At 29.8% G+C, this 144,179-nt stretch overlaps 1 protein-coding gene across 1 annotated transcript; it reads right to left on the reverse strand.

Annotated features, from left to right (window-relative positions):
* Positions 1-10,551: 10,551 nt before the first annotated feature.
* LOC129960899 (DNA mismatch repair protein Msh6-like) lies at positions 10,552-111,137 on the reverse strand. The gene is made up of 30 exons (XM_056074617.1): positions 110,765-111,137; positions 109,035-109,060; positions 104,453-104,614; positions 95,575-95,739; positions 92,517-92,629; positions 91,860-91,947; positions 91,097-91,156; positions 90,942-91,016; positions 87,234-87,369; positions 84,209-84,345; positions 79,210-79,281; positions 79,034-79,105; positions 66,141-66,342; positions 64,268-64,337; positions 63,804-63,954; positions 58,542-58,650; positions 54,900-55,062; positions 50,974-51,147; positions 49,715-49,833; positions 45,506-45,627; positions 44,559-44,779; positions 41,709-41,841; positions 37,432-37,530; positions 28,291-28,410; positions 26,851-26,938; positions 19,821-19,910; positions 14,898-15,052; positions 14,154-14,285; positions 11,960-12,027; positions 10,552-10,691 (listed from the first exon to the last, which is right to left on the reverse strand). The coding sequence occupies exons 1-30, from the start codon at positions 111,069-111,071 to the stop codon at positions 10,610-10,612; spliced, it is 3,711 nt and encodes a 1,236-aa protein (XP_055930592.1). The 5' UTR covers positions 111,072-111,137; the 3' UTR covers positions 10,552-10,609.
* Between the last annotated feature and the right edge of the window lie 33,042 nt (positions 111,138-144,179).

A 144,179-nucleotide genomic window follows, 5' to 3' on the forward strand; every position in this document is an offset into this window, starting at 1 on the left:
GTAAATTTTACACACTGACGAATGATACTTTGTGTAATCAGAGTGTAGGAACATGTTATTAATTAGCAGTCTTGAGGGCTCACATTTCTAATTGTTAACAACCAGTTGTCTGCTTTATGTAATGAAATTTTTAAATAGCCAGTCTATGTCTAAGTACAATATTTAAATTTCTAGTTCAATTTATTTTTTTTCGGGGGGGGGGGATGCATTGCATGATTATGTCAAGAAACCAAATTTCAACCTTCCAAAACATTTCAGCGTCCCACAGGGAAGTCTATTATGTCCTATGGGATTCATTTCACAAGGGAATGAGGGGAAAAACTACCAGTTTTTGTTAAAAAACCATTTGCTTGCGAAAAAGTTCCTAGATTTGGCTTCATACGTCACAATAATTACATTTCTAAATTCATCTCTTCCACTTTTCACTGAATGACACGCACGTTTTGAAAACAATTTTTATTTTTATGTGTATCGTGCAGTTTGCAATATGCAAGATTTCTTTTTTTTTAAAGTAAATTCTCAAATTAAAATAGTTTTTTTTTATTGGAATTTGAAATACAACATTTCATGGATAAAAGAGTAAAATTTATTATAAATAAGGTGCTTAATAACTATCATATATAGAGAAAAAAATACTTCGGCTTCTGTAGAGAAGGTTAGCAAAAAGTTAGAAAAATTAAATTTTATATGTCACTCATAGTGAAAAAATGTCGGTTAGCAAAATTCTTCTTTTACACTCACCTATAAGATCACAAAATTTTGTGCTTCTATCTGTAAAATTTGCTGAGAGATTAAAAGACAAATTTATTGATTTACACCGTTTTTTCATATCTCTGACCAATGTTTGAGTGACACTTTCATTGTAATTTTCAGACATTTTTGCATATCACGAAAGATTAATAAAAGGACAGAATTAGAAAATAAAAACCAAAATATCAAATTTATATCAAAATTAACTAGATACGGAGGAGTTAGCAAGAAATTCGTTTCCCACTTCAGAGAACTCTAGAATGCGTTCTGTTGGTCCAAATGAGATAAAATTTGAACTACATATAACTCAAAAGATGGGCTTAACAGCTATTAAATAAAAAGATTTTAGTATCAAAGGTCACCAATAGACGACTCTATAAAAATGATATTAATTTACATATATTAAAAATGAGAAATGGTTCTACGATTAGAGCACAGTGAAGAACATGAAGGCAGGGATAGCAGTTTTAATTCTTTTTTATATTATTTAGCATTTATAAATTATATTAGGTATTTTATGTAAATTATAATGCTATCTATCAGCGAATTTTTATAATATTTTTCATTTTATAAATGTCAAGTGCATTATTCCTATTATCTGTAGTTTAAATTTTGTTTCATTAATCATATTAAATCTCTCATATAAAATTTTATCTCATATTATTATTCAATTTTATCTCTTATGTTATTTACAAATGAAACCTCATGGTCTCATATAAATTTTAGAGGCATGGTGTATTTTTCAAATGGTGCATTCTAATATCATGGCACGTTTTATAAATAGAAAGGTAACAATTCAATGGTAGAAATCAATCTTGCTTTTAGAAAAATCTTTTTTAATAAAACACAAAAGATAACCTTTTGATAATAATTTTAAAATTGGAAATATTCGGAAATAAGGAATATCTATATATACTCTGTTACTATATTCCAAATGGATTTCTATCTAGTTAAAGAAGATATTTTAAAAATAAATAACAACTAATTTCTTTTTATCAAATTAAGAGTCAGTAGTTAGTAATATAAATTTTGAACTGAACATTGATTCCAAATCTTTTCTACTTTAAACCAGAATCTAAGATTTAACAGGATTTTTTTTTAACCCCAGAAACCTTTACGATTCATTTCTACAAAGAAAATATTGTTACGGGTTCGCTTAAAGTGGGTATATGGTGTGAAAACACAATCAGCAGGCCTCAGTAGAAGACAACAACGACGTTTATTAAACATAAAGACACTAACACAAAGACGACGAATACATACAGCTGGGACGAACACAGGACAGCACACAGCAGCAAACAGTAGTCCACAAATAGTAATCGACCACGGCACGCAAAGCGGCCAGACAGAATCCAGCAGGAGAGGGGATCCTCGAAGCTTCGCTCTAAGGTGTCTCCAAACGGCTGAAATTCCTCACTGTCTCCTCGCTTTAGCTGTATCCAACTGCCGACTCACTATTACACGATTGGCTACTCCTCAGAGGATTCGATGCTGTTTCCACAGTAGACAACAGGACTGGGTACACAGCTCATTTCAGCAATAGCTTCGGCTCCACACAACGCTGGCACTCCGCCGTTGATTCTCTATCCTCTCGAAGACTCGTTACTTATCTACGATTCCAATCACGATTCATTGCAGCTTGAGACTGCCATCGTTTTATAGTTCCCGGGAGGCGGGCCGAGAACCTTCATATCCAATCAGGAGCATCTCAGTTCCTATATGATGGATCGTTAAAATTCTCGAAGTTTCCAGCATTATCCATTCTGTCACCAAAGTCGCCAAGCTCTGGGATCACTGGCTCGGCACCCGAGCAGCCTCCAATACAGATTATTGTAACTCAGTCTTTCCGGTGATAGATCTAACCGTGCTGGCAAGCAACTTTACAGGCTTGTAACAATATGTACTTCAAGAATACAAATTTTGCAATTCAAGAAAATAATTCAGCAATAGATACTGCGATTCTTGAAAATATATATAAAAAATGGAAATAGATTAATGTTTTAAGCATTTACCCTTTTTGCCGAATAATAAAAAAGTTTACTGAGTTATAGTTAATTTATTAAAATTTCAAAATTACTACTTCCATATTAAATTAAGACAATGAGATTAGAATATAACTTTTTTAAGAATCAACATAAGTAAGATTCTGGCAGTGAACTCCAGAATATGAAAACATTTCGAGTGTTTAAAAAATTTATACTTTTATTTCTGTTTTATAATTTAATCAGCTTATGCAACTGTAGAGAAGTTGTTTAGTTAAATATGCATTGTGAAATACTTTATAGTTATTAAGAGACACATTAGATAATTTTATTATAAGAATTTCTCAAACTGAGTTAATTGGTGAGAGAGGGCAGTATCTCCAAGGAAAAAAGAGCACAGTTTCTTTTTAAATGAAAGAAGACAAGAAAAAGTGTCACGGTTTCTTTCTTTACTATTTTGTGATTCGAATTTATAACGAAATAAATTCTATCCCAAAAAAGTAGTCATAAATATCTGATTAACAATCTACTAATCCACATCATCCTTTATCACAACAAATTTTTTTATTCTCGTAATTTCTGCGCCTAATATTTTCATTTTTAGCGAAATCTATTCTCGATTCGTTTCATTCAGTTTCGTTAGAAGAAATTCTAAATAATCTCTTTTTTTGTTGACTAATGGAAATATTTGATGAATTAAAAAATTGCTCTCATGGATTTATTTATATAAGGTCCGATGTTATGTTTATTTTCCCTTCTCAAATTCTAAATAAGGCATCTACTTTTATCAAATATTACTCGGATGATTTGTTTGACTATACTATGTATATGTATTTGCATAGCTCGGATACTACGGCTATATATCTTTGTTTATTAAAATATATTGTTTATCAAAAATATATTGAAATTTCGTGACAATGAAGTCTTAACGGGAATCTTAGATAGTTATTTGTATTTTAGAGATTTCGATTTCGAAAAATGAAATATTAATATCGGTGGAAAAATCCTCATTTTAATTTTTAAGAATCTGGAAAATGAATAAAAAAGGGGAAAGAAATATTTGTCACTAAAAAGCAATTAATTTTTTCCTCACTTTTACGCTCCCTGATAATGGCACCAAAGCGCTCGCTTTGCCTGTTCTTTAGTTACACCACTACATGCCTCCGACTACCTCTCTCGCTCTTCAAGTTTTTAAACCTCAGCCCCCCCTTGCGTTTAATCATTTTTGAAACAAATTATATAATTTATTTCGTGGAAGTTATATTATTTTTTTCATCGTGATATTATTTTCTCCCTAAATAAACGACGCTCTGCTGTTTATGGATATATTTTGATTTCATTGATATATTAACATATTTTATGATGGAGTCCTTATATCGAAAATACTTTTCTTCAGGATGAATGCCAGAATCTGGTTCCCAGAATGGACAAATCGTTTTCTAGTTTATTATCATTATTTCATTGCCATTTATATCTTCGATTTCACTCTCTTCTAACTGGCTTGAAGAGTCATAGTAAGGCTTTATTCGTGGCACATGAAAGATGTCTTTCATTTTCCGATGGGTAGACGCAATACTAACCTCGTACATTACATCTGATAACTTTCAGATAAATTTCCAAGGCCCAAAACATTTTTTAGCAATTTTTTACATAAACTTACTTTTTTAATTGGTTTCAGAGGTCACAAAAAGTCACCTGATGCATAAGACACAGGTTTATATTTTGCATCACATTCATGCTCTGTATTTTCCTTGTAAGTCAATAGTGTGAAGATGAGCAATCTGCCGAGATTCCCTCACTTTGTAAATAAGGTGGGAGGAATGGCCAGTTTTACATTCTGGTTCAGGAAGAAGCATTGCATCCAGTGTCGTTTTTGCTTCATATCCATAAAGGAGATAAAATGGTGTAAATCCCATCGTTTCTTGTTTTGCAGTATTATACGCAAATGTGGCAAATGTTGATGTCCCAATATTTCTGTTCAATGTCCACATACATCGATATCATATCAGTCAACGTTTCATTAAATCTCTTAACTAAGCCATTTGTTTGAGGATGATACAATGACATAATTCGATCACATGTATTTCAGAGCTATAATAGTTCTGATGAGACCTTTGAGAGAAATACATTTCATTGATTTGATATCATTACTCTTGGGATTAAGGAAGTGCTTTCGAGACAACATAACGAATTAAATAATCGGTACAAATTATAATCCACTTACTTCCCTATGATGATTTTTCTAAATGGCATAACTCATTCATTCTATTTCGATGATAAGCATTTTTTCAGTTAATATAAATATCAGGCGGTCTGACCACAACTGTGAAATTCTACTCCGTATCTGGCGTCCTTTACAGTGGCTAAAAATACAGACAAATAATTTGATACATAAGTGAATTAAAAAAATAATGTGATACATTTGAGAAGTAATTTCTGTCTAATGTCGAAGCGAACTTTAAATGGCCAGTTGTAGAAACATGATAGATAATTTCTTTGATTCAATTGTAAGAACGACTGCTAACAATTATTGTCCAATCATATCATAATTTTATTTACAAAAAATACATTCTAGTATTTTGAATTCGCCGGTTCTATTAACTTGATGGATTTTCATTTGTATTTGCATTATCTAGGGACATCTGTGTTCGAATGGAAGAATGAGAACTCTTTTCTTTGAGGATGATATACCGGGTGCGGCATAAATTCGTGCAAACTTCAAAAAATAATCTATACTTATAGAAAGCTCAATGTGTGTGTGTGTTGGCGCTCTACAGGCCAGGCCATTTGACCTACAGCTACCAAATTTGGTACATGTTTACCTTAGAGGTCGGGAATGTGCACCTGGGGGTCCCTTTTCTTTGAATTTTTAATTAGAATTTTAATTATTAATTAAAAACTAAATTTCCCACCAAAAAATCTTCCATTTTCCCCATCGCCAAATGAGTAAGGGTTCAGTTTATTTTTCCAACAGTAATGAGGCTAGGCTTAACATTTTTCGGCCGATTATTTCAAACGATTCTGTTTATTTTCTTAATGTTTGATGCATTTAAAATTAAACATTGTTAATTAATCGATCTGCTCATGATGAATCTGAGAAAATTTTGTTGACAAATTCTTGAGATATTACATAAATTAAGAAAGATATTTTTTAGTGCTCATAAAGTTTAAATGCTCAGTGACTCTGTTTTCAGTAATCATATTATAAAAAAATGCTTTGTTTCAGTAAAAAATATTATTATATTAATTGCAGATTAATCCTTTCCGCTTTAATTTAAAGCATAAATTCTACTGGAGCTAACAGAAAATTAGAAAGATAAATATTACGTTATGACAGAAGGTCTTTATAATATTATGAGTGATTTATATGATAATCAAAATTTGAAGTTTTAAAATATTTTGATGAAGAAGCTATTAAAGTAGGAAATGCATAAAATATTTAGTTATTAAATTTTAACGAACATTAAGATTGGCGAACCGGCTGGTCGCCAAAGGCGGCTAGTAATAAATAAAGTAATGCTCGAAAAAAATTGTGGTTTGCGGGAATATGTTCAGAGAGCCTTTGGATTTTGTTATTTCCATTAAAAAATTTATTTAAAAATGACCGATAGATGGCGCTCACACGTCATACCGAGACGGTTTATGCAAATCAGTATAGCTATAAAACACAAGGCTGGAAATGGATCTGTCATTCGACACCCGTAACATGCTATCGCTACCGGATCGAGCATAAAGGGTTAAACTGTTCTATAAGAACGGTGAATCCGCGACTAAAGCATTGCGACAGTTACAGACGGTGAAAGGAATTAAGGCGAAGAAAAACCCAATTTCATTGAATGGGATATTGAATTCAGTTTGCCGTTTTGAGGAAACGGGAAGATTAGAGGACCGTCCACGACCATCCGTCAGCGCTGACCGCGTCCCTGTTATCCAAAGGGTCATGAGAAATGTGGCAGCCGAGACTACAACGGGGAGTTGTAGCGCACGTGAAGCAGGTAAAGTAACAGGAATTCCGGAAAGGTCGATCCGACGCATTCTGCACGAAATCTTGAAACTGCGTCCGTACAAGATAGAGGCATTTCATCAGTTGTTGCCAGCAGATTGCGAGAAAAGACAATCCTTTGCAACATGGGTGCTCGCACACATGGAACGTGACCCAAAATGGTTACTGAACATCATGTGAACAGATGAATCCCACTTTTCATTGCATAGTGACGTCAATACGCAAAACAAGTCGTATCCGGGGGACATCAAACCCACGTGCGTACACGACGAAACCACTACATTCTCCGCATGTGACTGTCTCGCGCGGTGTGACTGCGACCTTTATTCTAGGCCCTTTCTTTTTTGAATAGCGTTGTCCTGTATCCGGTTAGAAAACCTGTTCCGTCACTGCAGAACGCTATCTTAGGCTTTTGCGAGACCATGTTATGCCTGCTTTGCAGCAAAGACGTGCGTTATCTTCCGTCACCTTCATGCATGATGGTGCTCCACCCCAAGTTGCTAGTTCCGTTAAGACGTTCCTCTTAGACACATTCACTGAGGACAGAGTGATAAGCCGAAGATGTAAGAATGAGTGGCCCTCACGATTGCCATATCTTGCTCCAGCGGATTTTTGGTTGTGGGGATACCTGAAGTCTCGTGTCTACCGGAGCTCTCCTACCTCTTTGATGGAACTGAAAGGTCGTTGGTGACATCGATGCTGAGATGTTACAAGCCTCACTTGCTTAATATCTTGTGGTAGCGGTTATGTTGAGCATCTTTTGCTTTAAAATAAAATGTACTATAATGTTACTGTGCTCTGTTTTCCTGATTTGCATAAACTGTCTCTGAGCGCCATCTATCGGTCCTTTTCTAAATACCCTTTTTTAAATGGAAATAACCAAATCCAAAGGCTCTCCGAACATATTCCCGCAATTTTTTTCGAGCATTACTTTTTTTTATTATGATTTTTTGAAGTTTGCACGAATTTATGCCGCACCCGGTATTTTGTGATTCGATAATCAACATTGCAGAACCATTCGATATAGTATAACTTTAGGGGCTCCCTGTTTCAATAGGATTTCTTCCAGAAGAAATCTTGTAACTTCAAACGCATCTGTTTTAGGAAGCGCTTCCGTGATAGCGTATCGAGCCAAATAATCGGTGCAAACTTCAATCCACTTATTTCCTTGAAATGATTTTTGGAAACGACATCAGTAATCGATTCTAAACCGATGACAGAGTGTTTCTGCAGGTAGAATGAATATCAGGTCATCCGGCTGCAGCTGGAAATATTCTTTCGCCTAAAGAATTGTTTATGATGACGAATAAATCGTCAAAAAGTTCGATACATACGAGGCCAATAAAACCGTCGTGTTATTCTGTCCACGACGGTTTGGCGAATCCTAAATGGCCTGATGTAGCAGCATCATGAAAATACTGAATTTTTTTGTGTAAATTAGTAAGAACAACTGGTAACCCTTATTGCCTCCTCGTGACATAATTCCTTTTATAAAGAATATCCTCATCTAGTATTCTAAATTCACTCTTTGAATTACCTTGATGAAGATTCTTTATTATTTGAACTATCTCGGAATCATCATCCTATTCGCATGGAGGAGTAGTTAAGACTGATATACTTATTTGATTTTTCTTTATCATTGGCAGATGGTAGTGGATGCCGTGATAGGCAGTCTACGTCATTGTGTTTGCATCCGGATTTAGCGCTATGACGAGAAAATTTCTTGCAATCTCAATGCCGAACGAGTTAGTCTTCCAGATGCATCTCTCATTCTGGATAATTAGCACAAGGAATGATGATCGGTAATAACTATTAAAGGACGTCCGAATAGGTAAGGACGCAATTTATTGATTGACCAGATCACGGCAAGACATTCGCGCTTTGTGATTCAGTATTTCCTGTCTGCTTTGCTGAGCACCCTAGACGCATATGCTATGGTAGTTTCCTAACATCTTGTATTTGCACTAGTATGGATCCAATTCCGTAGCCACTGGAATTTGCATATAGTTCTGTGGAAGCATTTCTATTAAAGAGAACTAAAATAGGCTCATTAGATAAAACCAGTGTTGAAGTCTTCAATGACTAATGTTGGTCATTCATCCATAGAAATTTAGTGATTTTTTTAGACATGCGCTTTGATGCACAACTCTTTGATAAGTCTTCGACAGTATTAGCAAATTTCGAAGAAAACTTTTGATGTGTGATATTGAAGTTAGAAATGGATATTCAGTAATTGTTTTATCCTGATCAGATTGCAGTCCATCATTACTAACAAGATGTCCAAAAACCTACAATTATTTTTATCCAAACAGGCATTTGTTGTACTAAGAGGCAGTTCTGCCACATAAAGACATTCCAGAACAGATCTTAGGCGACGTAAGTGTTAATCAGACGTAGCAGAAAGTACGATGACATCAAGATAACACTGACAAACTTTCCACTTTAACTGGCGAAATAGATTGTTCATCGTTCTCTTATATTGCAGGAGCATTGCAAAACCCAAAGGGCATGACTCTAATACTCATATAATCCGTCAGGGGTAACAAATGCTTTTTTTTTATGTGTGTATGTGAGTCAGATTTATCAACTTGTAATTGCCAATAACCAGAAAATGATTCCTGGACGAAAAATAATGGGCGCCTTTTAAACAGTCCAATATCTTGTTAATTCTGGAAAGTGGATAGACATATTTCTTTGTTATTTTATTTAATCGGTGATAATCGATACAAAAAACCCAACTTTTGCCCCTTCACGAGTAAAATAGGTGAGGCCCATGAACTTGCAGATTTCTGAATAATCTCTTTTGATCAGTTTTTCCTCTTCTTATATAATTCTTTTCTCAGTTATAGAAACTCCAGAAGATCTTTGGTTATTGGTGAAGTGTTTTCATTATTTATACCATGTTCCACCGCATTTGATGTTTCTTCCCTCCTTGATTTAAATATTTCCTGATAGTAGAGCAGCACCTTTGTTAGGCGTTTTCTCCCCGACACTTAGATCTCGTGCAATCATAAATTGAAGTTCTTCGTTTGAGGTCTGCTCATTCGTTCCTAAATAACTGCAAAGATTATGTTCATTAATATTTTCTGCCTGTCCAATACACATATTTTTGCGAAGAAAAGCAGATTTATTTGACAAATTTACAATCCTCAAATGTAAGCCTGCGTCAATGCTTTGTACGAATTGATGAAGGAAAAATGAAATAATGCGATGAAACTGGTTTAAATTAAATCATTAGCTATCCAATAACCCTGCAAAGTATTTTTTTTTTCAACAAGATCCATCATTAACATCAAACCAAAGAATTTTAAAACTTCATTGCTATCATTTTGTTTTAACGATGGTGGATGTTTTCTTTTCATGGATTTTAAACATATCCGAATATTCCATGAGCATTATGTTTTTGTTAAGGATATAAAGTATATCAAAAGCATATGGATACATTTCTAAAACCAAAATTGGTAAAATTTCATCCAAGAAAACAGTATAATAGAGTCATGCCATAAATGGGCCAGGGAATTTCTGAGGAAGGAGAAGGAAGAACTTTCAATAGGTTGGATCAGGCAGTAGCACCGCAATCAAAATAAATGAAAAAAAAAAAAAATCAGTTACAGCATATGTACCACCGAATGAAAACAGTTAAAGGCTTTTATTATGTTGTTGGATATGAAAACGATTGTCATGAAATTCAAAAGTTAATTAGTTTCAATTGTTTTAAAAAGCTGAATGACAAACCATGATGCTTTAAAAACTGAAGAGTTAGTTGTTTTAAAACTGATAAGTTTATTGAAGTATGAATTTACAATTATCGGTAAAGAAGCGATGTTCAAGTACAGATGAAAGTTTACATAAAACGAGGATAAAGTATTTGGATTCATTCTGAAACTGCAAAGAATTTATATTTGCTATTCAATTCTTCTATCACTTCTTCAGGCTTCATCACAGACAAAAGACGTCTAAAATAAAAAGTAAAAAACACTTTCAATAATTTAGATAACGCATTAAATATGACAACCAAAACACTCAAAGCAAAATTTCAATTATATATATGTAATAAGAAAAATGGAAGGTAACAGGTAAGGTAAATCTTTTAAAATTGGAAATGATTCTATTTAATATTCAGATTTTCATGATAGATAGAAGTGGACTTACTTAAAATTACTAAGTTAGGTTTTTTCCCTCGTCATTATACCATTATATGTTAGGTCTTAGTGGAAAGCTTTAATTTTTTTTCCAATAGAAAAAGAAATTTTAAGATAGAGCAGCCAAATGAAAATGGCATATCAAATGCATAATCAATGCATTTTCACTATAATTACATCCATAACAAATAAAGTCTAACACAAAAGAGTAAACGAATTTAGTTTTTACTATAAATATTTTTGAACTTTCTTCGTGAATAAAAGCAATTTTCTCCAAATACAATTCACAATCTATGAATTGAAAACATGAAATACTAATCAACAAACACTGTTCCAACGCAAGATAATAACTTTCACTATTAAAATGATATTTGCATATTATATTTTTTTACTGAAGTAAAATAATTCAGGTAAGTTGAATCGAATCTCCGACCTAGATTCACCTATTTTTTTCTTAGCCTGAGTAGTGTTTATGAAGAAGTGAAAACAGGCAGTAAAAAATTGTAAGCAAAAAGATCTGTGGGGAGTGGGAAAAAAAAATATAGGAATTATTTAACTTTATAAATGAAGCAGTAGACCCACATTTGAAGTTTGGAAAAAATGAGTTCAGTACTAAGAAGCCTATGTGATACTCTTCTCAACAACTTAAACAATGATGCATATTTTGAATGTATCTCTTCTATGGATGAATGAAACCACAAAATTTTGTAACACTCATCTCACAGATGGACCAGGAACATAAAGTGTTTAATTTTAAGTTATCATAACCAATTCAATAATGAAATAGCAAGACTAAAGTAAGTGATGAGACAAAATGTAGAAATCCATTTACCTATATTCCAAATTAATTGTCAGACATAAGAATTTAAATACAAAAGAAATAAAGGAAAAAGACTAGATAGTGAAATATGAGACGGCTCGAGACGGACTTTCATTTTAATAGAAATAATGTAAGATTACTTTTACGGCAGGGAAACCATTGTACATAATATGAAAGGGAATGTTTTTGTTCATGAGGAGTAGGTTGCTCTAAACCAATATTTCAGTAGAAAATGGGAAAAATAATTATAACAAATAATTACCTCAACACCTTCGAAAGCTTAGAGGAATATTCCATTTGCTGTGCTTTCAAAAAGCCTTGTCGCACAATCTGCAAAATAACATAAAGCAATATATAGCATAAATATTTAAATATTTCACATTTTATAGCACCATGCTGAGGAAATCCGAAAAGCGACTACACATTTCGAATTAAATTTTTTACATCTAACATTTACACTTCAAAAGGAGAAATCAGGAAAAATTGACACAATAGCAAAATCTAAAAACTAATAAAAAATAACAAAAATACTTTTCATGAGAAAATTAGGAGACACACCACAGATCACAAAACACCATAACATACAAAAATTTAAATTCTTGACTTTCACAGACACAGCATCGTAAACAGATTATTGATTTGAAATATTAATAACTCCTAAAATTTCATTTTAAAAAGGTGGGGAAATGTGGCTATAAGATTAAAAGAAGAATGAGTAAAAGCTCGAGAACATCAATCAAATTGTCTGTTAAATCGGAAGTCTGTTGAATCAGAGTTAAGCAAATCGAAAGTCTATTGTATTTTTAATAAAGTTTTTACAATATTATTATTTTTTGAACAAAAAAGCGGTTGTAACTATTGTATATTTTTAAAATTTAAGCAATATGGCAAGAAAGCATTATGGATCCATTCGTCTCATCGATTACTGGCAATATTTGCATAGTATTATTGCATGTGACAACATTCTTGGAAAATAAATTCTCATGTGGCTACTTGCCAATTCGACATATTTGAGAAATAAGAAACGTTACATTAATAGTCCAGCAAAGAAATGTTTACCCCGTTTTCTGACATAAATATGCAGAGAAAATGTTTGAACATTTTAGGAAAATATTAGTAAAAAAATATATTTTAAAACCACTCACGATCCGGCAAAATGATCCAAATATTGAAAAAAAAAATTAGAATGTCAAATGCAAATATTTTGTTTTCAATTTTAAAAATCTTTCTTGGAAAATTGATTAAATTAAAAAAAAAATTAAATTCAGTAAATTAAGTTTAAAATAAATTTCCACCTAAAATATTTTTTGTTCTATCGGCTGATGATACAATTTTTTCCTCTATCGTTGGAAACATCATTGCTTGCAGAAATGCCCCAAATTTTATAATTAAACTATTAAATAAAAATTTTCTATGAAAAATTTTGTAATTCGTGCTCCGAAGTGTATTGAATTACCATTACTATTATTATTTCAGAAACATATTTCATAGTTGTACGTGTGATAGATTCCCTGAACACAACATTGACAAAACGAACACAAGTGTTTCTTTTTATAGATATAGAAGAAATTTTTCACAGTATTATATTTAAGTTTGAGTGATTAAGAAATAACTATTTTATATATAAAAATATATAATTTTATTTATTCATGCTCTAAAAAATAATAATTTCCTAATCACTCTAAGGCTTCTGAATTGCACAAAACTTTTATTTTCCCACACTGACATTTCACGCGCTGAAACCAAAAATGCTTTCTCTCATAATTTCATTCAAAAGCTATAAAAATTCAAAATATCTTTATAAGCTTCTTTTTCGAGTACTTGATCATGTTTCTAACAATGAACTTTTAAAACGCATACTAAAAATCGAAGTTTTTCATTTATCGTGAAGAAGAATAAATATTAATTCCAGTTAACTACGTCTATTCTCTCTTCAAAAGAAAATGATTCCGTATATAAGGAGTAGATTAAAAACAGCAATCAATGATCATTTTTATATTACATTTTAGAAGTTGCAAAATGGAATCAATTAGAAAAAAATTCCAACAGATTTGTCAGCAAAGAATTTTTTCAAATGTTATTTGAGAGCATAAAATATATAACATGCAAAACATAAAAATTAAAGAAAATTTAAGTGTTTTTTTAAGAGGTGAGACAATTGATAATGCTTGCTTTTTGTTAAATTTTATACGAGCCAGTAGCTTTTATTAATATGACGATAATGAGATAATGGCTATAGAAGTAAATCTTTTCAGCATTTTAAACAAATTGCTTTAAGGAAAAAAAAATGCTTAGTACAATATCATATATATACTGGATATCAGCATTTCAATTTAAATCGCCTTTTAATAAAATTTCACTAATACTCTTCAAATATCAAAACTTCTGAACATTCAATCCAATAACACACATATAAATATTCAGTAAAAAAGTAAAAGATTAGAACAAAAACTTACATCTTTATGAATTCCTGCCAATAGAGCTACATTAAAACCATAGCTCTTTGGACAAGCTCCATCACTAAATTTATAAAGAAATGTAATTTTCTCTAGTGCTGGACAATCACAATCTTTTTCAACCATGCATGCCTACAAAATAAATATTGGTTTTCACTCAGCTAAAAGAATCAAAATAAATTAAAGATAAAACAACATTCAGCTTATAAAATAATTCAGTTGGTATCACCGATACATGACAAGCTTAACTCCACACTAATACTGCAGAGAAAAATTACATCTCTTTTCTTCCAAGATGGCAATTTAATTATGGAATTCATTGTACATGTATCATTAGCATGAAATGACTCTATTGGATACTAAATGAAATATTCAGTATACAATAGTACAATATAATATTCAATATAAAAGAGAATGATTTTTTTAATCACTTTACGTCCATTTTATAAATATCTTTCAGTTATAATCATAATACTTTAACATAAAAAAAAAGAAATTTAAAATAAAATACTAAGTATCAAATAGCCAACACCATTGAAGACTCGTAGGAATTCCGAGTATGTAGTATTGCTACACCCTCTGACCAGGATATTGGTGTCTAAGGCCACCAAAATATATGTTATGTAACACACACACAAAAAAAAGTTCTAGCCAGAAGGATAAGTTAAAGTGACGTCTAAGTTATGAGCCAAAGGCATCATTTCAGAATAAAATGTGCAATGCACATAGGGATAAATTTCTTACCATATGTCCAAGGCCAACACTGGGATGATCACAAAAGTCTTCAACAAGACTATGATAGTGAGTTGAAAACAAAGTGCGGCATCCAATATCATTAGCTAAATAATCTAAGGCAGCATATGCAATAGCAGTTCCATCATAAGTAGCAGTTCCTCTACCTACAGAATAAGGAAGTACTAAGGTATTATCTGTTACTCATCTTTTTAAATCTCGATTTTTTTTAAAAAAATTCTCTCAATTAATCAAAGTGTAATTCACATAATCTCAATTAAAAATCGTAATAATAAGAATAATCAATCATAAAAATATAAGGAAAGAGAGAAGAAACCGGAAATTAGAAATAATAAATACTGACCATATCAAATACTTGTGCCTATAACTTTTTCAATCCATAAGAATCTTTTATATAACCCGTTTTTACCCGTTTATATAACCCGTTTCATTACTTATATTTAATTTTTTATTTCATTTAGAATTTCATAATTTGCCAAAATATTGATAGAATAAACGAAAAATGATTTTAATAATCAGAAATAAGCGTTTTTTTTTTTTTTTTTTTTTTTTGCTGAGTTTATATTAATGCCAATATATAATGGCGTATTTTTCTTTTATTTGACCACGCTGTTTCACAGCTGAACGAAAATTGAAAAATCTTTTCTAAAATTTTTAAAGCGTTGTTTCATTTTTCCATAAAGAAACTTACACTCCATAATATTTGTTATTCATGTTTTACGCATTCCGCAATTACTATTTTCTTTTATCTCCTTTTGACTTCAGAAATAATAAATTGTATGAAAGCCTCTTTAATTTTAATTATTTAATTTACCTATTGTTAAAACTCTAGTGCATATTTTAAATTAAATTCATCAATAATACTTTTAAAATAAGAATAAAAATTTATGTTACTTATATACAGAATCAATTTTTCAAGACATTACAGACTTCACATTCGAATTTTATTAAAACTATTTAATTTTACCTTTTGAAGGTATTATTATGCGTCCCCCCCCCTTTATAGTCTATTTCATTTTCTAAATCAACAGTAGAGAAGTCAAAATTTTAAAAATTGCTATATAAGTGAAAAAAGAGAATTTGATAAATTGTAATATGCAGACAATGCTTTAGCATTGACACGTTTTATTTCAGTGATTTTAACACAATTGCTTTCTAATTATTGTCATTTCACGAATATTTTTATTATAAAAGATGAAAATTCCTTTTATTTGGAGTCACTCTAATTAATCAGAATGATAAAGATGTTATTTATAATAATAGTAATAAATAATGAAATCATGATATAAGAAATATCGATACAGGTTGGACAATATAACGCGATGTTGATGTTTGGTCAGCTCCCAACCATATTTGTAAGTAAAATTATCTAGAAGCAATCTTAGTTATGTAAGTTAGTTAATCAAATATTTATCAAAATAGGGCATAATTCTTCTGTTAGCCTCCAATATGTGGCACCTGAAAAAAATATTTCCTGTTTGTAACTCATATTTCAGTTACTGAATTTTATATCTAATTTTATAACTAATTATTCTGTTATTACTTGTTTTATGAATTTTTTAAAAAAAGATAATGAAAAATTTATAGGTTAAACAGCATACAAACTATTCATTATCAATCAGCTCATCATCTATCATAATATTACCCAAAGAATTAAATGACATTCGAAAAATGAGTCCACGAAAGAAAATATAACAGATTTAATAAATTTTTTTCAAGAATTAGTTTTTTTTTTTTTTTTTTTGTCTGGATATTTTAATCCAATATCAGTATTTTCAGTCCTTGTTTAAGGCAACTGAAAAAATATATAGTTTTTAATTTCTAAGTCTAACAACTTTTCATCAATTGAAACTATATTAAAAAATTATTTCAATTTCATACATTTCTATCAATTCAACTTTCAGATTAAGTTCCTACAATGAAAGCAAAAATTACAGTAAGATTCAAATGGTTAAACTTGATTAGATATTTTTTAAAACTTCTTCAGCATGTAATCAGCTCATTTAATGCATGCCCTTTAGGTAATAATAATTAATTAATTTCTTTTCTTAATAAATTGATTTTGCTAAGATTAACAATTATATAAACATATTCATCATCATTGTGCTGATAACTGATACATTCTTAAGAAATTACATTATCTGGAAGATGATTCTCGAAATTCCGAACATAAATTTTTAAAATTAACCTAAATGGTGTGATGATATATTTCCTTGAGAAAGACTTAGAATTACGATAAAGCCTAGTCGCCATCTCAGGTAGCGAGGAAGGGTGAAATCACAAGGTTTTGATAAAGAAGCCTTCAATTTTTGTTTTTATAGGATTTTAAATGAAATTACCTGAGCTGTCACAATTGTCCAGTTACAATTTGGGGGGGAAAAAAAATCCCATTTTCATGATTATAATGAAATCTTGAGTCGATTTGATTAAGAATTCGGGATAAAACCGAACAATATTTACTACTAAATACAAGATAAATTATATTTTCTTTTCTCTCATCCCATAAAATTATTGAAAGAAAATAAAGTAATCTAAATTTATGATAGCTAGATAACTATTAATCCGCCACACAAAAGTGTGGGAATTCAACAAAATAAAATTTTACAGATAAAATTCATTTCCTTAGTATGAAAATAATAATAATAAAAATTTGGTTAGGAAAATGCTTTCAAACCAGAAATTTAAAGATATTGCAGTAAAATACACTAGTGTAACAAATTAAGAGAATTTTCATATTTGATCTACGATCTCCAGAACTACTGGACAGATTTTAATAAAATTTGATGTGAACATAGGTTGATATAATGCAAACAAAATAAACATTCAACAGTTATAATAGACACACATGCTTGTGCGTAAGACTCATGGAAGTCTGATGGTCTGAAATAGCGGTTGCAGAATACACGAAAGAAATGGGTTAATAGGGGGTATGGTCCCCTCTTACAGCTATACACGCCTTGCAACTTGATGTCATACTGAAAATAAGGCAGTTTATCAGTGCATGTGGCAATTGGTCCCAACCATTCACCAACGCTGTTTTCATTTCCTGGAGGGTTCTCGGAGGGGGGTTGCGAGTTGAAATTGCCCTCCCCAGAGCGTCCCAGACATGCTCTATAGGGTTAATGTCTGGAGACCTGGCTGGCCAATCCATCCGGCGAATATCCTCGCTCTCGAGAAATTCGTCAACCAGAAGAGCTCTATATGGCCTCGCGTTATCGTCCATTAAGATGAACTCGGGGCCCACTGCACCCCGGAAAAGGCGAACATAGGGCTCCAAGACCTTATCCTTATACTTCATACCAGTCACAGAGCCTCTGTCAAAGACGTGGAGAGGTGTGCGGCCATCTAACATGATGCCTGTCCAGACCATTACACACCCACCGCCATAACTGTCGATTTCGCGGACATTGGAGGGTAGGTAGCGGGTCCCTGGCTCTCTCCATATAAAAGTACGGCGACAATCGGTGTTTAGGCTAAAACGGGACTCGTCGGTGAACAGAACGGTTGCCCTTGCTCCAATCACTATGTTGCCTGCACCATGCTAATCGGACTCCCTGTTCATATAAGTGAGCGGGACGCAAACAGCCGGTCTTCTGGCAAACAATCCTCTCTCATTCAGTCTCTTGGAACAAGTCACCCTTGATACACGGGTTCCTGCGGCTGCATACAGGTCCTGAGAGAGTTGAGAAACTGTAGCCCCTCTGTTACGCCTCGCTAAAATGGACAAATGGCGATCTTCTCTGGCCGTCGTGGCTCTTTGACGACCTTACCCATGCTTTCTCTCGATGGATCCAGTATCCTCGAATTGTTTCCATAGGTTACACACGACGCTGGGCGCTAAATGAAACTCTCTGCATATCTGGACTTGCGATTTGCCTGCCTCTGACCTGCCCACAATTCGCCACCTCATTCCATCATCTAAACGTTGGTGGTTACTCATTTTTACTGTTCCGATGTGTGCTAGCGAACGAAATTCTTCTTACCCTCCACGCGCTTATAAAGCCTGTTTTTCTGCTGGCTCCACCTACACACACGTGCACGCTTACGTGTTAGCCGCACCACATTTGCATTTTTATCTAGAAACAGTGGTTTTTCCTTCAGTTCAGTTCTTTTCATGCAATTCGATAAAATATGCAAATTCTCTTAATTTCTTACACCAGTTTATATACAAGTATACATTAAATATACAATTTGATGAATAAACAAACATAATCCTTTTATTCAAATAGATTTATTATTATTGAAAGAATGTAAAATAAAGCTAATATTAAATAGATATAAACTGCAATATATATGAAATTCCATCCACCCTCCTTCTTCAGGGGCTTTTTCTTTTTAGGATTGGAAACCCCAGCTCGCTTATATTCGACACAAATCAATGTGTGTATAAACAGAACTATTCTTTGCAATTCAGAACATAATTCAAAAGTTTAGTTTTGCACACAAATCTTATAATTCCACAAGATTGAGGACTTGGTAAATCTGATGACTTTCATTACATCCTATAAAAGAATTAGTCGTTTTGATATCGAATGAAATTTGAGAAATAGCAATTTTCTGGAAGGAGGATGGACATAATGGAAATTCATATAAGTGCAATACGGTTCAATATAAGAAGTCTTAGAGAATGCTCTGTAATATCAATGCAAGATTATAATAATAAATTGCGATTTCACGGAAATAATAGTTATTAAAAATTGAATTAGATATACTTTTCATTACAATCGAGCTCAAAAAATATGGGAAGTAATAAAATGAGAAAGTTAGGAAAATCAGTTATAAGAAAAAATTGCATTTAAAACTCATTAAGCTATAGCAATAAACAAATAATAATAATAAAAAAACGAAAAATGCAGCTTTTGTATAAAAAATATATTTTTGAAAACTGTAGATTAAAAAATAACTTTATAATACCTAATTCATCAACCAACACGAAAGAATTTAATGTTGCATGATGCAAAATACTTGAAGTTTCACTGGCCTCAACGAAGAAAGTGCTTTCACCTACAAATAAATAAGCAGCTTGTATTTAGCATTATCAAGACAAAGTTTGAATCTAGAAATTTCATAGAAAATGATACTTACACATTATATAAATAAAAGGGAAACACATAAATAGTTATTATACTACCGAAATCCAAAGTACTATATAAAATTTCTTCAAATTTTGCTCACAAATAATATGATGTATAAGGTCAACTTTAATGGAAGATTTGTCACAAATTAATAATTAGTCATTTAATTAAAAAGATATATACAAAATATTATATATTCTCACTGAATGAAAATATTATAGTTTACATTATTTTAGTTCCTTATGTGTTGCCACAACGCTGAACTATATTTCGCATCGTTCCTAACAACTGATGGGAGGGGGGATTAGCTTTCACAGGATTCTCACTGTTATTGAAGAGGAAGGGATTCAAGGACCAAGAAATAATATATAGCTATAGAAAAGAAAAATAATAAATTTAAATATTTTCACTATTAAATTTAAATGCATAACTACTTTCTTGCTAATTACTTCCAAATGCTTCGGGTCTAAGCACTAAGGCGATTTGTTGCATTCATCTTCAGCTAATAAGCTAAAATTTACTGCTCAAAGTGGGTTTCAAGATCACAGAGCAAGCGCCTTTACCGCTACCAACCACACAATTATACGATGGAAATTTCACAAAAACACCTCGAGTGTTGATTTCAAACACATTCACAATTTAGATTAAACAAAATTCATTAAAAAATGTTCATTCCATAAAAATTTCTTAATTTTATTTTTGGTCAGTGCTTAACAAATTGAAGAGGGAAAATGGATGAGGCAGATACAAATCAAGAAATCTTTACTTACATTTAAATAAACGAATTGAAATTAGCGCACCATTAAAATATTTCAAATTTACATTATAAATTACACAGTTAAAAGTATACATTGAAAATTTCCATTACCTTCTGTCTTTTCAACTAATTTGTTTGCAGATTTTTGTTGTTTACAAATCGTCTTTTCAATTTTAGCCTTTTCGATTTTAAATCGTTTAGCTTATCTAAAATGTGTATCCTCTTTTTAGGGTTTTCATTATTTTGAGACTGTAATCTTCGCTTGTGCAATCTTTCGACATATATCGAACAAGCTTTATTCTGGATATATAAATTCTTTTGTGATTTAAAAAATTTCTATTCCAAAACATTTTTTCTTTCAATTCTCCGAAACATATTGTTTTACAGAAATACTTTGTTTTAAGTTTTTCCACTTCAGTAATTCAGTATAAGAAAATTCAATTTCAGCTGTGGATTAATAGGATTGCATCACTAGGATCACAATTATTTCCCATAATTTTATATCAGACTTTTGCCCTTTTCAGTATTTTGACGAAAACTTGTCTATTCTAACTTCTGAAATTCTACTGAATTGCAAGCCACATCATCACTAATCAAAAAGTTTATCATTTCTATTAAAATAAATTTTTTGCAGACTTGCAGTTCACAAGAATAGAAAAAAAAAAAAAATGGCTTTCATTTGATTACAGCAAGGCTTATTTGCTTTCTCCTGGGATCTGAGCACTCCTACAACTGGGAAGTATACAGTTAACACTTTCGCTGCCACGACTCACACCCAATATTCGGGTCCTCTATCTAGTTAGATGACCCCTTTTTTGCTATCTCTTGACTGTAGTAGAGAAGGGTTCATCTAATAACATAGATGGTTTGGTACAATTACATATGATCTGTGACGCATTGGCGCGTCATGCGGCAATCAATGTGTTAAGAAGGAAAATATTAAAGAAATTACCAATAAAAGTACACACTAAGTCCTGACATTCATGTTTCAAATTTATTGGCTGTTTTCCCCAAATTTGTGTTCGGATAAATAACATTTTAGAATTTTGTCCTCAAAGAATACAGTATTAACCATTTTGATAGCGACAAATTTATTTGAAAAATCAAAAATATGCTATTAGCAATGCTTAGGCCTTCAAGAACATCAATTTTCATGACAATGAAAGTTTACAGACAGCCAGTGACTACTTTTTTCATACCCTGTGCTAAAAATGGCAAAAGTTCATATAGAAGAATGTAAAAAATGGTTGGATAATTTTGGTCAATGATGAGACATACCTTTGTCTGACTTATAGGATCCTTGTTGCATTGAGATTTTGATGTTATAAATTGCCCTTTTCGATAAATAATACCAAATTGTTCCTTATTTCGATTGCTCGTTCAATAGTAGGGGTATTTCCAGCCACCTGATTCTCCGACAGTTGAGACATGCAGGCATGATGTAAATTTGGCGAGGCGAGGCGAGGCGAGGTAGTATAAAATTTTGAAGTTTTTTCAGTTTGGCGACAATTTTTGCTTTAACAAACGAAGCTTTAAAAAATGAAAAATGTTTTTGTGTGTGCCACAAGTTGGAAAACAGTTAAGTCTAGTGAAACAGAGGTATCTTCACAGACTAGTGCAGTAGATAAAGATGAAGGATTAACTGTACAAGATATTGTAGAAGTGGATTCAGAAAGTTTCGAACTAATACAAGTTGAGACATCATCTAGGTACTATTGTATGGACAAAGTAACACATTATTTTTTACGGCAGGAGAGTACGCAATTTCCGGAAGCATTTGTTTTAGGTTTAATGAGGCTTCCTGGTCCTTTTTAGGACTTCCTAATAAAAAAAAATCTGGTTTTTGATTTTTGTTGCAATTTCTTCTTTCTTTCTTTCTTTTCCAGTTTCCAGGCAGAATAATTACGAGAGAATGAAGAGAATTCACCCTTGTAATTAACGCACTTCTTTTCAGTAGAGCAGTTAGTGTTGTCTGGCCGGCTTCTACACAACGGGCGCAAGTAAGCGTCCCGTGGCAGGAAGTTTTAAAATGCCTGAATCTTTAGCACCGAAGCATCTAAGGAGATTTGGAATATATGCTCTAACAGACATGTATATTCTGCCTTAATATATTCAGGTAATGCAGTGGAACTGAAAGTTAATACTAGATGTTTAGTGTTCAAGAATTGACAATTCCTCCGTATAATAATAGGCAACACATAGGTCACTCACTGGCTTTTAAGCTTTTCAATAATTTTTTTTCTATGCTGAATTGAATTATTCACCACAGGATATAACTTCTAATGAATTTAATTTTGGATGGATTCTAATTATAACGGAAATCGTCGACAAATATTTTACCTTTAACATTTGTTTGTCTTTTTTGGGAGATCCAATTTCAATCAGCAGTCATCCGATCGAAGTTTCTTTATGAATTTCATTTGGCCAACACTTCCACATATTACTATTTTCTAAAGAAATGAAGACTCGTCATGAATTTTCACATCGTCTTTATTTTCTGGATTTCCTTTGAATCAGAAAGAACATTGGAAAATTGTGTACAGGAGCTGAAGCGTTGTGTTACACACTGAAGGGAGAAAGTTTGGATGTGCCAACATGGCACTAATATGATTAACACAAATATGACACTAATTCAAGCCCGAAAGCACCGTTTACCAAGCCCAACGAGGGAAGGCACTGGCTCTGGATATTCCTAGCCTCGGCGCTTATACCTTAGTTCCAGCCGGTACCTATACGCTCAGAAAATGTTGCCACTCAAATCTGGAAAATAAAAAGCATTTTTGTGTTTTTCTGTACGTATATGCAATATATGAGAACAATGCTCACACAGCATTCATCTTCCATTTATAATGGAATAACAATACTCCATAATTTTAATGAGTGGAAAAAGCAAGGTTCTTCAATAAATGTGGATTTAAACAATATGCAGTTTTTGGAACAGCAACATTTTCCGGCATACGTTTTTTACAGTATTCTTCACAAACATAAAATTCTCCGTTAAAATTTTTTTTCTCTCTCTCTCTCTTTCAATTTCAGTAGCTCTACTAATAATCAAGTAACTTGTAGTCATTACTCCAAAGTTGGTATTTTTTTCTCAGCCTTAGATTCTTAGGATCGTTAAGCTCTATCAAAAATAATAGTCGAATGCCTTTGCTTCTTCGATTATGCTTCATTCGACAATGTTTTTCTTTAACTGCTTTTTAAAAAATGAAAAGTTTTTCATAGAGGAAAGGCGTCATTAGTTCAGATATCTGAAACGTTTTAAGAAATGGCTGAAGAATATCATAAAATAAGAGTAGAACCGAATTTTAGCTAGAATCAACTTATTCTGACAACCATTTATAATATTATCATTCGTCACAGATCCATGCAAAGTTTTATTATTATTATTTTTATTATTATTGAAATGTAGACATTTCTTTATGTTGTCAAAAACTTTTAGAGCACGTGAGCAAACACTGCCATTTTCTAAGCAGCGGATAGAACAAAACCTTAATAGAAATTTAGAAGAACTTCCAGGAAATCAGCACTTTTAGCTGGACTATCTTTAAATATTCTGTATTCCATCCAGTAGATTTATGACCACACTGAAACGCTTCAGTGGTTTATGTGTAGTTCACAAGTACCTAGATATAAAATTTTACAGTCATTTTTGCAAGGAAGTTCTTTAATATATTTTAAAATTTTTTAATTTACATTTGGTTCATTCATATTAATTTTTAAAAGTAACTGTATGTTCAAACTTGATATAACTTCTTAAAAATTTTCAAACAATTCTAGAGCAGTGGCATGCCTTAAAAATATTGAATTACAATATCTTGTGGAGACTTGATTGATTCAAACTAATACCTTACAATAAGATCCATTTGGTACGTTTGTGAAATGCGGTTCAAAGTTTCATTAAAGCATAAAACATTATTATTATTTACAGATTTCTTAAGAGACTGTTCAAAAAACGGAGCTAATCCATAATAATAATGTATGACATTTTTGTATGACCTAAAGTACAATTTTTAAGCTATTTTATTATCAGTGAACATATGCGAAAATATTTCCGATATGTCACTGAGCACATTCAAGGACGAATGTGACGCAACAAGTTTTAATGCTCATATAAGTTCAGCTTTTAATTATTGTTCTTGAATTAAAAAGTTCGAAATTGGCTTATTTTCGGACATCCAGTTTGACGCTTTCATCTGGTACTGTGCTCCTTTAAGATGCGAACTGCAAAATCAATTATTATTTAAGCTTATTATCTTCTTATAAAGCGAGCAGCAAGCGGGTTTTGTGAAACTTCTCTAACCCATTCAGCAAAGTCAGGATTCATATTTTTATCCGTCCAACTGCATTAAATATGGATTTTGAGCAGCTCATTGTTTTAAAAAATAATCCTCTCTGAATAAGCTCACAGCTTTTCAAATAATAAACAAATCTATCAATAAACTAACGTGAGAATGACTAAACATCACTGTGATGCTTGAATTTTGTTATTCTTGACCGTCAATTCTATTTTCACACGCAATTACAGCAATCACGCGCATCTTCATTAGCTGCAATCCCAGAATCTCATGGAAAGAGAACAGCCTCTGAAATCGAGACTGATCTATACAGAAAAAAAGGGGGGCGAATAAAAAGGGGTCGAGTTTCCACAATTACACAGTCCCCCCCCCCCTTCGTTTTTGGAAGGAAGAAATAAGCGAAAGTAGCACGATGAAGGAAGGAAATTTTGAAAGCATATCAGATCACTTGGATACTTAGGAGTCGTGAATCCAGCTACACTTGAAACCCTTGGAGGCTCCATTTTACTTGAAAACAAACTATTATAATGCCATTTGAAGTCATAGAGCAGTATTTATAGAAAAGAACTTTTTCCGGTCCATGAATTAAAAAAAAAAGTTGCAAATATAGTTTACTTTTTAAAGATTTTCCAAGGATAAATTAAAATTCAAAAAGTGTTCAAGGACTGAACACTGTTTCAGCAGATTTTAAAAATCATCCGGCATACTCCATATTTTTTCGAAGAGCTACGAGATTATTAATGAAACTAATATTCGTATGTTAACTAAAACAAGTAAAAATTGCAGACCATAAGATTTTATGCATTATAATATTTTATATAAAAACATTCCTTATATAAAAATACGTATAAATTAAAAACATTCACATGAAGAGATTTTAACCGCCAGCAACAAGGGGCGGGAGAGATATATCAACTAGTTCAGGGTCTTTATTATATAAAACATAACCCACAATATTAAGTTGTGGGCCACTGCGATTATGGAATGATTTGTGAATGCACAAACCAAACAAGAACAATACGCTTTGTTGCTTTTCAAGTACTGTCACTTTACCATAATTAAGGCTATAAATGGTATATAAAAAAATAATCTACTAATACAATGAAGACAAATTAAAATTAAATGCAGCTATGAAAAATTATAAAACATATCAAAACAAACCTATTATAAAAAGACATTAATAGCATCTACTTACAATTTCACATCATAGACACACGAATTAGCTAATGCTCAAGTTTCATAAAAATCAAGAAAATCGCTCACTAGAATTAAAAGTCAAAATTTTCGTTTTTATGTATAGAAATTAGGGTTCCAAGTAACAATACTATCAGTGAATTCAACACTTATACAAAGATGTTTAAAGGGGGGGGGGCAAACGAAGCTGCTTATTCTTATTTTGCTAATGATTTCAAAAATGTAAAGCACACTAACAAATATATAATAAACACCAATGAACATTTTAAAGTACAATTTTAGCAATGTAAGATTAATAATGGGGAAAAAAAACACTCATAGAATTTCAAGGTTAAAATGCAATAGTTATTCTTTAAAACTCCACATTTGCCAATACACAAGACTTTTTGTTTATACACGCTAAGCAAAACATCATCGATATGAAATAGAATCATTTAGTTGAAATAATGAATATATGAAATAGTGAAATATATGAAATAAAAATTATTCTATCGTGTAAATGGATAACTAAAAATTAAAGAGACATGCATTTTGTGCCCACCATTTTAAAAACTTTCAATTAATCAAATACCCTTTAAAAAGAATCTAAGTTTCAAAAATTATTTGGTAAACAGTATCACCTTTGCTGATTCGATCACTAGCTCCAACTCTTGTGAAAATCCTGTCAACTGGTGTTAAGCTCATAGACTCCGCAGGGACATAGGATCCCTAGTGCAAAAGTAAATAATTGGTTAAGTCTCAGCTTAAAATTTTATCTTCATACAAGATGTCAATTTATTCTAAAAACATTATATTATTAAAAGAAGATTTTTTCTTTTTCAGGGAGCATATTCGAATTTCATTTTTAAAAAATGATAAGCACTTTATCAACACTTTTTAGGTACCTTTAGTAAAAAATAAGAACCGGCATTAAGATAAGAGTTTTTTGTACATAATTACAAAACAAATTTAGGTATTAACTAAGTAAGTATTCAATTTTAAACACAAATACCACCAATAATTACTTCACCAACATTGACACTAAATTATTCAAAACGTTTTTTTACACAAGTTTTGTTTGCAAGACTTTAATAAAGCATTTTTATTGCATATCTAAAATTATTTTATTACGTTACAACTCACAATACTACAAAAAATTAATATAACTTATTTAATTCACATTTCAATTTTTCGAACAAAACACATAAGTAAACAGAGCTTGGATATAAAAATCTGCAATTAAATGTGCGCATAAAATTTGTTTATTTTCATATATATATATATATATATAACAAATTCTTTCAATTTATGATTTTTACACTAATAACTCTTTCCAACTCATTAGATTTTGATAATAATGAAAAGCCTCTGGCTTATGGAACAACCCTCTTATATCTGTTTTGATTTCAGCAATTTCCTTTCCTAAATAAAATTTCATTTTCCGTAAAAATATCAAGAAATCAGATTATTACTTTATGTCAATGGCTTATTTCTTTAGCCATCTGATCCTCAAAATGCATGCAATATTTTGAATTTGCTGATGTTGATGGTATTCTAAATTCTTTAAAATGTTTACTGAGTGAATTCAGCTACTGCTTTATGTGGCGATAGATTATACCACAGATTAGATTATACGTTAGATAGATTACATGTTATGAAATTATATTTTTTTTCATTTAAATTTCCCTCCTCAATATTTGTCTCTTTCATGATTCCTTCCTTGATAGACAAGTGGCAAGATCTTGACTTCGGGATCGGAAGGGGAGAGGGAGTTTAGAGGCTCGAAACTTAATTTCACAAAAAGATCGGTCTTCTGCACGTTAAATCCGTCTAAACTAAATATTCTACTGCTGGGGGGATACGGAAATTCGGAAAGTGGGTACCGATTCAGGTGTCACCCTCGTCATCTAACTTCAATTCAATTTAGATAATTTCAATAATTTCTAAGTATTTTGTACTTGATATTATTATTAACAGGGCTGAAAATAATGAAACATTAAGCAAATATTCAATTATATAATGTCAAAATAAAACACATATAACATATCAACTAAGAAACATGTTCATAAATAATTACTTACTAAATGTGCCATTATTATAAGTGTGCCAGCTTGTCTCATTAAAGTTGATTTACCACCCATATTTGGGCCAGTTACCAATACTAATCTTCCTCCGCTATTCACTTCTGTATTGTTGTTATTCTATAAGTAATAAAGGCAATTACAAGGTAAAAAACCTTAAGAAACAGATTTTGCTCAAAATGTTCCGACAATGATACAATAATTAACGTAAACAAAATCAATATAATAATTTTTTAACAGTCCAGACAAGTATATAAATGATAAAATCATAAATGAATAGTTAAACATTTATAGAAAGGAAAGTTTTAAAGTTTAAAAATAATAAAGGGTATAATTTCATTGAAATGTAGTTGGGAATTAAATATGCTTAAAAAATGGCAGGCCCACTGAAGAACAATTATTCCATTCTTAAGCCATTTATGTTCTGTTATGGTAACTTATTTCAACAAAAAACATTTAGAGACAAAAGAACCCAATACTTTTCAAAAGATACCACCAAGAAATTTAATTTTCAAAATAAATGAATTAATTAACTAAGAAAATCAGCAAGAGAAAGTATTTGGACAATTTCTTGAAAATTTTCAGAGCCTTTATAATTTTTCTACTGCTTTTAAAAAGCATAAAAATGTAGGTGAAATAAAAAAAAGTAATTAACATTTTAAAAACAACTGCTAACAATAAAATTTTAAAAAGACCACATCATGCATTTTAATTTAAATGAATATAATTTTAACTTCTAAATCATTACATAGGATCATTATACACACCAATTGTGTAAAATAACACACAAACACATATATAGTATTAAATAATAAAATTTTATATTATAAAGTTTCTCTTATTTAAACTAGAAAATTCTGATTTAACTTCTACTTTGTATTGCTTATTTTATATTATTTAAATTTGTATCAAAAGCAACTATATAAAAATAAAATTTAAATACTAATTAGTTTCATCGATTCCCCACCAATTACCATTATTATAAAAAATCGATAAAAGCTTAATAATTACATTGATATAAAAAAAATAATCTTGTGTGAAAAATTATAAACACCATAATAGTTAATATACTGTGCCTATATTAGTGCAGCTAAACTTGCCATTCAGACAAAAACAATTACCACCATTCCTTTGCAAATTACGTAAAAAACACTCACACTAAGGAATAAACTTTCTTTACTTTTTAAATCATCAAAACTGCCAATAGTATTATTACAATCTATTCCGTAATTTAATTTATATTTAAATAACATTGCAAGATTCCTTAATCTTAAAATGCTTACTAATGATAAATAATTTTTAATCAATTTTAATTTTGAAATTTTTTTCTCACATCTTGCAAAACACACAGTCATTGCTAAATAAGTTCTTATAATTTCAATAACATCAGGAACAGAGCTTTCTAATCTATCACCTTGCATGAGTTGTAACATTACAAGAGGATCTTTCCCTGCTTCTGTCTCATCTTCACTCGCGCTATATATTTTAAATATATTTTTTTATTTCGATATGGAACGGTTTTTAGTCAATAACATAACTATCAGATAATCGGCACCCATACTATCATTTAATAAATAAGACAGCGTGAAAAACTTGATTTGGGCAAGGACATTTAATTCTTGAATTTTAAAACTTATTTCATGAATCTCTCAGTCAAGAAAAGAAATTGGCTTTTGTTGAACCTGCTCTCCATATAATAATCCAGCAGAAACTGTAATTTCCCCTGTTCTGGCCTGTCATTCCAAATTGCATTTGCAAAATTGATAGCCAAGCGAATAAACACTTCTCCATAGGCAATTAAATAAAGTTTTAATCTATTGTTGATTAATTCAAGTTTATTCTCTACTAATATATGTTTAATCCTTTACTTTTGTAATATGTGTTATTTATTTGAGAAAGAATAAATGCAAAAGCTAAGGAAGCACAGAAAATAAAATTAACTGTCAAGCATAAAGTAATGTACAATCACCACATGTAGTAAGTGTATTTTCATTTTCACTAATCGGCTCTTCTACATCATTTATAACTGCTTCTGCTTTCGCATACTATTGAATTTAATCAATGAACTCGAAACAGGCCAGTGACAAAACTTAAATATTTCACCCATGCATGGAGTAGAAGAAAAGTAAACAAGCATTTCATAATTCCGAAGAAGTTAAATACACATGACAAACTCTGCTTTTCTATTAGTACATTTCATGTTTCTGCACATCATTATATTTAACAGCCCAAACAGAGCATTTCTATATATTTGACCTCAGTAATTTTGGAAATATTCCAATTTTCTAAATATCATATCTGAAATTTTATCAAAAATTTCTCTTTCATTTCAATGGAATCGATAAAAAAAAATTTCTCATTTCGAAGTGCCACCAGAAATGCCCCCCCCCCCCCAGTATGCAGCTTAATATTAGTATGATTCACTAAGTCTTCAGTAGATGTTAAAAGACTGATTTTTACTTTTAAAAATAATTACTTGCGGATTTAGAAAAATATAGAGAATAGACTACTAATCGAAACTTATATCTAATGAAATAGCTAGTAGAATGCCAGCATTTCAAAACTGTCTAACGACAGCATACATACTTTTATAGCATTGTGTGACAAATTTGTGTTCCTTTGCAGCTTGTCATTGGAACGGTGAGTCTGAAAATTTCAGAAATGTGTAAAACTTTGTACATCTTAACCCCTTGAGTACATTTGATGGCTAGGATGCATCATGCATTTTTTAAAAAAAATTACAGCTGATGAGTTTAATTTATCATTAAAAATTCAAAATCTACTGTCTTTATATTTTCACTAATATGTGATAGCCATGTTACATGCCACATTCCATATATTGTAAAAAAGAAAGAATTATAAATATTTTTAACAGATTCAGGTAAATGAAGGAATAAGCGTGCTTTTGTAGATAATTGAAAATGAGGATGTCACAACTTATTTTAGCAAGAGCTTGGGTAAACCTGAAGGAAATTATTGTGCAACCTGCAAGTAATCAGTAGTCATTGTAAATTCTTAAGAACACTTCCATCACTACTTTAATGAACGGCAATTTCTTATTTGAATTAATAATGTCTCCATAGGATAGCTTATGAATTTTAAGGAGCATGTAGGTTATACAGCTTATTGGTCAAAACCTTCAGGTGACATGATAGAATTTCGAAATCCAGCGTCGTAAATGCTCTCTAGAACACTCTATATTGAGAACTGCAAACATTGTTCGAATGCTAAGAAAAATTTTAGACTGGAAATAGATGTTTCATATTCTTAACACATTCCTTTTAATTCCACAGCCTGCAATTAAAAGGATTCAGAGTGATGTCTATTTGTATTGGAAATTATCTGCTCACTTTTGAAATTTCGTTTACTTTCCTGTAATAAACACAGAATTGTGTTGATTAATCTTTTCATTTTAACACAGTAGAACATTCCACAATTATTCCATCATCAAAACTTCAGCTTCTTTCTCGGAAAGATGCAATCGTCTTGGATATCGTTTGATTGTTGGATGATCACCTGCATTAATTTTATAACGTGTCATATCATAAACATCAAAGTCACTTGTAAAAAGTTTCAGACTCTTTAAATCACTTTCGTATTGCTTTCCGCTGCTCTTTGTTACATTCTTCAAGATTCCCGAAGATCATTAGGAGATAATGCGTTACAGAAAATTCTTGCTATCAACTAATGGCCCACAGGTCATAATAATAGATTCTTAATCCACAGTCTTGGACTTACGAATTCAGAACCCAAACAGGGATGACATTCCTTTTCAAAACGAGTGTAACTGGAATAAGGACATCATTCTGAGAGACTTGCATAGGCAATTCCGTTAAAGCATTCATGAATTGTTCCGAATATTCAAAAATTCCTTGAATAAGATCATGCTTGATAATGCTGGTATCATAATACTCTGTGATTACACACCATAACTTTTACCTTCCTTCCTTCGTCCTAAAATTACTTTTCTTTTTATCTGTATCTGATTCTTCTCCAAGTCTAAAATTAAATTAAATTTTTGAGGGAAATCCAGTGTGAGAATACATGCATCGGTGATATCAATTAAGTAAAACTTGTTTCGAGATTTTCTTCGATCTACATTCGAATGCTGCATTCAGTTTCCTTCGTATCTCTGTTTTTCACCAGTGGTAATCTTTAATTTTAACCTGAAGGGAGTAGTAAATTAATTACATAGTAAATAAGTTAATTGTCCTTTTCGTTATTTGGACAAGAACGGCTACTATTCCTTCATTACTACCATCCACTATGTCGTTAACGTGGCAAGTTAACATTATTAAAGATCCATAACATGAATCTGTACTATAGTTTCCTTGCTACATTATTCCCATCACCGTAAAGAGAGATTTATAGATATGTAACAGTATACAATTTTGTTCTTCAGCAAATAAAAACAGTTCTAAGCGTAAAAAATCTTTTCAAATAAATATGTATCCAAAGGGCTGATGAAATAGCAAAAATCTGCCAATTGCACAAAACTTCTAAATATTCAAAGGGGGAGATGGAGAATAATTCCACTGTTTTTTAGCAATTTTTTAAAGTTGCTTCCGTATTTTTTAAAATGCTACGGGACGATATTAGGAGAAATTTTATTTAAAGAAAATATTTATGAGTTTAAAATACTGTGATGCTTCTGCCTGTAAATGTGCGGTGATGTGTACGGCTCTTATAAAATAAATTTGCAAGTATCGAATTTTCATTAATTGTATGTATGCTAAAGGCAAGATTCAACAAAGATTTATTTACCTTCATAAAAAGCATGGATTAGCAAAAAACTGACATTTTAGATACCAAGATAACAAAGTCGAAGACTAGGCTAAAGAGAAAAAGCTACACCTACACCGAGATTCATATTCGCAGCCACGATTCTCGTCTAATTGACATTAATTAATCCTTGCTATCTTTTCACTACAGTAGAGAAGGCGTCATTTAATCAGATAAGATGTTTCGGTACAATTAGACAGTAGGAAAGAACCTTAGGTGAGTCACCCAGCAGCTAACGAGATCAGGAAGGAAGTTTGAAAACTTATTCTAACCAGTAAGGACAAGCTAGATTCTTTAGATGAATAGTAGTGAAACTTTTCAACCGAGGCTCGAACTGAAGACATCCTTTAACTAGATAAATAATTTTTTCTTTGATAGCAGTATCTATTTCAACTTTTTGCAAATTGACATAAAAAATAACAAAACAAAAAAAGTACTAAAGAGTGAAATTTTCTATTTTTTTCGAATAATTTGAGCGATTAGAAGATAAATATATAAAATTACATAGAACAATCTGTAAAGTTCGGGGGAGGGGGAGAAGGGACTTATAAAATATCACCGCAGATGTGGAATTCTAACTTCTGCTTTGACATCTAGCAACAAGCTATTTTTTAGTGTAAATATAGCTAAGAAGAAATATAAATTGGTTACTAGATAGTAAACTTTAATTTTTTTTACATAAATGTTGGCTTACAACAAAGTTCAATAAGCTGATGTGGGCACTTTTTCTTGTTTTGTATTGTGCCGATTTATTATATTCTCACGTCACAAGATTATTGGAAGTTATTTCTATCATTTTCTTTTCTATTTGACAGTGACTGTTAATAGATTATTATTCGTTTTCATTCGATTTATCGATTGGTTTCAATTTCAATGTTTTTGAATATTATAGAGAAGATAACACTGCAAGGAAACAATGGTTAACGAGAAAGAGAATTGTTGATGGAGGGCGAGATCAGGTCAAAAGAATATTATAGTATTAACTATGAGATTGCAAGCTTCATATTTTTTTACGTTTTGTAAATACGGAATTGTAGCAAGGTTTATTAGCTAGGATCTACTGATTCAAAGTATTCTCACTTCATTTGGTGGTTACTATTAATACTTTTTCAGAGGGTTCTTTTGTATTTGGCATTTTTTTTTCTTCTGTTAATGGGTCATTATTTCTTTCAAATCGATATTAATTTTTAATTTTCATTTTAGTGCTCATGAACACTATGTGTAGAGAAGATGCCACTGCAAAGAAGCAAAACTTTTAGTGTTACCAAATGTAGACTTACATCTAAAATGCATTACAAATAATTTTTTTTACACTATGCCAGAGATTTTCTACAATTTTCGTTAGTAAATCAGTGGCAATCATATCCTAGATATTATTAACAGGATTACAGCCCAACAAGACAGGTACATCTATTAGACTTGAATTATTTTTTTCTTGTTATTTAAATAAATACCAATCACAATTTTCCGGCAATACAGCGACTCTGAAATATAAATTTGAATTTTTTTCGCACCATCTGACATATTTCTTTGTGATACAACTTTTCCAAACAATTTTTTACCATACTATTAAAGAATACAGTAAATTCTCAGTAATTCAGCAGATATAAATCAGAAAACTAAAATTAATAGAAGTTCATTAAAAAACATATTTTAATATTAAAACTTCTACCGGAAATGCTACAAGAATTCCACTTTGCATAAAAAATTATACTATATATAACATGTATTATGAAATATAATTCAGAATAATGTTGTATGCATCATGCCCAAGTCACTAAAATAAGAATACAATACTCTATACACCGAGTGATTCCAAAATCCGTTAACATCTGAAAATTCATTTATTCATGGAGTAATGTAGGTAGAGATGTAAAAATTGACACACATTCTTGAAATGACGGCTTTATTGAAATGGGGAAGGGGGGGGGGGAGCTTGGCTGTCTAACATGTTGCAGACAGGTGAGGCCCATTTCACATTCTGAGGATCTGTCAACTCCCACAGCTGCAGAATTTGGGCTGCCGAAAGTCCCAGAACTACGAGGAAATCCCATTGCATGACGAGAAAGTTACGGTGTGATGCGGAATTACTATATCTATCGCGATCGGACCTTATTCCTTCGAGTGATTCTGCTTTTCAAACTGTGAGCGTGACTGATTCGCTGATATGCTGCAGAATCGAATTATTCCTAGACTGGCTGATAGGCACTTGCTGGTACGACTTATATGCCACCCCATATTGCTACCCGTGTGAAAGATCTCTTGCGCACATCATTTGGTGAGAATCGCATGCTTAGCTGTCACTTCTGTCATGTGTGGCCTCCCACGACCCCAGATCCTAATCATGTGATTATTGGTCGTGGGATTACCTAAAGTTGTAAGTCTACCACGATCATCCGCTAATTAGGGTTGATAAATGACAACATTCGAAGACAGTTTTTCACCACACCCACATATATGCTGTATAATGCTATTCACAACATTGTCCCTCGACTACAGGTATCGCTGGTGAATGACGACGGACATGTTGAGCCTTTTTCAAGAACATAGTCTTTGTTAAAAATCAATAAGTCTGTTAATTATTGCTTTTGTTATCATATGAAGTGCTATCAATAAAAACGCATATAATTTCAAGCATGTGTGTTTATTTTTACTTCCCTACCTATATTGCGCAAATTATTGAATTTTCAGAAGTTAACGGACTTTTGAATCACTTGGTATTTTCATATATTCTAAATGCATATTTTCCCTTTATCGCTCTACCTCGTGCTTCTGAAAATACTGGATTTTCAAGAGGGATTGAAAGGGTGAAAAGCCAGATTAGAGAATCTATTGTATGTGTTGTCTGTCTATGCAAATGAATAACAGAGAAACAACATCTTTGTTAATGTTCTTTAACTACAGACAACAACCCAGCATCTAAATGCTACTTTCGTGATCTAATTAGAAACATGTTTTAATAATGTTTACTTCAGAACCTGCTTTTCTTTAAATCAGAAATCCTTAAAAGGGGAGAAAAAGTTGAGTAGCAGATACAAAAATTGTACATTGAATCGTATAACTTAATGTCATGTTATATATAGTTTGATGTGCAACTCATCATAGGAATTGCTTTACAGAAAAAATATAGGTAATGCAATTAAATTTAATAATAAATAACATACAGGGTGTTTATAAAGTCCCGGACCCATTTTGATGTTTAATAACTCATAAAATAATAAAGATAGATTTAAATTAATAACATAAATGGTTAAATAGACTCAAAAAGTTTCATGACCCTTGTCAATGAACTTCCACGTGTGCCCCCTTCGTCGCATGGAGAATATCAAGTCGATAGTCAATTTCACACCAGGTAGCGACAAGCATGTCGGCATCCACAGAGCCATTTACGCACTTTATGGCGATTAACAATGCCAGAAACATGAAAGGATGCTTCATCGGAGAACATTATGCTCTTCAGAAAATCAGCAGCATCTTCTATCCTCCTTATCATATCTGTTGCAAAGGCCATCCTCCTAGGTCTATCGTTCGGTTCCAAAACTTGAACAATTTGAACTTTGTATGCATGCAGTCTTAATTTTTTCTTAATAACCTTGTACACCGTCGAAATTGGTATATCCAATTCTGTTGCCGCTGATCTCACAGATATTCTAGGATTGTGTAAAAATGTCTCTCTGACACGCTCAACATCAAAATCACTTGTGCAAGGTCGTCTGGAACGTTTCTTATCTTCGATACTTCCAATTTCTAGAAAATTCTTTTTCCACCGCAAGGTGCTGTTTTTGGATGGAGGATCTTTTTGGTAAATTCTTCTAAAATTTCTCTGTGCTTGCACTATCGATTTCATTTCTATGAACCACCATAAAATCTGTGCTTTCTCTTGTGGTGTATGCATTCTCCTTAATATCGAATCTCCGCTCAAATAAAACATCACATACAAATTACTACATAGAACAAACACATCAAAAGTAAACATAACATTGCAATAGTTGACAAAAACAAAAGAGAGAAAAATGCAATTAATAAGCAGACAATATTTAGAAAAGTACAGATATTTAGACTGGAAAATGAAATTATCTGAAATTAACCACACGCGCAGACGATATTTACAAAAGTAAAAATATTCAAACCTGAAAAGGAAAATATATGAGTTATTCCATCAATAAATGTCATAAGTGTGTTTATATCTTTATTATTTTATGAGTTATTAAACATCAAAATGGGTCCGGGACTTTATAAACACCCTGTATAATTATCATAAAAATAATAAGATATGAAGGAAACATATCATTAGAGCAAAGCGAAAGCAAAGAAAATAGTACAAGAAAAAAAAAGAAATAGAAGAGCTATATTACTTACTCGTTTTGGTCCAATGTACACACTATTTGGAATATAATCATCTCCAGTAAAATACTTCAAAAAGGTAGGGTGTCGACCATCGATAATTTCTAAGTGAGGCTGAAACAGATAAAAGAATAATTTTACACAAAATAAGTATCTAAAAAATAATAAGAGTTGGCAATACATGCATTTTTAAGAATTTAAATGTTTTGAAAATTTTCTTAGCAAGAAAACGGTTTTTCCTAGGTTTAACTTTACACTAGATCATATTTTGAATACTCTGATAATTTCAAACAAAAATTTGCATACCCACACTTTAGTATCCAAAATCAATTGAGATGAATCATGGATGAATTGGCTGTAGTGTTTGGATTGATAAAGACATCATGACAGAACTAATATGTCAAAACAATCAAAAGAGAATCATATTCTGTACAAACTTTTCGAATACAGTACAAGATTCCCACTCTTGTAGAAGTAAAAATCCAAGAAAAATAAAGTAAGGAATTTTAAATATAAAAATGCGAATGATAAATTAAAATAAAATATATTCACCATTAATGTCTAGATACACCATTATTTTATTGCTTACTGCATCTAGATGATTGAGGAATAAGCACCAAGGATACCTATTATGCTCATCTAGCACTAAAATGTCAAAACTTACTGTTCAAAATGGGTTTCATTTCGAGATCATAATACAAGCGCAATTACCATCGCACAACCATTACTAGATGCTGCTTTAACACAAACTATTCAGAGTTTCCTTTATAAAGACAATCATAACTGAAGTGAAATAAATTTCATTAAAACAATATTAATTCTTAATGGATTGTCAACCTTACAGTAACTTTTTCTAGAGTTCACGAAAATACGTAAGCTAGATATTGCAATAAATGGTTGAGTCTACAGAAGAAAAGAAAACAGTTTCACTTTCCTTGCATTCCTCTGAATTTCAATGACGGCTTTTTTCTTTTTTTCATTGTTAAATCGCTAATCCCAAAATTTTCACTAATGGAAATAGTATGCTCAACACAACTGCAACATTGCTTATTTATTACTTTGTAGAAACAGCTGCTATTTGTAAAACTTGGGAGCTAACATCTTTTGTTGCTATGCATTTCATACTGTTTATGTTAAGTCAAGTCAAGAATTTGTAAAATATCTGGTATACAACCCTTCTCAGATCATTACAATTTTTGGCCATCTGGCTACATATTCAATTCTTAACACTTGCTTTCTACTGTTTCATTTCTATTATTAAAGTCGAAACCGTTTGTTTATGTATTTAGTAAATAATCATTTGTTCTCTTTAATTTCTCACTATTAAAATCCCAAAATTTAAAACTTTTAATGATTTTAAGATTATAATTGTTTATCAAAATCAAAAATATAATTCTTTCACCATTTAAAAATTAAATTGGAATTATAACTCAAGTATTAGACAAAAACAAACATTTTCACATAGAAATAAATAACATATTAATTAGAAATATTTACAAATTATTAATTTAATAAAACAATTTTCTTAACACATCCAGGATCGGACTCTTGATTTTTAATCGAGTAATAAAATAAATTTATTGAAATATAAAAAAAAATATTGTAGAATTATTATTTAAAAAAAAAAGACTAATGGATAAAAAATGAATTACTTAAAAATTTTAAAATGAAAACTAGGTAAAATATAACACAAAAACCGAAATAAAAGATAGAAAATGGTCATGTAAAAAACTTCATTTCTTAATACACTATTTTTAACCAGTAATTTTTTTAAGCCAAAAGCTCAAGCTTTTTTTTTTATATTGCACCCTGCTATTTTATTTTATTTTCTTTGATTGGGAGAGGAGTCTATTTTTCCTCCTTCATTGTTGTTTCCTTGTTAACAAGTTTCTCCCAGTAGCATTTTCTCAATGATTTAAAATTTTTGCAGAATATACAATTAATACATCAAGCAAAAACACATTCTCCTAAAATATTCAACAACAGACTGCTTTTAGATCATCTTTTTGTATTTTACAATATAAATTGTAGAATATGTTTCAATATTCATTCTTCCTGATATTTTATCCATTAGGTCTGACATTATGTTGATAGGGCCTTCAACTTCAGAAAAAACATGATGAAACATGATGAAAAAACATCATGAAAACAACTGATTACAGCTTTTGCCATCTAACTGGTAGGATATTTTTCCATACTGAATAATTTTAACCACTAAATATATATAGAAATAAGACTGATTCTATAAAGGTCTATGGGAATATGACTTCTGTAGCCTCTTTCTCCTCTAGCAGCTGGATCAATACAGGAAAGGCACTTAAATAAAGGATCTGCTAGAGGTCATTTCTTTTACAAATAATCAGCAGTTTGCATAGACGTTTTTAACATTATAAAGACATTATTTTACATACAATTATTAAATACATTTAAATGTGATAGATCGACTTTCTGCACCAATAAACATTTAACTCAAACTATATGATTCCCAACATTCATTACATCAATACTCTAAAAAAGTCTTTTGAGTAAATATTCCTGCAAAGACAATAAGGAAAAATTATACAAATAATTGCGTCTGCGCTTCAAACAGCTTACGAATATGCATGTATCATGGATATCTATTTAGAATGAAACATGAATACATATTTCTTTAATGGAGGTAAAGCGCAACATAAAAATGGATTCACGAATTTTTCTTCAACAATAAAAGAGATTTTGATTTATTCAATATTCACTTTCAATTTTCAGTTATATTTTTTGATGATAACTTCAGCATTTCCTTCATTTGTGCTTATGTCCTGAATCAACATTTCTACACTTGTAAATAGAGCATATTGAAGATAAATAGTTTTGTCACTGCTACTGAGGAATGCATAAAACAAAAGACTTGGACTCAGGTGTAATATGCTTATTGCAGTATCATGACAACTAACAATGAGAAATGACATTTAATAGAGAAATATACTGGGAACATCTAATACGATGCATAACTCAATAAGAAATTCTGTAATGTCAGCCGAACATTTTGCATCATTAAAAATGTCTCTCATTAAGTTCTCAGGCCAACAGTCATTACCAACAGCAAGAAATAAAACTTTTTGTTGGCATTATGAATATCATGACATGCACCAACATCAATATCCAACAAATAGCCTAATCTTTTGCAATTCTTGTTTTAACATCAATGTCCTTCACAAAATTCTGCAAGAATCCATTAAAATAGCCATAAGATTTGCCCAGAAAATATGGTTACTTCCAAAAAGTTTAGAAATTTTTTAAAAACGCTCTTCAAACTTATTATTACAACATTTTTGGAAACCAGATGTTCCACTAAGAGGAGGAAAAATAATTTGCTCATATTATTACTGCTTGAAAATTCATTTAAATCCAATGAAAATGCTATAATTTGTAGATTTTTTCAAAGTATCTAGTAGATATGTTTTTACAACACAAAATTTCAACCTGCAAAATGTAAAATTTCTATTTAATGACAAATGATCTCTATTTAACGACAAATGATCTTCAGTAAAGGTCTTTCAAACATTCACCAAACAGCAGGCATTAAAAATAGCAAATTATGTTATGTATGCATCCAAAATTAAGGATTTAATATTTGAAAATCTATGGCAAAGAAGAGCATTAACTGTCATATTAGTAAAACTAGTTGTTGCTGAAGATAATGGTCGACTGGAAAAAATATTTGTTAAATATGCAAAAATAAATTTATATGTTTTAAAAAATGACGAAGTATGAACTATTGAAATTTTTGATACGTTTTTAGTCAAGAAACCAAGATAAATAATCCACTATTACAACTCTTTTCACAAAACTTCTCTAGTTCTCAATTCAAGTAAAGTAGTTTTTAAAAACAAAACAAAGCTTCAGAATTGGAAAAAAAAAAAATGCCATAAAACACGATAAATTTAAACAAAATTTTATTTAATATAACAATAATTAGATTACTTAAACAAAATATTTAAAAAATTTTACTGAAATGACTTTCTTAGCAACTAAATTTCAAATACAAATAAACACACATGCAGTAAATATAAATTTTATTATTAAAATCTAAGAAACTCTATAGCCCCATGTTCTCTGACCCTGGTATGACATTTTCAAAGTGCTTGCAATCATTAGATTTAATATAAAGCAATATTAAGAGCTAAAGGGACATAACAATGCATAAAATAATTGGAGCAAGCTGAGTACTCTAATTTTATACGATATAAAGAGCAACAACGCATTATCAAACAATGATTGATTTCACAAGCTAGCAAATATTTTATATTTACCTCAACATCCTTATTGGGAATGAAAAATTTTGGCCTACACATGGGAACTTCACTTGACTTGCAATATAAAACCAAACTTATAAGAGCATCCAGGATAGATATGCAATGCACAGCACTTTTCCACATATTATAGCTAAAATCAAGCAATAATAAATACATGCTCAAGTAAAATACACGAAATAATTTAATCCTTTTTAAATGAATTCTCTTATATAATTTAAAAGAAACAAAAACCTTTCTGCAACTGCATTTCATATAATTCCCCTATATCTTCTGAATTCAAAGAGCTTTCAGTTTCTACTATCTTGAAACTTTTTGACTTTTAATATATCATTAATATCATAACCATTTTTAAACTGGATACCTTAATTATTATTTATTAATATTTTAGTTATTTTAAAATTAAAAACATTTTGATAAACAAATGAAAAATAAAAATACACGTGGGAATTCATCTATTCACCAATTACACGCACACACATAAAAAACATCATATCAAGGCATCAAAAGACTCATATAACTTCACTTTTAAAATTTCTCTAAAAGTTGATGCGATTTTGCAGTGCTTTAAATAAAAATTCAAAACATCATTGAAGGAAAAATAGCATTTAATAATTATACATAACAATATAAGTCTCAGGGAGACCTGCATTCAATGATTGAGACATTTAGTACTTTTCAAACTGATGCTTCAATTTTGAAACATTTACAAAAAGATTTTGATGAAGGATTACAATTTATATGAAAGTAAAACTGCAAGAAAAAAATTTAAAGATACACAGAATTTTAACAAGTTAAATACTAGGCATGAGATAATGAGAAGCCCTCAAATTTAACACATGTTGAAGAAAAATATAAAAGAAAACTCATTGCAAAGAAAGAATTTGCCAAATAACAAATATAATCCCCCCTCCCCCCCAAAAAAGCATTATTCCATTTAAAACAATAATCAAAAGGAATAAATTTTCAAAAATTAAAAATGTTATGGGGGTTAAAAAATGGATAAGATCCATCAGATAAGTAAGGAAAGGAAATGTTGAATCAACTAATGATTTTCTGAAAGCAGGACACATCAGCAAAACAACACTTTCTCAAGATAATCAAGATTCTTTTGAGTTTCAGCAACTCTGATGTCACTGACATTTTTGTTCCCTACTTTGCAATTCATTCCAACTGTATTCGGAGAAGTCATTAAATTTAAGAAAAAAGATAATGCTCCATGTTCAGATGGATGGTCTCTAACAATTATTGGGAAATTCTTCCTGCAGCTAGTCAAATTTTATCTTACAAAATAAGCACTTTTTACGACCTCTGGAAGCGGAAAAAAAACAAATATTAATGTAGTATTGAAAAATGAAATTAATAAAGAGTGGCATGAAGATATTCAATTTTATCCAGATATTATTTAATATACCCAGCATCACTTGGGATTAAAATCTTTTCATATATAATAATTTTAACAGAGAAACTACTTATGGATAAAATTTTTATAATATATACAAAACTGTTCAAGACGTATGCATTGAAATAGAAAAAAAAAATTAAAAATATAAAAATATTGGCAATGTAGTGTGAAGTCTTAATGCTGCTCAACTCAGAAATATATATATTATTTTAAAATTAAATGCGTTTTCTTAAGAATTAATAATAACTTTGAAAGAAAACAGCAGAAAAATGAAATCAGCATCATTGAAAAGGTAAAATTTTGAATTCTAAGAAGACATTTTTTTTTTTTAACTTCCGAAGTTTCTGATTAAAAAATAATATTGGTTGATTTCTCGTTTTCCATGGCCGCTGTCGTCAAACTTATATTTAATTTGCTCAAGACAGCTTTACTTTTCTTGCCTCCATTTCAGTGAATTACTTATGCCTATTTTTAAGCATTGTTAAAAATAGGTGACATTGACATTTTTAACAATTTAAACACATTATTTCTTTAGAAAGCTCCATTTTGAAATAAATGAAACCTTGTTAAAGGGATATGTATTAAAATAAAACAGAAACTTTAAAAAAAGTGGAAGAGTAGTTCAAATTTAATATTAACGTGTTTAAATTGTTTTAAAAATTAATAACAATTAAAAGCAACATTGACAGTCAAAACGTATTTAACTCTATAAAATATCTCATATTAAACAACTGCAAATAAAATAAAAAATTATACAACATTGATATTTCTCGAGATATTTGTGTGGGATGTATTCTTTGTTTATTAGTGGCCAAGATAATATACCAAGTCTATCTACATGACAGTAATTTGATTCAAATACTTTTAGTTTCAACAATTAAATAAAAAAAATAAATTAAAAAATCGATCATATAAGTATTCTGAAATCAATAAAATTGGATCAAAATAGATAATAATTCATCATGGATAGTCATTACAAAATGTCTGCAGAAAAATTGAAAGTAAACTACAGAAATTATAAGTTTGAATAGATTTGCATGCATTTGTTAGCACTAAAAATAAATAAGTTCTACAAATTCTTAACCTATTAAACAATAAATGTTGATCTCAATTTCAAATAATAATAATAATAATATATTTGTCACTCAATTTCTAACAAACGAAACTCGTTCAACTGGCAAAGAAATATTGAAATGAATTTCGCACAGCACTTTGAATCAGCAGTTACAACAATTATTTCATTATTTTGATAATTCTTGGGTTTAGTAATTTGTCCTTTCGATTAAGTTATTACAAAAGAAAATGATTATTTTCAGCATTTTAGATTATACTGATTTCAAAATTCTTAAAAGCATTGAAAGAAATAATGCATCGCTTGGTAAAAATTTATAAAAATTATATTTAAGGATACATTAAGAAAATTAAAACATTCAGATACAACTCACTTTTCATCAAAGCGAGCAAATATACGTCTAGTAATGTCTTTTAGCGCTGAGGCCCGACTCTCCTCTGCAGATGTCAACCTGGCCAAAAGATTTTTTGTTTCTTTAGTGTAATAGCGTTTGAAACCTTTTCTACCACCTTGAAATTCAAATTCACTGGGAACCTTCTTATTTTCAGGAACTTCTAGCATGTATCGGTTCTTTCCAGTTCCAACATAAGAGACCTATAATTTAGATAACACAAAAATGAAACAATTACAAATTTTTTAACAAAATTAAAGGAATTAAATGTTTGCTAAGGCTGAATTTTTTAAAAAAAGAAAGTACTCTCACAGTTAAGATACATCACATCATATAAACAGACTTTTATAAAAAATGAAATTCCATAAATTAATCTTGCACACAATTTAATACTAGAAATACACACAAAAAGCTTATGAATGAAAAAAAAATAAGAAGTATATTGTTATCAATTCTAACATAAAATAAAATCCTTTACACTGAAGGAAGGAAGATTGTGTGCTGTTTCCCATAAGACCAATAAAAAATAATTTCATGCAGTCTGAAGTTTTATTAAAAGGATGAAATGTAAAAGATAAACTCAGTTTAGGAACAAAACTTTTACAAATCAGAGCTATTATGAGAAAAAAAAAAACATAAACGAAGAATTAAATAATAAAAGCTTAAATTTGATTCATAAAATGAATATTATATCAAAATAATACTAAAATAAATACAAAATAAGTACCAATTCATTTGAGCATCAAAATATTTTTCACAAAATTAAATGTCAGCTAAACCTATTTGACCCCTCTCAACAACTAAACAATAATGTAAAGCACATTCATTCATAAGAATGAATGAAAACAAATTAAATAATAATAATACTAGAATTTGATGATTTCAATGCTTGCAGTTAACGTTAAAAAATAAATATGAGCATCATTTACCTTACAATTCAATGCACGCTTTTGTTCAGATAAGAATGTGTCAAGTTCTTTACCAATTTTGTCAATTTCTGCTGTTGCAAAATCATATTCTTTGTCAACTCCAGGAGTTGGTATGATGTTACCTTTCAAAAAAGATTGTAAACAGTAAATATATAACATATGAATAAAAAGCAAAAGCAATTTGCAAGCATATATATATATATATATCTTCAACGACACTTGTTACTTAAAAAGATGTTTCAAGATATTTTTCAAAAAATGCATTCAAAATAAGTTATTTATAGAAAACTGACACTTAGAAAGAACAATACTTTGAAAGTACTAATGCAATAGAATATACTAAATTTGACTCTATAATTCAGCGTTTCATACAAGAAAGTCTTCCCTACAGAACACAAATGTCTTCACTTGTAGGATTACAGTCAGGAAGAGTACAAAAGAACATGCTTAAACAGCAAGTGAAAGCAAAGTAAAAAACAAGCAACATCCTGTTTAAATGGAACGTATTTTTGACTTGACTTCTGCTAAATCATCATTCTAAAAATGCTAACAAAGCAATCTGACACAGAGGAGATCATTGAAGAACTTAAAGTAGATTTGATTCTAACATAAAATAAACTAGGGCAAAACAAAAAAACAAACTTATCACACTGAAAGAGCAGAACAGACTTGATTAACTGGACTAAAAATTACATTTTTACTCTTTCCCTTCATTATTATATAATTACTACAATTTTTAGGGCGTATTTTAAAAATGCTTTGTTAGAACCATGACCAAGCACCTGCTTTGTTCAAATAGGAACGATGAAAGCAAAAAAAAAAAAAAAAAAAAAAAAAAAGACCATGTGAAAGTATTTCGTGTTTTTATAGTTTTAGAAAAGGCGTTTGGAATTTAGCTCGTGTTAAACTCGGCGTAGGAAAATAAGAGCCCGCGTATTTCACAAAGTGAAACCTGAGTTCAAGTGATTAGGAAATAATTTCTTAAATGTGAATAAATTAAAATTATTAGAATTTTCCTACAAGTCTCATATGAGAGCAGAACCCTTGCTATCATAAGATTCTGTGAAAATGGGACAATTAAATACATTGTGCTATCCTTAATCTAAATTAAGTAAATGTACAGCTTTTTTTTAACAAAAAAAAAAAAAAAAAAAAAAAAAAAACTACATTGGTCAATGGTCATAAGTTGAAACAAATATTCAGTTTGCAAATTTAAAATAAAATAATTTCAAAATTTATAGAAACTTAAGTGCAGCAAATAAATAAATGAAGCAGTAATAAAAAAAAAAACATTATCATAAAATATTTTGATTTAAATAATAATTGTATGATGTATTTGAATATTATTATGAATTTGTAATATTGTTTATGTGTTGTTAGTCAAATGGATTGAAAGATAGTTTTACAGATACTTTATAAGGGGATAGTGGATTTTAAAATAAGGGGGTAAAAAAAAAACAAATATGAAATTTCCTTATAAACATTTCGTCTTCAAAATATATGCTTGTGTGTAACTAAAATAATATTGTAAAATGTATTATTTAGTAAAATGAATATTTATGAGTTCAAAAGAGTAAATATATTTTAATAACTTTTTAAACGATCTTCCTTTAAGATTTAAATATCATTAAAATGTTCCAAGTTTCTTAATTTTCGAGGACATTACATATTTTATAATAAAGATTCCTGCAAAACAGTAAAATAAAAATTGGTATGTATCTTACGTTGTGAGTCTTTTTAGATTGTTAAAAATCAATTTTGATTCAGAAAAATATAAAATTCTTATGAAAATTCACTGTGCCTATAAAAATATTTGCAAAAAACATAAAGTTTAAATTGAATTACAAAATCATACTCTAGTTTTTGTTTTTATATCACAATACGGGGAAAATCAAAAATCACTACTTCTGAAATATTTTAAAATTTTTAAAGATTCTAAATGTTTTGTTTTTTCATTTTTTATTATTTAAAAGAGTTTTTTAAACGATGTTTGAGCCATTTATACCAAGCATCCATACGTATGCATAAAAATTTTATAACAGTCATTAATTTGTAAAACTGAAAATAATCCATCATATCCTATTTGGATGTCAGAAAAATGACTCTCGGCCTTGATGAAATGAAATTCAAAAATTTAGTCAAAACCTCTCTTCAAAAATTTAGAAGAGCTATCTTTTTATTTGGTTACAATAATGATATGGGAGGATCTTTTCTCCCGTTTGCGTGCAGTATAGGCAGTGCAGTGGTGGAGGACAAACTTCTTCAGGTATGTCCTCCTCGCTTTCAGACATATTACATTCTAGTGCATCACGTTCCGATGCATTAGAAGAACTCATTTCTGCATCTGCATCAGGTTCCTGAGATACTGGATTTTCCCACAGGAAGGACCGCCAATAACTGAGGTTCGGAATCAGCAGGGGATATAATAACCATATCTATATCTGTTACATTATACATCTAGGAATTACCCTGTGCGGAAACCGAAAGCTTTCTAGGTGTAAGCCTGTTTTTTACCTGATTTATCTTGGAAGAGACTGAAAGTTGCAGGGTTTTATAATAATTCAATATTTTATCAATGTTTAATTTTTGATTATCCTCTTTAATCCAAGAGTCTTTTTTGTGCTTTGTCCTGTTATTGAGTTTTAAAAGCAAAAAAAATCAGGTGAATCTATATTAAATTCTAGAACAGAGGACTGATACGGAATTGTCTCCTTATAAGTACTGCTGGGATTGGATGGTGTGCGGAATCTTAAACCTAAATATTTTCTGAAAGTGAAATCTATATGTTAAACATTATTAAAGTTTTACCATAACGTAAATACAAGGAAAATTAATGTGATATATTGTACATATCACTGAATCCTATAAGTCTTTTTCCAAATGCATAGATTTGGTTATTCATTCATTAGTTTCACCATAATTTTCTTTGCCGATTTTAATGCATTTTCAAATACTCCTGTTACTCCTCCTCTTGTAATTCGTTCTTCTGATAGTATTGTAAAAAGATTGTTTTGTATCTAATTTAATTAAAAAGTCAAAAACAGCTTGATTAAATGTTTGTGACCTATTTACTGACAGTTTCTAAAAGCTGATTTTACTATGTCAGCACAAATATACTAAGCTATTCAATTTTAGTCATATCTTAGACAAATTATTATATGAACTTCATATCACAGAACAAACTACAATGAGACCTTTTTTCACTACCAGTGGTCTTAACAGTAAAATTGTTTAATGAAAAAAAAAAAAAAAAAAAATAGAGAATGTGTCCGGAATAATATAATTTTGTCCCTTCCACAACTTTAAGATGTAAAATTAATAATTACTATGAAAGAAATAGAATGCTTCAATATGTTCTTATAGAATATATTTAAATCTTCCATAACCAAAACAATTACTAATGAAAAGTGGCATATATAAAAACAGTACCTTCAGAGCAAGGCAATGACATCTGTATAAAAGTAAACTGAGTAAATCTAATATAGCATTATATAATTCACAATATTCATGCAGTACGCATGTATACAAGCATTACATTAAAGTCATGTTTTCAAAAAACTTCATTGAACCAAAAAATACATGCTTCTATACTTCATTTCACAAGGTACATAATTTTTTTGGTTTCTCATTAAAAAAAAAAAAAAACTATCTATTAAGTTAAACTTACATTAAAGTTTCAAAGTGTTAAGAAAAGTTGCATTTACATGATCTGCATCTTCTTTGAAAGTTCATAACAATATAGACGTAGATAATGATTTCGATCAAAACCTTCAAATATTAGATTAGAAACTGAAGCTTTTAGGCAACAGACATTAGAGAAGGACTGTTAGTACGATGAGAATAATTCATGAAAACTGTTGAATTATTTAAATATTCTTTAAATCTTTATTGATAAAGAATCAAGAAGGATTTTCTAATTGAAAACCTCATATGTATTTTTTAAAGAGAATAAATAACTAATAACATTATATACAGCATTTAGTTATAATGTTTCATCAACCTTATCATAAATTTGAATCATCTATTTATTCTAAATAAAGAATTTTAGAATTATAATGAATTTACATCTCGCATGTTTAGAAATTCCAGGTTAAAAAATAAATAAAACAACCTAATTTCACTTTTATTTAATCCACGATCACTAATGGATAAACTTTTCATCAGGGAGATATTAATTCATTTATTAACGTAGGTCACATTCAGCCTTACCTTGCTTTTTTGCTACCTCATGATCAAAAGCTTCTTCAAAATACTTTAATTCTTTTGTCATATCCGGAAAGTGACCAATTATTTTATCTGATGATACGGACTGCTTCAGGAGACTAGACCTGAAATATGAAATATCATTATGCTTAGAGGTCAAAATATAAGTAAATGTCAATATGCTGTTCAATTTAAAAATATAAAATTATTCATGGCAAGAAAGTGCGTTTAGTTTATAGAAAGCAATTTGTAAAGTGGATTTTTAAATTAACAATTTCGATTACTTTATTTAACAAAGTAATAAATACCAAAAATTATCTTTAAACAGCATATGCTTATTACACAAATAACATGTTTTTGCTCAGAATGATCTGTTAAACGATGTGCAAAGAAAAGGATGCATTTCTTTAAAAAAATATTTCACAAAATGTTTTGGGAAAAAAATAGAAGTTTATACACTACTGTGTATCAAATACAAATACTATTTTTGAAATGATGTATAATTTTACTTAATGATGGCAGTTTACATTTTTCAATAACAATTATATAATTATATTGAATTTTTCAAAAGAGATTTTATTTCAAAAACAAGATTATTAGGGCAATTGAACTCTGATGCTATCTACAATTAACTAGCTGTTGTAAATCCCACACTCTTCATTTTTTTTTTTTTTTTTACAGAATTAGTATTTTTGTCACCCATAGTATTTAATTCCTATAAAAGACTTCCAAGATGGGAGCATTAATATATTAATGATGGAGTAAGAAAGATTATTAAAATAAACTATTGTCGAGTTTGCCACATACATAGAATTCTTAATCAGATTTAAAATATGTATAATTGTCCAATAATCTGATGAATATATACATCTAGTCTACCAATGTAAAACTAAATTTTTATTTTTATTTTTACTTCAGGATGAAATTTTGCTTTTTCGCAAAGTGCAGAAAATAACACACCCAAGGATTCAATGAATAATCCCTATTTGGTATTTCATTAAAATATAACCAGAAAACCCCAAATTTAATATAATAAAGATGTAATTAGTAAAATAAGAAATAATATGTGCTTGTGAACGATACAAAATATACGGGACAAAATTGAAATATAAACATTCAACATAAAATAATTAAGAGAGTAAATAAGTTAACAACATAAGAGACGATTTCCATAAAATTTAGAAAAAATGTGTTCTAAATTTTATGTCAGATGACTGAACATATGTGCAAAGAAACAATAATAAGAAGGAATGCAATATATTTACTTGAATTCCTTTAAATGAGGTTCAAACATGGATATCACATCGGAAGTTTGCTTGAAACCTTCTAAGGTAGACAAAAATTCATTTATTTTTCTTTTATTATATGTTTCTGCTTCATAATAGATGGCTCGACTTTCAGGATGAAATTGTGAACGAGCAAACCCATAAGTGTGTATTCTACATAAGGAGAAAATTTTAATTAAAATTTAACTTACTAATAATATACATATGTAATCTTGTTAATTTTCAAAATGGTAATTATGAAAAGTTGCACTCCACAAAATTAGATATATATCATAATATTGTACCTTTTTTGTTGAGGTCAATCCAACTTATTAATCAAATTTCAATGTTAAAGTAAGCAACTACAATAAAAAATAATATTAATGACAGTTTAATCTTCTTGGGCCCTGTGATGCCATTGAGATATAGAAATAATATGCTAGGCACATTTATGCTTTCAATTTAGGCTAGAAAATTTCGATTTGGTGGGACCTAAATATGATTGGACACAAACGAATATCAGTTAATAAATCTGGAATAAATGAATAATTTTAAACAGTATTTCTAAATAATATTTTTTTAAATTTCTAATGATTATTTTTATTTATTTTTACGAACAAAGAATCATTTTGTTACAGAAGGCTGAATGTGCAAATAGAGAAACATTGTGTGATAAATGTTTCAAATATTGCACTTCTATGTATATTTCCCATGAAAAATAAATATAAGAGTAGCAAATACATGCAACTTCAATTATTATAAATGATACTTCCCACTATAAAATCATTAAATGTTGGAATTATCAAAAGATATTTCAGAATTTAAAATCTACTTTTATGCTTTTTCTCATCATTCATTTATTAAAACATCCATAAACAACTAATAACATATTCACTCAATGTAGAATACATCAGAATGAATGAAAAAGATAAATGAAATGCATCTATTATAAGAACTGCTGTGAATTATGATGAGCACAGTTCCAACACAAAGAATGGATCAAGACTAATTATACCATAAAATTACTATCTAAAACTTATACAACTATAAAGTAAAATAGGCATTAATATTAAGAGAAGACAAAGATGCTCAATCATATTCATTTGCAATTGCGCAGATTACTTTTAACAACTGCTCAAGATTTCAGTCGATTTCCTTTAGGCTACGCACATACCTACGATTTCTTCTCTAACTGAACAACATAGTCGGATAGTGTGAGAATTATCCAACCATCTATTTAGCTGGAATGGGAGAGTGAATATACTAGACTTTTAATATCATGTTGGAGCACTTGGTATGCAGCATTAATTTATTATCATTATTATAGCGATAAAATTAAATTTTTCTTGAAATTCCTCAGACTTATTTTCAACTGATTCTTTTAAGCGAAATAATTTCATTAATTAGAAAGAATGATGAGTTTTATTTGGAAGGACATTTCAGTTTATAAAGATAAATTTCCTACATCCATTTATCTACTTTTGATAGTTGCCACTCACTTCCGATATCGGTTCATTTTCCAAAATGTTTAGTTTATTTAGTACCATTTGAAATCATTCATCACCGCTGTTCTCGGTTCTTTTTTATTTACATCAGTATTAGTCTGAATCATTATCAATCATTAAACAGGAGAGTTGAGTATAAACTCTTAAGCATATCTGAGAAGCGTAGACAATTGCATCTAGGAATGAAGTATCAAGAAATCATTCAAAAAACTTCCAATCGCCATTTTTATAAATAAATTCTTTGTTCAGGAATATTTTAAAAATAAATACATCTGGTTTTAGTAATCTAGTTCATTCAAAAGGTTTTTATAACCAATGAGGTAAGTTTATTTAATATATCATTTTATTAACACAGATTATTTGAGAGAAAATATTTCATCTCATAATTTTTCTAGCATAATATAAAATTATCGATCTACTAAACGAAAATAGCTTATTAATTTCAGAAAAATTTAGCAGGGTTTATATATGTACTGGAACATGACAAGTTCGATCTTTCTAATTCAAAAGCTTCTCTGAGTCTTTAAATTTCCCGTTAATGCAATGTTTAAGACATTGCTTATAATAATAATTGATCTGGGATACTTCAGGGTCATAACTGAAAATTGTATTTAAAAAAAGCCCTTTTCTGAATTTACTGAGTTGGGGCAAGAAAATTCTAAGCCACATTTTAGGTGGAATAAATCCAAAATTGTAATCTGTTGCTTATTACTGAAAATTATAAAATTCTACTTATTATTCGTTTTTAACGTCACAAGCTGACAATACGTACCAAAAGTTTCGTTTTCGCCCCAGACGTTTCTAGAAAAAGGAAGTGTCAAGCAGCAAGAGTGTCGGGTAATACAAGAGAAAATGAATGTCGATAGTGATTCCTATAGAAATGAAAACTAGGATAATGACTGGAAACTACAGAAACACGTTTCGTATACTGAAAGTGAAAATAGGGTAAGTGCGGACTGGCATTGTTTTCACTCTTATTTTAGTTTTTTAATATTACTACCAGTACAGCATTCTATTTTAACTCGACACTTTAGTTACGGGCAACTGTTTCTACGTTTCACCGAACCGTGAACGTGCTCACATTCTACGTGCCTTAAGATAAATGGAGGGCTTAGTACTCAATAAGAAGTGAGAAAACACTTATTATAACAGTGAGTTTTGGTATAAAAACTTTTGTCTTCTGGTATTATTAGGCAAAGAAATGAGTTCATAGAACTCCGGTTTTCCCGCTTTTTTGTTAACCGACCTGTCCTTCCGCCACATTAGGCCGGATACTGTTGAGTGTACTGTATTTTTTCCCCCAGATTCAGTTCCACCCCTCAACCCAATCCGAAATTTTGAATAGATCGAACTTTCACTATGATCCAATCAGCTTCGAATGATATTTTAAACTCTAATTTCAATTTAATTAATTTCCAAGGTTTTATCTTAATTTAGCCCATAGTAACTTCATTCTAAAATATTATCTTATTTCCTAATCTAATTCCACTTTCTGTACTTAATTAATTCAAAAGAAACTTTGTAAAATTGCTGAATCGACTGAAAGCCTAACTTTCCCACACTCCGCGTGAAGGGCTAGAAAATGTCCAATAAGTGCATTCTTTTTTTAAAAGATCCTCGTGTTTCCCTTGCCTCTTCGATGCGTGTAGCGAAATTCCTTATCGAAATCTCATTGTATATAAGCACTATGGAGAAATATTTTCCCTGTCAATGTCTCAGGTTATATAAGACCAGGGATAAAATGTTCGAGAGCTTTTTTCTCATTCCTTTCTGTGTCGTTCTGTGTTGTGTGTCGCTCTTGCTTGTACATAAAGCCTGCTTCTCCAAAATGAAATAAAACGACATCACGAAAACGAAAGTCTTTTCACTGTCTCCAAAACTACATCCTGATTAACATAAAATAATGCTTACACACACACGCGCGCGCACACTATTCTCTACTTTTTAAACTAAATGGAAAATGTTAGTTCACCCGTCTCCAAGCATGCACTCTCCCCTCTCTTTCTTCCTTAAGATCAGAATTCTCTTCTTTAGGGGATTTTATTTACAGCTCAGGCCTCATTTTACCCACCCTAGCAACACTTTCCGTATCACGTGCGGACCAATTTTAGAGCACCTACAGGTACCTTTAAGCCAAAACGGGCGGTGCAAAACGGCTTAGTTGGATGTATGCGCGCTGTGGCAGAAATCCAAGTACTTTAAGCCCAAATCCGATAACTGTCCGATTTTCTTTTTTTCCATCAAAAGACGATCGGTGCGGCATTTTAATTATTCAGATGGAGAACTATTGAGCTGGATATATGCACTCAACCTTGACACCATAAACTTTCAACATGCATCTGAACAGCTGGATGAACAAAAATCTATACATGCGCCAGGACTTATTTGAAAATATTACTCTAATAAACAAAATTAACATACTTGCTCAACAATCTTTCAAGGTCAGGAATATTCTTTAAAATGGAAACAGCAGCTTCAACAACTTCAGGAATTTGCAGCAGATCATCAATAGCATCTAATCGGTTGGAAATCATATCAGGGTTGCATAAAGGTGAACACAACCAGTTTCGAAAGAGCCTTTTTCCTGAAAAATAGATTTCATTTTCTCCATAAACCTTATAATGAAATTGCAAGCTAACTCACAAAAGCAAGATTAAATGCATCTATGCTATTGAAAGAATCATTAAATTTCATTTTCTTTTTTTTCATTTATAGTTGAGTATCTTTTTATTCATTCAGTCATTAGCACTAGACAAAAACTCAGGATTATATTTCAGATAATAATAATGCCAATTTATTGTAAATCTTTTTAAAGTTCTCATTATGAAGAAAAGTAGAAAATAGTATTTTTAAAGCAACATGCAGATTGTAAATTATTCGTATAAAGCATTCATCAACTTATTGGTGCAGAATATTTTATATTATTCACAGCAAAAAAAAAAAAAAAAAGTTTTAAAATAGCCTAATTCATACCCGATTTATTAAGACGGCACTTATTCAAAGTTTCATAAAATATGTTTTCTGATATTTCAAATTAATATAAATAAGACCTAACTATACGCAACAAACCCTTAGATGATGGTATCAACACTGTCGAAACATAGTGTCTTTTACTTTTCAATCCTTCACGTTGTTTATACACATAACAGATTTTTCTAAGCACAGAACTGGCCGTCACTCCTCTAGCGCTTACACATTAAACAGAAAAATAACTGTACAGTCAGTTTGTTAAAGAGAAGTTTATAGGGCCAATAACTGCCACTAGAGTCGAATACAGTTTCACTGTCGCCATAAAAATATGAACAAAGCATTGCAACTGGAGATGCAAACAACCAAATGCAAGTATATACATACAGATATTTTTCTAACATTAATTATTTTCTAAGAGTGAGTTTTACCTCCACTCAAAAAACATAGTTTTTATAGTATCAATTGGTCTTTTCTATTGTGATCATGATTGATCTAAATTTTAATTGCATTATTCTAAGGGCAAGTGATGTACAAAAAAACATTGCAATATGAGTACAGAAAAGCTTGAAATGAAATCTGCCTGGAAATTCATAAATTTCGATGTGTTGAAAGAAAAAGAGAAACGATTTTGGTTAGTCTATACTTTTTTCATACATAGTTACATCTTATATATTGTATATATAAATATGAACCCGTCCATTTTTAACAGATGGTGTTAATAGTGCTGCTAGCCTATAAATACTTCAGGAAAATTGCTTTTAAAAGTTATGACAACCTTTTAATGTGTGACTGGTTAATGTTATATTATATATATTTGTAGCTTTGTAAACATGCAGAATTTTGTGCCAAACAGCATATGCAGGAAGTTATGATGCGTTATTTCATTGCAAAGAAAACTACATCGGAAATACATAGGTTGCTGTTGATCATTTATGATCAACATGTCTCGTCAAATACAATTTACAAACAGTGATTTCGGCGTTTTAAAAGTGATGATATCAGTTCACATAGACAGAGCATATAAAATCTAAGATGCAACTTTGGTAGCATTTCTGGACGAAACCCTTAATGGTGAACACAAAAAGCAACAGTTGAACAAAATGAACAAAGCATTGCAGAAGAAAAATACAGAAATGACAGAAGAGATGACAAGGTTGCTTTCCAACTCCACAATGCTCGCCCACATATTACCACGCCAGTGAGAGAAACTTTAGAATCACTTCTCTGGGATGTGTTTCCCCTTTTGTAATATTCTCCATACATTGCACCTTCAGACTACTATTTGTTTCACACCATGTAGAGTACCCTTTCTGAAGAGAAGTTCAATTCTAATGCAGTTATCAAAAATTGGTTTGATAATTGGATTGCATCCTAAACAACTAGACCATTTGCCTGGAATTCGCTTGTTGCAAAAAAGATGAAAAAATGTTGTAGTTTCTTGGGAGAAATATTTTGGATAAATCGTTCTTTATTTCTTATAAAAGGTGTTTTCAACTTAAAAAAGGACGGAGTCATAAACGCACAGCCAATACATACTTTCAAAACTATAAAGGGTTGTAAAAAAATGCGATGTGGCTGTGATTACAATCTCCAGTGGCAGACGATCATTATTCGCAGGTGTTTCTGGCTTCGATTATTAATTTGTTTTTTATTTACTGTAGCAATCACGACTGATTACTTTAAACAAACATTTCATATATAAAAAATATAAACATTATTGGAAAATTAAAAATAATGATTAGTAATAATATCATTACAATCATTAGCAACAATCGCAATAATTTTACTAATTATTAATTTAAAAATATTAATAATTTAAAAAATTTTATTACATTTGTAATCTTTAGTTTTGAATTACATAAAAATTATCAGGAGAAAAATGGTTTCTCTGATAATAATAATAAGAAAACGGCAAATTTTATGTTGCCAATGTCATGGTGATCAGAATGCCCTCATATCTTGGGATCTTTTGCCAGGAGACCTTTCGTACACACGAAACAAAATATCTACATGGAATATTTCTCATATGGTTTGTTTTAAGGTCAGTTCCATGCAACTAAGTTTTTACCATCGTGTGTATAAACGCTAGATTTCAGTGAGAGGCGACGGTAAAATCGCCGCAGCGGAAACATCCGCTATGTTAGTAACCAGCATCAATGGTCAAAATTTTGCTTTTATATATCGCACACTTGCATGTTCTTTCAACGTCAGAATAAACAAAATGTTACATAAATATGCGAAAATATCTATCTAAGAAACCCAGGTCTCACATTTGGTAGATTAAAGCTACATGTCTCGAGATTTAAACTAATCTATAATTATAAAGAATTATTTTTGGCACAATCCTAACAATATTAGTTAGCTCTATGAAAAGTATTAATCTTGCAACAGTTTGCAAGAAGGGCGGAAAACCCAGTGAAATCTAAATTTAATAACAATTTATTTCTTATCTACATGTAGAAATTTGCTGCTTTATTTCTAATTCATTCAATTTCCGGTATTGTAACTATTTTCGTTGAAAATCAATTCAACAAATAATTCTCAACAAGATACCTTTCCTAAAATATATCGCAAAATACTTACTCGTTTTTATTTTGAATTGGTTTTAATGGTGCCCACATTTCTAAATTATAATTCTTGTAGCACGGAAGTTTGCCGCTTCTTTTTCTTAACTTTCTTCCCATGATATCGTCTTGGTAACAGCACAGTTTGTGTGCAAATTTTTCAATTTTAAGATACTTAAAATATGTTCAAAGTAAAAATAATTGAATATTCTGAGCATAACTTGTGTCTTTAATTTAAAAAGAGCACATCTGTTTGAATTTCAATGAAAATTATCATTAACTAATATTAAAAAAGGGTAAATTGTTAATCACTTATAATTTGAAGAGCTATAACATAAAAAAATAACCATACAGAAAATTCAATTATGTGGTACATCCACCAAGAACAAGAATTTTATTTCCAACTTCAAATTACTTCTTTCCACATCAGAATAATTTTTTTTTTTTAATTTCAAAATCTAAAACAAAATGAAATTCAGATGAAAGGAATAGAGTATTAATATATATCAAATATTTGTAAAAATTTTACCAAAATTTGTTGAGCAATAATCCATAGTTCCAAGTAATGTTCCATCAGGATTTCCCGAAGAAAGCAAAGGAACAATTTCCAGATTTTGTAAAGTCACACCATCAAGAATCTATAATAAGCAATAAAAAATTCAGAAAACATAAATTTTCTAAATATTTTTGAGAAATTATATGAAGAGACTTCATGCATTACAGTTACAAAATGAAGATCACGGTATGATCTTGTTAACAGCTGCTACTTCTGGAATGCATCAGGAAAAATTAGTAGGCAACTAAATTGGTATTCTTTGATTATAACAAAGCCAGATAGAATGTTCAGAAATTAGATTAAAAAAAAATAGAAATGTGCTTCTTTTGCTGTGTAATCATGCAATAAAACATAAAAATAAAATGAATAATTGCAGATTTTCCCCAAAATAATTATTAAAAAAAATATTTCCCATAAATTTATCTTTTTTCATTTTTCAAAAAGGCATATTCTATCTAAACTGAATTCATGCAAATTTTGTTGCCAGATGAAATAAAGTTATGACATAATAAAAGATTAAACAATAAAGCTCGTTCATTAGCACATAAAATATTTTCATCTTTTGTACAGCCATAGGGAAAATTTACCCGCAATAAATACAAAATGAAAACAAGATGCAAGAAAGTTAAAATCATTATTAATTAACAAGTTCACCGCTTTAACAGATATTATTTCAGGATTGCCATTCAAATTTGGAAGAAAAAAAATTCACTCCGTTTTCCTTGTACGTGTTTGCTGAATAAGACGAAATGGGCGAAAAACACTCATGTGCTAGTTATAATAAAATAATAACAACCGAAACCCCAGTTTTTATCACTAAAAAAATAATAAACGGAAGTAAGCAACAATTCAACATTGCCTGAAATAGTAGTTTTTTAAATGAATGCTTATATTTACATATTGGGGAAAAGAAAGAAAAAGAAAGAAGAAAAAAAAAATGATTTCCCGTTATTATCACCTAGAATTCAGCAAGACAAATTCACATGTTAAGGGAGGGGGGGGGGATATTGATCCGTCGTGTTCCGTAATTTAAAGTCAAGAAAAATTAAGGATTCAGATGAAATAAAACACAAAATAACATTCTTATTATCATGATATAAACAATTAAATGATTACTTAAAAAAACATTAAAAAGCACTTTTTTGGTCAATTCGCATATTTAAGCACCAATTGTTTCACTTTCTACCGATATTTCAGTAGTCACTCTTTTTTTCCTCTTCTTTTTTGAGATAGTTTAATTTTTAACGCGTGTTGGACTTCCCCTCGGAACTTTTTCTGCTTTTCTAAAGCTACATAAAAGTATATGGAATCATACACATTTCTTGAATCAATTAAAGAATCTCCTTTCAGAGTTTCAACAACCATGTTCTTGTTGATATTCAATCCACTTTCCATAGTCACACTGCAATGTGACAAGAATAATTTTTACAACTTCTCAAATATCAAAAATTCTTTGAACCTTAAATCATTAGGAAAAAATAATCTAGACGAATTTTTTCATTAAATGAATCAAGCTGATCTTTGCACTCATTTTTTCAGGAAATTCTCGAATTGGATCTTTGCACATTCTGAACATGCAGTGGAAATGTGCACTTTGGAATAAAGAAACAAATAAAACCATTCGCTTTTCACATATTAGAGCGTTGTTTTTCAATAAACGTAGATTAAAACAAAATACGCTTTTACAATAGCAAAGTTTTTAGACATGAATTAAATGCATTTTTGTATCATTCTTCACACACACATCTTTGTTCAATTTCGGTAGCTCCATTAGAATTTAACAGGGTTGTTACATAAATCTGGAAAAAAAAAATCCCTGTTTCCCCTTTCCATATTTTCTATAAACGAGAAAAGGCGCGAAAAACACATGTGCTAGCTATAATGGTATATGGTTTTAAGGAGTGGAAAAAGCAAGGAAAGGAAGCAACAATTTAACATTATTCAAAATAACAGCATATTAAAAGAAGGTTTATATTTACATACAGAAAGAACAATTTGTCTTTATTTATTATCTAGAATTTAGCAAGACAAAATTTATATATTAAGGGGGATATACTACCTTTAATGCTCTTTAACTGTAAGTCACACAACATTAAGACCTCGGTTGAAATAAAACACAAAACATTTTTGAATCACAATACAAATCATTTAATGGTTACTTACCAAAAGAAAAAACATTACAAAGCAAGACTACTTTTTTATTTATTCATTTTTGCCAATTCAAGTATTTGGGCATCAATTTCTGCAAATTTTCAGCCATCAGTTTCATAGAGCTAATGGGCGAAATCCGTAACATTTTTGTACGGAATAACATACATTTTTCATCTACTTCACTTTTAGTAAGCAAACGTGAAAATATTTCCGACATATCATTGAATGAATTAAAGGACGAATGTAACGCAACAAGTTTTAATGCCCATAAAAATTCAGCTTTAATGATTGTTTTTGAACAAAAAATTCGAAATCGGTTTATTTTCGGATATTAAATTTGACGTTTTCGATTTTGACATGTCATCATTTCCTGTATTCCTTTTAGATACTAAGTTCAACATCAATGATGATTCTTTTGAACTGGCAGGCAGTCTTGTGCGTATACCTCTTTTAGCATGAGTAGTTAAATGCCTGTTTTTCCATATTATTTATTATCTTCTAACAAATAGAGCGATACGCAACAAATGGATTTTGCAGAACTCCTCGAACCCATTCAGTAAAATCATGATTGACTTTTTTTATCCATCCAATTAGAATTAAATACGGGTTTTAAGCAGCTCATTGTTTTAAAAAAAAATTTCCTAATCTACTTTGAATAAGATGACAGCTTCTCAAACTATTCAATAAACTCAAGCATGGTAAACTAAACAACACCGCGCTGCTTCTGCATATTGAATGTTCCCGCCAGGGATGTATTCTATTCCTTCACGCAGTTACAAAAGTCTCAAGCATGCTCAATAGCTGCAGTTCGAGAATCTATTTAAAAAAGAGCAATTGCCTCGCAAATCGAAACTAGATTGATCTATATAGGAAAAAGAAAAAAAAGAGGAGAGAATAGATAATGAGTGATTTTCCGCATTGCACATTGCGGTAATGTTTCGTTTTTGAAAGCTTTGTCTGCGATCTTTCCTTCTTGCAATCTTAATCGAGATCGGCATTTTTAGATGGAGGGAGGCTGGGGCTAAGAAACTTAATATTCCCCGTATTTTCCCAGTTTTTATAAAAATTTTCATATTTACCTGCATTTTCCCATTTTTTTCTGTTCCGGTTTTTTTAAATTCCCTGAGTTTTCTCGGTTGTCCAGATTCTCCGGCGGGCGTGGCAACCCTGATTTAAGTAGCTATAATTACTATTCCAATATTGGTATATTTTCTTAGTCTTGAAAATTGAATTGATCTATGCAGAAGAAAAGGGGAGCGAGTATAAAAGGGATGAGCATCCGCTTTTTAAGAGTAGCAAATGATGTTTAGTTTTTAGAGCTATTTCGACAATATTTTATTCTTGCAATATTTAAAGAGATTGGTATTTCTTAGTTTTAAAAAAAAAAGAAAGAAAGAAAGAAAACGAAGAAATTTAAAATTCCCTGTACTTTCCAGGTTTTAAAGAAAAATTTCGAATTTAATTTCAAATTCCCTGGATGATGTCACTGCAGAAAAATGTACAAAATTCTTAATTGAAGAAGTTTTCTTACGTTACGGCCTACACAGAAGATTAAATAGGGATAAGGGCACACAATTTGTCAGTGTGCTGTAATGCAACAATCATGCAATTAACTTAGTATTAAACAAGAACTCATTCCTGTTTAAAATCGTCAAGCGAATCCCTCTGAACGAATGAATCGAGATTTAAAACCCGAACTAGCCATACAAGCTTGCGATGCTCATGACACTTGGGGGGGGGGGCTGCTTACATTTCGTTTTGCAATGAACACAGCAAAAAGTAACAACAGGGCACACCGTAGCTTATCTGCAGTTTGGAAGATTGCTTAGGAGGATGGATGATCTCAGCCACGAATTAAGAGCACTTACTGATAACAATAACTTTGTTGCTGAAATTACACCTTACCTGAAAGAATTCGTTCGCTTGACACTTCAAATCAGGAAGCGTATCAAACAGAAACAAGACAAAAGAAAGGAACACTTTGATAAAAAATATATATAAACTTACTATAAGCAAACTTGCTATAAACCAGGTGACAAAGTAGGGATAACTTTACATACACTGAGCCAATCCATAAATAAGAAAAACAAAAAGTTTATGCCTAAACACAAAGGTCCATACCTTGTAAATACAAACAGATCTGCAACAACATATGGCAATGCAGATCCTGGAATCCCCGATCAAGTATTAAATACTTATCATATCAGTATGTTGAGACCCTATGAACTGCCTCTATTGAAAGATAATGGATCTGTGACTCCTATAATAAAGAGGGGCAGATCTCGCAGAATTGGACCATCCAAAATGGATTCTTCATCGAGATGTCGTTAGAGACCGTGGAAAAGTTTGCAATGTCGCCCTGGTGGGTAATGCCGGCTAATATGCTGGGGGCAGCTCCACTCTTCGTTCGGTTTTCGTCGGCGCTAGAATGCGTCTTTTTCCACCTTCCCCCTAGTAAATTCATTTTTTTCTTTTACTTTTAATTAATGTTGTTGTATTGTAATTATTCTATGTAGTGTTTGTGTGTAATTAAATTAATTTGTAAATGTACGTAGCTTCTTTTCTATTTTAGATCTATCATTTGCTAGTTTTCAGTTAGCCGATTACACATTACTACAAGACTAAATAATACAGCGAATTCACTAGCTTATAACCTCGGTAAAATTCAAAATAGTACCTGCATTGAAAAATTCAGATACCAGAATAACAAATCTAACACAGAAGTTGATTTCAAGAACAACAGTAAGCAATCAAGATTTAAATGAAAAAATAAAATATTACATAAGATGGAAAAAAATGTCAATAAACACTTTCTAAGCGACAGTTACGTGCAAGTAATCAATGTTTGTTGATACATACAGAAAGTTGGAGGCTCAATTTAATTCATAATTTCACTGATGATGTTGCATTCTTTTTTAAAGATTAAATAAATTTTTGAATGTTTAGAGAAGAAATTACATCTGAAAATCAGCTAAAAAGTTACTGCATAAAACATTTCCTTAATTAGTATATGATTTATTTGTAAACATCTATATACGATTTGTACTTACAACTAACTATATAGAATATTTAGGAAATACTAACCATATGCTGCTTGAAATTGTTAGAATTTTTTGCAGAAAGCTTTTGAATTTCACCTTTACTTGATTTGTTTTGCATCTCATCAACAGGAACATACACTTCAAATAATTTCATGCTTAAAAGACTATCTTCAATGCAACATTTCTGCAAATACCTAAAGCAAATGACAGAGGAAATGTGAAGAACAATTATATAAAAGATGTATGTTACTTTTTATATGTACACTGAATTACTGAAAGGATCAAATATACATGAACTTCAAAATAAAAATAAATATTACAGCTTCAATGCTTAGTTTTTTAAACTTGAAAAATTAATTTAACACTATAAATTTTACAAATATTATCGGCATTTCAAGAATAAAATATTTGTTGCTCAAAAGTACATAAAAATAATTTTTAATGATAGAGAATAAAAGAGCAACATTAAGAGAGTAAAAGAGGAGGAGAAAAGAAAGATTGGCTTACCATAAACTTGCCGCAAATGACCTGAAGGCAAGTTCATATTGTTTCAAAGGCGTTTCTAAACAGTTATCATCTGCAAATACATGAATATATTAATGCTTTACAGCATTATTAGAGAGAAAAATTATTAATTCAAAACAAAAATGGGTAAAATAATTTTCTCTGTTTCCAATAAAATGAAAAAGTACACACTAAATTAAACAAATAATGATTACAGAAATTTAAAAATTTGATTTAGAGTAAGACTATGGAATTTCTTATTGCAAATTGTATTTTGATTTTAAACTGTAAAATAATTTCAGCTGCTTAAACGATTTATATCAATTTCATTCATGCTTGCTTATAGATGCATCATATTTCAAAATAGAAAGTTCATAAATACAAAAAATGAAATTGTATTTTGAATATAAACTTTCTTTTTTGTTTAAATATGCAAATTTACAAATTTTCATAGGTACAATATGATTTATTTTCTTAATAAAACAGAAGAAAATATAACTTAAGTATACAAACAAAGTAAGTGAATACATAAATTAAATAATAGAATAATAAGACCATTTTTCATAATATTTCAAATTCATTAAAAAATAAACAGTAAATCAATATGTATACTTCATAAATAAATTCAAAATAACTTGAAAAATTACAGCAAAAATAATTTTCTAAAACAACATACCTAAATTAGTTTGACAACAAACCTATGAACATTTAACACTTCTTGCTATTTATTATTCATAAGTGAAAAGGAAATTAAGAAAAAACTACAACAGAAAGAATTTTAGCATAAATCTTTTGAAAATCTTTGTAAATATCATAGGCTAATTGAAAAATTAAGCTAATAGTAAAGGGTTTTACACCATTCAGAGTAATAGAAAAATCATTTTGAAATTTGCCATCTTCCAATTTCCATCTACCTATTGCAATAAATATTCTGTTGCTCTATGGCTATTTTCGGTTTATTAAAAATATGAAAAATATTTGCTTATCTCAAAAAATAACTTTTTAAGAATAGAATTCTAAACACTGAAATGTAGATATAACATAAATATCAGAAAGACAACAAAAGTGAAACTTGCTACTCATTAAATTATTCTTTTCAGTATAGTTTGTCATATCAGAAACAATCAAGGATTAAGTAATAGCCTGGCAAAAGAGCGTATAATAAAAAAAATATCTAGTAGTCATTACTTTGTATCACAGGACACAAAAAATTGAAACTTCGGGAAATTATGAACTTGGTTCTCTAATTTCAAGGAAATGTTCAATGCTTCTTAAATATATCAGAATAATAATAATAGTTTTCAAATTTGATAACAAGATTAATGCATAAAGTTATTTTCTCATAAGGTTAAAATAGAACATTTATCTTTTATCTCTGATGAAATTTATGTTTCAGTGCACATTTTATTTACATTCATCAAATAAAAAGAGGCATCAAGCCCCTTGTTAATGCAATTTGGCAAACAGCTGCCCAATCCCCCCCTGCCCCCTTGTTGATGTTCATTCACATATATTTAATATAGATTACACCAATTTCCACAGAAAGATGCCAAGGAATATATTTGTGAAAACCCTATGTTTCTAACATATATCAAAAGAATAAATAATTATACAACTCTTTCTAATGCTTTTTTAAGAAGAATCACTAGACAAATTTAGAATCATATTCAAATCGAATTTTCTAGTTTTGTACAAAATATTTAGTGGAGATCGAAGACGAAACAAAATAGTACACACTATTTTTTTTTTTTTTTTTTTGTAGAGTATGCTACAACAGAAAAATTAAAGAAGCTATAAAGAAAGGAGAAAAAAGCAGCTTAACAAAAGTTCCTAAACAAAGTTTTCAAAAATTAACAGGCACCCATTCATCATTTACCTGGATCTAACATTTGCATCAGAGTTTCAGGATATTCTAGGCTATCATCTTCCTTATTGAAAATTTCTGTTTTTTGCAAAAATCTCAAGGCTCTTTGTGAATTCCAAATAAAGGAACTAATTACTTCTTTGGCTGTTCCAGTTAAATGATGATTAAGCAGGTGGAGGGTCTCTTTTGAAATAGATGCTTTGTCATAAAGAATCTGGAAATATAAATTAACAGAATTTAATTCAATGCTGAATATATCCAGAGAGAATAGGAAAAAATGCTGATGAAACAATGATTTCTGTTTAAAAACAGACATTTTTCAGATATAAACTGCAAAATTTGAGGGGAAAAAAAATGTCATTAAGAGCATAACTCTTAGCTTAAAAATAAAATAGAAAACAGCTAGTAGTCTCAACTTCCAAAAATATAACATTGATTAGTTTTAAATAAAAATTCCGTACTTCTGCAAAAGACATCAATAATAACCAGAATAAAATTGTCACAAAATTAAAGTTTTTCGTTTCTCGCAATTAAAGAAATTTTTTTAAAAAATTCTGAATTCAAATACTAGTAAAATACAATTTCTGCGGCCACTTTTGTAGTGATATAAGACGATGTTGTTTACTTTTTTACATTAAAAGATGCTTTAAGATTATTTTCAGAATCTGTTAAGCATGTAAAAAAACTTAATTTATTTGCAAAAAAAAAAAATCTATATGATTATATTTAATATAAAAATAATATTTTAATACATCCATTGCTTGCTGCAATAGAATATTAAATTGGTATATTTGTATAGTTGATTATCACAACTGAAACTTGTTTAAGGGGCACCATTTACACTGAAAGCAAGCTGTGATATCAAGTTAGAGTCTATTGTTAGGGAAATGAAGAAGTTCCAGTATGTTACATAATTTGCATAAATGTCACAACTAAACATTTATTGAAACATAATGTAAAAACTATTTGATAAGAAAGATATAGTAATCTTAATCTCTATAAGTAGTAAATGAATCTTATGACTATAATAGACATAACAAACAATAAAAGCATGCTTAATAAATAATATGAAAAGCAAATTGAAGGATTAAAATTTTAAATATAATCTTAAATCTTCTCATCATATTACAGATGCAATTAAAATCCCATATTATCAGTCAAAAATGTTAAAAACTAATTTATTAAATATAAAGAAGAGGGGAAATGTATAACTAGGGCCACTTTTTTTCATTATATAAATACTGTGTTATTGACCTGTTTAAAATTTTAATACCGATATGCATACATAATAATACTAATTACTACCTATTGAAAACAGTATTAACACAGAAAATAATAAATCCTGTCTAATACAAGGTTTTTAAAGAAACTCCATAAATGACCAAGATCTCACTGCATCTAGGGTCACTGCATGAAAATCTGGTTTTACTTGGTAATGAAAAGAAAACTGACTTAAACATATGTGGGTACTGCTGTTTTACTACCCACTGTGCAATCTGGCTGGCAAGAACTTAATATTTCTTTCATAGCTAGAAAGAGCTACTTCAACTTCTGCTAATCTTTTTATTTTTTAATCTTGTTGTATAAAATAAATATACTTTTGTTCCTGTTAAAAATGCTGTAGCGTTGTTTCTTGAAGTTCTGAACATTTTATGTGGAGGATTCATCCCATACCCCCCCCCCCCAAGTGGTGACCTTGACATCAATACTGTTCAGCTTCGTCAGCGGAAATGAAAGCATTCAATTTGAAATGAAAGGTATGTTTCTTTCTGAATCATTTGACTTTCGCACTTGATCGTACTCCTGTTCTCTAGTATTCAAAATGGATGCCGAAACGAAAGTGGACGCATCTGCTGAGTTGACTCGCGTTGCCTTTAAAGCTCCTCCTTTTTGGAAGAGCAATCCTGAATTGTGGTTTTGCAATTAGAATCGAAATTTATCACATCGGGAATTTTTTCGGAAAGCACTAAATTTTATTGTGTAATTTCTGTCTTGGATTGTGATGTTTTGGCTTACGTAAGTAATATAATTCGTTCCTCTCCTCTTGACACTCCATACACATTATTGAAAAATAAAATAATTAAACACTATGCTGATGTATATATGCTGAAAAATGTAACAATATGCTGAATGTAAACAATGAAATGTAACAATATGAATAATATGCTGAAAATGTAAAACTCAAAGCTCTTTTACAGGATTTTCAATTAGGAGATAAAACTCCTTCACAACTTTTAATGCAAATGGAAGAATTAAATAACAGTCGCGTTAATAATGATGTTTTAAAAACACTTTTCTTGCAACGTTTACCTGTTACAATGCAACAAATATTATCAGTTTGTGATGATGATTTAGAAAAATTAGTACAAATTGGTGATAAAATTAATGAAACAATTGCTAATACTGCAATGCTAAGTGCATTTTCAACAAATCCTTCTTTAAAGTCATTAGAAACAAAAATTGAGGAGTTATCAAGACAAATTTAAAGAATGTCTACACACTTATTTCGCAGTCATAACAGAAATATAATGTCGAAATCACGTTTTCGGTCGCATTCTGTTACAGACACTAATACTGGGAAATGCTGATATCATACACGTTATGGCGATAAAACTAAACAATGCGTGGAACCATATTCCTATTCGGAAAACTTAAAGAATCGTCAGATGTAGCGGCTGCTGACGATTGCAATGAATTAAGTCGATTATTTGTTTACGACCGCAAATCTAAACTTAAATTTTTAATAGATAACGGCGCGGCTTGTTCTGTTTTTCCAGTTTCTTGTGCGAATTTAACTAAACGTGTACCAGACACGAACTTCGTTTTGTATGCTGCAAATTCTTAGATTATTCGAACTTATGGCACTAAACATTTAAAGTTGGATCTTGGCTTACTGCGATTATTTTCCTGGAATTTTGTAATTGCAGATGTCTCTCGGCCTATACTGGGTGCAGATTTTTTAGAAAGATTTGAATTACTTATTGATGTCAAAAATTGTAGATTAATTGACAAGTTAACTTCCCTTAAAGCGAATGGTATAACTTGTAATGGTCCATCAATCGGCTTAACAACAATTTTGGATGATTCTCCTTACCATCAATTACTTTCTGGATTTCCTAACATAATCAAACTTGCTCTCAATCTTATATCAGTAAATCATTCCACGAATCATTGTATACTCACTAAAGGACCGCCGGACTTCAGTTAACCGAGACGACTCACACCAGAGAAATTAAAAGCACTCAAAGTTGAATTCCAATCTTTACTAGAACAAGGTATCATATGTCCTTCTAAATGCCCATGGGCTAGTCCGATACATCTTGTGAAGGAAAAGGACGGCACTTGGCGTATCTGTGGTGATTTACGCAGATTAAATGCAGTTACGATTTCTGATAAATATCCTCTACCTCATATCCAAGATTTTTCAATGGAATTAAATAGCAAAACAATTTTTTTCTAAACTAGATTTGGTTAAAGCATATAATCAGATACCAGTTAACCAATCGGATATCGAAAAAACTGCTGTTACCACACCAATAGGACTGCTTGAGTTTAATCGCATGCATTTCGGTCTTAAGAATGCAGGTCAAACATTTCAACGGTTTATGGATGAAGTGTTGCGCGGTTTAAATTGCTATGGTTACCTAGACGATATTCTTGTTGCCTATAAAGATTTTTCCATACATCTGCGTGATTTGTGACAAATTTTCCAATGACTTGATCAATATCATGTTGTTTTAAATATTCAAAAATGCATCTTTGGTCAAACAGAATTACCCTTTCTTGGATATTTAGTTAGCAAGGAAGGAATATCTCCTTTGCCGGAAAAAGTTAAAGCTGTTTCCGAATTCCCATTGCCTAAAACTGTTAATGATTTGCGTCATTTCCTAGCAATGATTAATTTTTATCATCGCTTTCTTGCTCGAGCTGCACATGTACAAGCTCCGTTTTAAAACTTAGTTAAAAGAAATTTAAAAAAAAAAAAAAAAAAAGGAGATAAGACCCCAATTCATTGGACACTAGATACACTTGATCTCATTTGAAGCATGCAAAAAAATTATAGCTAATGATGTCTTACTTGCACACTCAAAAAGCGATGCGAAATTGTCTCTTATGATTGACGCATCGGATTTTGCTGTAGGTGCTGTTCTGAACCAACATGTCGATAACAAGCCACAACCACTCGTATTTTTTTCTCGTAAGTTAACTTTCCTCTTGAAAAAAATTATTGTGTCTATAATCGAGAATTACTTGCAATCTATTGCGCTGTTCGTCATTTTCTGGAAGGTAGAAAGTTCACAATTTACTGTGATCACAAACCATTAACATTTGCCTTCTGCCAAAAAACAGACAAATTTTCTCCCCGTCAAACCAGACAACTAGAATTTTTGGCCCAGTTTTCGACTGATATTCAATACATTTCAGATGATTTCAATGCAGTAGCTGACGCTTTTTCTCGTGTAGCTAAAATTATTTTGCCAACTAAAATCGATTACGAAACTATGGCTAGGAAACAGGACGTCGATAATAGTCTTTAGTATTTAACAGAAAGTAGTTCAGAAGTGAAACTGAAAACTATGGAACTTACCTGCGGATCAAAGTTGATGTGTGATGTTTCAACAGGCACTATACGCTCTTACGTTCCAGAAACTTTCAGAATAATTGTTTTCGATAGCAATCATTGCCTATCTCATCCAGAAGGTAAAACCACGGCTAAACTAATAAAAGACAAATTTATCTGGCCTTCATTGCAGGAAGATTACATCCGATTTTCTAGAAAGTGTATCGAATGCCAAAAAAGTAAAATATCGAGACATTCCAAGTCTCCAGTCGCACAATTTTCTCCCATTTCAGCACGATTCCGTCATATTCATCTCGACATTGTGGCGCAGTTACCACCATCTGACGGTCAAACTTACTGTCTCACATGCGTCGATAGATTTTCAAGATGGCTGGAAGTTTTTCCGATGCCCGATATGAAAGCTGAAATATTTCTAAAAGGCTAGATTGCAAGATTTGGTGTACCTGAAATTATAACTACAGATCATGGCTCACAGTTTGAATCTGAACTATTTCAGGTATTTACGCAATTTCTAGGTTCACAGTGGATCCGAACGACAAGTTATCATCCAACTACAAATAGCACGGTGGAAAGATTTCGTCGACAGTTGAAAGATGCTGTTAGATGCTATTGTCTTTGTACATCACGTTGGAGGAGTATCCTGCCAATGGTTATGCTAGGTATTCGAGCAAGTCTGAAAAAAGATTTAAGTGTTTCCCCTGCTGAACTACTCTACAGTGAACCCTTGCGTCTGCCTGGTGAGTTTTTTCGTTTCTGTAAAACTAGTCCTGCAATTCCAAAATTCATCCGTCAATTAAAGAATAACATCCAAAGTTTGCAGCCAGTTCCTGCTTCAAATCACGCGAAACACAAAGTGTTTTAGCACAAAGATTTGGCTGCAACGACTCACGTTTTCGTCCGCGAGAATCAGTTCGTCGGCCCCTTGAACAGCCCTATGGTGGGCCATACTGGGTCTTATCGAGAAAGGTCAAAGTCTTTACACTGGACATGAATGGACAAAAACGAACTGTAACTGTAGACAGGCTCAAGCCTGCTTTTATTTCTAACGATAATTTTGCCCCGGCTGGTGTCCTTCCATATACTCATCCTGAGTCTAAAACCAGATATGGGCGAACAGTCAGATTTCGCCTTACTCCTCCGGTCGATTCTTAACCGACCTTCGGTTTCGAGGAGAAGTACTTTGGGTACTGCCGCTTCACTACCCACTATACAGTCTGGACGGCAAGAACTCAATCTTTCTTTCACAAATCGAAAGAGCTACTTCAACTTCTTCTGTCAATCTTTTTATTTTTTTAATCTTATTGTATAAAATAAATATACTTTCGTTCCAGTTAAAAATGCCGTAGCGTTGTCTCTTGATTAGTTTAGTTTAGTTATATTGACGTCCCGTTTTAAAGCAACACTAGGGCTATTTTGAGACGGACCTCGAAATTTTGAACCACGAAGGCATTTTCTTCGCCTTTAAAGTGTACCGTCCAAACAGTACACCAGTTAGAAAATGCACAGTTAAATACCGTATTTACAAATTTAGTCTTCAAACAAAAACCAGAGGCGGCGGTAGCAGGGTGGTAGGGGGGGGGGGGGCAATTGCCCCTGTCGGCAGCTTCTTGCCCCCCCCCCGTCGGCGAGAAATTCAGAGTTTCGTCGGTAAAAGTGTTCACCATTTCATAATGGTTGTAGAGAGTTGAGCATTATCGAATATGATTATTTTAAAATCCACCTTAAAGTTAATATATTGTAAAAAATCGAAATATCCAAGTAATGGTTCAAGTGTTTTAGCTATATTTGGTAAAATCGATTGGGGATAGGTCAATAATCGATAGGGCGGTAGGTCAATAATATGCCGTATTTTGCGGACAATTTTTGATAGACCAAACTAAGAACTGAATGAATGAATGTCGAAGACATTTAGTTCACAGATTTTCAGACATTTGATTCAAATGTCTTTCATTAAGATATATTTTTTACTACTTTTGGCAATATAACCGACAAGGTAACAAGTGAATAAGATAATGACAAGGTGGTATTCTCATTTTGCAAGCAATTTTTGGTCGGTCGACTAAACTCAATGTGGTGAGTGCCGAAGATGTTAAATCTGCAGATTTTAAGACATTTGATTGAAATGTCGTTCACTTAGCTTATAATTTGCATTAGATTTGGCAATATATCCGACATGTGAATAAGATACCGCATTCTGCCGATAACTTTTGGACGGCCGACTATGAACTAAATATGATGAATGTCGAAGAATATATCCACAGATTTTCAGACATTTGATTCAAATGTCGTTCATCAAGCTTTTAATTTGCACTGCTTTTGACATTATAACCGACAAGATGACATGTGTATAAAACATAAGACATGTCGCATTTTGTCAAAAAATTTTGATCGGTTGACTAAAAATTCAATGCGAAAGGATGTCGACGAGTCCAAATTCGCAGTCATTTTATTTAAATGCCATAATGTTCATTCAGCATATAATTTATACTATATTTAGCAGAATTGTCAATAATCTGGGAAATGAGTACGACGTCGCATTTTTTCCGACTAATCTTTATCCTTCGGCTAAGATATGATTCGGCTAAGATCATAGATTATGGGGGGGAAAAAATCATCGGGCACTTCGATTACCTGCCAGTGGAATTATTTAAAAAAAAAAAAAAATTGAAGTTTTTATTTTATTCATGAATAGGACTACAGAGTTGTTTTCCATAATTCAAATCCAAGTTCTAAAGTTAATCATCATCTTATTCATATAATTGTTAATTCCTCGGTAACGAATTGATAAATTTATTTTATTCCTGACTAAAATCTAGTTAATGGTTAAACTAAAAAACACTTTTTTTTTTTTACACTTTTGTGAGTATGCATGCTAAGAAGAGTTATTTTGCTGTAACCAAATTATGTGAATTCATTATCACTGGAGTAAGTGAATTGTATAATTGTAAATTAAATCCATTTAACAATAAAATATCTGTTTTCTTTTTGCGATCTAATTTATCAGGCTACAATTATTACACTAAAGAAATATTAGCGACTGCAGTTGACGACAAAAAAAAAAAAAAATATTTTTGGTATGGTAGCTTTTCAGCTACACTACAAGAGTTTATTTAAGTATGCACTAATTTTTTTAAATAAATAATTAAATAAATGCTTTACCTAAATGCTTAAGACTCTGCATTCAATATTATGACTATGTAATCGGAGAACGTATCATTTATACATACGTTTCTTTCAATTACTATTATCAGCAAAAAGTATATAATTTCAGATGCTCCTAAATTTTTAATAGATTTTGAATAAAGATGTCTTGATAAAAAGATGATTAAATAGTTATTCTTAGAATATCCATAAATAACACATTAACCCCTTGATATACAAATTTACTTAATTTCCTAATTAGATGGGAGATCTTATTTGGGACAATTGCCGTTATCTTAATCCCCAGAAAAATATAAGGGCATTTGAGGTAATGATGTGTTTTCAAGTGATTTTAGAGCTTTAAATTACTTAATACTTTCACTTAATTGCAGATTTAAAATTAAAAATTAAATAATTCCATATGCGAGTTAGACTCGCCATTGTATATGAAGGGGTTAAAAAAAGCCTATGCGTGCAACTGAGGAGATAAAACTCACCTTTTGATAGGAATATTAGCTTGTAATAACTTCGAATTAAGAAAGTACTTAATAGTACATAGAATAGTCAGAAAGTATATAAATAAAAATGAAGATAAGTGAATTCATGTTCAAGATCTATTTTTTTATTTCAAATAAAATGCATTGGGGCTTTTTTAAGCCTAAATATATATAGAAAAATAAATACAAGGGGGATGTAACGTTTAAGCAGTCCATTTTTCATATCTTATATAAAATAATAAGTTCGTATATATATTTACAAAATATTTTCTCCGGCCTCCTTAAAAAACAACATATTGTATCTTTTCTGCATTCTATATTGTTCGTGTCCGAACTATAGTAAATTTTTGTTGAGTATACGCTCACTTATTTTCCTCGGATTCGAAACACATCTTAATTCTTGCTCATTGTTGCAATCCTTACTTAACAAATATTTTAGGTGGGGGACTAAGCAGAAAAATCGGTTTTTGGAGAAAACATCGAATATTTTTAATTTATTATTCTGGATTTCTAAAACAGTTACTTTTATAACACTTTTTGTTTCAACATTCATTTTATATAGTTTCTGATACAAAATAGTAAGAGTATGCATTTGTCCATTTAGCATGACACGTCATTCTGGTACGATCTGTGCTTCTATCTATATACTACAATCTAGAATAAAATATGACTATATTTTTTCTAAAATTAGATCGCAGAGAAATTAAATCTCAAGAGTCTCATAAAAAAATAGACTCAAATATTGACAATTTTTTAATGGTTAATATAAGAAACTGAGAACCTGTTTTTTTACAAATACCTTTATAAAGTTTTAACAATAAAAAAAGGATCAGCATCTGAATAAAAATTAATTAAATAATACTTGATTTTCTTTAATTAAATATAAAATTAATTATTATGAGTTATTTTGAAGCCAAATTACAGTTATTGTGCTTTCCCCCCTGTCGGCAAATCTCTACCGCCACCTCAATACAGTATTGCTTTGTTTTCTCGAAATTGTCGTATTGCAGCCCAGACAAAAATTCCAGACGATCGTTCAAAATACCATAATTGCATTTTCTGCATTAGATTTTGACATCTTTATTTTATCGGGATTTCTAGGTATATGAATAAGTAATTAAAGAAAAATATTGCTAAATTAGCAATTGGTGGTAAAATTTGGATGAAGGTTGAAAATTTTATTAAAACATGGTTATTGCCTTATTTAAAATAATACTTTCATATAAAAAATGCTCTTTTTTAACAAATTCTCAAGTTTATTTAAAATGATCAATAACCGGCAATAATAATAGCAAAAACATTTTTTATAAGTCAAGCACATTGAAAGTTCCTCCTGGACAGGATATACGCCCCTTCCATTTAAAAAAATTCAATAACAAAAAAAAATCAAAATGGTTTGGATAATAAAAGCCTTTCCTTTGTTATAATTTTTTTAATTGCAACATAAAGAATATGACTGCTGTTGCAGCAGTTAGAATAATTTCACAATCATCCTATTTATTCCTCGTATCTGCTGCGGACTGTTCTCATGAGTAGCGCCACATTCCATGTCAGTGCGCACCTCATAACGCAGACGCTTTTAGAAAGTGTCCGATGAAGATGAAGGACTTGCTATTTTTATGTTTCTGTGATTGTGTTTACTCTATGTCCGTGCCCACTAATAAAAGGTCTTAAACTTACCTGCAATATTTCTTATCAAATGACTCAGCACATTATGTTTCTCCAAAAATGACTAGCAGGTTATGAACCCATAACTCTTAACTGTGTAACTGGACGTGCAAGCATCACTGATGGCATTGTCATTTAAAGCCACGAAAATAGTATGTAGAGGCAATTACGAAATGCTAATGCTATATATATAAATGCTAAGGCAATTACGAAACAAGGAAATATCATTGATTTATATAATGAAACAATGAAAATTAAATGAATTCGCATCAAATTCTCAGCAGATACGAATTCTACTAAATAAACACGATTTGCGAACCTATCTGAGAGGAATTAAAATAAATCTACAGCCAGTTGGAGATGCGGAATCAATAGAAGCATGCCGAAAATAGAAGGAAATGACCAAGGAAACAAAAACAGAAATTATACTGTGCATATCAACAAATGAAATAAATAAATTAAAAACTATGCAACATGTCGAAAAGTATGGTTTAAATTAGAAGAAATTCATCAATCTAAAGGCCTTGCCCGGAAAGCAACACTTTTGAAATAGCTTATTATCTAGCACAAATTACAGGACAATAAAACAAACAGATGGAAATATTCGAGATCATTTAAGGAAATTCTTTGATATAATGAATAAATTGCCTGAAATGGAAATCAAAATTGAGGAAGATTTACTGTTTATAATGTTGTACAGTTTACCATCAATTAATAAGGTCACCAACACCTTTTAGAGGCATTCAAAGTATATATTTTACTTTAACATAAAAAAATACTTCTCAGAGCAATTGCACTCTATCAAGGATTCAAAATTCATATCAAAAGCATTAATGCATACATAAAATTCACACCCCGTAATGCATATTTTAAAAAAATTTAGCGCTCCCTGGATATGATTTGTTTGACTCATGTCTTCGGCAGATAAAATAGATCAAATTCTACATCTTTAATAAAGCTATAAGAAAATCAATGGACACATCTGATGAATACGAAAGCCAGACAATACAATACAATAAAAAAAAACTGTTTTTGCCTACTATAGTAGCAATAAACATCAGCTAGTTGTGGTGTATGTTATTATTCATGAGAATGAAATACTGAAGTAGGCTTGCTTTTTTACATCATATTTTCATGACAGTATCATTTAGCAACGCCTATAGTTGGTGTTCATGAACCTAAATTTTTGCAGGATTTTTGTTTTCTTACATCTCTTATAACTTCTCATTTCATCAATGTTATTCACAAACTCTCTGTTCATTAAAATTGAATACAGGGTGACCAAGAAAGTAGAGCAAGCATTTATATCCTTAAATATTTCACTTAGAAGTATAATTCCAGTTACAAAGTTTTATTAAACAAGCTGCTCAATTTTATTAATACATTTTGAATTCTGTGAAGGTTAATTATAAAAAGTTTACATATTAAAAGACGAATTTAATGACTTAAATGACTTTTCCAGATCTCTAACAGATGTTTGAATGAATCTGTACATTTCAGAGAAAATACATAGTACTTATAGTACAATACATTAATAAAAGGGCAAAATCAGAAAATAATGTGTTTATTGAGTATTAAATTTTAAAGAAAAGGGTAAAATAATATATTAATTGCAATGTCCAAAAAACTTGATCAAAACTAACAATTTTTGTACCTATACAAAATTGTAATCTTTTAACAATACTTACAAATGCATATAACTTATTATAATTACATGCATCATTAATCATCAGAATTTTTAAATGTTCTTCATTGATAATTTATTTTAATAGAAAAGCTTAATAATACTCACATAACTGCGAGCAAAAAGAATTTTTACCTTTTCATTTTTTTTGAAATCATACAATTTTTTTGTGACATCTTATGTGTTGAATTTCTCAAGTATCTCTTCCCTTTTATACTAATTCAACGCTGCAACCGATAGCTAATCAAAGTGATCGCTGTGCATGATTTCTGTGAATAAATTTCTTTCAATTCATGAAGATTGAAAAATGCACTATTAGACAAATATTTGCTTACGAAAGATTTTTTTTAATTGAATAAATTTACATTTTCAAAATAAACGCTTCCAATTTTGTGACAAGGTCCTCTAAATTTAAAAATATGCACATATTTTAAGCTTTATAGATAGAAGCGTGAAATGTGTGCGTGAGTAGATAAACGCAAGAAAATCATTAAACTAATTGACATTTTTGTAATGGGAGGGGACGTATAATTTTTACTTTTTTATTATTAACCTTCTTAGAAGCTGAAGAATATTCATACAGCTACCCGACTAATTTGGTGAAAATCCGAAATTAGATGCATATGTGTAATATTTGGGTAAACAAACGCTTGTTCAACTTTTTTGAAATAACCTGTAAAATTACCCAGAATAAAAAAAAAAAAAGGAAGGGGGGTAAAATGTAAAAAAAATATTTAAATAGCAGGACATAAATGAAACTTAAATAATACTTCATAAAATTAATATATAGAAGATACGTAATAAAACTGCAACTGGTACTATTAATGCAAAAATAAAACCCAAATAAATAATATAGTATGCTGCTTCATTGAAGTAACTAATGATGAGTACCTTTTAAGAAAAATTCTTATTATTAAATTATAGTGAAGACCAGATAATATCTCTAAGAAGTGATGAAAATTGAAAAGGTATTTTAAAATCCAACACTAGAAATCGCATTTAATAAAAAGTTTAAGATAACATTTTAAATTATTAGATTCATGGTTGCTAAAATATCAGAGAAGAAATCAAAGAGATGTTTCAGGTTATAAATAATAAACGCTTTTTCTATACAATCATGCAACTTATATAAACTAATCTGGGAGTGAATGAATAATTTTAAATTGTATATTTTTTAAAGTAAAAGTACATGTGAAAATATACAATAGTTGATTGTTTTCCAACATAATGCCTTTCGCCTGATTTACAAATAGCTATTTTACAAAGATAAGAAGAATGAGCAGAATAATTTAAATTTTTTTGACAAATCTTAATAAAAAGGCTTATAACTTACCTCCACAGGGGGATATAATGCTATCAGTGTTAAGAGTTTTGATTTGTGTCTGTCGTCTTTAAATTGACCAAACTACAAATTAAAAACAGTAAGTAACATTAACGATCTTTACAAAAATGCTTAGGTTATTCTTAATACAGCACTTCAAATACCAATGAAGAATAACTACTACTTACTGTAAACTTTCCAATTGAAGTATCAACAAAACAAACTCCATATTCTGAAGGATTTTCAACATCTTCCAGGTGCTGAAACGATTGAAAATACAAATCAGTATTAAAAAGTTACACAATCCATTAGACCTATGTAAGCATAATGCAATTTCATTTGTTTAGTGTACAGAAACCTTTTTAACTGAATCAGCTCAGTTTTACAATATAAAGAACAATAGCTGATGATGCTTTCGCACTGGAAGATCGTTAATCTCCAGGGGAAAAAAATATCTCACAATTCTTTTTAATTTCACACTATCATTGAGTTCTGAATTAAAATGATTGTCCCTTAATACAATAATAAAAAAATTAACTTGTAATTATAAAAAACCTTTCAACTCATTGACAATCGAAACTTTTAATGAATTTTAGAACTTCAAAGCGGTAATTGAACTTCGTGCCATAACCACAATCAAATACAATACCACTCCGAAAAACTAACTTATGCCACATTATAAATACGGAAACTCGAAACATAAATATTGCTATTTTGTAATAGAGGCACACTATATATCACAGTTTCATTGAATCGATAATATCATGACAAATAGTTTAAATCTATGTCTCTCGCACAGCATGCAGAAAACAAAAACTTGAACTTATTTTTTCAACCATTTCCAACTTAAAAATTACAGCTACGCCTAAATTTAACGAATTCACTGGGACAGAAAATTGTATTCATTAAATCGGGGTTTATTTGTAATATCAGTTCCAAAAAAAATATCTGCATTTACCTAATGGAACAATTCTTATAAGCAACTGCACAAAAGTATCCATAATTAGAAATCGTTCACTTTTTATTCAACTAAAAAAATATAGTGAATAATTACACACTAGCAAATTAAAAATGTGAAAATATGTACTGAGTAATGTTTGACAATGTCGTTGATTTCTGATTCGAAAAAGTTTGAAGTACTATATGGTGAGAAAACAATTTTGCAACATTTATATCCTGCATTAGGTATGTTTTCACTATTTTCAGACAATGCAAAGCATAAAAAAAAAAAGTTTTAATGGAAGATTCATTATCGATTTCTGCATCAGAATCTTAACTCATTGACTCCAATAAATCAACAATTTTATTAACATAAATTGCACAAATACAGTTCGTCATCATATGCGACATAATCGTCCCAGGAGTTACTTTTCACAAAAAGTCGAAAGGAAAAATGATGATTTCATCACTTTCCATTTCTGGGCCTTGAAATTCCTCTTTCTAGAAGTATTTTTCAACTGTACTTTTAGAAACACCAAAAACGTTTCCGACAATCCGCCATGCGCTCTAATGTTTCAAAAATCAAATATTCTACAAAACCTAGGGTTCAATACGTTTCACTTCTCCGTGTTGTGGAATGGAGAGTATAAAGTAATTTCTTGTTCTATGCACGATAGACTACCCTCATTTCTCATCTGTTCCGGACAAGATGCTTAATTTGTTTGTTTTCGTGATATCTATCAGCGCAAGACCAGATCCGAACCAGATGGGTACTGTAATCATTTGAAAAGTAATACAATATTTTTTTTTTAAACCAAACTGAGAAAAAAAATTGTTGTTGAAATAACTTACTGATTTGGAGTTTATGATTCGATAAATAGGGTTTTTGTCTTCATTTTAATCGAGGGGATGGGAAAAATATAGCGAAGTTTTAGTTATTATAAGTACTAGCCGCCTTTGGCGACCAGCCGGTTCGCCAATCTTAATGTTCGTTCAAATTTTAATAATTAAATATTTTATGCAATTCCTACTTTAATAGCTTCTTCATCAAAATATTTTAAAACTTCAAATTTTAATAGCCATATAATTCACTCATAATATTATAAAGGCCTTCAGTCATAACATAATATGTATCTCTCTAATTTTATGTTAGATCCCGTTAATTAAATATTTTATGTAATTCCTACTTTAATGGCTACTCATTTGGCGGTGGGGAAAATGAAAAGATTTTTTTTTGACGGAAAAGTTAGTTTTTAATTAATAATTAAAATTCTAATTAAAAATTCAAAAAGGGATCCGAGGTGCACATTTAATATTTACCGAATCATAATTTCTCATTAAATAATATAAACGTAATATGTATCTCTCTAAATTTCTGTTAGCTCCCGTAGAATTTATGCCTTAAATTAAAGTGGAAAGGATTAGTCTGCAATTAATATAATAATATTTTTTACTGAAACAAAGCATTTTTTTATAATATAATTACTGAAAACAGAGTCACTGAGCGTTTAAACTTTATTGGCACTAAAGAATATCTTTCTTAATTTATATAATATCTCAAGAATTTGTCAACAAAATTTTCTCAGATCATCATGAGCAGATCGATTAATTAATAATGTTTAATTTTAAATGCATCAAACACTAAGAAAATAAAACGAATCGTTTAAAATAATCGGTTGATAACAGGTTAAAAAAAACTACTTAAAAAACGATTTACTTAAAACTATAAGCATATACAAAAAAAATATATAACATAAATACAATTTAATTACAAAAGCATACAACTAACCTAAAAATAATTTAAATCAAACCCGCATTCGTTCTCAACAATCAGAATACAATACGCATGCATGAATTTTCATCGCCAGTTACGGTAACGCAAATGCGTGAATTTTTCTACGCCAGTTGGGGAAATGCTATGCGGATTAGAAATTTTTAATTTCCTTCTTTTTGTTTTATTTTAATTCAAAAGTACTTCAGAATGAATCTGAAAGATCGATTAATTAGCAATGTTTAATTTTAAATGCACCAAACGTTAAGAAAATAAACAGAATCGTTTGAAAAAATCGGCCGAAAAATGTTAACCCTAGCATCATTACTGTTGCGAAAAAAAACTGAAGCCTTACTCATTTGGCTGTGGGGAAAATGAAAAAGATTTTTTGATGGGAAAGTTAGTTTTTAATTAATAATTAAAATTCTAATTAAAAATTCAAAAAGGGATCCGAGGTGCACATTTAATATTTACCGAATCATAATTTCTCATTAAATATAAACGTAATATGTATCTCTCTAAATTTCTGTTAGCTCCCGTAGAATTTATGCCTTAAATTAAAGTGGAAAGGATTAGTCTGCAATTAATATAATAATATTTTTTACTGAAACAAAGCATTTTTTTATAATATAATTACTGAAAACAGAGTCACTGAGCGTTTAAACTTTATTGGCACTAAAGAATATCTTTCTTAATTTATATAATATCTCAAGAATTTGTCAACAAAATTTTCTCAGATCATCATGAGCAGATCGATTAATTAATAATGTTTAATTTTAAATGCATCAAACACTAAGAAAATAAAACGAATCGTTTAAAATAATCGGTTGATAACAGGTTAAAAAAAACTACTTAAAAAACGATTTACTTAAAACTATAAGCATATACAAAAAAAATATATAACATAAATACAATTTAATTACAAAAGCATACAACTAACCTAAAAATAATTTAAATCACACCCGCATTCGTTCTCAACAATCAGAATACAATACGCATGCATGAATTTTCATCGCCAGTTACGGTAACGCAAATGCGTGAATTTTTCTACGCCAGTTGGGGAAATGCTATGCGGATTAGAAATTTTTAATTTCCTTCTTTTTGTTTTATTTTAATTCAAAAGTTCTTCAGAATGAATCTGAAAGATCGATTAATTAGCAATGTTTAATTTTAAATGCACCAAACGTTAAGAAAATAAACAGAATCGTTTGAAAAAATCGGCCGAAAAATGTTAACCCTAGCATCATTACTGTTGCGAAAAAAAACTGAAGCCTTACTCATTTGGCTGTGGGGAAAATGAAAAAGATTTTTTGACGGGAAAGTTAGTTTTTAATTAATAATTAAAATTCTAATTAAAAATTCAAAAAAAGGAACCCCAGGTGCACATTCCAGACCTCCAAGGTATACATGTACCAATTTTGGTAGCTGTAGGTCAAACGGTCTGGCCTGTAGAGCGCCAACACACACACAAACACACACACATGGAGCTTTATATAAGTATAGATAGATATATAAGTATATTATAAAATATAGTTATTATAAGTGTATTGTAATAATTCGTTAAACGCGAACTTCAATTTATTTCATTAAAAGAGCCATAAAATACTAAGCTTAAAGTAAACAAGTTTTTCACAAAATGAACATAGACGTTTGATGCTCGCCATGATCATTTATTGAAATTCGAAAATATGTGAAAATCAAGAAATTATTTTTAAATTTGAATTATATAAAATAAAGATATTAACTACCAGTTTTATTACAAACTTATTTAAAATTTTAAGACTTGCAAAATTTTCAAAATCTGGAAAGCCATTAACAAAGAAATAAATTCGGAAGAATTCTTTTAATGTATTACAATAAACTTATATCTTTCATTCAAGAAAGAACATGTGGCCCACTATTAAATAAATATTTAAATATATCAGACTTTTGAACAGCCACTTATATATTGTTGAAATGTTTATAAAAATTAAAAATAATAATTCGTTAAAATACCATGTTCTTTGATTTAACAGCTAGATTTAAAAGAAATTTTTTACTTATGAGAGTTACCTTGTTCCCATTTTTCAAATGAAATTCCAAACTAGTGTCATAAAAAATTTAATAAACTTTTATCAGTAATTTTCAAACAAATAATAATACTAATTTCTACTTAAAAGACTTTTCAACAGCAAAAATTATATTAATAAATTCTGTTTTATAATTAAAAAAAACCAAAAAAAAACGATATCGTCCATTTACTTCATTCTTAAAAAACAAGTTTATTTAGACTATTTATTAAGGTAATAAATTAAGTTATATTTTAAAAAAAATATTTCTGCCTATTTACTTTGAACTGACTTTGTTTCACCACAAATACACTTGTAAAATTCACAATTTTATTTACTTGTGATGATGTCAGGGGCAATAAAAGAATCTTAAGTGGAGACATATAAAAGAATACAGTATTGAATAAATATATAGAAATTTGAACTCACTTTTTCATATATAGCAAGCAGAAAACTGTTACTAACACCTGCATTTTCTTCTTGGTATGTAAACGTTCTTGTACCTCTAGTGGTGACCTGGCATATCTCTCGTGAAACTACTTTATCATATCTTGTATTTCGAGGGCCTGAAACATACAAAATTAATTAAACTGGTAAAAATCATATTCTAAGTCAGTAATACAGAACAACAGTTTTACACAGACAATAGAATGAAAAGCTTATAAATAACATATAAAATTAAAATGCACTGATAGATTATAAATATAACAATAAAACTTTGAAAAACTGACTTTTATAATATTAGTTTAGCAAAAACTAACTAAGTGATGCAAATTGTGAAAACAATTTTTTATCATCTGGCAATATTAAATTATTATGGGATTAATTTTAAGATTTCTTATAAAAGTGCAAAGATTTTCTGCAGCATTTTTGCTTCTATCAAGTTTAAATTTGCTAGTATTCAAAAACTTCATAAATGTACAAGTCAATATGTCAGGTAGTATCTACACATAATTCCCAAATTAAATATTGCATATCAAAAACAAAAGCATCTATGATCTAGCATTCATGCTTAATATAAGCATGAAATTCCCATTTGAGTGAGGAAAGGATTATCCCAATGTTGAATCTGAACCGATCCTTGCCTCTTAAACGGCAGCATTTAATCTTATACATACATTTGGATTCCTCCTATAAAATTAAGTTGAGAAATTTAATTGCACGAAATTAAACAGATTCTAGCAAATCAGTGACAAGTTACTTTTGAAAATCGGAACTCTTAATGCTACATTAGGATTCTAAATTTTTTTTTCAGTGTATATCAAGATGAAACCAGATGATAAGCAATATTTCTTACCTTAAATCAAAACAAAATACAGTGACGTTTCAAAATGAATTATAAATATTAATTACACAACATAAAAATTAGATTATAGAAACACAAATATTGTTTAAATAATTATGAATTCTTAGTTCTTTTTCTGGATGAGTTTACCATTAATTTGCTACTTATTTAAAAACATAAAAGAAAAATGTTTAGATGTTTTCCATTCCTTTTTTTTAAAATCAAAACTTTGCATGCAGGTGGAGAAGAAAAAATAAAGGACTTAGCACCAAAACCATGCATGTTATCAAAACATGCATCTCACTAAGGAAATATGGTCATGTAAAAACTTTTTATTTATACATTATTTCATCTTTTTTTTTTTTTTTTTTTTTTTTTTCTAATTTTCGAGTTAATAGCTCATTTTCTTTTATACCTTAGTCAGCTATTTTCGTTCATCTTCAAAAATTTTCATTGCTCTCTTTTTGGATGAGGACTTTTATTTTTCTTTCCTTCCACTGCTATTTTCTTACTATAAGCTCATCCTAATAGAAATTTCTTGATGACCTTAAATTGTTTCACAAGTTGCTATTAATATCTTCATGCAAAATCCTTTTTTTTTTATAAAATATTTAACAGCGCACTGTTCTTTGCTCCTCAGTTTTGTATTTTAACAGTACGATTGCTTAGATTTCACCGATGAAAAAACATTTCACGTCACTGGGAAGATACACAAGCACATCGTTCGCTTTTGGTGAACAGAGAATCTCAAATTCACAGTGCAACATGTGCGAGATTTTCCTATGGTAAATGTGTTTCGTGCCGTGTCCTGAACGAAAGTGTACAGCCCCCGCCCCCTTTTTTTCACGAGCAAACTGTTAAGGGAGGCACTATTTAGGAAATGTTAACTCATTGGTTGATGCCACAGTTGCAAGATGACATCGAGAATTTCATTCTCCAATTGAATTACCTAGATGAAAATCTCCGATTATATGAGCCACTGACATGTCACTTACCCAATGGCCACCCAGAAAAAATCACTAACCCAATGGCCACTTGACAAAACAACTTGTGATTTCTTCTTGTGTAGGCACGTAATAGACATGATATTCGTCCCTCCCCTTCCTGCTGATCTAGAGGAATTGAAACAGTGTATCACAGCCACTATCGATGAACCTGATTCAGATACTTTAACACGCGTTTGGGCGGAAATGAATAACCCGCTCTTATGTGAGTAAGGGGTCACATAAGACCCCTTTTATAAGTTATAATAAGATAATATGTGACTGTCTCTAACAAAAATAATCACATAAAATTCTGTTACCTGTAACATCTAATATCTAACATTGTTCTTAATTTATAGCGCATTGAAGCTGTATAATTCTTTTTGAATCACCTTGCATTATGATTTGTAGCTTTGAATGATCTTTATTTTCTTCCCAAGTCATTTTTTTCCTCAGTTACTAATGATAAAATATACCAAATTATCTTAATTAATTAATGGAAAATAATAATTTTTCGAATTAAACTGCTTGATTGAAATATTTTCAGTTATTTGTTTTTATGAAAGTGGTTCTACATATTCATCAATCCTTTACAAAATTCAAGGATTTATTAACCGTTTTTTTACTATTAGGTCCTTAACTAATAGTAGAAAAGGTTTATAATTGAAGACAGCAATATATTAGATGGATAAGATGAGTAAAGGATGGTTTCTTATTGCCATGCTAATGGGCAAGTCAAATATTTATGAAGCTTGATCTAATTATTGCAGCTAAATTATATACAACAGGAAAAAAAGCTGTAAGAAAATTAATTATAAGAAATTTTGTGTAGGTTTTAAAATTGAACGATAGTTCAAAAAAGTTAACTTTTTATAAGTTATAAATAATAATAAAGAATATCAAGAAAAGAACTTTTTTCATACTTTGGTTTCAAATACCCCTTCCTTCCCCCACCCACACACACTTTTTTTTTTGGTAGCCTCAGATTCGTAAAGAACACCCAAAAATCATAAAGGAGCAAAAAAATCAGAATTCCACCACAATTTCTTTTCAAACAATTTACATAAGGATAGGACTATAAGAAACACCCTTTCTTCAAATAAAACTTTTACAGGCATTCCTGCATTTCCAAGTGTTTGATATTTTAGTAAATATGAATCACAATATACTATGAAAATAATCTTACTTTTCTTACACCTTTCTTCCATCATTTGAGGAGTTTCCGTTTGTTCAACTCTCACTACCTTATAACCTTTCTCAATTAGACATTCTGAATATCTGCCAAATGCAATCTCTGGAAATCCTGAATGTGCAAAATCACCCTATAAACAAAACTGCTCAATGACTGAACCAGACAATGCAAGTTTGGAACATAAAATAATTCATTGTATCAAACAAACACCAAGAAATAAAATATGATAAATTGAACAATAAAATAAATAAATTTATACAAAAAAGTGCTTGACAAATTAAAAATATTGTACAGTCGTGGAAAATAAAGGAGCCATCCAGATTTATTTTGCAATTGATTTTTAAAATTGCACAAATTTCGAAATTTTCGATAGCATCTCTTTTTTTTTTTTTTTTTTTTTGTCATGAATACACTTTCTATGGAAAAAATACCTGAAGTACAACTTTTGGTTAATATACTATGATTACATCGGGAGATATTTGATGTTTTTTGTAAAGTGGTTGTTTCCATATTTAGTTATGTAAGATTTTGATATTCTCTGTATCTCGGTAATAGCATTTTTTATTTGTGTGTGTACACTTTAAAAGCAACCGTCACGCTGCAATCTACATGTTAAAATTGATTGCTATTTCATTCATGACAAAATATTCATAGTGAAAAATTTTGGAATTGTTTTCTGCAAAGAAATTATTTTTAAGAGCATTGAAAGTTTTGTTTATATTGAACCTGAGCCAGACTCTCTATTATGCTGAAAGCAACAAAATGGAAAGTTTTATTGTATGAGCAAAAAATATATTTAATTTTATATCTTTTATCATTTATAAGAAATTGTCAATTTTAGTATTACAATTAATATCTTACCGATTCAGAAAGAAAAAAATAATTGACTTTTATTCTTTTGCACTTCATTCCTATATTTCTTTATCAGTATATACTATTCCTATTATCACTGCTTACTACTCATAAACAAACATGAAATGATATACCACTTTATTTTGCAAGCATATAAAAAAGTAATGAATTTCATACACTGATAAATGTAAATCAGTTTTCTTCCATTCTTTACAAGAAATCAGTGTCCTATGCTTTTAGTTTGCCAAAGATTTCATTGTATGAAATCATGTATACAGGATATATTCCTGTTACAGATGTGAAAAGCAAATTGCAGAACATCACTCTAAATGCTCATTAATATCTTTAATCTCGATTATGGTAATACTTTTTTAATCTACATTCCATCACATACTTTTCTGCTTCTTATATGAATAAAAATTTGAAAGGAGGTATTCTTATAAGAATTATTATACATAACTATCAGAATAAATATTACATATAGATAAATATAAGAATAATAATCAATAAAAAATTACAAATTTTAATAATATATTACTACAAAATATCAATATTAAATACTTAATAAATAATTCATTCATACATGAATTTTTCATTCTATTTGTGATTATATACAATTATAATTGCAGCAGATTAATCTTCTGACATTTGATATTTATGGAAGAAATATTGTGCACTTAAACAAACATCAGTAACTTTAAACATCAATGGCCCTTTTCTTAATAGAAAATATGGAGTTTGTTACCTATAAATTATTAAGAGAATTAATTTATTAGAGTATTTTTTAAATTAAATAGTTAAATTCTACAAATTATTTATAACAAAATAAAATTCCTATTTTTCTGAAATTTGTAATATTTTGTCAGTGACATCATATGAGCGGACGAGTAAAAATTCTAGCTTGTTACAAGGATCGAGAGCACCCTCCTCACTTAAAAGTAGCGACTGTTAATACAATATTATGGCAATGGATTTTTTTTAAAACTTCAATTGCATTTTTTTATCACTGAATTTGTTAAAAATATTTTGTATAACAACAATGTAGAAAATGATACTTGTTTCAAGGAATGCATGATCAGTAGCATTTCAAAGTCATATAAAAAGCTGTCAATATTTTGAAATTTGTAATGTATTGTTTTAAGAATAATACAAAAAACTTAATGTAACGGGAAAACTATGAGCTGAAATTTTGTATGTCCCCATAAAATAGCCTTGTCCTTCGGTTTATGACAAAATTTAATTAGGTTGCAATTTAAAAAGTTTTGAATTCTAATTATATATATAAAATTATATATAAAAATATTAAAATTATATATATTAATTAAATTATATAAATTATATATATATTAAAAATTATATATATATATTAAAAATTACTTTTCATGTTAAACATATATGAAAATGTGTAGAATACCTTATATTTTCATAAGAGAAAGAGTTTAGGACAATAATTTTATAAGTTTTTAAGATATGATTAAAAATTCAAAATTTAATTTTAACATTCAAAGTCAAAATTTTGTTCGCTCATAATTTCGAAATGAATAGGCCTAAACTAATGAAACTTGATTTCCAGGAATAACTTTTGATGTAGTTTTAAAATTTGATGAGAAAAATAGATGTTGCCGCTGGAAATTTTGAAGTTTGCTCTTAGTCCAATATATAGAAGGCCCTTTACGCAATTTTTTATTCAAAGAGTATCCTATCTCTTTCAAATGACACCTTTTTTATGATTCTACGATGGACGATGCTGGAATAAAGAGGGTCGAGTTTTTTTCTTATTATTTTCGCAACAGCACAATTATTGCATAAAAGAAAATCTCAAGAATGATAAAATTCGTTTCTGCAAACCCAAAATATTCAGCAATATGTAATGTCTGCAGAAATTAAATCCATATCAACTAGAAAAATAGTCAAAGCATTTATTTTTATTCCATTAAGAACAATGATATATTTAAAATAAAAATATATATAAAAGAACTCTACAAAAGAATGATTTTATTACTTTTTTTTTAACTCATGCTAATGTGAACTTGACAATAAACACAAATTAAATATACAAGATTTTAAAATTTCATTAAAAATACACTTAATTAGAAATAATCTTAAAATGCTACAATTATAAAATAAATGTATGTTACCTCTTTAGCAACCAAACAGAAAATAATAGCAAATCATTTACTGTGATACCCAATATATAGTAAAAGAAATTTTTTCGAAAAAAATCAAGTTCTGATGCAGTTGATGTACCGTAAAAAAGTAAAAAAGGATCAATAACAAATAACGACGCTTTATTCAACACGAACAAGCAGGTAAAAAATAGCCGAAGCGTAACAAGAAAACCTTTTACAATAAAGAATAACATACAAGCACCGAATATGAAATAAACAGTAACAGCACAAAGCGTTCAGAGAAGTCGCAAGAGAGAGACTTCGCACGATTTCTCATGCATCTCGAATCGGCTGCTACTCTCATCTGCAGATTCATTACTGGAAACTATATTGACCGATTCCAGCTCTATCACTTGGCTTTTTAATTTCCTTGAAAGGTTTAAAGAATGTTCTAGGAAGATAGTAATAACTCGCGTCCTAATGAAGCTATCGCCAAAATTCTTGCTGTATCTGGAATTTTTGATTTTGTCGCTAAAGCAGGCGGTTACTGACTTATTAATCCATTACAAAACCATCAAAGCTCTCTATAACATTATTTTCCTTACCAGGAGACTTACTGGGGTAGGAAACAATATTACAAATTCGTAACATTATTAATGATAATAACATAAAAACTATAAAATTATCAAGCAGAAAAATGTCCTTTAGAATCAAATTCTCTGGAAGATAATTCATTTCTTACCTTCATGTAAACTAAACCTAGTTCCTTAACACCAATTACAGCATCCATATGGTATAATTCATAGAATTTACCGACCTAAAATAGATAAATTATGATTATTTCTAATTAATAAACTTATTTATTAGTAACTGATAGAAATACAAATAAAACACTACCTTGAAAAACAAAACGGCATCAAAATGATCAGCTTTAAAATTCCACCACTGTCTCATGGCCTAAAAGTAAATGCAGTATATTTCAATCTGCAGGCAAAAAATTTGAACATTATAATGAACTAGAAAATGAATGAATTCTATGATATTATCTGGAATATAAATTAGACTCAAAAAGTCTTCCAGCATTTTCTTCACTCTCTTTAAATCTAAACAATAGCAGAATAATTCCTTCAAAATTTATGCAGCTTTACCCAATTCAAAATGTTCTTTATTATAATCTACTTTAAAACTCATTTCAAAATTCTTTTTGACATGGTCTAGATGATCTATTTTCTCTGTAAAAAAAGGTATTTCTTGTAGAATTTCATTTACAATTATATGAAATAACCTTTAGGCAACAAAATAAAGGAAAATATTCTAATTTGAAAAATTCAAAAATAAAGAAATGCTTTAATGAATATTATATCCTTAAATTATACTCCTGGTTTACGAGATCTACTAGCTATTCCATTAATGACTGGAATCACATAGCATTTCAAAAGCAATGAGAAAAATATGAAAAAATTAGTAATATCAATTACTTGCAACTTAGAAACAATCCACAAACTCATTTCATTTTTCTATTGCTTCTATAAAACTTTATTTCATTAAAAAATGCAAATTTACTTCAAAAACAAAAAATTTCCGATTATCACCTAATTCGATGGTATTTGGCTGTTCTTGGATACAAAACAATTACAAATATTAAATTTAAAACAATTACCGGGGTAATTTTCTTCATAAATTCCTCAGGAACATGCAGTGTAGTTGGATCATAATGAGGACTATCTGCTGGTTCTGATCTCTTATCTCTAAGTGGATCAAAGAAGATTAAAAATGCAAGATTATTATTCAACATTTCCAATACAATTGTAGTCCCTCTTCCCCTTCATATTTCATTTATGACAGAAAAGTAAACGATTTATTTTCAATTTACTTCATACATTCCAGAACTCAAAAATGAAATAACAACAATAATAATAATACAGGATTATTTAAAGTCAAACAATTGTTCTTGCCATTGTGATACTGAGAAAAGTTTGAAGATTCAATCAAATCAGTAGAAGTCGGTGTCAGAAAATTGATTTTCTGAGGACCATTTATGATAAAATAACCTTCTAAGAATAAACAGTTTTTATTTTAATTGCATATGGAGACAAAAAAGACTGAATAAAATTTTTTAACTACCATTCAATTATATCACAGAATTGCAAGACAAATAATTTCTAAACATGTCATCAAAAATATCTTCAGATGAAATTAAGATTATATCTGGAAGTTACAGGATATATTTAGACTTTTAAAACTCAAAAATTCTCACAGAATTTATTAATTTTTAAATGAATAATTAATCATATAAAATAATAAGCATGAATCTAACCTGATCATGTTCTTTTTCAAAAAATATAATTTTTCATGAAAAAATTCTCTTGCATCTGCATTTGATCCTTTAATTTCATCACCAGTATCATTGCCAGATATCCTTAATGGTTTCTGCAAAACATATTCAGTATCAAAATAAATAAAATTTAGTTTAATGACTTAAGAAATATTGCATTTTACATCATAGGCAAGAAAACATTTCCTCAGTTTAACATTGAATATTTTAGATATTCACAATAAATTAAGCAATGAATGGATATGAATTAGATGAATCAAGAAGACCAAACAAAAGATCGATTAACTTTTTTACGACTATTATTCAAAACAGAATTAGGAAACAGAAACCATCTAATAGATAAAGAAGTAAGATATAACGCTAAAAAAACGAGAAAATAGCATATCTTAGATGTATTTACTATCCAACACAAGTAAAAAAGGCGAATAGCCAGTTATTAATTAAACATTTTAAAAAATTTTATTTGTCTTACTTAATATTTTTTTTAAAGAAAACCATACCAAATAGAAAAGTAGTAAAAATTGCATGAAAACGAAACAGTATTCTATTCTATGTTATTGTCGCTATCATTAAGAGATATCAAAAGCGGATGAAATATGTAGCAATGAAAGTTTTAAATGAGAGAAAGAAGAAAATTTAACTAGATATTTCAGGGGCAGTGGCAGAAATTTTCCAACAAAGGGGTTAGACATTTCCGACAGAAATTAAATTTTTTTACATTTAGCTCCAAATGCATAATAATTAATTTTATATTTAACTAAAACTAAACATTTAATATTTAATTCAATTATAATAAATAACCGCTTGTAATAATAAACAATTAGTATGATAGTGTAAGCAGTAAGAATTATTTCACAAAATGAAAAAAATAACAGAAAACGAACAGTAAATTACTTAAATGAAGTTTGCTCAATGATATTAGGGGGGAGGGGGGCATTATTAAAATGTCATAAAAAATAAAATAAAAGCCGAAAAAAGTGAAAATAATTATTAACTTTAATAAATATTTTCAATTATTCACTGAATGGTATTTCCTTGTAACTAAATAAAACATATGTTCATTAAATGGACACTAAATTAAATGAAATCAATCAAATCAAATGGCAAAAAACTTTTCAAAAAATAAATTTGGATTGTTTATTAATCAATAAGAATGCAATTATAATTATTACTGTAATTCAGGAGAAGGAAATATTTATTTAAAATAAAGTTTCTCGTACTTAATAAAAGATTTATTATTAGTACTAAAATTTTTCTTAACTAAAGCATATTTTGGGGAGATAATTTCTTATGATACATTTCTATTTGTAAATATTTTCTTTAAAGTAACAGTTTACATTTTTCAATTCCTCAAACTAAAACAACCATAATTTTTTTTAACTAAGAATTACAATGAACACTAGTTTAGTTTAATTATATTAACGTCCCATTTTAAAGCAACGCTAAGGTTATTTTGGGATGGACCTCATGATTTTGAACCGTTGTCAGTTGACGAGGACGACACCTGAGTTGGCACCCTTCTCTTCAAACCTCCACACCACACCAGCGGGTGGACGTTTGGGCCCAAAGGGTTTAACATGCACAGACCCACTTACATGACGGTACTTCGGTGGAACTAGGTCTCGAATTTTTTAATTTTTTTTTTCTTTTTTTAAATAATCACTTGATCCTGAAGTTGTTTAAAATTATGCACAACCTACTTCGAATTTCAGTTAATGGCAATAAAACTGAACCAATCTTCAAAATGCTTTACAAATTTTAAATTTATTCAAATAACTTCAATATGTAAATTCCAAAAATAACAAAATGCTCCAAGTAAATAACATTTCTTAATTGAAAATGCACAAAACAAAAATTATTTGTAAAAAGGCATTTTTTTTTTATCTCAAATGTATACAATAACTAGCAATGTCAAAAATATGGGATGCAAAAACAAAGCGAAAACTACCTTGTTTTACAACGAAAATTGATAGCTTATTACAATATTTAAATGTATAAAGAAATATGAAAAGAGGGGCGAAAGACTGCTTAATGAAGAAATTTAAAGAATAAATAATTTTATCGCAAGATTAATCCTATGATCATAGACACACACAAGAAGAAAAAAAAGAAGGAAAAAAAAAACTTTTCAAATGGAAAAGAAGCTCCTGATAAGACCCGTTGGATTACCTGTTGTGCTTCACACTCCAATATCTCAGATACAATCTTACTGGTGGAATTCTGAGTTGTAAATGTAACAGATAATCTTACAAAATGTACTTGTAATTAATTTATAGATTCAGAAAAATCTCTCATGATTTTATCAAGAAAACAGATGCTACCTACACTTTGACTAAAATAATTTATCAGATAAGGAAATATAATAAAAAATAAAGTAAGTTGGAAAATCTTGCAAATTTTTTAATGTAAATAACTGGATAAACAAAATTCTTCTTCTTTTCAATTCAATAATATCTTAATCATTGAAAACATGTCAAAATATGCCCATGCATTCTCTGTCTTGTCATATCATCACATTCTCATACAACACTAATATTTTAATTTACTAAAACATGTAAAGTAACAATTCATACATTTTTATTATTATTATTTATTATTCATGCTGATTTCTTCGCTGATTGAAATCTAATTCATTTATTGCCATGTTGGTTATTCTACCAAAAGCAGTATAAATTACAGGCTCAATGAATAAAAACTGAATCAGATGGCTGACATTCTTTTAATTAAACTATTGCTAAGACAGTCATTAAATTCAGATAAAATTCACTTATTTCAATTGTTTATAATAAAATAACTTTAAGAATAAACCCATAAGCATAAACATAAAATTTTAAATGGAATGAAATAAATAGTCATAGATAAAAAAAATAAAACAATACTCCATACTCCTGATCTATAACTAGTAAGATTTAATTTAATTTATTATTATTATTTTTACAAATTTCAGTTTAAAAAATTGCAAACAATTTATATAATTTATATAATTTATATATATATATATATAAGTGAATTTCATTATTATAAGATATAGATATATCACCTGTTTTGAAACTGGAGTTTCACCTTTTGAATCAGAACATAAAGCAGTACTCATTCTTGGAGATTTGGCAGAAGTGTCATTGCTTTGTCTTGCACGTGGTGAAGATATTTTTGGATTTGCAAACATCTGAAGTGAGGATACAACACTTTTTTTTGCTTTTCGTTTCTACAAGTAATTTTAAATAAATCAGCAGTTTACATGGCTTGGATTTAAGATTTATATTCAAACAAATTATGTCAAAAAAAGAGCAAAATAATAAACAATAGAAATTTTTTTAAAAAAAATCACAAAATTTGAATTGCTAGATCAGCAATCAATTTTGTAGCTATGTAAAAGACGTTTCAGATTTTTTTAAAAAAAATTAGGCTGTATTTTCATGACAAAAATGACATCTTCATTGGCAATAACAAGGCCTTTGATAACAACTGTCCGTAATTAACCTACCATACAATAGCCCTCAGAACTATGTGTATTATTTTAAATGTAAAAACGTCTATTAAAAGATTTTGGACATAGAATGTTCATAAGCGATTATCTAAATGCTTAAAATTTTACTTTGACATTTCTAAACATACAAAGCTTTTTTGATGTCATGAATTAAACTTCATGGAAATTATGATTCAATGAACAACATAATGTACAATTTACTAAAAAAGTGATTGAAATATTAAAAATAATGTTGAATTATTACATAAAAGAAAATTAATCCTTAAGAATAATAAAATACGATTCCTAGAAAGTTAAAATTTGCATTTCCGTGGAAATGCAATATCGAATATAAAACAAAAATAATGCTGAAGGAGAATATAAGCAGACGTTAGGGCATTAACCATAACTACAATCTAGTATAAAAATATGAAGTTTGGAATCTCATAAATAAATAAAATTTAGAAATATTCAAATTAAAATTAATCATTAAAATCGGATTGAAACATAGGCTGATCTACTGGCAGAAGAAAAAAAAAATGCACTACCAAAACACAAATAAATCTGCTGAATAATAGAAAATAAAAATAACTCAATGGTACATATGTGGGTTTATAAACATGGCAGGTTCATGGTCTTGCAGGTTCCTCGCTTCTAAAACTATGTTTAAAAAATAATTATTATTCATACCTGCATTCATTATTCGCACACATAAAAAAGAAATCAGATGCTAAAACAGCATTACCCTATTGGCTAAATAGCTCTTATATAAAAACAATGTCCATTTAAATGACACCAACTGAATGATAGTCATAAATATTTTACAATTTAAATGCCATTTAAAAACCCATTTTCTCTATAACTTACAAATCTTTTTAAAAAGTAATCTTAAAAATGAATAACTTTTGTAATTTCTGGTATTTGTAATAAAATAGTTTTGTATATTTCACACAAAAATTTCCTTCTCCAAGAAATGTACTACTTTCAGCTTAGTTTAGTAATTTTAATATCTTATTTCGAAGCAACACTAGATCTATTTTGAGAAGGATTTCATAATTTTAAATGGCTGCCAGATGATAAGCTGACATTCCTTTTTGAATTTTCCATACCAGAAGGCGAAAGGACATTTGACTATGACAAATTTAGCGTGCAGCTGATCCACTTACATGTATTCTTTGGTGGAATTCAGTTTTGAACTTGCAAATGTCCATGTCAGAAGCTGAGACTTGATCACCTGGGTACATGAAGGTTACTACTTATGAAATTTCGGGCAGACTTGGTTTCATATTTTTTTAAATTTTATTAGATGTATTGTTGTGCGCCATTACAATGTAAAGTAATACATGAGCAATTTACAAAATGGGGTAATTTAAAATGTTAATATTTTGTGAATCATTAAAATAATCTTAAATTGTTTGATTCTGTATGTGCATAAAATCAATAAAAAAGATTAATTTGTCACATAAAAAATAATTCAGAATGTTGTTTGATGTTTAAAATCAATTCTGTTCTGATAATTATTACAATTAAGGCATATATATCTTATAATACTTGAGATTCTGTCAAAATTCTAGAGCACATAAAATGAATATTAATAGGTACTAAATAAACAGAAATGGATATTTTCTAGTTACATGTTATGCATTAAAGAAATAGTATTTGCATATTAGCATATCTGTACATTGTTAAAATTCTGCAAAGTATTCAGCATGAAGTATTAAATTCCACTTGTCTTCTTCTTATATTGTGTGAGCAACATTCTATAAGCAAGTGAGTAAAAAGCTCTTTAAAGGCAAAGACTCCACCAGATTTAAAAAAAGGATTGTTTATTAAGGTATTGCATAACAATTTTTTACCTTGATTTAATATGTTTAGCTGACACTGAAATTTTTTTATATATTATTTCATAAAGTGGAAAATAATATTTGATACAAGAAATCTGCGATTGCTAGAATTTGTATGCCAAAAGTAAAAAAAGTTATCAGCTATTTGAAATCTGTGAATCATTCCTAAATGCATCAATTTACAAGAACTACAGAAAAATTAATGTAAAGGTAAAACTACTCATAGGAAAGAATTGGAACTTAATAGGCCCACAAAAATTTGGCCTTTGATTTATGCCACAATTTAGATGATTTGCCATTCAAATATTTTCTGGCTCTAATTTTGACAAATATCATCACATATTAAAAATACCTTTAAATTATAAATGCAAGTGCAAAATGAGTAGGATATCTTACATTTATAAAACATAAATTCCAGATCAATATCTATTAATTTTCAAGATACAAATCTCAAACAGACACCAGGCAGAATGTTTAAACTTAAAAGAATACCTATGGCTTTGCTGGCTGCTGGAGCCAGAACCTAATAGCAGCGCTAGGAAATTGAATGCAAAAGACTTTTCAAAGTAGGCTATACAATTCTCACCTTCTTTAGTGGCATCATTTAAAAAAACAACTATGTCTAGAACAATAAATCATCTACTGCAAGAATACCAACAAAACACTTCTGGTAATTTAAACAATCAGAAGGTTTTCCATATAGCGATAATATATAAAGTAGTCTTGTAATACATTTTTACATTTTTGCAAAAAAAAAAAAAAAAAACGATAGCTTCTTAATATGTTGCTAAGAGTTTGATTCTGACTTGTAACCCAAAAGCCATTTCTTGAAAGCCTGTATTTCTCTTACAAGAAGAACCAAGTTTTATGTCTAAACAAAGCGTTAAAAACTTTATGTCCCACAAAGAATTGTGACTTTTGTCTCCAGGAAATGAAAAATAAAAAAAATAATAAAATGTTGGTTAGGTACTAAGATCAATCACCATTTTTATTCAGAGCCACTTAATATTCAAGGGGGTAATGGAATGTTATCACGATCTATAAAACTATTTCTCAAAATTACTTAAAGCATTTGCCTCTTGAAACTATTTTCATGTTGTCCACTACTTCTATTTTGACTGTCCCATTTAGAAAATTAGCATGGGTTCTTAGGGTAAACTATTTTTTTCATAAAATGTGCACGAAACAATCAAATCACAAAAATATCCAATGATTTTCATTGTAAATTAGCTTTATCGATATCATTTTACATCTCTTCAAGATAAATGGAATAAAAGACTGATTTTAATGCCAATATGTTACCATTATGCAACTTGGTAACTTTTAAACTTCTCTTGATTGAATTGATTAAAAGCCTCCACTAAACTTTTTGATACCTTTCTCCTATGTAGATTACGAGTCTTCATTTTCCAGAGGAGTACACTAAAGAATCTTAACCAAAATAATGTTTAAGATCTTTCTTTCAACATCTTTCAAAAAATACATTTCTTTTTCTTCTATCTGGATGCTAATAGTACTGAAGTATCCTTTGGACGATTTGGATCAGTAATAAAATTCTTAATTCATTTTATGTGACAGGTTCTGTGCTTCTATACAGTCAGAACATCAGATGGTTTGTTTGAAAAAGAACTTGTTTCAGAAAGCAAAGGCATAAAGTTCTTTGGAGGATAATATTTAGAGTATCTGCCTGATAAATATTTTATTATGCAATAAATAAAGAAAAAGACTCAATCCCTCCCCCCTTTTTTATTGCAGTGTTTTTATTTGCAAGCACAAAAAACTTGACTGAAGTTATTTCAATATTTTAGTAAAAAATATTTTTCTTTCATTACTATTGCAGAGAATTATTGTACAATTAAAATGGATTTATTGATTGGAGTATTTAGGATTAAGAAGGATATCTAGATACAAGTACACAGCTCACACACAGTATCAGCTTTTTATTTTGCAAGTATAAGAGTTTTCTGATCCCAAATTCCCACCAGCTTCCTGACAGAATATACCAGCTGTAAATGGAGTATTATAGTTGCATGTATTGATACCTATGTTCAAGAGAAATACTAATTGAAATAAATTGACAGGCTGGTGCAAGTTAAAGATCTAACTACAATATGTCTCTTGATAAATAAAATTTTTGTCACTCTCAAGATGTTCAATTTACAAGGCTGGAAAATAACCTCAGCTTCCTCAATAACCACATAGAATTCAACCTGAAGATTTTTCAGAAATATCTTGGCAACATATGCAGTAAGCATCAAAGTGCCTGTTTTAAACCACATATAAATTTTTATACAATCTGCACACTCACTTGGAACCACTGGAAAATCCTCCAGGCTAAGCCATGTAGATATTTTCATAAAGAACTCCATAAAGAAAATTTTTTTTTCAACTAAGTAAATTTCAATTTTGCACTTGCAGTAATATTCAAAAAGGTTTTATGTCCTATTAAACCATATGACTGAATGTTTTTGAGAATTAGATCTCAGGCTTCTGGCTAAAAGTACTGGCAATAAGGCAGGCTTTGAATACCCAATGACTTCCCATGGATTTTCTTTCAGCTATCAAATCCACAAGTTCCCGAATCTTGTTAAAAATAAGGAAGCCATATTTTCCTTCATAGCAATAAGCCACATCTCAGTTTTCAGAAACCATTGCTTCTTGATAAATATCTGGTTCTACTTGTTCAGCAAACATGACAGATTCATCATATTTTGAAGGTTTCTTTGCAGTAATCTCATCTCCCAACTTTACATTACCTTCATCTGTTTCTTATTCATCATAACAGAATGTTTTCTTAACTTGTATATTTTCATCACACAGATTTTAATGCATATTCATAGTATCAACAGAAAATTTAATAGGACAATTTAGCTTTTCATTTTGAAAAATAAAATACACCTTTACTCAAGATAACTTTGTCCTGATTTCGAAGCCAGATTCAATACCCATTATTTGCTCCTCAATCGTTAACAAGAATATTTTTCTTGTCCCATTTTCTTCTGTTTTATTATGATATATGGGTGAAATACTTCTTTGAAGCTCATGAAATACCTTACACCACCTACAGATTTCTTTTGCATGGGACCACATACATTAGTATACATTAGCTTTTCTGGTATGAATGGCCTTTTCTTCTCGATGTTCCGAATGGTTTCTTGCAATGTTTGCCAAACAAGCACTCATCATGCAATTCTTCTGAATCCCATATTTACTTAAAATCTCTTTCATGCGAGTTTTTATTCTAATGATATAATCTTTCATGCCAAATTCGAAGACTTTCATACCGAAGCAACATACACTTCAATAGATGACACAGGATACTTGACATACATTTCTAACACATATAGGCCATGGTCCCTCCTTTTGCTGATCATACATACAGTATCATGTGAAAGGACAGTCGTTTTTTCAGCCTTGGTATTTAAATCTGTTTGACAAGATTTGTCCAATTAATAAAAGGTTTGAACTGATGTCAAAAACATACCACACATCAGTTAAGAGATATTAATCCTACTTAACATTACCCTTCATCTCAGTATTGATAGTCCCTTGACAATAAGCAAAAATTATTTCACTGTTACCAACATACAGACTTTTTTAAGTGCAGCAAAGATTCAAAAATCACAAAATAGTTTTTATTAAAAGTCATGTGAACTGATGCTCAGCAAGGCGAATTTCATCATCATATACTCCTGCATAACTGATACAAATGCATCATTATTAAATTTTATCTATTTGGACCTTTTGTAGCTATTTGATGAGATGGACTGGCTTATAACATATGTAAAACTTTGTTTCAGCTTTTTAAATATCTTTTTTTTTCTTTAATATCATTAGATATGTTGAATCAGAATGCCTTAGAGGTAATCTCTTTTCGATGAGACAAAATCATTTTTGATTACATATTTGCAATAAGCCTCTCATCAATAAGGATTAATTCTAAGGAACTTTTGAATTCAAAGTAACTAAAAGATGGTATTGTTAATAAAAATTTGTTGATCAATAAAAAGTCAGCAGTATTCTTTGAGCAACATGCATTTGATCATCATTCAATTCGCTTAAGTTCCTTTACAGTTTCGAAATATAAGTAACAATATCTTCATTTCAATCTTTTTCACTTCGGAAGAAGTGCTCAATAAGCCTATCCAGTCTATAGCTGGAGCTTCTTTCATAAAGAGACAACAGTTTATATAAATAGTCTTAAAGCTGAATAAGTTGTCATCAATTCAACATTAGTGTGCTGTCTATATCACCCATCAGAAATAGCTAAACATTATGCACTTGTACTCTGTTGAAAAGTAGTTCAAAATGACAGTTATTTTTCAAAATGTCAGATCCTGCACATCATTGTGATGTAATAAAAGATGCATATGACCCATCCACTTAGGTCAATTCAAAGCTTTTTGGAGTTCTCAAATATTTGCTTTTAATCCCATTATTATTCTGAATAATTTGCACAGCCAAAATTAAAAATGTTATTTTGGGCTCATAACTTGTGGCAGAGGCTTACTGCAGTGAAATTAATTTATTCAAATATTTAGAATTAATAAAGATCCTTAGATATAAGCACAAAGTTTACACAGATTATCAACATACAGGTGCAGTATAACTAGACTAAAGTTGGTAGATAAGTGTAAGCAAATAAGAGTAAATATACCAAATAAACATTTAGAGTTAGGAGATATGATATTATAGAATTTGCAATAATGAAAATAATTGAAAGGAAAAAAAAGTAGTATGTGATAAAAGAAAATTAAAGCCATTGTTGAACTCAAAAGGGACATTTCAGATGAAAGAAAATATCAAAAACCAAAACTATTATTTCAGTTATATATTAATTACAAAGTAAATTCTAAACCATTATTCAAACACAATCAGATGCATTTACTATAATAAAACAAAAGAGAATCTACAAGAGAAATTTGAAAGGCATTTTGAAAATTATTTGTCATTTCCCAATCGAAATATAATTAGTAAACATATTAATTAGATTCATTAAGTGAAAACTCAAAATGTTATCTCTCAAAAGGAACTCGACAAGTGCAAATGAACTTTTCATCTTGGCTCCATTTTACTAAGAATCATCATCTAGAATCTACCTTTACAACATTCTTTCATAAAGCATGCAAAATTTGAATAATTTTGTTCTCTTAGTTTTACTGTTCAGAATTTCTTATCATAGTTAATTCCAACTTTTTAATTAGTATTTTCTTTATTTTGGAGTTTATCTTTCTCTCTAACCTTAAATCAAGGGGTGGGGGTGGGGGGAATCAAGCCACACATGCTTTATTTTAAAGACAAAGAAAATGCTAACGTTTCATTTCTCCAAATATAGTGAGCACCAAAAACTTCATTTTTTTTTTTTTTTTTGCACACAATTATTGCTGTGTGGACAATTTCTAAGAGATGATCATCATCCTGAAAACAGAAAAATCTTGTTTGTCTTGAAATATTCTTTAAAATTAATTAAAATGTCAATGATTCATTTTTGTTAGTTTTAAAATACTTTAGATGGTTCCATTCCACGACCATTTTTGAAAATATATTACAAGTAACTTTAAATCATAGAAATAGGATATCGAAAAATGACAGATGGTCTTTCATAATTTCGAAAAAGGAAAAAATCATATATTTGGAATATAATTGCTGATTCTATTTTTAAGAGGTACTCACAGTTTACCAGGGCAGTTAATAAAGCTAGGAAAGTGAAAATTAATACAATTATATCTTAAAATGTGTAGATAAAAAGATATATTACACACATATACAAAAATTATTCATTTACAATGAATCCAGCACAAAGATATTGAAATAAACCTATGTCAACATAGATATTGACAAACTTATATTCTAAATGACATTTCATTCTTCATATACCCATTTTAGCTTTCTTCTTTATTTTGATAAAGAAAAAAAATCTTTAAACTTTTATTTTATTTTAATGTTTGAGTTTTTTGAGTTAATGTCTTTTTCCTAATAAGTATTTTTTTATAATATTCAGTTACATTTTAAGTTAAATACAATCCCTTATCTTAATATTCTCTTTAGTCTGAATTCATCTTCACAGAAACAATAAAATTACAGTGAGCTAGATATAATATATGATAAAGCGGATTATGAAAATTAGTATTTAAATACACCTAATGTAGAAAAGTTTGATGAAATAAATTACTAAAGCAAACAAACAGGGGAATAATAAAAAAAAAGAAGAAAATTTCTCAAACATTTTAGCACATTACTTTTTTTTTTTTATCATTGTTTTATATTTCCTAAAGCTGCACAAATCCACCCTTTCAGTTTCTTCTGCAAATAAATGCATTTAAAAACTTTTAAAATACACTTCACTGTCTCCATATTGGCATTAAATGCCTTAATGGAGAATAATAATACTTTAGTTGTATATATAGTTATCACATTTTAAATTAATATCTTAAGATAAATGTGGATAAAATCATCCATTCAGTTGTAGTTTTTGCAAGAATTTGAATGCTATCTTATTTTATGAGAAGTAATTTAATTTCAAATTTCAAACACAAATTTTAAAGTATTTTCTTCTCATACCAGGATATAAATTTAATATAATTTATTTACCAAAAAAAAATACTTACCTTTTTCACAGGACTCTCCGTTTCAGAAAAATTATTACTTAATTCAGCAGAACTATCACTATCTTCGTCATCCTTTTCTGGTTTGTATTCATCGGAATCTTCAGATTCCGAAGCTACTACTATGCGTCTTCTTTTTACATCTTTTGGAGGGGAATTTTTTTCCTGAATAAAAAAATTTTTGAAGTGAAAGGGAAATGAAATTTAAACACACAATGTAAAAAGTAGGGTAATCTTACCTTAAAAGAAATATGTCAGATATTATAAACTAAGACATCATAACAATATTAATAATTAAGAACCACAATAATTAAAATGACTTAGGCAAAATAAATTTATATTTATTGAAATATATATATTTCAATAAAAATAATGTGGTTAAATATTTTGTTACTCCATGCAAACTATAAGAATAAGTTATTGTAGAACAACCACAATTTGTTTTTCCTCCAATCACAAAATGCCTCCAATATCAAATGAATGAAGCTGCAAACTTGCTTAATGTTTGCAATCTTTGTGGGGGGGGGGGGACTTCTTAAACTTCCATTTTTACCTGGGAATTGAATGATTTTTAAAATTATTATTCCATTTTTGCCTGAATGTCATAACAAATATAATGGTAAAAATTAGCCAACAAGGTTAAATGAATTCTTTTTTAGATTCATTAAATATTTAGAAAATGAAGTTATTTTAAACTTATCAATCCATCAAATTCAATTGAAAAAGGCCATATTTTCCCCATATTTCTTTTAGCCCATGAACTGCTTAAAGACCATAATACTTCTTACACATCCAGATGTAACTTACTGTCTTATACATATATAGATGTAAAACAAATTAACCCGTTAACGCCCAACTTAATTTAAAATTGAAATTTTGTTAAAAACTTTTAAAATTATGTTCTAAACACTTTAATTAAATATAATATGCTATTAAACTCCACACCATTAATTTAGGATCCGAGATAATTAATGTCCTATAAATAGGATGCTGGGCGAATATGGAAGTTTTTGAACTCTTAGTACTTCTCCTTTGTTTTTAGTTACTTGATTATGTTTCTATTCCCAAACAATTGAACTTTAATATTTAATGCAAAATAAAATGAAACGCAAATAAATTTGACATTTTTTATTAAGTTTAAACATATTCACACTATTTATGGAAATTTGGAAAACATTTGGTACATTACTTTTCATTCAAAATGTAAGAGGTTTCCTTGAATAATTTTGCATTTGACATCGTCTTTGTTTTTCTCTTTTACCAATTATATGGCCAACTCCATCACGTCTAACAGTGTCTATTTCCTTCACTCGAGATAAAATTGTATAACTTGGTCTACCGATTTGTTTTTGTCCCGTGTTGCCTTTTTTTAAGATAGGCTAGTGCAATATGTCTCCTTATTTCTTTGATATTCTTTTTCTACGCATTTACCATGTTGTAAATAACGTAAGTATTTATAACAGTCATGTCTACAATTCGGGTAAAAATTGGCCAATGACATTTTTTTTCACAGATCTTTATGGTATGCTTCTCTAAAAGCCAATCATGAGAATCAACACCAAACATGTTTTTGTTATAATTATTTACGAGACATGGCTGTTCGATTTTATTTTTTTCAGCTTTTCCTTTTATACGCCTTGAAACAGATGTTAGTGGCTCAATTATATCAAAATTTGTCGCAAGAGTAACGCATTTGTTATCATTCCATTTTACCGCAGTAATTTTATTTTTCACATCAAAGGAGAAATCATGTGAACCACGGCTAGTCTTTTTGAAAGTAGAATCAATTTCAAGGGGACAATGCTATATTCTGTCACTTCTTATAGTACCTGTTGCTCGAAATCCACTCTTTCTTAGGTCAACTAACAAATTTTAGGAATTAAAAAAAATTATCAAAATAAACTATATGACTCTTGGATCAGTAACTGGCTGAAGAATTTTTTTTACAACTCAAGTTCCCAAAGACTCTTTTGAAAGAACCACGGTAGAAGCAGCACCGACAGCTTCCTTGCCGCAATACAAATCAAAATTATAGCAGTAACCATTGTTCCCACATAATGTCTACATCTTATACCCAAGTTTCAGTGTCATCAAAACCTTTTTCATCTGTTAATTCATCTACTTCAGGTGGTAAAGCAATCATTTCGGACTCTAATTCCTCTGAAAATAAATATTCTACAACTTACTCGGCAGTTTTTTAAAAAAAATTCCGCGACATCTTGAGCACCTATGAAATAAACTACATATCAGAAAATTTAACGAATCTGCCCAGCGTCCTATTTTTAGGACAGTAGTTTAAATTTGTAATTAAAACTAATAAAAGTAAAAATAATTTTAAAACGTTATAAGATATCTGATAACAGAATATCTGAAAAAATATTTAAATTTTCCTTTAAAACCTTTTCGTACGATTACAATGAAATTCAGCGGAAAAAAAAATCATGAAAATGGCGAAGTTTACGTGTCTGCAGCTGGCTGAAAAATGCTTCCATCCGGTCTAAATCGGTTTAAGTAAGGTAAAACCCTTACTCTTCAGGGGGCAGAAATAAGATAAAAATTAAAAAAAAAGAATAAACGAAACGTAGAATAGCTTTATTTATAATGGTGAAAATGAACTGTCCTATAAATATGACGCTGGGCGGAAACGGGTTAAGTTAAGTTAGACCTCTAAGTGGTTAAAAGAACATTTTGGGAACCAATTAGAATTCCTCTCTTTTGACAATCCCTTGGTAAATAACAAGCATTAATAAAGCATTAGAAGACTATTTCTTTCAATAGACTATCCACAAAATTAATGAAATAGAAAAAAAAACCTAAAAAGAAAAAATGCCCTCCACTTGTAACTAATCTTTTAAATCTATACATGAAAATATTTATGGCAGTATATATATAAATATAATGAGCTTTTATGGATAAATTAATTTTCCTTTCATAATGAATCTAATTTACATTTTGCATATCATTTAATTACTAAATTATTAAGTAGTTTCATTAGTATACAAAAACATATAAAGGCTCTTATTAAAGAATAAAAAAATTATTATTCAAGATAATGAAACTAGACTATACTTTTTTGAATAATAGTATGCAAGTTTATCTAACAGTTTTCATGATTTCTACTTAAGTACCTATGAATATGATTTAAGATCAGTAAAACGTTAAATCTTCATCTCTTTTAAAACAGAAAGTAGGAAATTTATCTATAACCAATCAACAATAAAAAAGTATTTTCTAGAACTCAAAGTATTTTCTAGTTTTCAAAAATGATACCCAAAACAATCTACTAAAAAATTAATTTACAAACTATCAGTAAAATAAGGTTAAAACTCCCTTATAATCAGGATATAAAATTAACAAATTAAATGCCCTTGGCAAATAATATTTAAGAAAAAGCTTTTTAATGTGCGCTCTTTGGAGATTAATTACTGGGATGGAGTTAATCCACGATACAAGAAAAATAGATGTGTGTTTTGGAGGCCTTTATTCCAACCGATTGAAAGTAAAATTTGACACTGATTCACAAAATCCCATGCCAAAATTCATATATTTAAATCACTGTATTTTGAGTTTACAAAATTACAAACCAAAGTCAACTTCTTGATGTATTTCATTTCAAATTTAAGTATCTATAATTTAAATTTTAAATCTTAATATCAAATTTTATCCACCTAGCTCTCTTCATTTTTTAATCATATTGTGAAATTGTAGTTGGACAGCCAGATATCCTCTGAATAGATTTTGTTCAAAATTAAATAGAAACCTACAGGTTTGGTGTAAAGATCATATACTAAATTTCATCCTCAGGGAAGTCTGAAATGTGTCTGACAAAAATTTTAGTTTGAATTCTTGACAATTACAATACTTTCTTTTCATATATTTCATATTTAAGAAAGTAAAAAAATTCCATTTAGATTATTTTTGATCATTAGCATAAAATAAGAAATTATGCATTCACATAAAAAACAATTATAAGAAACTGATTGCTCATATTGAGCATATTTCAAAAGGCAGTCTCAAAAGATAACACAGTGAAATAGGAATCAAGAAAAGCTTTATAAAACTGCTGAATTGACTAAACGCTGCCATTTTCACACGCTCGGCGTGAAGGGGTAAAAAACTGTCCAGTAAGCACATTATTTTTAAAAGATCCCTGTGTTTCCCTTACATGTGATTGACATGCATCAGAAATTCCTATCAGAATCTTAATAATATATTAGCACTGTGGAGAAATATTTTCCCTCTCAAAATCTAAGGTTATATAAGATGAGGGATAATTTATTTCGCTCCCTTTTTCCACTTCTGTTTTTGTGCTGCACTGTGGCGGACATGTGTCCACATCTCTGCTTGTAAATAATTATGCTTTTCCGATAGATTAAAAAGAATTTAAAAAGTATTTTCACTGACTTCAAAGCTGCATCCTGCTTCACATAAAATAATGCTTACATATTAAAGAGCCAACAGGATTCGAAAAGTATTATATATATATATATATATACACACACAGGAGTATATAACTATATTGTAGCATGAATAATTCAAAATAAGAATAAAAGATAAAATATTAAGAAAAAAGTGAAACTCTAACCTCATCTTCTTCAGACTCATCAGTATCTGTAAAATAAAATGCAAGAATATAAAATATAATTCACTTATTTCACATATTCAAAAACCAAATACATGTTTCATGATCATCTTAGATATATTCACAAGAAAAATTTGTACAAACTATTTACAAATATCCCTCATTTTTTCACAATCTTTGGGATATGATACGAATTCTATAGTCTGAATATTATACTAAATAAAATTAACACACACTATATTATATTTTTTACTACAGACAAAATTCCATTGTGATTTGGAACATGGAGCTAAGAGAAAACTGATTTTTAAAAATAATAACATTCTCCGATAAAATACAAACTTCAAAGATTTTTACATTCAAAAACAAAATTTTGATTACTGTTTATCAAGAAAAGTGCAAACTAGAACTTTTATATAGGCCAGATATGATAGCATTAACCTGTTAATGCCCAATTTAAATTAAAGCACATATTTCAGTACTTCTCAATTTTATTAAAAACATTAAATTAAAATAAACATGAAAACAATCAAAAGAACAGGGAAAAGTTGTCATTTTTATAGAAAAAAATCATCAGGAAATTCAGTAACATGTCATTTATAATTATTTAATATAAATATTGAAAAGATTTTTAAAATACAGTAAAATATAAAAAAAAATTAAAGATTAGCTTTGAATTCCTCCATTATATCAAGAATAAATCAAAGAAAAAACTTTAAAATGAAGACACCTTGTCTTGAAAATCTGGATAATAGATGTTGTTTATTAGTTGAAAATTATTTAGGATTTTGGGAAAATACATTAATATCTTAGATAAAACATATAACAAACAATGCAATGTATTCTTTTCAAGCATAGAAGTGAATTGTAATTGTCCTATAAATAGGATACTAGGAGTTAATATGTCAAGGAATGTGTAATAAAAGTAAACAGCAATGTATCACTATTCCCTTTGCTTAACTAATTTAATTAAACTGTTACTTTTTTTACGACTATTTTCAAATTAATATCTTTATTTCTATTCTGAATTCTTCAAAATCTCATACTTGAAACAGTGAAATAGTTCTTAATAACAGTGAAATAATTCTTTGAACCAGTGAAATAGTGGAGGTAAATAGCATCTGCTGCTGAGAAATTTCTTCTGCCTAATATATTCAATTCAACAAAGAAACAATATTTTCTTTACCCCTAAGATTGGTATTCAGGTCTACCATACCTTCCTTAGCAAACATTCAGAACAATTAAGTTTCCATAAGAGAAAATTTGATAAAACATATATTTCAGATGCATAAAAAAAAATCTCTTGTGTAAGAAAAATACTATTGATGAACAAACTGTTAACATAATTTATACACAAGATGATAGAAATTTTACGGAGTAACCTATTAAAAAGTACTTACATTAAGTAAATACTTTACCATGTAAGATTATAACCATTGAAAGGGTTATATACTTTGTTCACAGAATAATAACATTATAGCAGGTATAATAATATGCAACATTTGTGATTCACTGAACTAGTAATATTTCAAAAAGGCTATTATGATATCAATACATGCATCCCTTATGGCATTCCAATTTACAATGGACACAATACATTTATATTCCTTCCCTTCCTTTTCATACAATCTCTTTTTCCTAGTATATTCACATTAAGTGGAAAAGAAACAAGAAAAGTGTTAGATGTTTGAGAAATAGAAGTTGAAAACAACCATTTCAACAAATCAACTCACCTGAGATTTTAATTCTTTTTCCTTTTTGCGATAAGACATTTCCCTTCGACTGATGCTTTGTTGATTTGGGAGTATCAGATCTCTTAACAGATGCAGCTTTCGACTTTGCTAGAGCTCCATTTGACGGCGATTTAGAGGAAATCTGGGCTTTACTACGGGACACACTGCCATTAGATGATAATTTAGAAGAGGTAGGAGTTTGGGGTAATTTTGCATCCACAACATTAGATTTATTCACTTCTCCGCTTTCAGATTTAATTGCTGGACTTCTGGAAAAGAAATCGAGCACTGTTTTTTGTTTACTCATGATGTGTCAGAAAGACAAAAGCTCACGAACATAACATATGCGATGAAAAACAGCGGGAAAACTGTAGTTGCCAGATTTAAGGAAATACTAAGCAGTGAAATAAACTTCCAATACTGTAGTCAAGCCAGCCAGCAAAATGTCAAATTTTGAAATTAGTAAGAACCAAAACCACTATCCAATAGAACATTTAGTAATTTGTTCCAAAAAATTATTAGTCAGATTAATAATCTAGAATATTCCTACAGTCAACATTTAAAAGTCAGAATTGTTTACACGTATTTATACAATATGACAGCATAGGTTATGCACCATTATTACCGACATTTATAAGTTATTTATCTTTACTGTATTTTATAATTGATGAAAAAATACAGTAATTATATTTTAATCATTGGTTTGAGTTTATGGCAAGGATCTGGTATGAATGCCGTGAAAAAAAAAATTTAAGACATAACAATTCAAAATCCGAAACATTTTCTCATAATAATAATAAAAGAAAGAAAGCTGTGATGCAACAGATGAATTTATTAGGGTAAATATATAGATTCATATATACTGTTGATTGATTGATGATTGGATTTTAATGGCGCAAAAGTAAGACATGACTATGCTGTGCCAATCATATATACTGTTCATGGAGAGATGTGATTCAAATAATTGATATGATCTTAACTAGGGATGACGATTTTTTTTACAAACTATTAATTTGTAACCAATATCAAAAAATCACCAATACCAGTGGTCAATACAACTCGCATAGAGGTGTGCTTCACATTATCGATATTATCTTAATGGGGATGACGAATATTTTAAAAGCGGATATTACTTAACCAATATCAAAAAAGTCACAAATACCAGTGATCAATACTTTTCAAAGAGGGGTGTGATTCAAATCTTTGATACAATCTTTCTGCCAATATTTCGATTACAGGTCCTGGATGGCGATAAAAAGTAACAATTGATACTGTCAGTCCGATGATAGATCTCAAACAAGAATTCAGTCATGCATAGGGAAAGTCTCTTACACATTGATGCACGTTTCTGGAACAGACCTTCCCCAAATAGTTGTGGCGGACGGCAGAACCTATTGATCAAATGCGGAGAGTTTCCTTTTTCACAAAGAGTCAAGTCCGAATTCTCCCGATCCTATCGCAAGATAATAACCATCGCTGGAAGCAATGCGCGGTTTGTCTCATTGTACGAAAATAAAAAAATTTTCGCACTCACGTCTCCACAGAAAAATATTTATTTGTTTTTTTAAACAAGCTTCTGCAGATATTCAATGCTCCAAACAAATTTCATATGCGATATCCTTAAATGGATATAAACACCATAATTACTATTTTTCCATGATTGAAACGATTTGATATTCGCATAATTAAATTTTCTGTGCCTGGTTAGAATGAGAATTCTGCTGCTCTGAATGATTGCCCAATTATTTAAAAACAGATTTATAGCATATTTATAAGCTCCTTTTAAAATAAAAGGGGTATTTTAAATAAATTTCTAATGATAAATTTCTTTTCATAGATTTTTAAAAACATTTAGAGTGATCCACAGAAATTCATCCAAATAAAAATATTTTTTAAAGTATAACAGAAAATCTAAATGCTGGCATCACGTATATATCAATACTTTTGTTTACATATCATCAATATTATGTTGGCACAAAAAAAATGCTTCGTTTATTAAAGTTTTGGGAATTTTGGAATTTAACGGGAAAAATTATAATGTTCGCATTAAATATATTTATTTATTCTTTTTCCAATAAACTGATTTTCTTTAAAATATTTTTAATTTAAATGAAGTAAAATAAATTAGGAATTTAACATAAAATTTCTTTTACTTTTCTCCCCCTTATACAAAGTGTTCTAGAGGTATATGAAAGGGAACAGAAATCATTAGACTCGAAAATATAATCTCATAAATTTGCAAAAAAGTCATTTCAAGAAAATACCAGTAATGTTTACTGTCTCAATCAATTTAAACTAACGATTTAAAAAATGAATTGAAATTTCCAAAAGTAAAGGAAAAAAAAAAAAAATACTAAAAAAGAGTTGCAACCAGCCTTTCAATTGTCACTCATGTATATTCTAGATTGTACTGTCTACACATTATTTTTATTGAAACTGTATTTAATTTTTCAGAGAAGGTTTTAATAAAAGAAACGCATGCAAACTATATTAAAAAAATCATAAAATTCCATTAATTATAGAATATTTATTATCAAAACTAAAATACCTCCAAATTAATATTCTTATATTTTAAAATAAATTCTGTATTTTTTAAAATGTCTATTGTAAAATTTTTAGCCATGTTTCATGGAAAACGTTAAAAACATCAGTATCGTGAAGGATATAGCCAAATGTGGTGTTTGTGTCTCGCAATGATGTATACTTTTAGGAATTAAAAAAAAATAATAGTAAAATGAATACATTATTTCGCTAATATAAATATTATAATTTTAAAGATTGTGATTTATAAAAGTCTCCTCCTATCTTTGTGTATTTTACCCTTTAATAAGATAATCCAGCTGAGGTCCCCATGAATCTCAGTGCGTCTACATAATTAAAAATAAACTGTCTTTGCGGAATTTTCTTTCTCGATTCAAACATAATTTTAGAGCGGTATTGGTAAAAATGACACTATGTATGGCTTATCTTTTTCTTTAACAGAGGAAAAATTTAGCTGAGCCTATAAGATACTCTTATATGCATAGAACATGAAATTACCCTAATTTAATATATAAATTAAATAATTAGGTATTTAAAAGATTTGGTTCTTGTATAGTATTAAGAAAACTTTAAAAATTTCGATGAGTTAAATATGTTAATATTGTCTATATTTATTGTTCCTATGCAGATTATTAAAAACTGGAAGAGCTAATCAAACAAAAATAATAAATCAGTCAATAATTTAATTTAACAACCGAAAAAGAGTATCATTTGAATTATTGCTACTCCTCAAATATCCGATTTAGTCAGTGTCACTAAATGATTAATAAAAAAATTAATAGGATTTTTTTTTACTAGAAAAAGCTAAAAATCTTTTTTTTTATATATATCTTAAGCACAAAATAAATTATATCATTCCTGAGGGCTAACATAAAAAGCATATATATCGAGTTATTTATTTATTTATTACTGGCAAATGTTTTAACTGATTGGATGAATGTTTTCCAACGGGTTCAATCGTGATGGTTCAATCCTTCTGAGTTCCGGTAAAATTAGTTGAAGAAACGCCATGTCAATGATTGATAATTAATCACATTCAAAAGACTTGGAATATCACAGAGAACATCTGTTAAAAAACCTGAAATCGCTTCAGAACAATGATATATGTATACACGCTGTTGTTCCAATAAAATTTAAGCGTTCTATCATTTTTGGTTTCGTTTATAAATTTAAACAGAGATATGAATTTTTAAGTATAAGAATTATTTCTATTATTTCGTAATGTTCATAAAGAAATGAAAAATGAATGAATTCAGATTCAAAATGAATCTGAAATGAAGAAAAAAATTACATTTCTTTTATATAACAAAGCACGGAAAAAAAGTCGCATTAGGTTTTATATATTAATTAATAAAAATTTTGGGAGATTGAAAACAAAACAATGGTTTTGAAATTCTTTTATGATAAGACAGATTCATAAGATATTTGGAAATTATTTTGTGCAAATCTACTGCTTTGACATGTTATATTCTAAACTTATAGCTGATAAAAATGTCTTAAAAATATTTCATAACGAAAATAAAATGTATAATGTAATGATTTAAAATGAGACAATTTCGTACCGATTTAAAAAAAACTGTATAGCTGAAACATAATTACTGAGCCAAATAGGAAGGAGGGGGGGGGGATTTGCCCCTGAAAATTGACGAATATTTTCTCAACATGAAATTAATAATAATGGACACTGCTACTCTAAAAAAAAGTAAAGGCAATCGATTTTGTTTGGTCCCAAGTCAATTATTCAATCATTATGGATTCTAGACTTCAACTATTATCAAGTCTTTAACTATTATAGATAAAGCTATTTCATTCAGAGAATTTGTTATTCATTGAGAGCATTTTGAAAAAGTTCAGAGATTTAGTGCAAAAATTTTGAAGTTTTCTGAAATATTAAAAAAGTGTATATATATATATATATATATATATATATATATATATATATATATATATATATATATATATTATTTAACACACGCACACACACATATATATATTATAATCAGAATCAAAAATGTTAATTTAAATATGACAACCCTTTTTTTTGTGCACGCATATATGTGTGTGTTATTTTTAGTTTTGTTATATGTACAAACATTTCGGCACTAAATTACTGTTTGCACATGCGATTGTTTTGGAGAATTGATGCCTTCTTAAAAGGCATAATTTTTTTTAAATCAATTTTTTTCAAAACTGGCCAGTTTTTCTATAAGAATTAAGATTTAAAACATGAAACCATTAGAAAAGTATTATTTCAAATGAAATTTCGTCCAGATACTTTACCCTCTGTTTTTCAAAGTGTGTTAAATATGAAACAACGCTTTCAAAATGCTTACTGATTGAAACCTGCTCGTGGTTAAAATGTTTACGAAAAATCAGCAGATGTTTTGTACTTGGGGGGTCCTTTTTTTATTCTTCCTCTTCTTGAGTTTACTCTGCCCTTTACCGCCTTTTATGACTTGACTTCTGGGGAAAAACATTATCTGAAAAAGAGGATCAACATCTTTCATTTAAACAGGCAATTGCTAAACACATGTGGAGACTTGAATATGTTTTTTCTTCACCACTCTTTCTGATATTTGCAGCTTTATTTTGTTTTCGGCTTCTTACATCTTTTTCAAGTTTTTGTTTTAAATAAAAAATTTAATCAGAATAATTTTATTTTATTGTTCTCCAAATTTTAAATTGATAATTTTTTAAGAATCTCTTTTGAAAACCTCTGGCGAATATATTTGATTCACTAATCTTGATTGCGACTATTGTAGATTTAAATTTAAAATGTTTTTAAATATAATTTATCTGACTTAATGTAAAAAAAAAAAAATAAATAAATAAAAAAAAATAATAAAGATAAAATGCAAGATCGCTGAAGACTATAGGATTTTATTCAAAAAAGAAAGTTAATAAAGCATCCTTAAAAAATGTGTTTAAATGACTTTTGGATGGATAATAGGGATTTTTTATTTGCTTGAAAACTTCATTCCAAATATTGATATAAATAATTATTAAATTTGTTGCTTATTGTATAATACCATTTGTTATAATTTGAATTTTAATGCAGTTGTACATTGTATAATAATCTTACTTATTTATTATTTATTGTCAAATAAAATTAGTCTTTTCTTTATTTTTATGTACGCAAAAAATATATAGGTACATTCATTTAATGACAATGCAGCAGTAAATTTAACCCATAGAAAAATGGTGAAAAAAATTCAAACCCTAAATCCTTCTGCGGTAAACTTACAGAATAGTATAGTAGAATAAGACTATTAATGAAAAAAAAAAAAAAAAAAAAGAGGAAAAATTTTAATATGGCAAAAATCTTATATTTATGGAGAAGCAAACATAGTATTGCAACATTTTAGTGAATACTATGAAGAAATGTGGTATAATAAAAATTAATAAAAATGCAGAATAAATAATTAATGCAAAATAATTTTAATTCATTAATGTTTATAAAATATTCTAACAATACTATGGATATTATGGATATTTTTTGGATACTATGAAATCAAATCAGTTCTGCTTTTTCTTAAAAATGCACACACACACACAAAAAAAATAAACAGATACAAATATTTTAATAGCAGAACAAGAAATAAATTCACCCCATGTAAAAATTATACAAATATTTACATATTTTTTTTTTTTTTAAGAATTAAATCTTTCTCCCTAATTTCGAGAAATAATTTTACAATTCAATATAATAAAAATGTTTTCATAAGTTTAAACATTTTTAAAAAAATTCAATGGATCGGACACATTTAATTTGTAACAACTAGACCCTTATCAAAGCAAAAATTATAAACATTTGTTTTTTACTTAAGTTTATGCAGTGTTCTATGAAATAACTATAAAACGATTACCAATTCCCACACAGATTTGCTGCGTTTTGAAACTAGAAGACAATTTCAATTTTTCTCAGAAATCGGAAAAAAGAAGGGCATATTCTTCTCACAAAGCGAAAATTCGACGCGATAAGCAATCGGTGTTCTGGCACTACTTTCGGGTGGCTGGGAATTAATTAGCATTCTTACTGGGCGACAAATATGCAGAAGGGGAAAGCAATATCTTTTCCCAATTTGTGACACTTAAAAGTAGTAAACAGTGTAGCAAATGTTAAATAATGTAGGAAATGGAGAAATTCAATTTTAAAAGAGTCGCATTTCAGAGCAATGCATAAATATATTACATCATCCATCCTTAAAAACTAGATTTAAAACATTTATTTTAGATTTTAAAAAAAATATATTTTTCCAAAATATTTTTAAGAATACAAAAAGCCTATAAAAGGAATATAAAATTAGTTAAGCTTAAAATAATCCATTCATCTAATGATTCTTTCTAATTGTATAGAAGAAATGAATGGTTCCTTTTACAACGATCTATGAAATCACATCATAAAAGTTTGTATTTTGTATGAGAAATATTTACACGATATCATTTTTTAACTTATTTTCGAAATATATTTAACAAAAAAAGAATATAAGACCTCTTTGTCGTATAAAATGTGAAAAATAATCAACTTTAAAAAAAAGAAATTTTCCTTTCATTTTATTAATATAAAATTCATCATTCTCTGATTAATGTACCTTGAAACCTCATGATAAATACAAGGCAATGCAGCACTAGGCAAAAACAGCAGAAATGAGATAGAAATATTGAAAACTACAACTTCAAGTAAAATGAATCTCAAGTTTCCTCCCTATTGATATTTTTGCCTTGGGCACTGAAAAATAAAATTTTTTTATTCATAATGCTTAAAAATTAATGTACGATCGATCATGTTGTTGCTTATGGCACTTGCCATGTACAAGCCCGCTGTTACGAAGACAGCGATTTTAAGCCGGTGAGGGAGCGTTTTAGATAACGACTTAGCTACACACACGTCACAATCCCTTTTTACGGGGCGGACTTCATTCGCGCATTTCATTCACAGATCGTAATTTAGACCTGAATTAGAGAATGATCCCGATCCTGCATCCCCAGCGGTATTACTCCCGGCATTGTGACCACGACAGATTTACACGCGCGTCAGCCACCAGGTATGCGTGGAATCTTCGGCCGGTGGGGCTCGCACTCACAACCTAAGGGACGCGATTCCAACGCTCTACAAATGTACTACAAGGAGTTCGAAGGAATCAGTCGATTTCAGTTTTATGTACGATATTTATATAAAATCTTAAGTCTGCAATAGGCAAATATGTTGCAAGTGGAAAAAGAATAAAAGGAGTTGCGGATTTCCTTCAACCTAACACCGCAAAGGAATAATTCCCCGTATTGACATTACGCGGCCTCAGCCGACACCTCTGAAAGAAAAGAAGGGGTAACGGCTAATTCCCGACCCTCCCGGGAGAGGAGAGGAAAAGCCAGAAACACAAAACATTCTTCTCTTGTTTCCTGAGGGTATGTATTCTCCAATCCCCTTAACAGGAATAAAGGGGAAAAGAAGAAATCTGTGAATGGGTTGAAAAGTGAACCGACCGGTTATTCTTGGAATTATCTTATCACTGAAAGTGGAGCCATCACAGGAAAGTGTTCATAAATGTGAAGTCACCGCTCCGCTTAATGATAACCGCGCCGTTTGACTTTTCTGTATTCGCATTTGACAATGCGCTGTCCCATAAAGATCCTTTTAATTAGCTGTGACATGACTTTCTAATGGTTCACTCTGTAGGCGCCATCTATTGGCAGAATATAGAACTAAAGTGAAGATTTTAAAGAAATGACATTTTTTTTTTAAATTCAACTTTTCAGAAAATGCTTTACTCCGATAAATAAATTAAATAAATAGTTTTGAAAAAAAAATAAAAAGTAAGCTTAAATAAATAAATTAATTCAATCACACGTTACTTAAAATAGTAAATTAAATATTAATTGCAATTAATAATTTTTATATTTAATACTAATTAATAATTTTTAATTAATAATATGATTGAAATAACAGATGTTTAGAACAAATATTTAAAAATAACAATAGCAAAATTATTTTTTAATCAAAAAATTGTGGATTATGCATCACTAGATCTTAACGATGATCTATTACAGTTCTTGAGTCACGATAGAAAGTAACTATCGATTCAAACTGTGCAATCCGGTTAAAACTCGAGAACAATAATCCATTGATCCGTAGAGAAGGGAAGGAACTTCCTATGTCGCAGGAAGAAACCCTCCAAGTGGTTGCTGCTGGACATTATTGTCGACATACAGAGATCTTTTTATTTCCTCGATTGTTTAAATTACAATCAGAGGTGCAGAAAAATTTCTTCTGAGGTATTTACTAATTTTCTCTGATTATTATGCGCCATTACTTTTATTTATTTATTTTACTCCCTTCGGGTTAGGTAAATCTAATTCAGTTGAGACAATCATCTTTCTTGGACTTAATAGTATTAAAGTATATTTCAAGTTCAACACATTTGAATATTATGCATAAATTTAAATAACAAATTTGATAAAAGATGTAAAAATTCATATTATTTTAAATATTACAATAAAAAGATTATTTGCAATTGTATTATAATTAAAATATGCAATTCAAAATAAAATCAAATATAAACAGCATAAATCTTGAATTATGTAAAAAATAATAATGTTATTGATGAATTCACTTATAATTTTTTATTTGTTGAGTCAGGAGCGTATGCTGGATAGATTCTTTTTAATTCTTAAACTCTTTAATCACTTGATAAAGCACAATCAAGGAAAGCAATGATTTTGAGCATAGAAAACACATTTAAACTTTAACACGGCGAGAAGGTAATTATTATTATTATTGTGCTGAGAATGGAACACATAAGACATTCATATTTGGGTGGATCATTTCTGAGAAACGATGATAAAAAGAACATATGCAAAGGATGAATGTAACGAAGGAAGCATAAAAAATGCATGGCTGAACAGAAAACTTGATTTACGGATGGCATAGTGTATTTTATCGGCGACTTGGTATTCAGAAACTACGCTGAAAGGTAGGGCAGAACTTAAGTCTCGGACAAGAACAGCATGTCCCCCGAGATGGGCCGAAGACGGCGGCCGAGCCTGGCCAAAAGAACCATCTTCATAGCAACGGTAACTCTATGCGAGCCGGTGTAATGTCGCATTCATCTAGCTGATTTGCGAATTACTTAAAATTTTTTAATAATTTGATATTTTAGTGCAAATAGCTATCCTGTCGACTTATTAAACTGAAAACATATTCTTAAGCAGTTGTGTGGCCAAACAGAAGACACTTTTTAATTTTTAACTTCAATTTATTCCATCTGGAAGGCATATTATGCACAAGAAGCGATGATTAAAGTGACATCCGTTCCATAATGAAACAAGAGCAAAAGAGACAGAAATTTTCGCTTCGGTGGTTTTTACAATAAGATTTTGATAGAAATTTCTTTGACACGTGTAGATTGAGGCGAGGAAATTTTAGGTATCTTTAAAAGAATGTGTTAAGCATTAAGGATTTTTATCCCTTCAGTCGGAGCGTGATAAAGTGCAAAAGTAAGCATTTTTATAGAGCGCGTGTATAATTAATTAAATAAAAAAATGGAATTGCATCAGGAAATAAGATAACATTTTAGAATGCAGTTAATATGGGCTAAATTGAGATAAAAATTTGGAAAATAATTAAGATTTAAATTAGATTAAGAGGTATCATTACACACACACATATATGTAACCATAATTTTTGAAACAGAATCGTGGCCGAAGGCAGAGAAGACACTTTGAATTTATAGCTTCGTTTTATTTCATTCCGGGAGGCATGATTTATGAAGAAGAAGAAGCGAAGAGTACACACACAACACAGAACGACACAAGGGCGAAATGGGGAAAAGCTAATGAAAATTTTATTCCTGTGAATATATACTGTGAGATTTTGGTAGGGATTTACAAAACGTGTCGACCACAGGCAAGGGAATCATAGGGATCTTTTAGAAGAATTTGTTCAGGTCAGCAATTTTTTATCTCTTCATTCGGAACATGGGAACCGATGACAAAAGCAATTTTACAGATCTTTCTGTCGCATTAATTAAATAGAAAAAGTGTACTGGGATCAGGAAATAAGAGAATATTTTAGAATGAAGTTAATATTTGCTAAATTTCACTGTCCCAGAACCCATGGGGATTTTGCGTTTATGAAAACAGAATGGAATAGGAGATGCACATCTGCTATTGATTAGTTAACAGTGAAAGAATAACCATTCAATCAACCTTTCATTGTAAATTCTGTGGAATGTTTCTTCTTTATTAAATTAATACATAGCAAAGAGTAGAATTTAGAAAGACACAGCAAAGAGTTTGTGAATTTTTTAAAACAAATGTATAACTTATTTTTCAATCATTCTAAAAATAAAAGTGAATTTTAAATGAATTTCGAAGGATAGATTTTTAAATACATCTTGAGCAATGCATCAAAATTCATCCAAATGTAAATACTTTTTTTTAATATATAACGAAAATCTAAATGTTGACATAAAGTGTAGTCAATACTTCCTGCATATCATCAGTGATGTAGTTGGTAGTATTGTGAAGAAAATTATTTTGCTTACTAAGATTTCTATCGTAATATCAATTTACTTTAGTTTTTATATTGATATCAATTTCATTATAGTGTGTCTTGGATTTCTCCTTAACGGAAAAAAATTTAAATGCTCGGATTACAATTATTTACTTTAATTAAATTACTTTTTTCAATAAACTATTTTTTTACTAAAGCATTGAAATACAAATAAACAAACTGCTACATTAACATAAAGTTTCTTATGCTTTTATTTTATTTATATTTTTATTTTTGCTACAAAATATGCGAGAGTTATATAAAAGAGAAATAAAAGCATTAGTTTTTTAGTCTCGAAAATATAATGTCTTATAAATTTGCAAAACGTTATTCAGGAATATTCCGATGGTATTTGCTATATCTCGGCATCTAAACTAAAGGTTTAAATAAAGTTTTTTTTTTTTTTTTTTCTTTTTGAATTCTTGAAGGCAAGAGAAGTTTAATCGGAGAGAAAGAGCTGTAACCCGATGTAACCTTTGGATTGCCAGTCATGTATATTCCAGTGAGGAATGTCTATACATTATTCTTTTTCATTATTGTATTTCATTATTTCGGAGGAAGTTTTATTAAGAAAAACGCATGAAATTCGATTAAATACAAATTATTTATTAGCAAAACAAAAATATTTTAAAATGATCATTTTCAAAAGTTAAAATAAGAGCTATATTTTTTAAAAAAAATTTCGATTATGAAGTCCTTAGTTATGTTTCATGTAAAATTTGCAGCAAATTGATATCGTGTATAAGTAGGGCATAGCTAAATGCGATGTTTGTATCTTTTTAAATATAAACATCATAGTTTTAAGAGTTAAAAAATGTTAAAGCTTATATACAATTTCGCTAATGTAAATAATAATTATATATAATGACATTATTAATTTCATATTTAAAAATAAATCACTAATTTCAAGATACTGTTCAGCAAAATCACATAGGGCAATTTGTAAAAGTCTCCTCCTTTTTTCATGTACTTTAACCTTTGACATGGCAATTCAATAAAAATGACCATGAGTCTCAGTACATTTACATAGTTTTCGAAAAAACTTTTCTTTTGTTGTTAAGCGGCTCAAACATATAATTTTCTAACAAAATCAGGACATAGCGGTATTCGAGGAAAAAATCACTTCTATCTATAGATTATTTTAATCATTAAGAGCCCCAAAAAATCTAGTAGTTATGGATATATGATGCTCATATAATCCATATAACGCATCAAATTAGTTTTTAAAATTACATTATTAATATATGATAAGTTAAATAATAAATAAATTAGGTTCTTGCATATTATTTCAAAGCTTCAATAAATCTGATGGGTAAATACGATACTGTAGTAACGTCGGTATTTGTTTTTCTCATGCAGATTGCTAAAAATTGAAAGCTATTCAAATAAAATCAATAAAGCAGTTAGTAACCGAATTCAGTTAAATTTAATATCAGAAAAGCAGTATCAGTAAAAAGATTTCTGCCTCTCTCCCCAATTATCCGATTTAATCAGTATCAATAAATTATGAATAAAAAACAAAGATTTAATAAAAAGAAAGATTTTTATTATTTTTTCTATTAAAAAAAGTTAGAAATTTTATATCTTTTGCATAAAATAAGATAAACGTTCTTAACGACAATAGTAATAAAACGCATCAAAAAGCGCGTTATTTGATTGCAGTAAATTTTTGTATTAGAAAATTTTTCCTATAGTTAGCTAAAATAATTTCCAAAGTTAAATCCGTCTGAATTCCGACACAATTAGTTAACAAAACTGCACATCAATCTCTGTCAATGGACTCGGTTTAATTTAGTTTAGTTATATTAATGTCGCGTTTTAAAGCAACAAGGGATATTTTGGAACGGCTTGTAATTTTAAACCGCGGTCAGATGACGAAGACGACATCTGAGCTTCCAAACCCTCTCCGAACTTCCACACTACATCAGAGGGAGGACGTTTGGCCCAGACAGATTTAAACTGCCCCAACTCTGCTTAAACGACGGTTCTTCGGTGGAATAGGGTCTCGAACCTAAAGCCACCCAGTCCCGCAGCTGAGACCTTACCATCAGTCCACCATTGCCTTAGTGAACAGAACAAAGATATATTCATATAATCTCTTTAACTTTTCAATTCTTTAAAAAAAATTCCTACTAGTTCCGTGTGCATAAAAAGGGAACATTAAAATAATTTTATTTTGAAAATTTCAATTAAAGAGCCAAAATTAAATTATAAAATACAAAAATAGTTTAGATTGGATTTCATAAATATGAAAGTTGGAGAATCTAAAGGAATTTAAAATTATCTTAAACAATACAGGAAGTTGTCCCCCCCTTCTATCTTTTTTTAAAAAAAATATTGATAAAATCAATAAATTTTTAAAATTTAAAATGTGATTGAAATTACGGTTATTTGGAAACATATTTACAAATAACAATTAGAAAAAAATAATTTTTATTCAAAGAATTGTAAATCATGCATCTAAAGGCTACTCACAGGACAATGTTCGAAAGTGTGAAGTTACAGTTATAAGTGATTCAGTGACTTGATTTTTGTTTGTGATTGGCTATTTTATGACCTCCTCCAATCCTGTTAAATCCTTTATCCTTTTAATCCTTTTATCCTTTTTTATATTGAAGCAGCAAACAATCTTATTAAAAACTTAACTTTTAATGATTTTGCTAAAGACTATTGAAATATAGAAGTTTAAACAAAGGCAGAGTTTATCTATATTCTAGTCTGCATTCTAATATTTTCACAATGTTTTCTAATTTATTGTCTTTGTTTTTATTTCTACATAATAGATGGCGCTGAGATCGTTCAATTTATTTCCTATGATTATGAGACGCTTTGAGCCATTGTGGGTCCACAAACGCGATGCGTAAAAGTTTTTCCGCTCATTGTGTCTTGGTACAGATGCCAAAATCTGTACAGATTTACAGTACTTGGGTACAGATTCCCGAATCTCCACCATTTTATGCGGTTTTGAATTAAAGAAACGGATTGATTACATCTGTAAAAAACGATGAAAATGTTAGATTAATGTTTCCTTATTGTATCCTCATCTTTTTACGATTCGAACTTAGTTCTAATTTTTTATAAATTCCACGCTATGCACTTTTATTTTTAAAGAAAATGATTCCACGTTTCCTTTTTTTTTTTTTACTTTACTAATTCCAAAGATTAATTCGTTTCTTTAGAATATCATTTGTTTTTTCCCCCTTTTTGCTGACAAATAGGAGACTTCTGTAAATGAGAATAAATAATATGATCTTTTAGAATTATTTGTTTATATCTTGCCTAGAACCTAGTTTTTCTCTTCTTTCATCCCCTCACCCTACCTTGCATTCCAAATTAAAAAGCGGGAGTTTAATTTTATTATGAATATTTCTCGTTTAATTATGTGCTGAAGAGGTTGCTTGATGTTCAGGAGAGGTTTTTGAGTTTTGCTCTAGTTTGCAAATTAAAGATTAAAAAATGTCTCATTTCAGAATCAAATGTTATAATTTTACAAAAGCTTTAAAACAAATACAATCCCTGATTGTGCTGTTGTGGGATGTTCGAAATTCAAGAATTTCTGAAGACAAAAACATTTCCTTCATTTCTGAAAGATCTTGACGTTAGGAAAATTTAGATTTTCAAATGCAATAGAAAAGATGCCTTTAGCATTGTAAACATTTGAATTTGTTCTCGGCATTTCAGTGAGAACTATTATTCGCATAAATTGAAAGTTCGATTGCCTAACATTCGTACAAAAAAAAAAAAAAAAAAAAAAAAAGATGTGCCAGCATTAAATTGGCTGTCAGAGAGAGAGTGTATCATCACCTGAAAGGAGTGAACGACTGATGTCTCTTATCTTTCAAAAATATGATTTGGAAACTCATAGGCTGTAACTTATACAGCCTTCCCCTTACCACACACTTATTCTGAAATTTCTATTTCAGAATAAAAGTGTGGTAAAGGGAAGAACGCATAATGGTACCTTATCACAGTATTTAAGTTACAAAATTAATAATTCAAATCTATTTCAGAACATTCACTTATATGCTTAAACACAAAATACAGAAAATTTAAAAAGGGCAAGTAAAACGGGAAACGAAATAGAATGTATTACACTATCAGCCTTGTGAAAAAATGTGATTTCATTTACAAAGTAAAAAATTATACTGTTTAAAATATAAATTAACCAGATTTACAATCATTTATATATACTGCAAATTGTGGCTATCACATTGGTCGAAAGTTTTGAAATGACATGAATATGTGTACGAAAACTTAATGCTTATGTATGTGACACATATGTATATAACTCAATTGCGAATTGTGCGATGAAAGCAAACAAGTAAAAAAATAAGTTATACTGACTCATGCCAATTTAAAATTGTAAATTAGGTTTAGAAAGGTACTCAAAAATAAGACACACTAAGGCAATAATTATGACTATATAAACACTATTATTTAAACTCTTATAAACACTACTATTTAAACTAATGTGTATTTTATTAATCACATATTAAATTATTTCTCATCATTCTGTTCTGTAATAAGCTCCACGGTTTAAACTAGAAATGGTTTTTACTCTTTAAGTTTAGGGGCTATAGAGATAATTATTTCATCATTTCTTGAATTACAGACTATATCAGAATGATAAAAATTTTCTATTTAATATTCCAGATTTTTATTATTTCTTAATGTGCGGCTCTTTAGCTACGTTTCAACAAAGAAATCTGTCATAGAAAAAGTCTTTTATAGCTAAAAAAAGCTTTCAGACGATCCATTTCCGTAACGTTGAGACGAAGTATCCTTGCTTTGATCAAGCGTTGTAAGCATTGGGAAGCAAGAATTAGGTAGGTATAATTATCTACAGGAATTTTAGTTTCTTATTTGAAATTTCTTACATATTTTTTTGGAGAATATTTACATTCAACTCGTATGTTTTATTTTGCTTTTGTATTTTATTTCACTCCTATTGAGGTTTAGGGGATTTATAGTTTGATAATTGTCTTATAGTGATTTGATTTGATTTGTTTTTGCTTGGATTTGAATTTTAAAATAATTTGATTATTAAATTTATAATTTTTTTATTATCTGATTTTAATTTCATTGTTTCGTTTATTTTCGAGAGGTCAATACTTGCACGAAAGTCAAACCTTCCACAGAAAAAATCCCTGCTTGAAAGTCACCCTTGATAAAGTCTTTAAGCTGGATTAATAATTTCCTTTATTTTTTATTACATTTCTTATTCCATTTTATTCTTTTTTTTCAATTTAAACTTAATATTTATTTCTAATTTCGTTAATTTCATTTGCATTTTAGATGTAGCAGTATTGGCGCACTCTAAATACAATGTATCTTCCTTTTAAAAGTTTTGAAAAATAAAGTTTATTTTTAATAGCTTACCGGTTTTTATATTATGAAAGGGATTTTACAAACGTGTAATCAAATGACAGCAATACTAGGAAAATAATTCTTTTAAATTTTATTAAAAATGTAAAAGGAAGATGAAATATTGACATTGGAATAGGAAATAGCTAATAAAAAGTGCATGTTTGAGAAACCTTGCAAAATATCATAGCCATGATATATCAATATATTAATTAAACCAGCTTAATTTATTAATTGTCTCCATATAATTGCTTCAGTGATTAACGATTCAATTTTGGCAGGGTGTACTCAAAACACCGTTAACCTCAGAGGGACATCACCATTAAGAGCTAATTTAATTGGAATTTACATCTACTATCATTATTAAGTATTTTCAATAAAGCTGAAAGGGTGTATGGTAGATTCTTTGTTTTAGAATTAAAGCATGAAATATGCGAAGCTGAAACATCATGCACTTTTATATCGACCCAGAATAAACTCTATATGGAGTCACGAGAACATTCTCAAAAGGGGTCCTTATTTTATATTTTTCATCATGATTCATATGACAAAGGATTTTGTTAGTAAATTAAAGAAAATCTGAAATTTAAAAATTTTGTTGAATTAAAAATATTTTAATTAAATTTTCTATATAACTTTTGTTTTAACTTACTTAAAATTAATATTAATATTAATTTATAATTTGTTTCCCTACTTGATTTCCAATTTTCGGGAGATGCAGCAGCGATATTTTATTGACGACGATTATTCATAATTTTGTACAAGAAAAAAATATTCCCGATCTTGTTAATGATAAAATGCATAAATCGTATAAGCTTATACTGAGTTATAAGCGACATAAGTTTTTCACTTTCATAAGCTAAACATTTCAGCATTACGAGAAGAGTTTCAAAAATTCTCAGTAAAATTATTTAAACTAAAGAATTTTTAATTTAAAGTCTTAATTTACTATTAGAAAAAAAAATTTGAAATATGATTTTATAGTGCAATCAACAACATTTCTCATGTAACTTACAACCGCATATTTTCTATAGGGTGCGGCAAAAAATTCGGAGAAAGATATTACATCATAGAATAGAAGTTAATTAATTTCTTTTTAATTTTTGCTCATTTGTTTTTGTCTACCACTTCAATTATAACATATTTTATAATGTATCTTTTAGTTTACGTATTGTTTTTTGGCTTTCTTACAATGCCAAGAAAAATATATGTTATTTTAGAGCTGTTTAAGAAAGAAAAACGACAGTATGAAGTCTTTCGTTTGCTTAATATGCCTCGAAAAACAGTGTCTGATGCAATCCATTGTTTCAAAGAGCTTGGCAATGATGTTCGAAGCCCAGAAAATGAATGAAAACGTATGGTGAGCACTTTCAATAGCCGTAAGGTTATCAAAAAGCGAGTTCAATGAAATTTGAAGCTTTCCATGAGAAAGATCACTCATGAACTGGGAATAAGTGACCGATCAGTGCAACGAATGGCACAAACAGAGCTTGGTCTGAAGCCTTACAAGTTCCAAAAACTTCAGCTTCTCACTGAAGAAAACAAACTCGTGCGTGTGCAAGGACGCCGAAAACCTTTGAAACGGGCCGCAAGTCAGCGCTGAGAGAGATTCCTTTTCACTAATAAGAAGCTCTTTACCGTCCAAAAGTTCATAACTCCTACAACTATAGGATCTAGTCTGTAGACACTCCAAGCCCTTCAGCAATTGTTGAACATCCAAAAATCCAAAGTCGGTCATGGTCTAGGGCGGAATTTGAGCAAGCGGCAAAACATCTCTAGTTTTTGTGGATGAGGGCGTTAAAATAAATCAAAAAGTGTACCAACGAGGCTTCATAGAAGCTGTTGCATTTCCAAGGCGCATTTTCCGGACGTGATATCACCTGGAGAAGGGCGCAATACTCGCCGAATCTCAATCTCATGATTATAGCATATGATCCATTTTGGAGTCTGGGACTTGCACTAAACGATATAAAAGTTTGGACTCTCTAAAGCAATGGCTTTGGCGAGAATGTAATAGATTAAAGATAGAAGACTTGCGGTCCATTGCAGAAAATTTCAATAAGCGTTTGTGCCTCTGCATCACTGCAAAAGGCTGCCACTTTGAAACAAATTAAATTTATTTATTAGTAAAAATCTATTCTTATTATTATTTGCTATATTTTATTAATTTATTTATTTTTCATTAAGTCACATGGTCCAGTCACATTAATGTGACCACCTGTCAAAATCCAGAATAACCACCTTTAGCAGAGCGGACAGCCGTGATCAGCTGCTCTAGGTTAAGCGAGTGAGGATCCAGGGTGCGAACAACCCGATCGAGGTGGTCCCACAGATTCTCGATTGGGTTTAAGTTCGTGGAATTTGCTGGCCAAGGAAATACGATAAACTCATCCTGGTGCTTTTCGAACCACGAACGTACACTACTAGCTTTATGACATGTCGCATTGTTCTGCTGGTAGATGGGGAAAAACAATTTGCATGTAGGGGTGAAAACGGTCCTCAAGGATAGATGCATACTTGTGTTGACCCAATTTGCTTTTCACAATGGTGAGTGCACCCAAAGAATACCACGGAAACATTCCCCAGACCATACTGCTCTCTCCTCCAGCTTGGACTCTTCCAGCAATTGCTGAAGGGTGTTTTCTTTCAAATGCCCCATTTTTTTTCCATATACGCGAACGTCCATTTGTACGATGGAGCATAAAACGTGATTCGTCGGAAAAAGTTACCTGTCTCCACTCAGTGGAAGTTTAGCTACGGTACTGGCGTGCAAATTCCAGTCTTCGTCACCGATGAACAGCAGTCAGCATAGGTGCATTAACCAGGCGTTTGCTGTGGAGGCCCATACCAGCAACGTTCGCTGAACCGTCGTTGTGAAGACACTGCTGGTAGCCCCTTGGTTCATCTGAGAGGTCAGTTGCGGAACGGTTGCACATCTATTCGGCCGAACGCATCTCCGCAGCCGTCGTTCACCTTTGCTACCTATGGCCGGCGGTGCACCACATTTGTGACTTCACTGATTTTGGATAGTGTCATTTTGCCATGCACAATATACTTTTACCACGGTGGCCCGTAAACAGTTTACAAAATTAGAGGTTTCAGAAATGATTCCACCCTTGCCCAATGATCATGCCCTTTTGGACGTCGGATATATCGCTTCGTTTCTGCTTGACTGCAAGAACTGAAATGTTTTCCGAATGTCTACAACAAGCTTTATATATCCGCCAAATTTGTTGATAACACAAGCCTTCTGCGATCGGTTATTTAACGCTGGCGTCAAAAGTTGGCGGTGATCACATTAACATGACTGGACTGTGTACTATTAAAAATTGTTTGTTCGGGTTTTTCTGCCGCACCCTTGTATAGATAAAAGATTATTAATAATTAATACTGACTTATGTTTAATATGTTTGAAAATGATATTTTTGTGATACAATGCTTAATATTTCTCATTAACTAATAACTAAACATGCCCAAGATTAACAAAAAATATTGATGTGTTTAATCTTTCAATTGCAGGTATTTTAAATTACTATTTAGATGCAACTTTGCAAAGAGGGTCAGATGTTTTTGAAAGAAACGAGCTGTCAATCATAGTACAATATAATAGTATAGATCAATCAAATATTATAAAGATAAAATATACACGCACTATCTTACTGAAACTACGGAATCCAGCATCTGCACTGCCTATACAATAAAAATAATTATAATTACGGGTTTAGTTTAGTTTAATAATATTAATGCCCCATTTTAAAGCAACATTAGGGCTATTTTACTATAGACCGCATAATTTTACTATAGACCCCACTCTCCACGCTCCCACACCGCACCAGGGGAAGGACGTTGGTCCCGATGAATGTTGCGTACACCAGACCCGCTTACACGACAAGTCTTCGGTAGAACCGGGTCTCGAATCTGATAACCCTCCAATATCGAGGCCAAGACCGTACTACCAGGCCACCGCGGCCCATTATAATTACGGGAATGTTCAAAATCTGTTTCTATTTGGATTACTTTTTATGGATAGATCACTCACTTAAGAAATAAATCTCCAAATTATCTTCCGATTTAAAACGCAAATGTTTATTTAAATAACTTAAGATTTTTCAGTAAATGAACTGCTATGATTTCAGCTATTATGTTTTGAATGTTTGATTGTTATCTTTTTCGAGCTACACAAAGGTAATGAATTACATCGGATAAAGATGTCAAAGAAATGAAATGAAAGCCACTCACCGATTGCTGCATCTTGAAATAAATGTTTTGAAAGGCTTTTCAAATTTGAACGAATTTCTCTTAATCAGAGCTTTATTGATCTTATTCAAACTTCCTTCAATATGAAAGTGTAGAAGGAGAGAGCCAAAAATATCTATTACGCTGAAATCTTTCGACGAAGAAATCAAAGTAGATATTGTTCTTCTCATTTCATTGAAATTTAGAACAATCCACAAAAACTTTCAAGTAGCTTCAAGTGGTGTGTGTGCCACAAATATAATAAATCGATTAGGGTAATGAAGTTTGTGAGAATAAAATGACTATAAATAAACAGCAAAAACAAATGCTAAATTTCATAATTACAGTTTCTCACAAAGAAATGGTAAGCGTTTAAAGAACTAAAGTAATTTAATCTATATCTCTCTCTGTATCTTCATCTAAGAAATTACTAATCATAGAAAATAAATGTTCTTTCATGTCTGAAATAAAACCAAATATATTTTGCATGCAATTTCAGATTAAAAAAATGTGTGGAAAAATATCTGACCTTTGTTTCTCAGTTAACAAGCATTTAATGAAAAATGATATGATTTCTTTCGTGATTAATTGTACTTTTTTGGTGCACCAATGCGAACGAAACATCTTTTACTGCGTCACTAAATACACAAAAAATAAGAACAGTTTATCCTTTGTTTATATTTTAAGCTTTAATCAACCTCAGTGGACCGTGAAAAATGGATTCAAAAACCCTCTTCAAAATTCCCCCGGAATAGCAGCATAAATCCTTTTCACTGTGACTAATTTTGAGCGTTAATCTCAGAATCCTTCAACACGTCATCTTCTGTAATCGGATAATCAGCTTTCATTAAGTTCGCGGAGTGTAAACGCTTTCTTTGTCCATCCATCACGTTTCTTTCACGGGTCGTTTAGACAGGGTCGGTATTTATCTGTTTCATCATTTTATGATGAGTTTTTTTTCCAGTTAGCAGCAGAACATTTTAGAGCTCCTCTGTCATAATCATTAAAAAAGCGCCAAGACAAAATCTGTTCTGCAATCTAATGGCAGGCGTTAAAGCCTCGAATAATAGCCTGAGATATAAAGCCCCGGCTATATATATTTATTCAAAAAGTGCGGGAAGTTAAATCAGAGGATAATGTCGCCTCCAAATATGAGGATAAACTACCAACGGATCCCCAAAGCCCACCATCAATACCTATAACAGCATAAAAAAGAGGTTATTTTTCTTTTGATATCTGAGAGAGGGGAGGGGGAAATGAGGCTTTACTGTTGATGCCTCAAACATTTTTTGCGCTTCGTGTATTACTTTCATTAATGTTTTTATGTGAATAAATCCAAGAAATCTCTCGGACTTCTACAGAGAGGATAACTCCAGACATCAGTCACTCGTTCTTTGCAGGGTATGGGAGATTTTTACGCTCATGTGCACTGAAAACATAATGCTTTAGTGAGATGAAATGAATGAGTTCATCTAACCTTTTGTAAATGTCTGAAAGAAAATGATCAAATTTTATTGCTTGCAGTTGGTATTAAAGAATCTTCAAGCGCTGATCAAAATCATGTTAACTTAGAATAAATGTCCCTGGTTTCGTTAATGCGAATCATTACAAAGTTCGTGAAAAGAGATTTTCCGTTGAATTGTATTTTCTTATGAAGCTTTGAATACAACTAGTGTCGGAATTAGGGGCTAACAAAATTTGACTTTTTAATGTTAAAATTAAATTTTGAACTTTTATTCATTTCTTAAAAACGTATAAAGTTTTCGACCTAAATTGTTTCTCTTACTAAAATATAAGGTATTCTTCACATTTTCCATACATATTTCACATGAAAATAATTTTTAATACGTAAAAAAATTACGGAATTAGAGTTCAAAAAATTTTAAATTGCAATATAATTAAATTTTGGCATAAATCGAAGGACGAGCCCATTTTATGGGGATTTGCAAAATGTCAGCTCATTCCTAAGAGTAGTTTTCCCAATACATTAAATTTGCTGTATTGCTCCCGAAACAATGCAGTTAGGGGAGCATTCACAAATTTCAAAATATCGACAGTTTTTTTTTTCTTTTTTTTTTTTTTTCTTTTTATGGTATTGAAATGCTGCTGTTCATGAATTCCTTAAATCAAATATCATTTTCAGCATTTCTGTAATATAAAAATATGTTAAAAAAAATTCGACAGCGTCAGAAAATATGAAATTAAACTAAAAAAAATTCCATTGCCATATTATTTTATTAACAGCCGCTACTTTTAAATGTGGAGGATAGTCTCTGTCCTTCTAATAAGTTAGAATTTTTACTCATCAGCTTATATAATATCATTTACAGAATATAACAAATTTCAGTAAAATGGGAATTTTATTTCGTAGTTACTACTTTGTGGGACTTAACTATTTAATTTTACAAATATTCTGACAAATTATTTCTCTTAATAACTTATGGATAACAAATTCTGTATTTTCTAACAAGAAAAATCCAGTTTGTGTTTGCTTAAATTTACTGATGCTTCCTTAAGTGCACGGTATTTCTTACACAAGTCTCAAATTTCATAAGAATAATTTGCCCTAATTCTAATTATTGTAAATCATATCGTTATTTTAATCATTAAATTATAATTATAATTAATTGTCAGTGTAATTATAATAAATTGTAATTATAATTATAATATAATAATATTGTAATTATAATAATATTGCAATTATAATATAATAATATTGTAATTATAATATAATAATATTGTAATTATAACAAAATAATTATATTGTAATTATTTTGCTGTAATAAATAATAAACAGTTGTAGCAGTTGCATTACTCTATCTTCTCTTTTGGATAATAGATGGCGTTGCCTGATTAGGTACGCATCCCTTAGTACTTTGCGATTGTAATCATAAGGAGATGAAATGAATGCGTGAATGTCTTGTCTTGTCTTCGTTTTTGTGTTTGTTTATGTGAAATGTGATCATTAAAGAAATGTTCCCGAAAACATACGTCTTGTTGCTTCCACTGCACAGATCATAACGATCTTCCTTCCACCCATAGTATATTTAATTTTAAATCTTTTACTCATACAACAAAACTTTCCAATTTGGTGTTTTCTACGTAATGGAGAAGCAAGATCAGGTGCAATTCATACAAAACTTTCTATGCTCTTGAGTATTTCTTCCCCGAAAAGAATCAAGATTATTTAAAAAATTTCGTTTTAAATATGTTGTCATGAACGAAATAGCAGACGATTTTACGATGGGATTGAGCTTTAAAGATGCTTTAAAAGTGTGACAAAAGAAAAAAACAAAACAAAAATACTATTATCGACGTCCAGAGAATATCTAAATTTTAAACATTTAAATATTGAAAAGCACTCTTAACAGAAAATGTCAAATATCTCCCTGTGTAATCACGATATATTAACCAAAAGTTGTACTCAGGGTATTTTTTCCATCAGAAATGTATTCATGACATCAAAAAGGGTGTTGCCGTTGGAATTTTCAAAGTTCATACAATTTAAATTATGTAGATAATTCACTACGAAAAGTTTAGGGGGTTCGTGTTTTAGTATTCTTTACTACCCTTAAAATGGTACTTTTAGTTTTCACATAGGATAAACAATTGCAAAATAAATCTGGGTGGCTCCTTTTTTGTCCGCGACTGTACATTGAATATTATTATTGATAAAAATGTTAATGGGATTTCATATGCATCTAATTATTAATAATAATTAACGCTTGATTTAATTCGTTAATTTTCAAAGATGAAATGAATTAATTTTACAGTTTTAATTACAATGTTCTCTAGCACTTTGCCAATTTGCTCTCTGGTCTTTCATTATACTAATGCATGCTTCTGCTCGTATTTTAAATTATATTTTGTAATATTCATAATATAGAGTATAATTATTTGAAATATTTTGTTTTGTTCTAAAACAGAGACTTTGCAAAAAAGCGAATTTTAATACACTTTCTGCAAAATAAGCCTCCGTTCATCCGGCACTTTAGTTTATTCGGTAACTTCAAAGCCGATATCTGTAGAGTTATTGAAACACTATTAAATGTATTCTATTCTATCGAAACAGTTATGGCTTTACGGTAAGAAAGAAGCCCTTCACTAAATAAAATGATTTTCTAAATAAATTATATAAATCTTTTTTGGTGTTTATAAACAACGGATAAATAACAATAATCAGTAGGACTAGTCTTTTTTTTAAATCTTCATATAAAATGTTGCACTGATATTGGAAATAAAAATTGGTTTTTAGATCATGAGAGATTTTCTAACAGTCCGAAGAAATAAAATTTTTGAACTTTTGTCTTTTCTTTAATAAAATAATAAGTAAAGGGCTGGAAATGTCTGAAAAATATAATGCCTTTCTCCGCCCTTGAATCAACTCGAAGTTTCTAATGAGATTAAGGTATCGACTAGGTTCGGAGATGGATTTTCAAAAAATGATACATAATCATTTTTTATTGTACCAAATAGCTAAAATAGATTTGAAAGGTCACTATTAAAAGAAAACAATACAATCATTGCCTTTAGTTTTTGAGAAAAAAAATGCTTATTTCATGAAAGTTTAGCAAAACTTTCAATGTTAGGAAAAACAGATCAAGTTAAAAAATAAAGGAAATATTTATTTCACCTCTATATATCTAAAATTACATAAAATGTGACAGACCATAAAATAAAAATTATTACAATAAATAAAAATTTTATGAACATTTGAAGTTGCCGTTAATGATTTTATTTATCAAAATGCGTCCATGTTTTGAATTTAAAGTGTCTGTAAAACATATCTAAATGAAGCTATCTCAAACTCAGCGGCATATTACACTCTCAAAGGTTTTGTATACAAGTATACCAAAGTTCAGGAAATTTTATTGAACTGATTTTGATATATCATGTTTTCCGTGAATCAGTCACAATGAAATATTCATTCTTCAGAAAATGCGTTTAGATATTATACTTGTAAATTAGTTTATCCAAATATGCTGGAAACAAATGTAGTTTTCACCCTTTTTTAACTAAAACGCTAAAAATAAGCAAACTACGGCTGAGTAGGTAGAGAGTTAATATAAACATATCAAATATTATTTTGGAGAATTTTACGGTAAAAATAAAATAAATCACTCATTTTCGGTTAAAAATACCACTATTTCCTTTTCATTTATTATTATTGTCCATTATTGAAACTACGGTCCCTATAGTTCTATCTTACACATATTAAAAACAAAGTCAGTTTTAGAATCTACGAAGTTTGGATTTTATTTCCAAATCATTAAAAATAAAAATAAAAATAAAAAAATTTAAAAAATCAAATTTTTCTGAAAAAAGCATCTTTACAACCTAGTCGGATACTTTAATTTTTAATGAGATTATTTTATGAAATTTACTCCGTTTTTACAAAAATAAAGTGAAAAGTACAATAACTTGAATAGTTTTAGTTTATAAAATTGGTTCATTAGAAATGCGATTTACCAAATAATACCTAATAAGTACCAAAAGAAAAGATTCTTGCTATTATATGCATTTTGTAGTCTTCTCCTGCCTCAAAAAAACATCAATACCTTGAGGTTTCTCTCTTTTTTTTCACGGAAAGAGTCTTCGAAAATCGAATTTAAAACCGATTTTTTTCTTCAGAACTTTCACAGAGGAATCGAATTCTTGTGAGAAGCGTGAAGAAACTTATGATTCTTTGGCTCACCAGCTGAATTGACTATAATTATGTCTCTTTATTCTTCTGGTTTCAGTGGGCGCTGAACCTAAAAGATTTACTGAAATTTTTTAACTTATTCGAGTGTCAGAATAAATCAATTATCGATACTAAGCAGATAGCAGCGATGCTATTCTGAAACTTATCTATAAATAAAGGTTGTTCTTTAGCTATCGTACTAGCAATAATTAACTTCCTACGAAGCTGATTTTTCCTTTATTTGTATTATTGGTAGGATGTTCCTCACCGGAATTCAGCCGTCAGTAATTCGCGCATATTTCTTTGGCTGGAAGAAATATGAAAAGAAACGTTTCCACCCTTTCTGCTATATTAATTCAAGCGATGATCAGCTTATATTTTGTGAAGCCAAACAAGAAAAGATCTATTGTACTTCGTTTAATACATTCATAGAAACCATTTTGTTACTTAAAGGATTTCTTATACATATGGAACTGGTATTTTGTATGTCCACTATAAACTGATGTTTATTGAATAAAAATTAGCACCAATATTTTAATGTTAATTCCTAATATTATAGTAAAAATGCAGGGCGAGGAAATGAAGTTGGAGTATTTATATTTATTTCTTATAAAAATGACTTCTGAGCATTAAGATTTTTCGGTTAAAAATTATATTAAAAAGGATCTCTATAAATAATATAATAACATTACGAAATGTTTCGGAAGAACTGAAATATAAACATTAGTAAAATTTATTAAAAATAAATACTTTATTAAAATAGAGTCATCTCTTCTTGATTTACTCGTAACTTTCACTTCGAGATCCGATTCCACCGAAGAATCGCCGAGTCAGTGGGTCTAGTGTACGTTAAATCCGTCGGGGCCAAACGCCAGGGCGATGCAAGCTTAGGAGTCGTCCTCGTCATTTGATCGTGTCCAAAATTAGGAGGTCCTGGCCCCAAATAGGTCTAGCGTTGCTTTACAACGGGTCGTTATTATAACTAAACTAAATTAAACTAAGCGTAACTATCACCCTGAGGTGTGTTTAGTATCCGAAATGAAGGAATCTGATATTTTGTATGTCCACCGATTGGTTCCAAAATTTCTTCTAGTGATAAACATGTACGCTAAAATCAGACAATATTTTTTATCGTATTCACATAAATATTTACAAACTGACTTACCATGCTCAGATTTCGTACAGAGTTTGAAAGAATTATAAAAATTTAGAGGTCACAAGTAACTTTTTTTGCATTTTTGAATTACTATGCTTTCCAACTGAACTATTCCAAACTGAAGTGGAAATGATGACTTTCGGATTCAGGGAAACCTGAATAGTGGAGATATGTTCATATATCGAGATCTTACTTTTAGAAGTTTAGAATATTTCTTCTTTGTATACTTCATATACGAGAAAATAATATTTGCAAAGAGTCAGTTGTTGACAATACTTGCTAGACGTTGAAGGAAATAAGAAAGTTAAAAGAAGCGAGAGAATAAGTTAAAGATGATATAAACAAATGAAAATCTACCTAATCTACATCTGCATGTGATGCATAAACTGAAAATAAAACCATATATAAAAATTCGTTTCATAAAATGCTGCCCCCTTTAAAAACGTTTTATCTAAGTTTTTATAATGTTTGAAATATAAAGTAAAGAGAAAAATGTTTAAAATGGAAAAGACAGTGATGTACAATCTTATCAACTTTCTAAAATGACCAATTTAGGTGAGATTCGTCTTGCACATTGAAATTATTTCTTGGGAAAATATAAACGAATGTTGTGATTTTGACCAGTGGTCAGATGATGAGGGAAATCTGCATCCCACTTATCTCATCATACTTGCGCGAGGACGTTTGAAAACATTTCACGTAAGAATTAAAAGCTACGAGTTATTTTTTCTTTCTTTTTACTTATAATTCATTTTCTTTCAAATGTCAGCTTAAATTTGCTAATAATTTTAAATTTCAAATGTAACTATATTTTCTGAAGCCTTCTGAATTTCAGAAAAAGTCATAGTTTGTATTTTAATCTAACAACTAAAATTCTGCTATAGATTTCATAATTTTTCGTTTGATAGCATTCATTTTTCGATATTCAGTCATGCGTTTGAAACTCCATTTACAAACTATATATAAAATATTGCATCACAATATGGAGCTGAAAATAAATACTGAATAATATTCAGTAACTCAAAGAAAAGTTTTCAAACAACAAAGTGAAATAGGGTTCTTGTATCATAAAATTCCGGAAATAAAAGTAATAAAGTATAGAAGTTTTAGGAGGGTTCAAAATATTAAGATGTTTTATAATAAAAGATAATTTTTTTAGAAATCAGAACTGGTATTCCTGCTTTGTCAGATAATTACACCAATTTTATATAAATGATTACTCTGAAGTAACACTTAACATATCTTAAATGGTTTTTGTTAGCTTGTTTGGATACATTATATTCTAAAATACGCTCAATTCAATTTTGATCCGGAATATTTTATAGGACAGCATGAAAAATATGAAATTTTACAAATCAATTAGAATATTAAAAGCTAATTATGGATTTTTACAAAAAATGCAGCCGAAAATTCAGTTCATGATTTTCTTTTTCTTACCAATTTATTACTGGTCCTTCAAATATTGAGAAGCTTTCTTTTGTTGTTCAAAGTTGATAATCAGGAAAATGTCTTTTAATTGTTCCATATAGTTAAAAAAATTTTTTAAATTAAAGTTGCATAAATTTATATAAACAAGTTTATAAATTGCATGGAAAATGTTAAAAAGAAAACTTTATCTTGATTTTTAACTAAAAACAATACTTTTGCAGTTAAAATTCCCTTACTAAAAATATTATCTTTTTAATTAATAAATAATTTTATAAATTAAATAATAAATTAATCGAAAAAGTCAAAATTGAAAGACAGGAATAATTCCACTGTGTCTTATAATATAACAATGTTTAAGTATAAATGTAAGGATATTAATTTTTTTCACCCAAATTTATATACACAAGGGGTGTTCAAATGAAAAGGTACGAAACGTCGTAACAACGAAATCGTTAACATATTTATTTGCCTATCCCGCTATGGAAGAACTTAGCGAGACATCTAGGAATGCAATTTGAGTCTTCGGCGTAGATCGGAGCATCCATTGGCTCCTGCATGCGCAGGAGAGAGCAGAGGCTCGTATAAAGAGCGCCGTCTAAGGTTCGCTACTTGTTGAATTCCTCGAACACAGAAGAACCATTAACTCCGATGTGTACTGTGAGACACTCCGGAGACTACGCAGGTCCATCAAGAACAAAAGACAAGGGCTACTCACGGAGGGTGTGGTTCTGCTCCATGATAACGCACGTCCACGTGTCTCCAGGCTCACATACGCGGAACTGTCCAAGTTCAAGTGGGAGTAGCTGGAATATCCGCCCTAGAGCCCGGACATGTCACCCTGCGATTTTCATGTGTTTGGTACGCTGAAAAAACATCTGAAAGAGAAGCGCTTCAACTCGGATGGCGAACTCACGGACGCTGTGAAGGATTGGGTCTCGTCACGGCCACAGGAATTCTGGGATTAAGGAAACCTTCGGCTCGTTAATCAATGGGATCTTTGTGCTCAGGCCTATGGTTTATACTTTGAATAAAGTCTTCATTTATACCCACAGTGTCGTTTCTTATCTTTTCATTTGAACACCCCCTGTATAATTAAAGATATATTTCATTTAGTCAATGTTTAGCTTATTTAATAACACTGATATAACAATAAAGACTTCTGAAATCTTAAATAAATGCGTTGGTGAGTCCGTATTGATCACATAATAAAGAGGCGTTATTGAAAACATTGCGAAGAGTTTTATAGAAGGAAAGAATTTTTTTCATTAAATCTGTTTTAAATGAAGCTTCATCATTAAAAGTAAATTAAATACTCTCCTTAAAAAGAAAATTTTGAATTTTGGTAGTTTGATCCCTGGTATAATCTATCACAGCATTATTTTTCGCGTATTTATCAAATGTATTTTTTAATTACAGTTATGAGAATTTAGTTATCTTAACATAGGTAGGAGAGAGAATAAATCGATACTTTATTAATTTAAACTGTAAGCGCATCTAGTTGTCAGTTCTTCTAGTTTTTTTTTTTTTTTTGAAAGAGGTCATGATATTGAAGAAGGTCACAAACTAGAAAAAAACACAACTTATATGAATATTTTTTTAAAATCATTTGCTAGATACTTCAATTTTGCTATTTATTCTCAGGGATGCTGTAATCACTTTTATTTCAACAAGCTGAGTTGTGAGATTGCAAAATAAAGTACGGCTTTGGATTTAGAACAATTCGAATACGGAAATTCAATATAAGAAGTATTTCGAAAAACTAAAATTTTATCTTATGGACCTATAACAGTTTCCTATAAGAGTTACTAAGAAGAGTTCCATAAATTAAAGGATTTTACCATGTATCTCTGAATTAAGAACTTCTGGTCATCGATGAACACAGATTCTAAATTATTATTCTTATCTATAGAAATGCAGCTAAGCGAGGATAAATGGACTTATATTAATGGTATTACCTAATTGCTTGAGAATAACAGAGAGCATCATTTTTATGAATATATTATTAATTGAAATAACACAGATATAACAATAAAAATGAAAGTTGAAAATATTTTATTTCTTAATTGTAGATGAAAAAATTCAGGCCGGCTTATAAAAGATTCAACGAGTCTAAAATATCTCCAAACGGCAGATTTCCATCAGGTACTTTACCATACATGTCTTATGTTGTCTGCCATGTAGAGCCTATTTCCAGAAATGCTAAGGAACCTACTCTCCACATCAGACACATACAGTTTTATTTAATAGTGATCTATTTGCACAATGGAGATATTTGAGAGCAGTGCCTTGAATATGTTCCACAAACAGAATTACTAACGTGGAACTTGGTGGTTATATGACAGCGTTTTATCTGTATTACTGTGACATTCGTTTCAGTTTGAGATGAATTCATTTCTCTTCTGCTCTGTTTTTTCTTTTCAATTAGCTGAAGTTGGACTTCATTCCAAAAACAGACGTTAGGAAAAATCTGTTCATCTAGCATGCAGTCGACATTTCTTGAGTCTTCTAGCAATTTATCCCAAATCTGTTACAACCTTGAAAGAAGCAAGTTTGCTTGACAGAAATTGTTCTTGTTGAAGCTTTTGACTCGGTGCAATACCCTTTGGATGGACATTTTAGCAGTTCTGTTTATTAGAAGAAGGTCTCATTTCTTTCTAATAAACATTCATTCACTGAAAGGTACAAATATCTGTTTTATAGATCGTGAACGAATTTTCATAAATAAAAAGGATTTAAATTAATAAAACAAGTAGCTAATTACTCCAATTCAATGATACAATCAATTAGTGTATAGAAAAAACATTATTGTCTAACTTCAGGAAAAGTAACACTTTTGTTTAATTTAACTCGTTTTTTAAACATGTTCAAAGTATATTGTTGAATTATAGTTTAATGCGTTGTTAAATACTTGGAATTTTTAAACATTACGTTTTTGATCATATTCTTGTGTATTAATTGAAAAAGAGCGGAGTACAGTAAAATAAGATTGCATTAAATTTTCATTCTTTACTCACAAAGATGTGATTTCCTTTAAATATATTTTAAGTGGGAAAATCGCGAATTAGCCTTAAATATTTCTTTTATAAAATTAGGTAATCTAACTTAGGAAGGAACACACGCTTAAAACTATATATTAATTTTACTTTATTAAATTTTATGCTTAAAAAGCATTTTAGTAGCTGTATTGAGCCTGTTGATGCACTGAACAACTAAGATAGAGAGTAATGTAATTGAAACTATAGCCAGTTTCCTTTGTGTAGAGTTGTAGAGCGTAAAAAAATGGAATCGATTTTATATTTATCTTTATTGAATTTACAGGACATTATTATTTCGGGTTTACAATGCATTTCAGAAACATCGTATGATGAGTCTCTTAAGAAGCTTTCATCGGCTTCAAAGAAAGATCGAAAGCATCCAAATGCTTTATTAATCCCGAGAAATACTTGGATTTGTGAGTCTGCCCCATCCATATTTCATATGTAGGTCCAAAACTTTAAAAATACTTCTTTCTACATCTGTCCTATTTTATATCTTTTGTTTGTTCTAAGAAGTTATTCCCGAAGAATTCGAAAGAAATGGTTTGCAGATTTTCTGCAGCTGCCAAGGGCATCATTAACCCAGTTAAAGACAGTGAAACTTCTGTCAGCTGGATGCCACTGGAACTGAGGAGGTAAACTTGAACTTTGACTTAGAGAAGTTGGAAATCAGCCAAAGGAAATAGTAAAGAATTGGTCATATAATTGAAAGGTGGAAGAATCATAAATTACAGCGACACGTGGTTGGAGCCAGGGAAGCAAAATAAATGAAGAAAGATCTATTTTTATTCTTCGAGGACAGTATTTGTCCGTTTTGACATTTGAAATGATTTTTAAAACCTTACTCAAAAGCGAATATTTTATTGAATAGTAAAATAAATCAAACTTTTTTCGAAAATCAAGATTCTAATTACATTGTTAATATTGAAAATTTGGACATCAGTTTATACGTTTTGAAGCAACTTCTTTTTAATGAAATAAATGGCTGATAAATTTGAGGGCCATTTATTTCTTCGTCACCATAGATCGCTATTCATTCAAGATGAGCCGATTTATTAAATTTATATATTAAAAAAATTTTTGAGCTCCATGAATGCCTCAAGACTTTTAATCGTCTTCACCTGACTACGTTGAGAGTTGCCTAAGTATTCCCTCCTCTGAGTTTGGAGACACTAAATGTTTTTTTTTTAAATCTTCCTCATTTACATTTCACTGAAGTATGAATGAGGATAAATTTGTGCAAAAGAATATATTTAATATTTCCTAACTTAAGATGTGCCATCTTTGAAGAAGGGTATTCGAATACAAGAATTGTGATGACAAAATTGAGATCCTGTGTCATTCTAAAACAGTAACTTAAATACAAATAATAAAAACTATCATACACAGTTTGTCAAAGAACGAAACAGAAACAAAAAACT

This window comes from Argiope bruennichi, chromosome X2, assembly GCF_947563725.1.
Source record: "Argiope bruennichi chromosome X2, qqArgBrue1.1, whole genome shotgun sequence".
Classification (NCBI taxonomy): domain Eukaryota; kingdom Metazoa; phylum Arthropoda; class Arachnida; order Araneae; family Araneidae; genus Argiope; species Argiope bruennichi.

What these genes read in the sequence shown, in the direction of transcription:
- LOC129960899 (XM_056074617.1), bottom strand. Translation starts at nt 111,071, where the DNA reads ATGAGTAAACAAAAAACAGTGCTCGATTTCTTTTCCAGAAGTCCAGCA. An exon ending in ATGAGTCTGAAGAAGATGAG is followed by an intron (nt 104,615 to 109,034) that starts GTTAGAGTTTCA and finishes TTTTTTATTCAG; the next exon opens with GAAAAAAATTCCCCTCCAAA. An exon ending in TGTACATTGGACCAAAACGA is followed by an intron (nt 28,411 to 37,431) that starts GTAAGTAATATA and finishes TATTACTTATAG; the next exon opens with AATAACAACAATACAGAAGT.